This window comes from Pteronotus mesoamericanus, unplaced genomic scaffold (assembly GCF_021234165.1).
Source record: "Pteronotus mesoamericanus isolate MK-2021 breed Mesoamerican mustached bat unplaced genomic scaffold, CSHL_Meso_final contig_173, whole genome shotgun sequence".
Taxonomy (NCBI): Eukaryota; Metazoa; Chordata; class Mammalia; order Chiroptera; family Mormoopidae; genus Pteronotus; species Pteronotus mesoamericanus.
Window position 1 is genome coordinate 1,929,706 of NW_026555072.1, and position 140,914 is coordinate 2,070,619.

Genomic DNA, 140,914 nt, shown 5'->3' on the forward strand with positions numbered 1-140,914 from the left:
CCAGGCATGTGAGCAAGGCCACTGGACCTTCCAGCCCAGCTGACCCTCTAATTGACTGCAGCCACACCAGTGAGCAGAGGGAAATCCAAGAGAGGAACCACTAGCTGCTCCGAGCTCTAACTGCCTATTTATAGGACTGCAAGCAAATGGAGTTAAGTCCTCACTTAATGTCCTCAATAGGTGCTTGGAAACTGATTTCAAGAAAAACGACCTATAGGCCTGGGCGGATGGTTCAGGTGGTTGGAGCGTGTCCCCTATACCCGCGGTCTCCAACCTTTTCGGCGCCGGGGACCGGTTTTGTGGAAGACAGTGTGAGAGAGGGGTGGCTGACCTCAGGTGAGCTTTGCTCCCTCTACCGATCTGGAGGAATGGAGAAGGCGGGGCAGTCAGGAGGCGGAGTTCAGGCGAGCTTCCTCTGCTCCCCTGCCCTACACCAAAAGGTTCCGGGTTCCATCCTCGTCCTAGGTCCTCTCATACCCCCAACGCCGTCAGGGCACAGACCTAGGTTGCGGATTCCATTCACCGTGGAGGCACGTAGCAGAGGCGGCCAACCGATGTCTCCCTCTCACATACCGATGTTTCTCTTTTTCTCTCTCTCTCCCTTCCTCTCTTCTCCAGTAAGGTTTTTAAAAAAGAAAGAAAGAGAAAGAAAAATAACCCATAACTCGAAATCAATTTTACCATAGGCTAATTGCTATAAATAAGAGTTAAGTTGCGCTGTGGCTCAGTGGATTGAGCGCCAACCGGAGAACTAAAGAGTCACCCGGTGGATTCCCAGTGGGGGCACATGCCTGGGTTGTGGGCCAGGTCCCCGCTGAGGGGCATGCGAGGGGCAACTACACATTGATGTTTCTCTCCCTCTCTTTCTCCCTTCCTTCCCCTCTGTCTAAAAGTAAAATAAATAAAATTTTTTAAAAAGAGTTAAGTTCCTGCTGCATATTTCTGGTCATAAAAAGAATCACTAAACTTCTAAATAACGACCCCAAAACACTTCTAGTATTAAACATTGACATAAATGTGAGCTATATATGCATTTAAGAAATAAATAGTAAAAACAAGATCCTGGCCCAGTGGCTCAGTTGGTTGGAGTATCGTCCCATACACCAAAAGGTTGTGAGTTCTGTCCTGGTCAGGGCACATACCTAGGTTGTGTGTTCAGTCCCTGGTTGGGGCACATACTGAAGGGTGACAGATTGATGTTTTTGTCTCACATTGATGTTTCTTTCTCTCTCCCTTCCCCTTGTTCTAAAATCAATAAACATATCCTTGGGTGAGGATTTAACAAAAAAGAGAATCATAGAAGCAAGAAGACCATTCTTTTCCAACCCATTTATTTCAGTTCGGTGTCTCAAGTAGCAGGACTCTATCCTTACAGCTCAGAATGCAAGGAGGGACCCAACTGACATCCTTCCATTGCAGGACACACTGATGCACACACCCACACTCACTCAGACTGAGACGATGAGTGTAGACAGGCCAGCTCACCTCACACACACACATCTTTGGGATGCGGGAGGACACCAGAGTCCCAGGAGGAAACCCACGCAGACGTGGGGAGAGCATGCAAACTCCACACAGTGGCCCCGCTGGGAATGAATTTTTTTTCTTCATTGAGGATTATAAGGAAACAACACTGAACAAAACAACATTATTCAAGGACTCACTGTATATCATTGCAGTTAAACGCCACTAAGTTTTGCAGTCATTTGCTTTGCAACAGAAACTAAGATGGCACAACATTCTCTTTCTGGTCAGGGCTGAGTGAACCTGGCAATATTCCTATAGGGCAAATTTTATTTTGGCAGGTAAAGGACCAGTCCTTGTTGGTAAGCCAGGGAACTCCCAACTCCCACAAGTAGGTAGAGAAGACACGCCAGGCTAGGAGCCCCACTGTGACACTGGACACTTGTCCACTTTAATTCTCTTCCCCAGATTCAGAACCAATAGCCTTTGCTGTGTCGAAAATTGTGGTAATAACTACTGGAAATTTTTTAAAAAGAAGATTTTTTTTTGAGAGAGAAGGAGAGACACTGATTTGTTGTTCCACTTATTTATGCGTTCATTGTTGCTTCTTGTATATGCCCTGACCAGAGGTTGAACTCCCAGCCTTGGTGTATCCAGATGACACTCTAACCAACTGAGCTACCCAGCCAGGGCTAAAAAGAAAAGATTTTTTTAGCAGTTATGAGGCTTCACCACAGAAACATCACTGCAAGTTATACTATGGGCAAGTGATGGTATATAATTTGCATACCTAGTTATTAGTCTGAATAACCAAGCTGAAGGTGCTCTATAATTCCAAATGTAGAAACAGCTTCCTTCAAGATCTAGAAAGAAAAGACCATTAAAGTTGCCTATTTTAATATATTTGGGACTATTTAAATATATTTCGGACCCTAAACACTAAATCTGTCCTCCTATTAAAACAGGAACTGCTGCTGGTGACAAGAGGTGATAAGTAGACTGACCAGAGCACCATCACCTACCCCTTCCCTAGCCTTTAGTGGTTTTTTAAGTGCATCTCTGCATCCACGAATTGAAATTTTCAGAGTCAGTTTCCCTTTTGTTCCCTTCTGGTGGCCTGCATCTGTAGTAACCACCTACTGATTTGGTAAGCTGTCTTTGATAGCTGCACTTTTTTTAAAAAAAGATTTTATTTATTTATTTTTAGAGAGAGGGGAAGGGAGGGAGAGAGGGAGAGAAACATCAATGTGTGGTTGCCTCTTGTGTGCCCCCCACTGGGGACCTGGCCTGCAACCCAGGCGTGTGCCCTGACTGGGAATCAAACTGACACCTGCCCCCACCCCACTGCCCTGTTTCACAGGCTGGCGCTCAATCCACTGAACCACACCAGCCAGGGCTAATAACTGGACTCTTGATGCCCTCCTAGTCCATTCTTAGCCTAATCTACTCAGTTTGCAAAGCCAAAGTGATTTGGATCTAAAACTGGACATTTGCCTCCAAACAAGAGCACTATCCCTGCTTTAACACAGAGAGATTGACCCAATGAATGACTGAGCTATCTCTACTCCACCAGATGTCTTTTGAACACCTACTATACGCCAGCATTCTGCCAGATGCTTTATATACATTCTGTCCTTTAACCCTCAGAACAAATACATGAGGTAGCTACTTTTGTCCCCATTTTACTATCTGAGGAAACTGAAATTCAAAGAATTTAGGTGACTTGCTTGATCAAGGCCACCCAGCCAGCACAAATAAAGCTGAGACTGAACTGTGTCCTCTAACATCTGGCCCCACCCTGACTGATGAGGCTCAATTGGTTGGAGTGTTGTCCCCCAAGATCGTGGGTCCGATTTTGGGTCAGGTCATATACCTAGGTTTCCGGTTTGGTCCCTGGTCTGGGTGACTATGGGAGGCAACCAATCAATACTTCTCTCTTGCATCGATATTTTTCTCTCTCCCTTCCTGCCTCTGTTAAAGCAATGAAAAAAATGTCTTGGAGTGAGGATAAAGGAAAAAAAAAATCTCTGGCCTCCAGCTTCCCTATCCTGTCATCTCATTTGACCTATCAAAGCCCTATTCATGCTTTGGATCTTAGCTGAGACCTCATTTTCCCTAGGATTTGTACTCTGACACCCTGAGTTCAGTTTTTTTACCTCTCACGTATGCTCCCCCTGGCCCTTTGAACTTACCCCATCACATTTACTACGCTCATGTATCCCTCCTCTGTAATTGCTAAATTGCTGGCCTCATTTCCCAATTTCAAATATGTAGCGACCAGCCGAGAAATAGCTGTTGGGACACATGAAAAGATGTTTGACATCACTAATCATCAATGAAATGCAAATCAAACCATAATGAGATATCACTTCATACCTGTCAGAATGGCTATTATCAAAAAGACAAAAAATAAGTTTTGGAGAGGATGTGGAGAAAAAGGAACACATATACTCTTGGTAGGAATGTAAATTGGTGCAATCACTATGGAAAACAGTATGGAGATTCCTCAGAAAATTAAAAAATAGAACAACCATATGATCCAGCAATTGACTTCTGGATATTTAGCCAAGGAATATGAAGATGGCAATTTGAAAAGATATATGCACTCCTATGTTCATTGCAACATTATTTACGATAGCCAAAATATAGAAGCAACCATCCATAGATGAATGGATAAAGATGTGGTGCATATATACAATGGAATACTTGGCCTTAAAAAAAAGATGAAATACTGCCTTTGCAACAACATGGATGGACCTCGAAGGTATTATGTTAAGTGAAGTAAGTGCAACAAAAAAGGACAAAAATCTTATGATTTCACTCACATGTGGAATATAAAACAACAACAAAAAGAAACAAATGAAAAAAACAAAAACAAACTCATAGATTAAAAAAACAGATTGGTAGTTACCAGAGGGGAAGAGAGATGGGGCAGGCAAAAACGGGTTAAGGGGGTCAAATGCATGGAAAGGAATGGAAACTAGACTTCTGGTGGTGAAAACACTATAGTGTATACAGATACCGAATTACAATGTCGTACACCTAAAACTTACATAATGTTATTAACCAATGTTACCTCCATAATAAAAAAGATATTAAATAAAGAAAAAATGGCAGTTGAATGACTGAATAAATGAATGCGTGACTGATGCAGTCCAAAGGTTTCCACAACCCCCCATAGTCTGCCAGCAGACAGAATGCCTCCTTGCTTTGGGCTGACCCAGGGCTGAGCCCCCTGGGGTGAGGGACAGAAACAGAAATGAATGAGTCCCACCTGGTGGGTTAACTGCTAATTAGGGAGACAATCCAGAAAACAATTGAGGGTTATGCAGTGTGCCCTGGACTGGAGAAAACAGTGGGGTGGAGGGAAGGCTGCTGAGGGAGGGAAAATAAACCGATGTCGTGGGAGATGAAGCAAATAACATTTGGTTTGTCCAAATTAGTTTCTCAATTCAAATAGGTTTGAGGAAAATAACATGAATCTAAATGATGAAGTGGAGAATCAAACCTGACACCTTTAGAGTCAGATGCTGACGAACAGAATAAACACATTATCCCTGTGAATGAGATTATACAAGTGGATATTATTACAAGTGACTTCTTATTTGCCAATAATTCCAGTGCATTTTGCCTGTCTTTTGTCTCCTTCTCACTACTTTCATCTTCTCAAGCCCGGGTCCTCCACACAGCCTGGCCTACTCAGTCACACATTCCGTCTCCTCTAGACTCCCAGCTCCCATCCTCACTTGGCTAGCTCTCTGGATTGGACAGGGCTCAGCTCCCAAGAAGGCGGGAAGCAGTTTAAGGACAAGAATAGTTGAGTGACTCATATTTCTGTGCTCCCTCCACAGTGCTCAGTTCAGATCAGACCAAAGATGGAGAAAGGTATATATGTGTGTGTGATAGATAATATACTGCTCCCATAGAAATGTGTAGAGCAATCTGTCCCTCAGACCCAAATTCAAAATTTCCTGGTCTAATGGTTTCAGATTTCACCGTTGGAGTCATCAGCGGTTTGCCAGCATGCGGGCAAGTGGATGAACCACAGAAATGTTTACAGGGAGTAGACTCTGAACTTGGATGAGATGTTTCTGTGTCTCAGGATTTGAGAAATGTACGGAGCTTAACTCTTTAAGTTCAAGGTCTTTTTGTAATCCTGAGTGGAAATGAACTATCCTATTTTTATTTTACCTTTCCGTCTCTAACGTATTTTTTTCTTTGCTAATAAGAATAGATAATATCATGCTTCTAATTAGGGCAAATAAAAGCAATTTTGGCACATGCCTTCAACATTGCAACTCAAAACCCAAAATATAAAGGAAAAGGAGAGAATCCCCTTAGAATCACAAAATTCTTAGGATTTATAGATGTAGGTAGGGATTGATATATATTTACTGTCTGTAGTTGTTCTAAAATGCATGAAAGTCAGATAAAGTAGGGGTTGAGAGTCTGGATTTGGAATTGGTGGGCTTGTGTATAAAAGTTGGTGCTCAAGGTCAAGTTGTTTGCTATCTCTAGGAATTAGCTAGCCTTGGGAGGGGAAGTCTCTCCAGGATTAGCAAGGCTCCAAAATGTCAAACGATAAAGTACATAAACCATAAAATACCGAAAAAAATACAGAAACTTTTAAAAGGTGATTAATACATAACTTCATCATAGAAGAGTAAAGTGATTGGTGCAGAGACCTCTAGATGTCTCAACTTAGTTTATACTTCATTGTCGCATTTCCCAAAGCAAATTAGCATTCTGTGCAAAATGGATGGAAATTGCTTTGCAAAAATCTAAGTAGCTATGATGCAGCATCCAAAACCCAACTGGTGCTGCTTAGTGGAGAATGATCTCAACCGGCATGCCCTTCAACTTAGAGATTTCCACCATTGGTTTTCATTCGTGTCTCTGAAACCCTACAAACTATAGCTTTTGTTCTAATAAAATAATTTAAATATTGAAAGTATTATTAAACAATTTTATAATAAATGTTTCAAGATCTGCTCTAAATCTCTTATATTTGTCAAGTTAATTGGTTTCATCTTTCCAGCAACCTTATAAGGTAGGCACTATTATAATCCCCACTTTAAAGATGATGAAAGTGCAGTACCAAGACTTAAAGTAAATTGCATAGCCAGTAAGTGGCAAGACCGATATTCAAGCCTAAACTGACTGATTCTGCGAACCCTTCCCTTTAGCACCACACGCACTACGTATGCAGGAATTTTGTTCTGCTTGCAAAGAAAGATTTAGAAGTGGCTAATTTTCTTTAATTTCTTTCTTTTTAAAAAAAGATGATTACAAAATGAGAAGACAAACCACAAGTGGGAGAAAATAGTTGCAAGAGATATTTGATAAAAGGCTATTACCCCAAATTGCAAAGAATTCTTTAAAACTCAACAATAAGAAAACAAGTTAACTAAACTTATGGTGGTGATCATTTTGCAATGTAAACGTATATCAAATTATTATGTGGTACACCTAAAACTAATAAATATGTATCAATTACACCTCAGTTTAAAATATAATAATAAACTTTTAACAACCTCATTTAAAAATGGACCAAAGACCTGAAAAGACATTTCACCGAAGAAGATACACAGGTCGCAACTTAGGCAAATGAAAAGATGCTCCACATCATATGGCATCATGAAAACACAAATTAAAGCAGCAACTGAACACCTATTAGAATGGCCAAAGTCCAGAACAAATGCTGGCAAGGACATGGAACAACAGAATTCTCACTTATTGTGGGTGGGGATAGAATATGGTACAACCACTTTGGAAGACAGTTTGGCTGCTTCTTAGAAAACTAAACATACTCTTACCATATGATCCAGCAATCAAGCTACTTGGTGTTTATCCAAAGGAATTGAAAATTTTTGTCTTCATGCAAATGCATGTTTACAGCAGCTTTGTTCATAATTGCCAAAACTTGGAAGCAACCAAGATGTCCTTCAGTAGGTGAATGGATAAACTGTGATACATTGAGACAATGGAACATTGTTCAGCGCTAAAAGGAAATGACCAGCAAGCTATGAAAAGATAAGGAGGAAACTTAAACGCATATTCCTAAGTGAAAGAAGCCTATCTGAAAAGGCTACCTACTGTATGATTCCAACAATATGACATTATGCAAAAAGCAAAACTATGCGGACAATAAAACATCAGTGTTTGCCAGGGGTTCGAGAGGAGAGAGCAATGAATAGGCAGGGCACAGGGGGTTTTTAGGGCAGTGAAAAATACTCTGTATGATATTATAATGAATATAAATTATATATACATGCCGCAATGTATATGTCCAAATCCACAGAATGTTCACCAAGAGTGAACCTTAATGTAAAGAATGGACTTTGGGTGATAATGTTCTCTCGATGTAAATAACGAATATACCACTCTGGTGCAGGTGTTGATAGTGGCTGAGGCTGTATGTGTGTGAGTACAGAGAGTATATGGGAACCCCCTGCAATTTCTGACCAATTTTGCTGTGTACCTAAAACTGCTCTAAAAAAGGTCTATTTTAAAAAGACTCAAAACAACAATTCTATATTCATTTTAGGCATTCTGCCATCCTGAGATTACAAACAAGGTTATGATTATAAATAAGGTTACGGTTATGACCAGTCAAAACTATATGATTTGTAGGAAACTGTTCCCTCAAAAAAAAAAAATCTCTGAACTGTAAATTTGTGAGCCTTAATCAAGCCGAATGACAATGCTGTAGAAAAACGCTGTTCATCTGTTCTTTCCAAATACAGAGTAGTTAATGGTAAAAAGGAAGCCACCACTCTTGTTTTCTTCATTCACTTTGGACAGAGAAGAACAATTCTTAAATTGTCTTTGATGGTATTTGTGTGACACCATTAATTCTTGTCATTCAGCATTTTATTCTCTTTCAGTTCTCTGCATGGGAAAAGAGATGGAACAAAGAGAACCCCAGGCCCGGCCCCGTGAGTCTTCTTGGCCTTCTGTTACGTCCCTGGCTTCCTAATTGGGCCACAGGTGGGGAGGAGCCCCCCTGCTTCCCCTGCCTCCCTGCCCCCCGCTGCTCCCCCTGCCCCCCTTCCTGCTGCTTTACCTGCCCCCCTTGCTCCCCGCTGCTCCTTCTGCCCCCTTTCCTGCTGCTTCACCTGCCCCCCTTGCTCCCTGCTGCTTCACCTGCCTCCCCCTGCCCCCTTGTTTCCCTGCTCCTCCTGCCTCCCACTGTTCCCCTTGTTTTCTGCAGCTCCCTGTTGCTCCACCTGCCACCCCTGCCCCCCTGCTCCCCACTGTTCCTCTTCTCCCCTCTTGGCAACTCTGGGCTAAGAAGAGATTCTTGCTGCCCCCTTGTGGGAAAGTGAATAACCAAACTCAATGTTTGATCACAGTCAGAGGGGAAAACGTCAGATCTTGCTGAAGATTCATCCTTTTAATTAATTCCTTCACTAAGCAGCTGACATGTGTTTGAAATCTTCACATGAGAAATACCATACCTTTTAGGCTTTAATTAGCCACCAAATTCTACTGCCTTCGCTTGGCTGCAGCTCTCCAATGATTCCAAAGGGATTAGAAAATTTTTTAATTTATTAATTTATTAACTAGCTTATTGCATGAGGCAGTTTGCCAGGCAATGTGTAAGGGTAATGAAATAGGCTTGGCTTCTCCTCTCCAGAAATTTATCACTAAAGAAGGGTTCAGAGGTGCAAGAGGAAGAGCGGAATCAGGGTCAGTCAATACAAGTGTGAAAAACTATTTTCCTGAACATACTCCGACCAGAGACGTGTACACTTTGGAAAGAGAGTTAAGAAAGGGTAGAATGCATTTATATAATTTATGAAATGATTCCCCCAATAAGTCTAGTACCCACCTGGCACCATACATAGTTGTTACGATATTACTGACTAGATCCCCTATGCTGTACTTTACATCCCCGGGACTATTTTCTAAGTACCAATCTGTACTTCTCAATCCCTTCACTTTTTTCACCCAGTCCCTCAACCTGCCTCTCCGCTGGCAACCATCAGTCTGTTCTCTGTATCTATGAGTCTGTTTCTGTTTGTTCATTTATTTTGTTCTTCAGATCCCACATGTAAGTGAAATCATATGGACAACTGTAATTGAAAAAATAAAATTAAAATAAATAAAAACAAAATAAATCAAAAGAAAGGATAGAGTGCAAAGAACAAGGAATGCTGGAAAACAGAATTTTCAAAGAGGCACATGCCATTAAATTCCATGTAGTTAATTAAACAAAGCCCTTTAGCCAAGAATCCAAGTTTTCCTTCATTGTATCTTTCTGTCTTACATTACATATTGTTTACTTGTTGGCAGCTCCTATCACTGTCTCCAAAATTCTTCTTTTTCTGTTTCCATTTGTTTGCGGGGCCACAGGAGAAGGATGATAATCCTGGGTCATACTGCAGAAAATGTAACATTGAATACAGGATATTCACTCTTAGAAGTTCTCTCAGTTCCTGCCCCCCCCCCCCGATACCCTGTTGTGCTGGGTTCCCGCCTCCACTTTTCTTTTTCCCCTCATTCCTCTAAGATTGTTTCTGGCCACTTCCTTGAGGCAGTGCCTGTCACAGAACCCAATTTTTAGCTAATATTATGTTTTTTCTTCTTATTAGATTATGTTCCTTTAGAAGATCCACCCCTCTGTAAAGGTTGCCTTTTTTTGCAGACAGTATAGAGAATATTGTTGACTTTATTATAAATTATTGATTTATGATAAATATTACATACATTTTTAAAGTGTAAGAAAATTTCTTTTTAAAAATATTTAATTTATTTTTTAGAGAAGGGAGAAGGAGGAAGAGAGGGAGAAAACCATCAATGGGCGGTTGCCTGCAACCCAGGCATGTGCCCTGACCAGCAATCAAACCAGCAACTTTTTGGTCCTCAAGCCAGCACTCAATCTACTGAGTCACACCAGCCAGGGCTAAGTGTAAGGAAATGTAAATGCATAATACACACACTGGTCAAAAATTTTATGGACTAATGAATCTCTCTCTCTCTCTCTCTCTCACACACACACACACACACACACACACACACACACGCACGTATAGCCATGTATGAGTATGTGTGGGAGAGGGCAGAGTTTGGTTAACTTTCAACTTTGTCAAGTTAGGATAATAACAAACTAATAAAGTCTCAACTTCTAACTATTTTCACCACGATTTTGCAAAAGAAAATTTCTTTTCACATAAAAAAATATGAAGGACACAAAGGAGGGGGAAAATCAGGACAACCGTAATAGCATAATCAATAAAATATCATTTTTTTAAATGATGAAGGACATAATCTCAGAATATAGCCACGTTATCCTCTAGTGCTCCAGAGAAGGGAGCAAGGATGGGTGTGAAGATATTAAAGACTGAACAGGAAGGAGAGAAAAAAGGTAAGGAAACTTTTACTTTTCCAAGTCATGTAAGATGGGACACTTGCTGAAGGGATAAGGAAATAGCCTTGGGGGTATATGTAAAAAGATCTTCTTGGGAAGATCTTTTGAGGGAAGTAGCAAACAAAGGTTTTTTTCATGGTGTTAAGGCCCAGGAGCTCCTGGATCCCTTCCTGGTTTAAGAAATTGGGGTGGCTGCGCCTCACTTGTTATTGGTGATGATCTGGGGGCAAAGAGGGAACTAGACAGAAACCTTGGCCTATTTGCGAAACCCTAGAAAAATCTGATTTCAAGCCAAGAAAATGAAATACTATTTTTTTGTGGAGACTCCCAGGAAAGCTCCTTGTAACTGTAGTTAGGGGCCCTTGAGGGAGTCAGTAATAGCCTTTGGTCAGGAACATGATGGTGGCAGCATCACCTCCCTCGTTTCTCCTCGTTTCTCCTCTGTGGCAGGAGGCTGGACCCTGGGCTTAGCTTCCGGTTGCAAACTCTGGTTGGTGTTGCTATGGTTGCTGGGGCAACATAAAGCCCGTCCCTCTTTCCTGGTTCTGGGCATATTTTTATAGAGCTTGATCAAGGTATAATTTGCATACATAAAAATTCACCCATTGTAAGCATACAATTCAATATTTAGTAAATTTACAGAATTATGCAACCATCATCACAATCTAGTTTCATAGCTTTTTCATCACCTCCAACATTTCTATCAAGCCTACTCACTTGGAGTCACTTCCCACTCCCAACCCACCCCCCACCCCGTCCCAGGCAACTGCTGAGCTTTCTGTCTCTTTTCTCAACATTTCATAGAAATGGAATTATACATTGTGTGGGCCTTCGTATCTGGCTTCTTTTACTTAGTATAATGTTTCTAAGGTTCATTCATGTTGTAGAATGTGTCAGTATTTTCTTCTTTGTTATTACTGATAGTAATCCATTATATCAATATATCACATTCTGTTTATCCATTCACCAATAATGGACATTTGGATAGTTTCTAGAATTTGATTATTATGAATAATACTACTGCAAATATTTCCATAAAATTCTCTGTGTGGATATGTTTTTATTCTCTTGGGTAGATTCCTAGAAGTGAAATTGCTGGATCATGTCATATGCTCAGTTCATGTATAGTTTAAAGAAACTTGTCAAACTCCTTTCCAAATAGCTCCACCATTTTAAATTCCCATCAGCAATGTATGAGGATTCATTTCCCCACATCCTCACTAAACCTTGGTATTATCTGTCTTTTTTATCATAGCTTTTATAAATGCTGTGTAGTGGTATCTTATTGTGGTTTTAACTAGCATTTTCCTAATGATTATTGATGCTAAGTATCTTTTCTTGTACTTACTAGCCATTCCTGTGTCTTCTTTGGTGAAATGTTTAGTCAAATCTTTTGCTATTTTTAAATTAGGTTGTTGTCTTCTTATTGAGTTTTAAGAGTTCTTTGTGTTTTCTGGATACAAGACTTTTATCACATATATGGTTTGAAAATATTTTCTCCAAGTCTATTGTTTGTCTTTTTTGAGACAAAACAATTTTTATTTTATAATACTCATTGAAAAAATACTGGAAGGTTATGTATTAAGAGTTCAACAGTAGCTACCCTGAGCTGATTGAAATTTTAGGTAGTAAACGTTTTACTTTTCATGTAAAATATTTCTATAAGTTCTTTATTTTAATGGGTATTCTTAAGTGTTTTTAAAAACATCTTATTAATACCGTATTTATTTGTCCCCCTTCTGTCAAACCCTGAGCTAACCATTTCCCCAGGTTGTGTGGGGAGGTTTAGGAAAAGGAACATAAAGGCAGACAAGACATGGGAGAAAGAGCTATGGAGAGGTGGGGACGGCTCCTTCACAGAGTCTTCTTAGCAAAGATGAGAAAGGCCACCGTCAGGCAAAAGAGCCCCATGGCCTCTGAGAGGGCAGAGCCCAGAATGGCGTAGGGGAAGAGACGTTGCTTTGGAGAAGGGTTCCTGGCATCACCGATGACTGGGCTCCCCAACACAGTCCCAATTCCAGCCCCAGAGCCAGCCACCCCGACTGTGGCAGCCCCAATGAACTTGGTTGCTGTGTCGAAGTCCCTTGAAACGGTGCTGGTTTGGAAGCTGCAGGTAGAAATAAGTGAGGCCAGGCAGGGGACATGGGGGCGCCAAGCTGCAGAGGCTCTCATCTGTCAGCATCTCTGGTCGTTTCAGCGCCACTGCAGACAGCAATTGGCTCAGCAGCTACGAGACTAGGAGAAAATGTTTACAAATCACATAGACAAGTAACTTGTATCCGGAATATGTAAAGAACTCTTGAAACTCAACAGTAAGAAAAGAAGCCCGGTTTTTAAAGTGGGGAGAAGATTTGAATAGACATGTCACCAAAGAGAATGTAAGGATGACAAATAAGCACATATGAAGATAGTCAACATCATTAACCATTAGGATATGCAGATTACCACCATAATGTCATTATGTTGAGTGAAAGAAACCTGTCTGACAAGGTCACATCCTGTATGATTCCATTTATATGATATTCTGGAAAAGGTGAAAGTCCAGTGATGGGAACAGCTCAGTGGTTTATAGCAGGTAGCAGTGGGGGCAGGGTGTATATAGAAAGGGATAATATGAAGGAATTTTGTGGGGGTGATGGAACTGTTCTGTATTCCGGTTGTGGTGGTGCTCACACAAATATCTGTATGTGGTGAAAGTCAAGTAACTGTACAATAAAATTTTAAAAGTCCATTTTGTGCCCTTGCCGGGGTGGCTCAGTTGGTTGGAGCATCCTCCCATATACCAAAAAGCTGGGGGTTCGATTCCCCGTCAGGGCACATACCTACGTTGCAGGTTCAATTCCAGGTCTGAGCACGTATGGGAGGCGACCAATCCATGTTTCCCTCTCACATCAGTGTTTCTTCCTCTCTCTCCCTTCCTCTCTCTAAAAAAATTAATAAACATATCCTCCTATGAGGATTTTTAAAAATAGTACTTTGCCCACTTAAAAAATTTGTGTCTTTTGGAAGAACCAAACTCTTACAAACTTTCTGTATTAAGGACATTGATGCTTTGGCTTTTATTACCATATGTTTTCAAGTTATTTCCCTCTTATTTTTGTTTGTTGTAAATTTTGTGATAAAAGAAATTTTATTTTTGAGAAAGAAAAAGGTAGATATTTTTGCCAATTTTTAAAAAAAGTTTATTTATTTACTTATTTTTAGAGAGGGGAAGGGAGGGAGAAAGGGAGAGAATCATTAATGTGTGGTTGCATCTCGCGCGCCACCTACCAGGGACCTGGCCCTCAACCCAGGCATGTGAGCCACACCAGCCAGGGCACAAATATGAATATCAAGAAAGATAACAGTAATTACATATTTTACACTTTTGATAACAAGCTAGAAATTAAATTACTAAAAATATCAATATGAAGGATAGGAGGAAGAAGTGTCCTGTGATGCCAATAAATCTGTTCTTGTTAGTAAAGTGATACACTGAGCTTTTAAAAAGCAGACAACAGAGATACTGATAAACTAGTTATTCATAGGAAAAGTGTACGTTTCAGTTTGTTAAGAATTCTACATAGACATTAAAATAATAAGAATAGAAAATTAAACTTCCAAGCCATTGAGGGGGAAAAAAGGAATGAAAACCCTAAACCAATCCTGGAAGTGAAACAAATGTACATATTGTCAACATAAGAAACGTACAAACCTCTAAGAATTTTTATGAGTTTAATTGAGCCAAGCTGATGACAATTGCAGGAAGGAAAATTTCAACAATTTGAAAAAACGCTTCCAAAAATGGCAGTTTTACCACTAACATTATACATCAGAATCAAAGGGGAAGACATAAGGGGGTTACAGGAAATCCACCAGTGATGGATTAGGGAGGTGGAAGAAAGCAAAGCAGGAAAACCTCTGGATAAAAAGTAAAGTGAATAGACACATACTTCTTTTACATAAGTGAGCACCGGATAGTTAACAGTCAACAGTTAACACGATAACAATAACAATGAGGGGATTTGTGGTCTCCCCTCTCCTGCGGTGGTTGCGCTTTGGGGGAAGGGATAGGAAAAGAAGATTACTTTGTTATTCCAAAGGTATGTTATCCTAGATGCAAAAAGATGCCAGGCTCAGTTAATGTGAAGATTGGCCTTTGTTAGGGAAAAATACTGCCTTAGGACGTGACTACCTGCCAAGAACTGCCTTTCGTTGGGAAGTGTTAATTTCAGACCCTCCTATGTGGTTCCTTTCTGTCTCTGAGCGTGTAAGGCCCACCATGCCGGCCTCCCTGAGCTTGTCAGGTTTAGTATGTGGCCCCTTTTTTGTCCACAATATATATTAATGTTTTGCTCTAAAAAAAATTATATCTATATATAGGTGGATTACAATGAGAAGTAACACTACTGATTAAATTAAATGGTTATGCTAATTAGATTAAAAGGTCATTAGGCCTTTATTTTTTGGATAATTTTTGTAATAAAAACTTGTAATTGGTCATAACATAATCATGCAGAAACACTATATAAAACTCTATGTAGAAAATAAATTCTCTTTTATGTGAAATATAAATATTATATATGCATAAAATGAAATGCACCTAAGCTTTTAAATGTGTAGTTTTATATGAGGGATAAAGTACATGATTTTATCTGTTATTTTAAATTTTTCTGAACTTTGCAAATGAATGATATGTTGGCTTTCTAATAAAAATAAACCTTATTTTTAAAAAGTCTATTAAAAATATGAAGAAGTAAGCAGGCACTTTGAGAATAACTATAGGACATTTTTATAATATGAGGGTAAAAATTGAATTGAGGCAACGAAATATATGTGATATGATTTCAATTGTACAAATGGAAAAAATGTGATTGTGTATAAATTTGCTTACATATGTACTTATATATATCTTATAAAATGAGTGATAAATATTATATGGATTGTGCTGATGAGCACTGGGTACTCTGTATCTATGCTCATACGTATTAGATATAATTGTTTGTGTATAAATGTAGTCTGGAATTATGCAAGTCAAACCAATAATATTGGATATATTTCCAGAAAGTTCTTAAGATTTGAAATATTTATTTCGTTTCTGTAGTCCTGAATTTTTCACTATAATAAAATATTACATCTCTATTTTAAAATGGTAAAATATGCATTCGCAAGTTATTGTTCCTGGAAAAACTTCATATTATGTAATGGCATGTGCCAGAAGTGGAAAAGCATGGTCCAAAATTATACGTACAAGCGAACACAATTTTATAGAAATATATTTAAGTAAATATATACATGGAGCTCTGGCTGGTGTGGCTCTCAGTGGTTTGAGCGCCAGTCTGTAAACCCAAATATCGCTGGTTCAATTCCAGATCAGGGCATGTGGCTGGGTCGCGCCAGGTCCCCAGTTGGGGCTGTGTGAGAGGCAACCGATTTTGCAAGAGGCAACTGATCAATGTCTCTCTCGCACATGGACGTTCCTCTCCCTCTCTTTTTCCCTCCCTTCTCCTCTCTCTAAAAACAAATAGAATCTAATATATATGGTAATTTAGAAATATATAAATGTAAAGAAATGAGAAATTATTGCTAGGATGTTAGGTTTATGTTTGCCATTTATTTTTTACAACATAGTCCCTTCTTTTCTGAAAAAGTTGCAAGCAGTGTGGATGACTTTTCTAATGGTACGAGAAAACACTATTTCTGAAATGGACGTAAAAGAAATAGGAACCGTGTATGTGTCTTCCAGGTGAGCATTGTATGGGGCACAGTGATGCACTGATGATGAGGACTTGCCCAGAGTTTCTTCTCACTTAGCACAGCTGGCCCAGGGTACCAGTTCTCAGAATCCAATGGAGGGCTTGTTAAAACATAGGCTGGGGGACCCATCCCCACAGTGGGTCTGGAGTGAGGGTCTCAGCATTTGCATTTCTAAACAGTTCCCAGTGTTGTGGATGCATCCCAGGATCACACTTAACTGCCACCCTTAGCCCAGAAGGTGTGCGAGGCCCTGCCCCTCACAGCTTGGTGGCTGCGGGTGCCCTCCTCTAGGCCTTCAGCTTCCAGCATTTCCTGACAACACAGGAAAATTGCAGGATCTAGGGTGGAGATAACTAGGGTGAACTCACAAAGCCTAGGTAAAATAGAAATGGAATTCTAGAATTGATGTCTGATGAGCGTTGGCAGTTTAGACCTCTGGTTGTTTTGTGATTCAAGGAAGAAAGGCAAATACCGCAGCAGTGAGCAAATGTCTGGCAAACCCACAAGCCCTGCAGCAGGCAGCCTCCTTTCTAGAAGCTTTTGGCTCTGGGGCATTTTTTCCCCAAACTCCAAGGGCAGGAAAAGAGACCATGTAGATGGGGGTGGGGTGAGGAAATTCGGGTTTCTTGGCATTTCTGAAGCAACACTGTCACCAAGAGGAACCTCTGACAAAGCAGCAAGCCATGTGGACGAACAGGATGAGTCTGATACCAGAAAGAAAGGCGTGCTTTGTTACAGCTGAAAATGCAGAAGTCCTGAGAAAAGACTCCCGAAGGCACGTTGAAGATGATCCCACTGATTGTAGATGGGACAATGGGAGCATCAACAGGGATTATAACTGCAATGGCTTGAAACATATTAAATATAAACATGCTTACATTTCACAAGTTCAGGATGATACAAACAAAGATAGGTCATTGGTCACCTTGGGAAAGATGCTTGGGAAACAACTCTTTATAGTGAAAACTGGTAAATACAGTGAAGAATCAAACAGTTATCCTGTTTTTCTTATACAAGCCAAAGAGTTGGCCAGGGTAAGTTCTCCTTTATAAATATAATAGGGCTAAGAAATTAAAAAGGAAGGAGATCAGAACATTCCATTTTCTCACCCCCTTGTGAATAAATGGATCCAGGCACTGCTCACCAATGACTGATGGCGTCACTAAGAGGGAGACAACCAACAGTATGTGCCTAATGATATTAGAAACCAGGGACATGTGAAAGTTGAATGGATATTTGACAACGTTTAAGAATTATTATTTTTTAGTTGAAGAATGGTATTGAGGTTAGATTTCCTAATGAGTCCTTATCTTTCAGAAATACATACTCTCACACTCTAGATGAAAATAATATGATACTGGGATTTGCTTCAAAATAGCTGAGAGGTACCTAGTGGGTGGGATGTGGATGAAATAAGATTGTCCACAAGTTCATAAAGGTTGGAGCTGGATGTTAACTAAGGAATGTTGATTATTTTGCTGTTCTCTCAATTTTTGTGTATGTTTCTAATTTGCCATAATAAAAAGTGAAAAGAAAATTTGATTACTGGAATTATGCCTTTTATAAGCACAGTGTCCTTAATTCACAGCTAGCTTTGAACACACACTTAGAACATACTCCAAATCTATAATTTGTATACCTAGAGCTTTCATGAAATGTGCCTTGAAGTTTTAGATGTCCTCACTTCATACAATCCTGAATCATGTTACCACTTATGAGCCATTTCCCAAACCCATTGCACCTACCTACTGCAAAAAAATAAATAAATAAATAAAAATTAGCAGTTCAGTGCATGTTTAGCTTTTCTTTTCCTAGTAAAGACAGACTTGAATTAGTATGGTGCTGCATTTTGTATATACTTGGAATTTGGAATTAGGTTTTATTCATAGGGTTCTGGTAAACACGATCAGAGGTTTTCAACCTGCCCTGAACCATTTCACAGTTAATTGTACATGTCAGAAATTCATGTTGCCCTGCCCTGTGTGGCTCAGTTGGTTGAAGCACCATCCCATAAACCGAAAGGTTGCGGGTGTGATTCCTGGTCAGGGCACATGCCCAGGTTGCGGTTTCCGTCCCTGGTCAGGGTGCATAAGAGCGGCAACAAGGAAGGTTTCTGTCTCCCATCGATGTCTGTCCCTCTCTTCTCCTCTTTCTTAAAATCAATAAGTGTGTCCTCGGGTGAGGAAAAAAAAAAGATTCATATTTCACCAGCTGCCTGTGAGAAATGAAACTTCTGTCCTCAGTCGGCAGTGTCATTAATGTTGCTCAAAACCTTTCAATGAATTTCTGCCAGATAGAAAACACATTCCTTCTGTTAACCTGCACAGCTACTTACTTTCTCTGGCCACATCTCTCATCACTTCTCCCTTGTACTATACACTCCAACGATAACTGCAATCACGAAAGCCAGCACTTATCAAGTGCTTATTATGTGCAAGGCAGTCAACATTCTAAATACTTTCAATATATTAATTTATTAATCCTCACAACAACCCATGAGATAGGTACTATCACCGCCCTTTTATAGCTGAAGAAACTGATGCACAAAGAGGTTGAGTAACTTGCTCGGAATCACACAGGGAGTAAGTGGCAGAACTGAGATATGAACCTAGGCTTTCTGGCTCCAGGAGCTCTTTTCAGTTCTCCCAGAAATGACACAGAATTCTAAGTCGCCATGCATTTGGCCACAGTCCATCTTTGGCTCGGAATTGTAGGCAAAAAGTTACTCATTTTTAAAAAGACATTGCTTACGTGTCCCTTCTCTCGGTAGCAGTTCTGGTTCTTCCCTCTTTTTGTTTTCTAAAACAAAACAAAACAAAACAAACATGATTTAAGACATCATAATCAGCAGTGTCGGCTCAAGTGAGGCTCTCGATATAACTTTGGGTCCATAAAATTATATTTTTACTAAGAAAAATTTCAAAAATATAGAAAAGGAGAGAGAATAATACAATGAATCTCCATGTATTCATTACTCCATTGCAACAGTTATCAATTCACATCCAGTCTTGCTTCATTTATAGCCTCCACCCTTTTCTCCATCTCCACTGGGTTATTCTGAAACAAACCAGATATAAAATGTTATCCATAAATATTTCAAGATGTCCCTGTGAATAATTCTTTTAAACAAGTTAGCTATACACCATTATCATATCTCAAAAAATTCAACAATACTTCTGTAGTATCAATTATCTAGTCAGTTATTTTTTTCTCTCTCCCCCGCCGCCCAGTTTTCAGAATAATGCACTGGTTCACTAGCATCCTCCAAAAGCAACCAATGATATTTTTTAGCCTCATCATGATCTCATGGCTAGTTGGTATATTTCAGTTCACTGAAGTTATTCCTTTAAATTTTTTTTTTAATTTACTGATTTTAGAGAGAAAGAGGAAGGGGGAGAGAGACATCAATTTGCTCCCCTTATTTATGCATTCATTGGTTGATCCTTGCCCACAAATTTGGTGTACTGGGACGATGCTCTAACCAACTGAACAGCCCAGCCAGGACCTGAAGTTACTCTTTTGGATGTTCAGATTGCTCCATCTTTGGCTAGTGGAAGTCTTTTAAACTTGGTTGATGTGATCCCTGTAATATTCAGTAACTTCCTTGCTTTGGAGTATGACAAGACTTTTGAAATAGAATATAATTCTGTAATATGATTATTATATTTACATGGCTCCAAACACAATAATAGTATGTTATATTCAGAGAAATCTAGCTTCTCTCCCTGTCTCCTTCCTTTTTCCCCCTCCTTCCATAGGAAATCATTTTATCTTCCTTTTTTAATTGACTTTCTTAAAAACAGCTGTTTATACATTTTTTAGGTTATCCTTCCATTAAAAGTATGTAGTCACCTAGATACTTAAAAAATAAATTTAAAAAGTGAATTCCTTGTAATGGAATTCTTGTGTTGAAATGTATATAAATCGGATGGGCTCTCCCTGGGCATGCCCGCACCTCTCTTCCCTGTCAGACGTGCATCCTTCACTTCTCTCTCCTAAACTCTGAGGGTCCCCAGGAAAGCGATGGGCGGCTTGTCCCTGAATCTGTCTCCAAGGCCCCCTTTTCTCTGACTTTTCAGTGAGCTCACAGCAACTCTCCCATGGCTCACTCGTTTTCTGTAATGTTTCTAGAGTCAAAGCAAAGTACTTCCTAGGCTCTCTCCTGTTGCTTCTTTTACCATAAGCCCTTTCTTTGTTTCACTGTTGCTTCTTTTGTCTCTCCTGTTGCTTCTTCTACCATAAGCCCTTCCTTTATTTCACTGTTGCTTTTGTTTCTCCTATTGCTTCTTCTACCATAAGCCCTTCCTTTGTTTCACTAAGATGCTTAGGGGCAAGGTTTGGGAAAAGGGTACAGAGCTTCTGTGGTCTCTTTTAGCATGCCACTCTCCCCAAATCTCCTCATGTTCACCAACAGAAGCTCTTCAAACCCCATCCTTTTCTTTTTTTTAATGGAGGCTTCATTACAGAGGAATGGCTGATTACCATAAATCATGGCCTTTCGGTATTTGAATTCCATCTCTAGCCCCTCTTCCTTTCCCAGAGGCCAGGGGGTGGTAACTGAAAATTGTAATCCTCTAATCACTTGGTTGGTTTCCCTGGCAACCAGCCCCAATCCTTAGGTGACTTGCAAAGTAACTTCATTAACATAATAAGAGACACCTTTATCACTCCCATCACTTGGGAAATTCCAAGGGTTTTGGGAGCTGTGAGCCAGGAACTGTGGACAAAGACCAAATATAAATATAAATCACAATATCACACCCTTTGTTTTTCAAGTGTTGCAACTATTTCCCCCAGTTTATCATTTGTCTATTGAATTTGTTTTGGGTATATTTAGTTGTTTAGGGTTTTTCAACTATATCTTGCATATCTTAAACTACGTGTTTTGCTCTGAGATCAGGTTTAGCTAACTAAATCTTACACATTTTAACACGTAATGTTTTCATAGCAGAAAAATTTTTCAATATCATTCCTCTAGATATTCTTCAAATTTTGGTTTATTTCTACGTTGATGCAAGAGTTGCACAGGAAAGATATTAACATTTTTTTCAAAGCTATTAGAGTTTTGTGATTTTTGTTTTTAAAACCCAAGTTTATTACATCATAGCCAGAGAATGTAATGTGTATCTATTATTCCTTTTGGGATTTATTGAAATTTTCTTTGTGACCTAACATTAGGGTCAATGGTTATTAATGTACCATGGTTACTGACTAAAAGATGCATTCATGGTTATAAGAGAATAAGCTTGCTAGAGCTTTATTAATTATACTGTTTGCGCTCTATCTAGTAGGTCTATCCTAAGCTGACAAAGATAAGTGAGTCTGCCGCTGCTGCATTTCTATTTATGTCGTGCATTTCCTGGAGGCTATACTTTCTGCATCTTGCCATTCTATTATTTAGTACATTCAGGTTTATGACAGTTACAGAGTTATTATGAACTGTTCCCCTTTAGCACTGTAAGTGCTTGTGGAGCCATTCTGGAACTCCAGTGCTAAGTTTTGAACAATGTCATACTTTTGTGTTCTGACCATTTAACATGTTTTCAGTTAGTGTTTATTTGTGCACTCCTTTTCTTTAGGCTTCCAAGACTCCAACTACACCACCTATGAACATATTAAATGCTGGAGGTTTTTTGCAAGGATTCATGAGAATGTGTGGTAAGATCGGAAATATTGTTTCATCATCCACCCAGTTATTTAGAATTCAGTCACTTCCAAAGCTGATGGCTTAGAGCAGCATCATTGGGAAATCACCTGCATTCATATGACCCTTAGTTTATAATACTTCATTCCCTAACCGTTTATAATGCTAGTTGTCCTTTTTTCAGCACTTACTCTAAGCCAGGCATTGTAAAAAAAAGCACTTTAATTACATTACATTATTGAATCTATCAAACAATTATCATCATAATTTTTCCAGGTGATAAAACCAAGACTTAGAGAATTAATTTAACCAAGGGTAAACATTCATTTCAAGAAGTCTTCAAATATTCATTAAAGAGCAGCATGGTTTGTGCCAATAAGAGTTTCAGAGCCAGAAATCAAATCCAGCATGAACTTCACACTGCCTTACGCCAAAGCCCATGTACTGAATTGATGTCCAACATGCCTCCTTTTCATGTCACTTCCCAAAAGAGGCTTTGATCACAGCCACCAAATATGGGTGCCTCTGTTGGCGTGAATTGTTAGGTTCTTTCCATGTAGAGTTGCCTTCTGCTCACACATCAACCTCTGGTCTCATCAGCCGTGGCCAAGGTGACAGGAAGGTTCCCAACCCACAAGGAAAGAGCCATTGTGATCTGGATCATAAGCACCAAATGGAAACCCCTTCCTCCCAGGGAGCAATGTAATTGGCAGCCATTTCAAGTCTTCTAGAATCTGGTATGGAGCTTGTGCAGGAAAGAGCAGAGCAGGCCCGAGACTTGTCCTTAGGAAAGCCTGCTTGCAAAGTTGGCCCTTGATTATTGCTATGGACTGAATTGTGTTCCCTTACACTCCAAATTTATATGTTAGAGCCCTAACCCCCCAAAGCAACTATATGTGAAGATGAGTCCTTTAAGGAGGTAATTAAGGTTAAGTAAGGTCACAAGTGTGAGGCCCTAATCCAATAGGGCTGGTGCCCTTATGTGGAGAAGAACCCAGAGATCACTCTTTTCTCCCTGCACGCAGAGAGGGAAGGCCATGTGAAGACATAGTGAGAAAGCGGTCATCTACAAATCACAAAGAGTCCTCACCAGAAACCAATCCTGGTGGCACCTTGATGTTGGACTTCTAACTTCCGGGACTGTGAGAAAACCAGTGTGTGATGTTTAAGCTCCCCAGTCTGCGCTATCTTGTATGGCAGCCTGAGCACCCGGGGAACTCAGATTGTGGGAGGGATTCCCACCACTCTCCAAATAATGCGTGGCTCGCTGTGCCTAAACTGTACAAACACTGTGGTTTACACTGAACACCTGCCTTCCTTTTGTGAATCTGGGACTTTGGTACCTGCTAGCCAGAGGGAGCCTGCGGGACTGGCCTCTAAAAAAATCTTGTACTCTTTGGCTCAGGTGGTTTTTCCTTTTCTGATGTGTTACCACAGTTTGCTGCTGGAGGAATTAAGCATGTCCTGTGTGACTCCCCGGGAGAGGAGTCATAGAAGCTTGTTCCTGGTTCCCTCCATGGGCCTTTTCCCTTTGGCGATCGAGCTTTGCGTCCTTTCACTGTGATACATCGTAACTCTGAGAATGACTACATGGAGTCTGGAGTCTTCAAAGCAAGTCATCAAAACTGGGGGTGGTCTTGAGGAAGTCTGAAATCAAGGTGTTCCGTGGGCAGGGCCATGCTCCCTCTGAAGACCCTGGGGGAGGATCCTTTTTTGCCTCCTCCAGCTTTAGGTGGTTGCCAGCAATCCTTGGTGATTCATGCTTGCAAATACATCACTCTAATCTCCGTCCCCATAGTCACACGGCATTCTCCGTGTGTGTCTCTGCTTCTTATAAGGATACTAGTGAGTGGCTTCAGAGCCCACCATATCATTTTAACGTATATTTTAATTACATCCGCAAAAACCTGATTTCCAAATAAGGTCACATTCACAGGCACCAGGGCGAAGACTTGAATATATCTTTTTGAGGGAACATAATTCAACCTTCAACACCTTGTCTTAGCTGTACCAAGATGCCTCATTGTTCAATAATGATTATTGACAATAACTTCTCATTTTCACGGAGCACTGACCATGTTGCAGGTACTATGCTACGTACTTTCTCTCTCTACGCTATAGACACTATTATTTTTTTTTAGAGAGAGAGAAGGAAGCTTTGATGCCTCTTATAGTTACAGGTTGTCATGTCCCCAAATTCTGTTTGTTAGAAATGAGTCACTAAGTCTAGCCCATTCTCAAGGCGGGGAGAATTAAGCACCATCTCTTGAATGGAGGACTACCAAAGAATTTATAGATATATTTTAAACCTAGCACACTAATATATTACAAGCTAACGCTCTTCAATAACGTCTTTTTTTAAATTTACTTTTAGAGGAGGGAAGGGAGAGAGAAAAAGAGGGAGAGAAACATCAATGTGACTTGCACGCCCCCAACTGGACGCCTGGCTGGCAACACAGGCATGTACCCTGACCAGGAATCTAACTGGGCAGTTCGCAGGCCATCACTCAATCCACTGAGCCACACCAGCCAGGGCGTCAATAATTTCTTAAAGAAAGATGATATGGAACCCACTGTACCTTGTACCAAGCCATAACCAAGCAACAGGACCCCTGCTCTGGGTCCTGAACAGCCGGGGTCCCCATGCTTTGGCTTGCCTTCCTCAAAGTGGTCTAAAACCCCCTCTAGCGGCTAGGACTGGCTGGGGCCAGAAGTTCCATTTGAGTGAGGTGCCCTGCGTCTGGACCATGGGCCCTAATCACCACTTTTAAAAAAATACATATTTATTTATTTATTTTTAGAGAGGGGAAGGGAGGGAGAAAGAGAGGGAGAGAAACATCAATGTGTGTTGCCTCTCACGCACCCCCTACTGGGGTCCTGGTCTGTAACCCAGACATGTGCCCTGACTGGGAATCAAACCACCTTTTGTTTTTCAAAGGCGTTTTCTCTTACCCTTACCCTAAGTATGGGGTCAGAAAGATTTCGATGAACGCTGATACTTATTATCTCTATGAGGCTGTCCCAGGGCTCCGTGGCAGCTCCAGGGGATCTGACCTAGCAAATGGGTCACTTATGCTAGCTAGTGTGGCTTTCTTTTACAGATCTCATGAGATTGGGCCATCAGTATGGTGGTGACATGCTGATTTTGAGTGACCCTCATTCATGTTATTTACAGGCCATGTTCAAAGCCCTGGGTCTGAACAATCCACAGCCAATCCTTCGGGTTGCACTGCATGCATATGCCTATGTATCAGCTCTCGCTTGTCAGTATTTCAACTGTGAGGCCACCTCCAGTCTAGAGCACCCAACGCTGGCAGAGGTGGTGGGCAGGTGTTTTTGCGTGTCCTTTGCCACCAGCACCCAGGGCAAGTCATTCCTTCCACAGATATCAGGCAGTCTCTGGGCCATGTCTACCTCCTCTAAGGACTTTGGAGACTCTTGCTCCACAACTCCCATGGGGTCTCTTGGCTCATCAATGTGGGGGTCTCATGCACCCCTAGGTCTGTCCCAAGTTAAGCCAGACAAGGAACAGACTTTCTTTGTACACCCTCTTCTCATTCTGCCAGGAGCCCCTTGCTTTCCTCCCCACTGGTGCTGGTGTGTGGAAAGCAAGGGCACTGTCAAACTCACAGTTCAAGGGATGCACAGATGATTATTTAAATTCCAGAGAAGACACAGTTAGAAGTTATGTTTTTCTACATTTATGCTATAAAATTCCAATCAGAAGAGGGGAGGAAGGGGACAGTGGTGGTGCTTGGCAGGGAGAAGGGTTGTGGGGGGTGGGCAGGTAGTAAATGAATGTTAACACTTTAAAATTTTTTTCTAAGTACATTTGGTATACAATAGCATATTACTTTCAGGTGTACAATACAGCAATTTGACATGTACATAGCTTACAGTGTGATGACCCCACAAAGTCTGTTCAATTTTTATCACTGTGCAAAATGAGAGAGAGAGAGAGAGAGAGAGAGAGAGAGAGAGAGAGAGAGAGAGAGAGAGAGAGAGAGATCTGTTGTTCCACTTACCCATGCATTCACTGGTTGATTCTTGTGTGTGCCCTGACCAGGGATCAAACCCACAACCTTGGCATATTGAGACAGCAGTCTAACCAACTGAGCTACCCGACCAGGACCTGAACCTGGATTCTTTAAAAGTCTAAGTTAGTTTCTGAAAGAAGAATCATTTCAAGTCTAGCACACTTAAAGTATTAGAAGTTCAATTTCCTCACTTTCTTGGAATTTTAGGAATATTTGTATAAGTGCTTATTTCTCTGTATGTGCCAGCCAGAACAGCTCCTTTAACTTAAGAGACTTCACAAAATAATTTGTTTAAAGTCTTCCGGGGACAGGAAAACATTACATACTCACACATCATACTGAATGACAATCACGTAAATACAGAGAGCTTAAAGCTTCAATTCTACACTGTTAGCCCTGGGGCAAGAGCTGCAAGAGGTGCAAACTAACCAGTTGCCCTGTTGTCTCTCACCTATCCATTCATTCATTCACAGAGCTCATCAAATGGTCAGATCGTAAACCAAAACCCCAATCACTGCTGCCACTGACGGGCAATAACTTGGCTACGAACAAACCAAAAATGAACATTTAACCATTTAACACAAGCTAGACTGGCAGCGTGGCCTGGCCTTGGCTGTATATTTTCCCTTATTTGACCCACGTGAAGAGAAGGGTGATATGCAGTCAAAAGTTCTTTTTTCTGCACATTGCTTATTGACTTCTGGTGGAATAACCTTTCTAAAACTCCACACTTACCTCTTTGCGCTCCTGCTCAAGAACCCACGGTGGCTCCCTCCCTCCTGTTACCATGTAAATGATGTGAATGCAGCTGATTATTTCCTCAGCTTCCACGCCAGCCCCCCCCCCCCCCCCCGCTGTCATCTGTCTGAATATGCATTGGAAGCCATGGTGCCCACTGTGTGTCAGTCATCACAAGTGAGGCCAGGGGCGACCTCTGCTCTGAGTCTGTAACATTAGATGGACTTTAGGGATCACTGAGGTCAGTCTCCTGAGGGCAGAGGTTTTGCTGGTTTTGTTCACTATTATGTCCTGACAAAATGCCAGGCACACTGTAGAGACTCAGTCAATGTATGTCAGAAGCATAAATAAAATGACTCCCCAACCCTCAACTGAGTCTGGAGGAAACGGCCACAGAATGATGGTGAGGTGACTGACTCAGGGCCATGGGTTGAGTAATGGAGGGACCAGGATTTTACCTGGGTCCCGTTACTTACCAAGTAGTGTATCTGTTTCTTTTCGCAGCCCCTTCCTCATGCCTTTCTTGGCACTATCCATACCCCTTTCAAGGAAGTACTTGCTGGGCAACTGTCAGCTCCACAGGGTTGGGCTCAGCTTTGAAGAGCTGCCTTTCCCAAGGCTACACCCTGCCCAGGCCATCCCACGTGGTGACTGAGCTGGGCAGAGGCACAAAGCTGGGCGTTTCCTCCCAACAGGCCTGTGCTCGGACTGGCAATGCTTGCTTCAGAGCTGACTGCTAGGTCACCAAGGGTTTGTGGGGCCTGCACCACAGTTCAACTGTCCCCCACTTGGGGTACCACAGACTGGGATGTGGATCCCGATGTGGAATTGACACCATAAAGGTATTAATGGTAAAATAATTAATGGAGGCTCAGATTCAAGGTCAGGACTGAGGGTCCTCAAGGTTGCAAGGGAGCAAAAGGGCACTGATCGCAATGAACAGAATCCCAAAATTCAAGGTCAGTTTAGAGGACTATAGCTGATAGAACATCACAGAGAGGCGCTGGTGTGAGAACTGACCAGTGGTCAGTTGCACTAATAGGGTAATAGTTGACTAAGGCCCAGTTTCAAGCTCAGACCAGAAAGGCTTTTAATGAAGTAAAAACACAAGATTCCACATCAGACAAAAAACATGGAACAGTTAATGGAGGCCTGGATTTGAGGCAAGACTATAGTGGCATTGATGGCAGAATGGTTAAGAGTTCCAAATCTGATGTTTACCCAGAGGCACACTGATGACTGATAAATTCACAGAGGCCCAAATTTGACCAATAAGATTAGTTTTACTATAGGCTCATTATTTATTTCCCCTTAGGTTGTAAGTCAAGAAAAGATATCATGAAGACGACTTTAAAACAGGACGTCAGCTCTGCCACCTCAGAATTTCACAATGAGAACACCCCCAGAGTCATGTATAACGATATCCATAATCAGCCATCTTGAATCCAGACTCAGTAAAGAACATGAAGAATGTGAAGAAAAGAAAGTGTTAAGAGAAAAATTCAGTTCTCCCAAATGATCTTGCCCATACACTGACCTTCGCTGAAACCGAGCATCTTTTTGGTGTTGCGTCCTGGGCAGAACAGTTAACCGAGAGCACTGTCCTCGGAAAGGTCTGCTTCAAGGCTGGCCCTTAGCTGGCCATCTGGAAACTTAAGACTTCAGAAGGGTTCCCACCATTCTCTCACTATTCATACAAGCACTGTGGTTTATGCTGAACACTTGCTTCCCTTCTCGGAGTCTGCAAGTTGTGTTTGTGCCACGAAGGGGCTGCCTAGGTGACCAGCTGCCAATAGAAACCCTGAATGCTGAGTCTCTTAAGGAGCTTCCCTGGTTGGCAATGCTTCCCACATGTCACAACCCAGGACCGGGGAAATTAAGTATGTCCTGTTCAACTCCATTGGGAGAGGATCCCTGGAAGTTTGTGCCTGGTATCCCCTGGCCTTCACCCCATGGGCATTTTCCCTTGCTGATGGATCTCTGTATCTTTTTGCTGCAGGAAATCATTGCCCTGTATATGCTGAGACTGAGTCCTTTTAGCAAATCACTGAGTCTGGGTGGTCTTGAGGACCTTCAACACACATGCACGCATGATCTTGATCATGAACAGTCCAGACCTCTGATGTCCCCATCTCATCACCATTTACCTTAAAGTCTCTCAGATTGTCGATAGGGTCTGGACTTTAAGCGAAACGACATATCATGAAATCAAGTTTACCATAAGCTAATTGATAGAAGAGTTAAGTTGCTATGACATTTCATTGACATTACAACAAAACATTTTTCAAGGACCTGCTCTATCAGGTAGAGATGCTTCTAGATGAAGTAACTGCACAAATAACAGTGGCTTGAACAAGCAGATTATTTTCCTTCCTCAACAAGACTGCTGGTGTTACTTCAGCAGCTCAACAATGTGGGGCCAGGTGGGAGTCTCCGTGCCTCTGTGGACTGACCATGAGGTCTCAAGGTAATAGCCGCACTTCCCACTGATGCATCTGAACATGTCAACCTATGGAGGTGAAGGGAAGGGGGCAGCTGGACCAAGAGACTCAGACATTTCTGGCCACTTGGACATTTCCTGGTGACTCAGGTCATTGACAAGGGATTTTGGTTCTCTATCCCCATCTATACTCCAAGCTTTCTCTCCTCATTCAGGGCTCCCCTCAAATACTAAACATCATTCGGTAGCCTCTGAGCAGTTCCAGACCTTGACTTTGGGCCCTGAATGGGCATGATAGGCGGTATGGGCGGTTTGAGCTTCCTCTGGGGGCGGAGACAAGTCCCATTCCCCCCACTCCAAGCAGAAGCCACTCGCTCAGCCTTTGAGCCCATGGTTGGTCCCGCACCGGCATGTATTCCAAGGCCTCTGCTCCATGCCTGTCTGTGCAACAACCCGATGCACAGACAGATGTGGGGCCAGGCAGCAGCTGCCCTGGGGTGAGGGGGAGCCTGGGCCTCACTGAGGCAGCAGAGCCCTGCAAACTGATAGGATGAAAACTTGTGGTAGAAGCCAACATTCACCACCTCAGTCCCACCACTGCCCGCACCCTGGCGCTGGCCCCCGTCATGCTTGCTTCAACTACTGCAGGGTCTCCTCACTGGTCCCTCTGCTTCCACCCTCGCTCCCCAGTGTGTTCTCTTCACAGCACCCAGAGGAATCCTGTGTTCAAAACTGTCCAGGCACTCACCCCTCACTCAGACAAAAAGCCTAAGTTCTCACCGTGGTCCACAGAACCTTCCAGGATCAGGCCTAGCCAACCTCATCGCCTCTCACAACAGCCCCTATACCCACCCCTCCGGCACCCTCCAGACTCACTGCCATTGCACTGCCTTTTCTGTGTCTGGAATGTTGTTCTCCCCCACGTGCTGGAGCTCCCTTTCTTGCTGTGTTCAGGTCTGTTTGAATTTAACAGTCAGGAATGTCTTCCCTGATCACAGCCTCAAAAAGAGCCCAACCTCCCACTCCTGCAACGGTATCTCCTGTCCTCACTTTATTTTTCCTCACAACACTCATTTTTAGCTGACCTAGTAAGTATTTCTGTTACCTACCTGCTTCCATTAGAAAGTGAGCCCCAGGAGGGCAGGGATTTCTGTCAGTTTAGGTCACAGCTGTACCCCCAGAGCCTAGAACAGTTCTTGGCACACAGCAGATACTCGGTAATGTGTGTCCAATGCATGGCTGTAAAACACTTAAAGTGGTGCCTATGACATGGCAGATATTCAGTAAATGGTTGTTGAATGAAGGAATAAACCAATACATGCATGAGTGAATGAATAAGTGAAGCCCACGCCATCTTGGGTCCTAGAGCTGCCCTCTCCACTATCCTGCCCCCAGCAGCCCTGGGAGCCAGCCATCGGCAGAAGCATAGGAACTTTATTTATGAACACAAGGCTGGAGCGTGGGCCGGGTGGGAAGGTGGACGTGGCGGGGCCGGGAGGCTCCTACTTCTGCTCCCGCCTCCAGACGATGACCATGCCGCTGGCGTCACTGGAAGCCAGGAGGCTCTCATCACAGTTGAAGCTGACGTCCAGCACAGGGGCGCTGTGGCCCTGCAGCTTGTTGACTGCAGCCTTGGCTGCCCGCTCCACGTCAAAGAAGTGTACACACATATCCTCACTGCCGGTCACTGCCCAGGTGAGAAGGAGAGGCCATCAGGAGGTGTTGCAGGTGGTGGTGGGATGTCCCAGGTGTGAAGTCCCTGAAGTAACTCAGGTGTTGAGGGAGTCATGTCCAAGGTGTGGGGTCCCAGCATGCCTGGGGAGGCTGGGGGGGCCCTACCTAGATGGGAGGTTAACTAGCTGTTTAGGGTTTGTGTCTAGAAAGTGAGGTCCCTGAGATCTTTGGGAGGTCTGTTTCTCACGCTGTGAGGTTCCTAGGCTGGTTGGAGCTCTGTATTCCGAATGGAAGGCTGTTGGGGTGTGACAGGTCTCAAGGCCCAGGAAGTCAGGGCATCAAGGTGTCGTGATATATGAGCCATCTCAGCACCGGCCCCAGTGCCTGCCCCTCCCGGGTCACCCAGACACCCTAACCGTATGGCACTCACCCACACAGGCTCCCTGGCGGAAGGACATGAGGGGGCAGAAGATGCTGCGCACAGGGTGTGAGCTCTGCTCAATGGGGAAGCTTCTCTTCAGCTGCAGGGTCCCCTCATTGTCCACCACCCTGAGGGGAGAATGAGAGCAGGTCAGGGCACAGCCTCGGCCCAGAGGAGAATGTACGGTGCGCTAGCCTGTGTCCCCACCCCTGTGCCTGAGCTCTTTTCCAAGTTCATTAAATCCCATTTTGGGACAACGGCATGAACTCATAAAGCAAGGGCTGGTGCATGGTTTAGTGACAGGCTGGACACTCTTATCTGTTGATATAAATAGGAAGCCTCTGCAATGTAATTCACTAGTTTCTCTTCCTAAGGGTCTCTAAGAGCTCTGGTGTTCAGATGCGCACAAAGAAAAGAAATGACTGGTCAAATTTTGGCACCCCTCTCCTGTGGGTACCACACGGCTGTTCAAAGGAACAAACCGAAGCTACTGCAGGTCACCTGCAGCATGTCCATGGGCATCATCTGGTGAGAAAAGTGAGATGTGGAAAGGGACGTAAAAGGAACCCACTTCTGTAAAATAATGACCCTCCCCCAGAAATGTGTGGATGTGTGCATGCTGAGGACTGTGGGAAATGGAGCAAAGTATGGAACAGTACATATGAAGTTGTTACTATGCTTAACTACGGCAGGTGGCGGCCAAGGTGGCAAGAAGGAGGAAGAGAGAAGGCAGAGGATGGGGGAGAGAGGCAGAAACTTAAGAGAATACTTAAATTAAAAATTATAAATGTGTGTGTATACAATTTTTAAAAGGGGAAGAAAAATAAAATAGCAAAATGGCAAGCACCCTGTCAGGCAGTTGTTTTCAGACCTGGCTAGACAACACTTGGGGAGCTTTCTGATATACTAATGCCCAGCCTGCCCCAGAGCTTCTGAAATCCCTGACCTGGATTGGGGCCTGGTCATGACTTTTGAAGCCCTTCAGGTCATTCCAGCATGTGGCTCATGAGAACTGCATTTGGGTAACATGATACGTGTGAGTGGGGACGGTAAACTGTCTGCCTCAAACAAAAAAAAAAAAGAAAACAGGTTACTGTTCTAAGGGGTCCTAGTTCATTTTATACTTCACTTTGTTCATCTGTAAAATGGACATAACAGCACCCACCTCACAGGGTTGTTACGATTAAATGAGGTGATGAGGTGATATATCTGAGAAGCTATGATTAGGAGGTGGCACCAGCAACTGTTACCTAAGTGCTAGCTACTGCCATTTCTATTACTGCTACTATTGAGCTCATCATTATATTGTGATGAGGAGGAGGAGGAGGAAGGGGAGGAGACTGGATCTCTTTGCTTGGTGACATCAGCCTGATGAAGGAGGCAGGCCTCCCCCCCCAGTCCAATGGAGGTGGCAGGCCCTACATCTCCAGGCGGCTGGATAGGGGAGACGCACCTGTAGAGCAGCAGCTTGTTGAGGCAAGCGTTGATGAGCAGTGAGGGGTCCCGGGCCTCGCGGCTGACCCAAGAGCGGGCGGAGATACTAGTCACAGGGCTACCCTCATGCACCACCAGACGCTTGGCTTTGGTCAGCTTCCCTGCAACAATGGAGGGGAGAGGAGACCAAAGTAAGGGAGCGGGCTTACAGGAGGGCAGGACTACAAGGACTCAGATGAAGGCCTGGGGCCTGCCTACCTGTGGCCATGTCGAAGAGGAAGGAGAAAACACTGCCTCGGTCATCGCCCGCCCAGAGCAGCCGGCCAGGGGCATCGAAAGACAGAGCAAGGACGCGGCCTGTCAGCTTGCTGGAGCCACCCTTCACTTTCTTTCCCGTGGAGATGTTCATAACGTGTACGTTGTGCTTGGCATTCCCCACCTGTGGGTGAGACCTGCACACCATCATCCTGCTCCCAGCCAGTCCCTCCTTGAGTCTGACCACAGAGGGGCTGCTATTAATGGGACCTGCTTCTCCCCACTGAAATTTAATCACAGTGGAGCCATGGTGGGCAACCTAGAGGCGACCCAGGCCCAAGCCAGCCCTTCTTACAATATGACCAGAGTAGACAGCTGTAGCAGGGACTACAGGGGTCACGGGCTCAGCAAAGCACAGGGCCATTCTAGGCCCATGATAATAGCTCATCCACTCCCTGGCTGGTCCTTCCTGGAGCCTCGATTACACTGGGGCTGCTGCGGCTGCCACAACTGAGAGGACCCCCGAGCACAGGCTGGCTTGGCCAGCTCCCCTCTACTCCCTGCTCAGGGCCAGGCCAGACTTCTCATCTCCTTCCCCCACTGCCCACCCTCTGATTCTCTATCCTAGGGTCGGACCACAGTGGGCTTTCCACTGAGACAAGATGAGGTTTCCAACTAGGAACCCTGCTCCCCAACCAGCAGCCCCTGCAGTTCAAAAACAGTACGACTACTGCTGATAGGACCAAAGGAGTGGCAGACCCATGACCCCGCCCCCTGACTAGCCATCCCTGTAGTCTACCAGAGGCTATCCCAGACTAAGAACTGCATGTCCTCATTTTGACTTTTTTCCCTCTGAGTCTGAATCCCAGGGGACTGTGGCGATTGACTAGAGGTGACCCTCCCCCCAGTACTGATGCCCTAGAACAGCCCTCCTGGCTCAGCATCCCCACCCCTGGTCAGCGGGCGCCCTGGAGCCTGACCACAGTGAGGTTGTTGTTGACTGGCTGGAAGGTGCAGCAGAGCAATTCAGCGCCATCAGGGTCAGGGATCTCCCGGATGCAGCAGCCGTCCTCAGAGGCCCAGATGCGCATAGTAGCATCGAGTGAGGTGGACACGAGGATGTCATTGGAGAGGGACCAGGCGAAATCGGAGACACCGCGCGTGTGGCCCCGCAGCACATGGAGCACAGTGGGTGGAGCGGGCACCAGCTGGCACAGCGAGATGCTGCCGTCAAGTGAGCAGCAGGCCAGGCGGTGCCGGTCGTCATTGGCGAAGCGCACCCTTGGGACTGCAATGCCAAGGAGCCACTTGTGGGAGTCAGTACACTCACCAGATGATTTTTGATAATAAATGGTTCTGATGTGTGAGCTGACAGGAGGAACCCACCGCACCAGGCACAGTGGTCTCAGCAAAGGGCTTTCCTTGACTGAGAAAGGGAGTTGGAACCCCAGAAAGCCCTCTGCCAAAAGCTCCCTACATCTTAGCAGTTGCTTTATGGACTGCAAGAGTTCTGCAATGTGAAAAGGCCTCCACATGTCAGCAAGCACTTTACAATTACCTAGGTCTTAGCAGTTTGCAAGACCCACCCTGCCCTTTGCAAGAGGATTTCTCTGCAGCAAAAGCTTTGAACTTGTTCAAGTGACTCATAACCCCAGAAGCCCTCTGCAAAGGGTTTTTTTAAAGCTGCTGAGCCCCTTTATGACAGACAAAATACCTGAGATTTTGCAGACCACTTTGTATAGGACTTTTAGGTTTGTGAAAGAGTTTACGGACGACAATTCCTCCTTCAGAGTTGGGCCAGAGATTTTGTGTTCCAGAAGAGGATACACTGGGTGGTTGTCACAATTTGGGCCAATTTGTGGTGATGGGACCTGCTATCTACTGGCTCACCTGCCTCGTCCACGTGCTGGTCAAAAACATGGTACATGCCCGCAAAGGCATAGTTCTCACTCAGCGATGTGTCTCCAGCCATGGCTCGACTTGCTTCTGCTGCTGATGTGGGCACCACGCTGCCAGGGGGCCTGGGCCCCAACAGGAGTGGGAGGTGAGAGGAGGTGGCTCCTCTCCTCCTCACAAACCCCCAGCCCTGAGCTTCCCCTGGTACATACCTGTCCTCATAGACAGCACGGTTCATCTGTGCCTGCAGCTGGTAGGAGCCTCGGCTGACAGAACGGCGGTGTCCACGGGCCCCCAGGGCCCGAGGATCATCCTCAAAGTCCTGTGAACAGAGGGGGTCAGGGTGGGCGCATCTTGAAAACAGCCCTCAAGAACCTATGAGGTCTGGAGCCTTAATAATATACTCAGAACCAGATCCCTTGTCACCCCATCCAGTGCCACCACCATCTCTGGTGGCCTCTGCATTAGTTACCCTTCTCCCACCCTTGCTCCACTCAATAGATAATGTTCTCTGAACAAAGAATGAATGTCTCCCAGAAAACCACGCAGCTCAGTCTTTTGCTTCATTCAAGTCTCAGCTCAATTTTCAACTCCCCAGAGAGGATTTCCTTCTTAATACCCACCAAAAATAGCCTCCCTTTGTCCCCCACACCAATCCTGCTTTATTCCCTCAGGTCTGCTTTATTTTTGTTTCTTAGCATGCCTCACTATAAGCCATGGAAATTATTGACTTGTTTATCTGGTTGGCTATGTTTACTGACCTATTATCTTTATTTCATACTTATCAACCTGTTTATCTTGTTTATTGTCTGTTTATTGACTTAATTCATATATTATCTCTTTTTGTCCTCTGCTCAACCTAACAGCGTGGAACAATGCCCTGCACATAGCAGGTGCTTGACAAGTCTGCTGAGTGAATATACATGGAGGCAGATGGTATGCATGGCAGGCGGTGTGGAGGGAGCTCACCTCCATGCGGTCAAGGGTAGTGCGGCTGCTGCGGACGATGCTGTTGCTATAGGCACGAGCACTGCCTGGTTCGGAGAGGGGCCCGTAGCGCTGGCCCAAGAGCTGCCCACGCAGTCTCAGGTACTGCCGACGCAGTGCTGGGGGGTGCCCAGCCTTAGCATTCTCCCGCAGTAGCTGGCTGCGCCGTCGGATATATTGTGTCCGAAACTGTGGAAACGTTGGTGTGCGGTACGCGTTGTACCTGCGACGGCAGGAGGCAGGCGAGCAGCAGGCACAGGACAGAGGGAATCAATCAGCTCAGGGGATAGGGAAGGAGAATGAGGTGGGTGGCAGGTAGGGGTCAGGATGGCAAGTGATCAGCAGTGGTGATGGGGGTTCCTTTGCTAATGTGATAAGGGAGAGTCTTCGGTAACGCTGGACATGGAAATGAGGTCCGTGTAGGGACAATGGGGCAGTCTGCAGCCTTGCTTAAGTTGGTATGGGATGACTGAGTCAGTGTACACAATAGTAAGGATCAGTCTGACATGGTTATGGGGGTTAGTGTGGGGCAATGGTGGAGGTCAGTAGGGGATGGTGATGGGGTCTGACTGGGGAAATGATGGTAGTAAGATAAGTCTGGCGAGCAATGGTGGGAAATAGGATGCCACCAGCCTGAGCTCCATCACCTCCCCCTCCCCCAAAGGTTCTAAATAACACAGCTTTTTGCGCATGCCCACATATGACTGCATTTCCCCAGCATGCTCTTTAGGACCCTCTCTGGCCAGCTCATCTCACTGATACTGCGCATGCTCACCTCCAGCATGCCCACGCAGCTCATAAAGTTCCCCGCCAAGCCTCACTTATCACCATTGCGCATGCACCACAGTAACTTCCGCTCCCGTGGGATCTGACCCCACGTCTCACCTCGCGTCTACTGCTAAGACCTGCTGCCACACCGCGGCCATTACCCGGCCTCCTCTTCCGCCGTATCCGCCCGCGGGCGCCTGCAGGATAAGGGCCTGGAATGTCAGCGTCTCAACTGAAGGGGTCTAGTTCCGCCCCTTCTGCCAGGTGATCCTTTCCACAGACATTGAGTCCCTGCACGCCGTGATGTCAAATCCCACCCGGCTGTTAGCATGGTCAACACCCCAGACCTGCTCTAGCAGCTCCCGGAAGATTCACAGCAGCGATTCTGACCTGACTTTGCCACTCCCCGGTCGCCATAGCAACACTCCTCCCCCAGCCTAGCAACCCCTGTCCTTCCCCACCCATCTTGACCCCACCGCCCTCCCGCCTTCCCTTTTCGGGTCCAAGAACAGGGCCCGGGATCAGGGACCACCTCCGGGGCTGCCTCCGGCTCTTGAGGCCCCCGGGGCGGCCCTGAGACCAGTGTCGCCCTTTCCTTGTGTCTCCTTTCCCTCTCTCAGGCTCCCGGCAAGATGGCTGCCTGCTGCCAGGAAGAGCTGCCAAACGTAGAGCGAATGGATGGGAATCTTCCCCAGAGCTTGGAAGAACCACGCAGGCGCACTACGGTACAGTAGCTTCCGTCACAAGGGCGGAGGCTCCGCCCCTTAAATGCAATCCACCCGCAGTCCCTAATGGCAGTTTTTGTATACACAAGAATAATGTCCACTGGCCACAGGAACAGGGGAGAGTACGCGAATACGACTTTCAAAAAAAGAAACATGATTTTCTTTTAAAGGAGTGGTGTATAAGCAGCTTTTCAGTAGCACAATCTTGGCCAAGCAAGGTTTGAAGCATAGAATAAAACAATCTCACATGCCGAGGGCGTTACAAAGTTTACCCGTTCTTAGAGTAACTGATGGGCCTCTAGACACCCCCAGGATGAGAACAGTCCGTTCCGTGAGGGGGGAGAGAGAGAGCGCGCGCGAGCGAGAGCGCGCGCGCGGGCGCAGGGAGCGGGGGTGGCGCTGGGTTTGGCGCTCCCAGGAAACGGTATGGGCGTGAATCGCTGAACAATTAGGCGCAATTCCGGGAACCTATCTGAATCATCCTTATTTCGACTTCAACAGGAAAACGCCTCTCTATTCATCTTAACGTAGTCAGGATATACAATTTACAAAGTTGAAATAAAAGGTTTAGTAGCTTCCTATTAAATCTTAACATCAACTGATATAATTCTCAACACTTTTTTTTACACTTTTATTTTTTACACTTTTATCACAAATACTATGATCTGAAAAATGTTCTAAAGCCACCTGAAACGGGGAGACATATCCAAAGGATGTATTGCTCTTTTTTTGTGTCCTAACAAAAATAGACCACACTGTATTTTATAGATTTGGCGCCTCCCTTGCCAGGTAACTGAGCTACCGGTGTCTTTCCAGGATACTAAATACCCTTCTATTTCATGACTGCTGAAGAAGAAACTATTTCACTGCAAAAGTGTATAATCACTAATATTTATTGGACAATGTGCTGGACACTGTTCAAGGTGTTTTACATGTATTAATCTATTTAATCTTAATAACTGAATGTTTTGGGACCTATGATTATTCCCAGTTTACAGATGATGAAATCTGAAGCCCAGAGAGCTCAAGGGTGACATTTTTACTGAGCTGGTTCCCTATTGTGATCAGCACTGGGGTTTTTTCCACATTCACTTTGCCATAAAGGGTGCTGTGATCAGTACCTTTCCCATTCACCTTGACCCTCCCTGGACAAAGCCCTGCCCTTCATCCCACCACTCAGCTTCCAAAGAAACATCATGGGAAGAAGTCACAGGGAAGTCAGAGGTGCCAGAGAGAGATACTGTCTCACCACCAGAATTGGGCTTTGTTGTTGTTTTTACAATATCCATATGTTAAAATTTCAAAAGAAAATTTTTTTTGGTTCCCAAATATCCCTTTATTTCTAACAGCCATTGAGTGTTAGCAATCCATGTGGAAGAATAATAGCCCATAGTGCACATTTATTCAATAAACTATTGTAAAATTATTAACTTAAAACTTGTGAATAGCTGCATAGATCTTGTTACTCAGATCTTCTGTATGTTGGTACTTTGGGAACTTAGAAACAAATCCAAAAGTATGTAAACAAGTAAGTAGTTTTATTGATTAAAACCAAAAAAAGGATGTTTGAAAATTTCTATTTGTTTTCTATCTAATATTGTAGGTCAGGTATCTTCTCTGTACAATGCATAATTCCAGATATGAGGACAAGTGACTACACTTTTGTGACTTGGTTTTATCATCTAAAATACCTAATCACACCTAACACATACAGTTTTTGTGATGATCAAAGGAACTGATATGGAATTGATATATGGAAAGCTCTTTGAAAAAATGCCTTACACGATGAATACAAATATATATTAGATATTATTGTAATTCTGATTACTACATACACATTTTAATCCATGTTTAATCTTTAATCAGCTTTTTGGAATAACATTTATAGACTATAGATTTGCAGGATGTGATTTTCTCTAAATTATAATATATAATTTGTTTTCTTGAGTATAAAAAATATGAAGTGAGAGGAAACAAAAAAGGATTAAAGACTACTTTAAGCAGTATTCTAATTCTCAAAAATACCATTTCGAATAAAAATCTTATTTTCCACAATTATACTTAATAAGGGAAGGAAAACAAAGAATAAAAAATGTTTTGTAGCTTGAAAGGTAGAAATAACATTCCTAATATGGTTTTCCTTAGTATATTTAAAGTATGAAAAATAAGCTGTGCAATAAACCTGAGGTTAAAGAATTTTAAAATAGTTGACATATAAAGATAAATAAATAGGGACATATCAGATTCGCCTGGTAATTAAAACCAGATATTCTTATATGCTTTTGTGTTAGAGGATACTATTACTATATGTAAAATACCAAAAAAAAAATGGGTATAATTGTTGAGCTACTTTTTCTTTATCATTAATAATAAGAAACATGGAGGGTGACTGCTATTATAAGGGTTTTTATTCAACTCTATTTTTGAAGCTAAAAAAGTAATGAAGCCCAAGGGAAGTATAGACTTTTAATAAGTCATAAATTTGCTTTGCTACCGAGAACCAGCTGCATAATTGGCAGGCCCACTACAAAATAAAAATGCAATTGTGTTATTAAAAATTTATTAAGAATTTTAAGATGTCAATGGCTGAGCCATAAATCAAAGGTGCAAACCTTAGAAGTGTAGAGTGACTTTGTAGGACATATCCTTGTGAAGACTGGCATATTAGTACCATCGTGATAAGCTACCTGTAAATAAACTGGACAGAAATCCCAGCGTGAAAGACGTGACACGATGTTTGATTTTAAATTATCCTTGCATAGTAAACCACTACTATATATAAATTCATTAAATGAATCAAAACAGCCATCATACAATCATAAAGAAATGCATCTGGCCCTGACTGGGTTGCTCGGTGGTTGGAGCATCATGTTGTACACCAAAAGGTTGCGGGTTCATTTCCAGGTCAGGTCACATATGTAGGTTGTAGGTTCAGGTGAGGCCACATACTGGAGGCAACCCATTGATGTTTCTCTCTCAAATCCATGTTTCCTTCTCTCTCTCAAAACAACGAACATATTCTCAAGTGAGGATTTAAAAAAAAATGCATCTGGAATATCCTGTGCTTTTATGATTTTAAAAAGTGAGAGTATGAAGCCAACCCTATACTACTTATTCTCATACGTGTCCTCAAACTAGATGATATCTGTATACCATATTTTGCTGTGTATAATGTACACCCATGTTTTTGGCCCCAGCGTTCAGGAAAAAAATCTTTCATTTCGATCTTTAAATAAATTATTTATTTACTTATATTTTGATACTTGTTTTTTGTATAAATGAATTTTAGCATTTATTTTTTCAAAAATTATTTTTAAAACCTCATTCCTATAAGGCTATAAGATACCAGATAAAACAGCCCAATTACAGTGTTGTTATAAATATAAATTAACTAATGCATAAAAAGTGTTCATACCCTGGCTGGTGTGGCTCAGTTCGTTGGAGTGTCGTCCTGTAAACTGAAAGGTCACGGGTTTGGTTCAATTCCCGGTCAGGGCACATGCCTAGTTTGCGGGTTCAGTCCATCTCCAGTCAGGGCTCACACAGGACACAACTGATTGGTGCTCCTCTCTCACATCGATGTTTCTCTCCCTCTCTTTCTCCCTCCCTTCCCCTCTAAAATCAATAAGCATGTCCTCAGGTGAGGATTACAAAAATGTTCATAAGACTTGTTTCGTGAACTGTTTGCTATTATTCTGAGAAGTGGTACAGTAATTTGCACAAGGCAGTATAACCGTTGCTGCCACAGGCTCTGCCACAGGCTCTGCCATCCTGGAGCTGTGTGTATCTGGGCAAGTCACTTAACCCTTTTGTGACTCAGTCTCCTCTGAAAACACTGCCTCATAGGGTTATTGGGAGGACTAAATGAGTTAATATTTGTAAAGTTTACACTAGCATCTGGAACAGAGAAAATACCCACTAAGTGTTGACTACTGTTAGTTGTTTTAAAAACTTTTCCCATCAGCCAGAAGTAGTTATGGTGCAGAACTAATGTGAGTAAGAATGACCACAGCTGCTTCTTGTGTCTGTTATGTGCTCTGCATTTCTTCAGTTTTTCTTCTTAAGCTTTTACACGCTCCCCTTGGATTAAAAATAGGATTTACCTTGGCTGCGTGGCTCAGCTGGTTGGAACACAGTCCCATACACCAAAAAAGTTTGCAGGTTTGATCCCCAGTCAGGGCACATACCTAGGTTTCAGTTTCGATCCCTAGTCGGGGTGCATACGGGAGCAACCAATCAATGTTTCTTTCTCTTTCTCTCTCCCTTCCTCTCTCTCTCAAATAAACTTATCCTTGGGTAAGGGTTAAAAAAATAGGTTTTGAATAACAAGCTGATGATAGAAGGCACTTTCAGTGTGTTGGGAGCTTGGGGAGAGAGGGGCACAGTTTATCAGCATGAATGGCAGGTCAGTGAGTGGGGAAAGGAGGCTCTCAGGCCTGGGGGTATCGAGTCATGAAAATCAGTTCCTGGAGATTGTGAGTGACCTTGGTTACCATCTCATGACCTCTAGAAAAGAAGCTCAAGCCCATAGGGGACCACAAGTCCTATTTATTCTTAACAGGATCAGGGCTATTTCACTGTCAGAATGACAGTTGAGGGTCCCAGCCAAATGAACAAACTAAAACTGATTTGGACAGAAAAGAAAGGTAAGCCAGAGCTGTTTGAAGATAACACATCACAATAGTGACTCAAATAGTGGCAGAAACAGGCAGGGGCCATGTCTGTTCTGGACACTTCCTTCCTTCATACACCTCCTGCCTATTTGGCCCCCCGAATTTAGAAATGCAAAGGCGAGCACGAGACCACATGGGCTATGTTCACTTTTCATTGCTAACGCAGGCTAAAATGAAACATGACTGTGGGCCCCATCCTAGGAACAACAGGAGCATGATTTGAGGGAAAGCCTGGGTAGCTTGGCGGGGGGCAAGAATCAAGGCCAGAGAGTGAATTTGGGGGAGACCTGGAACTGAGGTATAATTGGGGTACCGATGCTAAATCCTCATTCACTTATCTCATCCCTGAAGTTTCTTCCTATATCAGACAGGTGGGAATTGGACATAAGGTCATAGCTGAAAATTTTACCATTTGCTGATAGGAAAACATTTGCCTCTGAAGCCAAAGTTCTCACAATCCCCAAAATCTGAGTGGCAATAACTCTCCATGGCCTGAGTCATAAATTAGATTCTTGCAGTTGGGAAAGGCTTCACTTGAACACCCTCAGCAAGCTGAAACAGGGAGCTCAGCCTTCCAACACAAATCGATCAAGCCCCTACTGGGTGCCCAGCACTGGGGCAACAGGAGTAACTCAGACAAATGGTCCCCACTCTCAGGGAGCTGCCATTCTAACTGAAAAGATAAATAACAAAGATGATTTAGAAGTTGGTACTATTATTAAAATAGTTCCCTTGGTGTTGCTGAGCTGTGGGATGGGGGGAGGGATGAGAAGTAAGTTTAAGCTGGAACCTGAATAAAAAAGAGCCAGAGACACATAGCTCTGGATACTGAATGCATAGATAAGGCCAGTGAGGCCAGTCAGCGACCAGTTCTCAGAGGGGGAGAAATCACTTTGCAGGGGTAGAACTGGGGCTGCTCTGCTCTTAAGTTTGCAATTCCTTTGACTCAGTGAGGGCTTTAGGGCCAGTCTGTGGGCCTGAGAAAGACTGGACTGTGGGCTTGGTACGTCAGTCCCAGGCAATATAGCTAAATGGGTACAGCCCCTGGTTCCTCCCTTTTTTTTTTTTCCTGCTAATACACTGAATTACATCTCATTGCTTTTCAAATGTTAAGCCACCCTTGCTTTCCTGGGATAAGCCCCACATGCTTTTAGTAACAGCCTGCAATTACTGAGCTCTTAAAACATCCATCTAGGTAATTATCACAGCCACCCTAATGAGGTAGGTGCAACACAGCCCCGCTTTGAAAGTTAGGAAAATGACCCCAAAAGGGGTTTACTTCTCATGGTCACAGAAGTAGAAAGTTTTACAACTAGCAGTTGGACCCAGGCAGGAAGTAGAACTGGACTAGGTTTCTTATCCTGGACACCAGACACCACTTGGTAACCAGCCAGCAGTGTTGACAATAGTGCCCCATTCCTTTCTCCCCTCTCTCTCTACACCCCCCTGCATCAAGTCCTAAGTCAATTTTCTCTCCTGTCTCTCTTCCAACCTCCTGCATTGGTAGATCCACACTGGAATTCACAATGGCCCCCAGCTGCTCTGAGGAGAAGCTGATCTCATAGGACTCCTTTCCAACTTCAGCCCTTGTGGCTCTTCCTCAATCAGGGTATGTTCCAGCCACACTGACTTAATTGCACATCCTTTGAAAACTGCACAAACTATTCTTGGGATCTGGAACACTCTCTTCTGTGTACTCACGCAGTGAACATGTTAACTCATCTCATAATACTAATTCCAAGCACTCTGTGCTAGGTACTGTTTTAAGCACTTTACAAACATATAAAACCTTATTTAATCCTCACAACAGCCCTATGAAGTTGGTACAATTATCATCCTGTCACAGATGAGGAAATGGAAGCAAAGAGTTATCTGCCCGAGATCACAAAGTAAGCAATGGAGTTAGACTTGCATCTAGGTCACCTGGTTCCAGAATACTTGTTCTTAATCCCTACACTATCTATTTTTTAACCCTCACCTGAGGATATGTTTTTATTGATTGGAGAAAGGGAGAGAGAAACATCATTTGCCTCCTGTATGTGCCCTGACCGGGGATCAAACCCGCAATAGGTATGTGCCCTGGCAAGGAATCGAACCCACAACCTTTTTGGTGTAAGGGACAATGCTCTGACCGAGCCACCTGGCCAGGGCATCAATACACTATTTAACACCAACTGCCAAATTGCTCCGTGTGAGCTCCTCTAGTGTACCTTCTTCCCCCCATTCTTGCTTGATTTGTCAGCAGATACTTTCAGTTCCACCTTCAGAATTTATTAAGAATCTGCCCTGGCTGGTGCAGCTCAGTGGATTGAGTGACGGCCTGCGAACCACAGGGTTGCTGGTTCAATTTCCAGTATAGGGCACGTGCCTGGGCTGCAGGCCAGGTCCCCAGTGAGGGGCACACGAAATGCAACGACACATTGATGTTTCTCTTCCTCTCTCCCTGCCTCCCCCTCTCTAAAAAAATAAAATAAAATAAAATCTTTAAAAAAAAAGGAAAATATTCTTAAAAAAAGAATTTATCAAGAATCCGACCTCTCCTCTCCATGTCCACTGCCTCCACCACCTGGACTACTACAGTGGCCTCCTCACTGCTTCTGTGCTTATCCCCTCATGTGTCCTCGCAGCAGCCAGTGGGTCCAGTGGGTCCTGTTACAATCCAAGTGAGCCCAAGGCCCTCCTCTGCTCAGACCTCTGCTGTGGCTCCAGCTCTCTCAGGAAAAAAGCCAAAGTCCTCCCCATGGCCAGTGAGGCCCCACAGGACCAGGCCCCTGTCACCTCTCCGATCTCCTGTCCTGCCCCCTGGCTCTCTGCTCCTGCTGCACTGTCCTTGTTCCTTCACACACGCCAACCAGGCTCCCACCTTAGGGCCTTTGTACGTGCTTCCTTCTCCTTCTGCCTGTAATTCTCCGTTCCCACATTTGGGAAAGGCTGACAGATTTGGCCAGTAAAGAAACAAGCCCTTGTTCAATTCAGGTGTTTGCTACTTACATAGACAGCAAAAGCAAGAACAGTCACAGATGCCAGCTCATGTTCCTCGTGTGGGTAACACTGAAACACAAGGGGCCAGTTGACTACAGCATGAGTGGTATGACACCCTGCTGCAGAGAACTAATTCCACACTAAGCAGTTCTATAGCCTGAAGTTGGGGGTGGGCGGAGGAGAGGGACAGAACACCTCTGACCTCACCAGAACCTTAGGCGGTGAGAAACTGTCTCATGACAGCTTCTTTGGTAGATAGGGAGGTTAACGAGAGCTGGCCTGGAAGCTTTTCCTCACAAGCCTCCAGTGCTCTGTGTTCCAAAGATCACGGAGTGTTCTGCCAACACTTAGATCGGCTTGCCTACCTGGCTTATGTGGAGATGTGCAAGGCAGCCAGAGCGCTGTGGTGGAACCATTGTCCTAAACCAGATATCCTCCTTGTTTGCTCTCCCTCTATCTGCAGGTCTCAAGTGTAAAGTCCCCTCCTCTGAGTTGCCTTCCATGACCACCCTGTGTAAAATATATTACATCACTCCCCATCGCCCACTTTATTTTCCTTAATGCTTGAGTTACTAATGTTACATTATGCACCAATTTACTATTTTATGGTCTCTGGACCCCTCTGATACATGTGTGATTCCTGAAGGAAAGAAATTTGTTGTATTCTTTGCTGTGTCCCTTCTATTATCTGGCACATATAACATTTACTGACTACATCTAACTACCGGACACTGTTCTAGATGTCCCCCATATCTTGACTCATTTAATGGGTATTATCCCTCACATTACAGGCGAAGACACAGGTGTTTAGATGCCCTGGGTTTTGGAGGAGGGAAGGCAGGACCTCTGGTGCTGGGCAAACAGACGACCCTTCTGTTTGGAGAAGCCATAAGAGTCATGACGGGTGGGGAAGAAGGAAGGAGTTCTAGGGTCATTGTCTGGAAAATATTAACTTAAGGAATACCAGATGTCAAGAAATAAAAGCTAGCATTTATAGACCAGGGTGTCTTGAGGCCCTTGGAATAGAAATGCCTACAACTACGGAGAGGGCTTCGGGAGACAGGGTAGGCATTCAGAAAACAGATGACAGCTACCTACCTCCCATGCCAATGTGGAGGTCCAACAAATCACACCTCTAACAGTTTTCTTTTTAACCTTTTATTATGGAAAATCTCAAACTTAAACTAGTATTGACAGAATGAACTTTCATGTAACAATCACCCAGGTTGAACAATTATAAACAGAGCATTTTTCAAACTGCAGCCTCCATAAGCATCTGAATGGTTTCAGTCCAGCTGACTTTGTTAAAATACAATAAACTGAGAAACATTAAGGAACTTTGCACATTTCATTCATTAAAGCTTTCACTTATACAAATGGGTGGACTGGACCCCAATGAAGAAAAATGTATTTATTACCATGGACTGCAGTCATAAAGTTAAAAATAGACCAAATTCTGTGCTTGGAAAACTATTAAGAACTAGACAGAGTAAAGGAAACGTTCAGAGATGAGTTTTACTTAAAGTTTAAAATTCAATTTAAACATCTGACTTGATGGTATATTGGAAATGTCTATGCAAAACAATGCCATGGGTTTTTACAAGTGTCTTAAGACCTTTTCACTTTTAAAAAAGATTGTACTTATTTTAGAGAGGGACAAGAGGAGGAAAACATCAGTTGCTTGCCTCTCATACATGCCCCACTGAACCCACAATCCAGGCATGTGACCTGACCAGGAATCAACCCAGTGACATTTCACTTTGCAGAACCACACTCAACTGAGCCACACCAGTCAGGGCTCCATGGATTCTTTATCTATTTATAACAATTGAGAAGCCTTAATTTCCATTGTGCATTCATTGTATGTTGAAAATCCCCTCCTCCGCTTCGATCTAGAGAGACACTTCATAACCACTAACATTTTCCCAGTATATTGTATGTATATTCAACACTGAGTGGGAAAAATAAAGATTATGAAAAGCTTCAAGTGAGGCCTGTCACCATATTTGAAAATAATCTCTTTTGGTTTTCCAGATCTTGGGGCACAATGAATTACATGAGATCATGGTCCTTATGTTAGGCTGGGGAAAGGAAGGAGACACAAGAGATATGCAGCTGGCTAGGGACCTGGCATCATTTTTTTAAAAAAGATTTTATTTACTTATAGACGGGAAGGGAGGGAGAAACAGCAATGTGCCTCACATGCCCCCAACCTGCAACCCAGGCATGTACCCGGACCTGGAATCAAACCGGCAATCCTGAGCTGGCACTCAATCCACTGAGCCACACCAGCCAGGGCAGGACCTGGCATGGTTTGTCTTGATAAGCATGAGTGGTACGAATACTGGCTACTGACCTTTAAAAAATTCTACATACCCCTAGTATTCACAGCATCTTAGTTTAAAAGGTTATTTGAAAGTTTTCCACACCCCTACACCTACAATGGAAGAAAGGGTATGGGGGTATCAGAGACCTCCCCTGTTCTATATATGTTGCATTTAACACCCTTAACCCCACCACCAGCTGGGCACTATTCCTTTTACACACGCTGAACCTGAGACAAAAAAAAAAAGTTAGGAAGCAGGATCTGAAAAGTGATTCAGCTTGCATGGGGTGGGAGGAGCAGGGCTTGGGATTTACTCTGGACCTTGAAGTGTGTGTGTGTGGGGGGGTGTCTATGGGATGTTTGTAGATAGCTTTTGGTAAAAGCACCATCCAGAGCTTGAAAAATATTTGCTGCCCTCCCCAGTATGGCCCAGTTGATTGGAGCATTGTCCTGTACACCAAAAGGTTGGAGGTTCACTTTCTACTCAAAGCAGGTATGGGAGGCAACCAATTGATGTTTCCCTCTCTAAAACCAATAAATATATTTAGCCCTGGCTGGTGTGTCTTAGTGGATTGTGTGCCAGCCTGTGAACCAAAGGGTCACCAGTTTGATTCCCAGTCAGGGCACACGCCTGGGTTGCAGGCCAGGTCCCCAGTAGGGGGCAAGCGAGAGGCAACCACACATTGATGTTTTTCTCCCTCTCTCTCCCCCATCCCCTTTCTAAACATAAAATCTTATAAAAAAAAACCTAAAATCAATAAACACTTAAAAAAATGTACCTGTAGGCCAGGGATCTGGTCTTCACAGGCCTTGGGACACAGGTTCTCAAGGCGAGTGTTTGGGAGTTTCTGGTTTTGGTGGGTTCTTGGGGAATACACATATTAGTGAGATCCTAGTTAAACTGAAGCAGAGGACTAATAGGCATTTTTGTCAGAAAATTTTATTGATCAGCAATTTTAGTGCCAAAGAAAACCAACTGTTCTATATGCCTTTCCTTAAAGGAGAGATTGGGCCTCCCTGGGATGGACTACAAAGCACCTTAAACCAGGAGAAAAGAACGAGCTGATCAGTGTCATCCAAATATAAGAGGCTACTTATGGTCTTTATTGATGTCACTTAGGTATCATTTTGTTGCAGAACTTTATAGTTGATTACAGGATTCTATCTCAGGCCACACTGGCAGTGAGAACATTTTACTTCCTTAGGTGCAGGGGGCAGAGGAGCCCTTCCTCACCCCCTTATGAAGCAGTAATAGTGGTTGATTGCCTTGGCTTCCTGAAGGTCCAGCACAGAATGCCTTTACCTGGGCCTTGTTCAGTGAACTAGGCAGGACCACCTGGATGGAAGGGTCCTTGGGACCTGTCCCAACTAACTGGTAGACTGGGAAGCAGGCTGCCAACACAGGCACTCACAATACATGGACCGATGCTGTCAGTCTGGGTTCCTTTAACAGTACCAGGCTGGGTGGCTTATGCACAGAAATTTCAGTTCTGAAGGCTGGAAAGTTAAAGATGACACAAGCATGGTTTGTTCAGCTCTGGTGAGGGCCCTCTTCCAGAATCCCTCGTGTCCTCACATGGTGGAACAAAGCAGGGAAGCTGTCTCTAACATCATGATTAGAGTCCCACTCCCATAACCTCATTTAATCCAAGTTATCCCCCACAAGGCTTTTCTTCCTAATACCATCGTATCAGGGAGGGTTCCAACAAATTTTGAGAGGACACAATCAGTCCATTAATGTTAAGTCCCAGTAACGAGGAAATAAGGCAGTTTAGGTTGTCCCAGAACTTGCAATTTGTTGGTACTTAGTTCAACATCGGCCAGGTGGAAGCCATGGACACAACTGACTAGAAATTCTGGATGAAAGGCTAAAGCCTGCGGGACTCCAATGCGGCCACCAGAATCCTAAAAGGAGTAGAATTGAACTCATACTAGCTAGAGGCACAAAACCAGACCAGGCCACTGCCACCACCCGACTACTGAATCCCTGTGATGGAGGGTTTGGCCAACTAAGCAGTAATAGTGGCCCGTTGCCTGGGCTTCCTGAAGGTCCAGCACAGAATGCCTTTACCTGGGCCTTGCTCAGTGAACTGGGCAGGACCACCTGGATGGGGGGAAAGGTCCTTGGCAATGGGACCAAGCCAAGGCAAGGGACCGCTATTAATGGCTGTATATGCCTCTTAAACATGCTTTACCCTCAACAAGAAATGCTGATACATTCAAGACAATGAGACCATAAAGAAACCCAATTCCAGTTATTAGGGGACTTCACCTCATGCATACCCCGTTTTACTGCACTTCACAGACGTTGTGCTTTATCAACTGAAGGCAAAGCCCTCCACCAGCAAAAAGGTTATGACTCACTTTATAGTGAGACTCCACTACTGCTGTGGTGTAGAAATGAACAGAGTATGTCTAAGGTGCACTTGCATATACCTGAATCAGTCCCAAACTTTAAACTTTTGAGTCTCTGCCCACCCCACCTCCCAAGTAAATCCTTTGCTCAAAGCTTCCCTTCCTGTTGATCTTCTATTTTCAAATTACAAACTGGGTTGAATAAGGAAAAAGCACTATCAATATCAATGTTTTTCAGGTTTCATCTTTTTAATCAGCTCCATGAAGGACATCCTAAATGCTACACGAAACACAACAGGGTATTTTTTTCTTCCGGTATTAAAAAAATATGACATTCACAAGTATTGTAAGAAACATCTATATAGCAGGGCAGTGATCTTCAATTAAAAAAACACCACCTCTATGTAATCACGTTTTAATGTCTTGTAGTTACATTTGGAAATTGCTTCCTAACCATGGTAAACACTATGTATGTATTTAAAATGTCCCTAGATACACATTATTTCTGGTTGGGGGGGGGGATAAAGTCTGGTCACACTTTTTAAAAAATTTTTTTCCAGAACCAATCCTGAGAGCCCAAACTAAATGCCCCAGAATTTGTCTTTAAATGGGAGAAAAAACTAAAAATAAAAACACAAAACTTTCTAAAAGGTCTTTGACAAGCTACCTTGGGAGCTCAATTTAAAAATATGTTTATATACTAAAACAGATGTTTCAGTGCAGCTCCAAAACTCTTTATAAATACAGCCATTTGGAAGGATGATCCTGGATCAGAAGTTTTATTCCTTGTGTATCTGAGAACAGTAAAAAGGGGAAGAATTGTGATGCCAGGAAGGAACAAGCTGACATGCTGACCTCCTGGGGTTGATAAGGACACCAAGGACTTCTCAACAAGTACATACTCTCATCTCCATGCCCAGCAGGTTATAGGGAAGACAGGTTTTCAGATACCCCTCCCCTATACCCTGGCAGGCAGACCAGCCCTGACAGGCACTTGAGGTCAAGGGAGACCTATGGGCCAGGTGAGGTACATGCAGGCAGGGTAAAGGTAACAGAAACACAACAGGGTCTGTTCAGTGGCAATCTACAAGTCTCACCTACATTAGGTGTGCATGCCTCATCTCAGTTGTCATAATTGTCTCTGTAATTTCCTCCTGAGTAGCGGTCATAACCACCCTGGCTTCTGGGGGAAAAACACAGTGTTACAGCAATGTATCAAACACCCCCAGATAATAGTAAAAACCATACTTACATATTTCATCACATTATTATAAACTTCAATACTTGCAAATATTAAGTATTATTTAATATTTAATTAATATTAAAAAGGCTATATTAAGCACATGAACATTATGTAGAAATCACATAATTATATGGCATATGGTTTACACTGCACATTAAATCATACTAAATGTTACTGCAATAGACAATTAACGAGCACAGTAAAACAAACGTCCATATTATCACATACTGCAATTATAGTATCTTAAAATTTGTTAATGCATTATACATAACTCAAAATATACTTCAAACTTGTTTCATAATTTTCATTACAACTTGTAAAACAAGCATTAATAACACTGCAGTGAAATATATATATGAACACCCAAGCAGCCCAGTTCTTAAAGAGAAAGGCAGTACCACCAAGAGTGCCCCAAACCCTTGGTTACCCACCTGCCGCCATAGTCTCTGGACCTTCCATATCCGTATCCATATCCATATCCTCCAGGTCGACTGTCATACCTGCCACTCCCATAGCTCTGGTCCCCGCCACCTACAACAAATATTGAAAATTGCAACTGTCCAACACACACCATTAACAATTGGTTCTCCCTCACACCCTGTGATCAAACTTACCATTGTACTTACCTCTAGAGTAACTGCGACCACGCCCACGGGCCCCAAAGGCACCTCCTCTGGTTCCACGGGCTGACTTGCCCGCGTGGTCCACACGGATCTGGCGACCATCCAGAGACTAGGTGTGAGAAGACACAAAGAGGATGGCTTGGTGGTCACCCAGGGAAGTGGTAAGGAAAGAGTGGGCAGGGCAGGTGGGCAAAAGAGCCCAGAAACTCCTGCTGGGCACCAAGTTCTGGGTGCCATGTTCCACAACAAGCTCCTTTGACCAGAATGGCCTTATCAGGAGCTACAGAATCCCACAAAATGACCTGAATCCACCGTGTTCCCCTGCTACTACTTACATCTTGACTGATCTCAGGTGAGTTCTCCTCCCCACTCCTCTAAGCTGCCCAACTATTAGGGCTAGACAGACACCTCTCTTGGTTTGAGGCTTCAGAGTCCATGCCAGAAGACTCACGAGGTCCTCTCCGGGCCAGGCCCACAGGTCTGCAGACTCTACTACCTAAGCCCAGGGCAGGTCAAGGTCAACCATCCACGGGTGGCTTCTCGGCCTCATGCAGGACCCGTCGTCGCCTCCCAGGCAGCCCGGCTCTGTCTGCCGCTGCCCTCCACCCCCTAGAACAGAAGGCAGTCACGCTCCTGTGAGTGGGCACCGTGGGGTTTGGTGGCCGCGCTGCCCCTAGCAGACACAGAGGGAAAAACAGAAAGAATGGTGGAAGTGGCAGAGATGGGGGCAGGGCCCTAATGCAGGTAGAAGGCCTCACCTCTCCATTCATGGCTCTCATGGCATCTGAGGCATGCTCTGGATTGGTGAAGGTAATGAAGCCAAAACCCCGGGATCGCTGAGTCTCCCGGTCCTTGACGACGACCACTGGGGACGAGAAAGAGAAAATGGGTAAGAGGAAAAGTGACAAGTATCAAGTAGAGAATGGAACCCTCCCACTAACCTTCAATTAAAAGTTATCAGATTCTCCAAAGCCTAACCTACACACCTTAGACCAAGGAACAAAGCAAGGAAAGGAGTACATGAAAGCCTGGGGGCCCCAGACTTCCTCTAACCGTACCCACCCATTATGGGTCTGGCCCACGTCTCACCCTCAGAAATTGGACCGAAGCTGCTGAAGTGATCTTCCAGAGCTTGCTCATCGGTGTTGAAGTTGAGCCCTCCAACAAAGAGCTTCCCTTCTTCAGAGGACATGGCAGTGAATTTGAGTCCTGAGAGAATATAGAAAAGGGCGGGAGAACAGTGGGAGGGTGAAAGAGGTTGGAGGAGAAAGGATAAATAGGAAAGGGGGAGACAACAGAAAACAAACACGTAATTAAGGGGAAACCGAGAAGGCAGGCCCCAAAAGTCGGAAATCTACGGGGCTGGCTCAGAGAGGTAGCCATTTGGGAGCCTCCTTCGCGCATGCCCACAACCCCTGCCAACACGCCCGTCATTTTGTGACGCCGCGCAGGCCCAGAACATCCATGCGTTCACTCTGCTCCTGCAGAACAAGATGGCGGTAGTCACATGGGAAGAGCACCCCCCCTCCCCCGACCCCGCAGGTCTCGGCCACCGCATGGTCAATCCCGCAACCAATGCCACCAGCCCCTCCTCGCACTCCTGGTGCCTGGATACAGCGCGCCAGCTTCCCACCAAACCTAAAGTTTAACCTCGGAGCACGGGGCCCGCCCGTCCCAGAGAGGCCCAACCCTATGTATCCGAAGCCGCTACTCTTCCCACTTGCGCGCCTCGCTCTAGGACAGCGCGGCGCACACCACTGAAGCGAGGAAAGCCTCTTAAGTCGACAGCGCTTACCCAGAAGTTCAGTAAAAGGGCCAGATGGACAGCTACCGCCGAAGAGCAGAGGGACTGAGAAGGATGGGGCGCGGGAAGACGCTTAATAAAGTGTACGTGCCATACACGTCACTGAACAACCTCACGCGTGCTGATTGGCTGAGGCCAGCGAGGCGGGGGTGGGAGGAATGGACGGCAGAGCAAAGGAAGCGAAGTGCTCGTTAGCTTCCGGAACGGAGGCGAGCTTTGTGTGGTCTATGCATAGTGACGTAAGCATCTCTCCGGCCCTAGCCATCTTCATCCCTTATAACTATGAACCTTTTCTCACATCCCTTTCTATCCCTGTCCTCACTCCCTTGACGTCATTTTCCCATTGGTTCCGACGACTTTCTCATGACCTCAGTTGTCTTTTTCTAGGTCCCTGATGACATTATTACCATCCTCTGAAAACCTCTTTCACCTTCTAGCCCTCATATCCTTCAAGGGCCCTATGTTTTATACCCCAAGGGCCAGATATTTAATCCCCCACTTTCCATGACCCTTCACAGTTCTTAACATCAGACTCTACATTTTCTCAGTGTCTGATCCAGACTTCTACGTTTTCTCCTGTGTGCTTAACATCTAGCAGCCTGTCATGGTACCATTTTCCTTGGAATCATTCCTTCCCATTTCTGACTTCAGCCCTCATATTTACCTGACAGTCTCCTGAAGACAGTCTTTTGATTTCTCTGCCAGTAGACTGCCTGAGGTGCCTTCCACAAAACTGGATGTTCCAATCATCAGGGGAAGTAAACCCCAGTCCACATAACAATTTTTGCTGTCACTCAGGGTTAATGAGCTCTTGATCCACAGAAAGAACTTTGACAGTACGCAGTGGACTTATCCAAAGCAAGGTGTGTCTGAGCCTACTAACCACAATTTGGTCTTGTGCAGTCTTCAGACTATCTTAGCTACCTTTGCAGTGAATGGATTTGACAGACTTCATTTCTGAGCTCTCCATCCAGGAGGAATGGGTCAGTTTGCCCTCAAAGACTAAATTTCTCATCCGTAGAATGGATTTGCCTAGCTATCTAAGAATCAGCTAGCTCCCCACCAAAATACAGACTAAATTTGTCAACTTTCGGAGTACAGTATCATATGCATCCACAAAATGAACTTGTCTGGTTTTTGCCATATTCAGACCTTCTATGCCCAGGATGGATGTAAACAGATTTCATACTGTCCTCATACATACTGGTCTTGGATAGCCCTCAGCAGAAAAAAGAAAAAAGAAAAAAAGGTACTTGTTTGCCCTTCAGAGTGTCTGCCCTCTGATCATATTCCACAGTTCATGACACATTGTCATTTTTGTTCCATGCAAATCTCATTTTATTTATTCTTTTATTCCTGCACCCAAATATCATTTTCTTCCTCCCACAGTTCACCACTTTATTGGGTTTAATGTTATCTTTTTGTGTGACTTCATATAAAATCTACATTTTGTCTGATTTTAATTAAAGTAAATGGTAGTTACATTTTTTTCCCCCAACCAGCATTATGTTAAGATTTAGCCCTGGCTGGTGTGGCTCAGTGGATTGAGTGCCAGCCTGCAAACCAGAAGTTTGCTGGTTCGATTCCCCGTCAGGGCACATGCCTGGGTTGTGGGCCAGATCCCCAGTTGGGGGTGTGTGGGAGGCAACTGGTCAATGTTTTTCTACTTCTCTTTCTTCCTCCCTGCCCCTCTCTCTAAAAATAAATAAATAAAATCTTTAAAAAAAGATTTATCTGTGTTGTTATGGGTGCATCTAATCATCTGTTGCTTCTAATAGTTGCAGTAAATTCCAATGTGTACATCCACTGCATCATTGTATCCCTAGGTGCTTCCAACAAGAGACATTGGGTTGCCTCCAACATCTCCATTTCAATAAATAAGGCCTTGTAAATGCTCCCTTATGGGCCAGTGTGAAAATTTCTTTTGGATGTGTACTCAGAGAAGAATAAGGTGGGACATAGGGGATGTACATATTTAATTTTTGTAAGCAGTGCCAGATTGTTATCTGGAATGGATGGAACAATGTAAGCACATTCCCCTGCCTCCGTCAACACTTAGCATTGTCCAGCATTCTAAAATTTTTCAGTCTATTTGGTGCAAATTTCATTATTTTTTTAACTTGTACTTCAAAATGATTGATAATGATTTTGAGTACTTTTCACATGCTTGTCTGATTTTGTGTTTCCTCATGTAAATTGCTTGTTCATATCTATATTCCTGTTAGGCCAGTTCCCATATTTCTCTTGTTGATTTTCAGGGGCCCCTCAGTCCAATTACAAGTCCCTAGCTATACCCTTTCTTCATCCTTTCATTTTCAACATTTCTAAACCTTTGTATGTGTGTGTATACTGCTGGACCTTTTAAAATATCCAGTGAGGGATCTCTGTGTTCTATTTTTGTAATTACTATTAAAACTCCTGACATCTCATTTCATATTCTCCATTTACAGTGTTTTTCTGTCCCTTTTTTTCTACCATCATACTCATACCTAGTATTTTCTTTGGGCCTTTTTTTATATCTCGTTTCTGTTTTATCTTTCTTACATTATCTATTATACTTATTTAAAATCACTCACCTGTCCCAATACTTCTGCTTTATTATATGTCACCCAGTGTGGTAGCCAGCCTCCAATATAGCCCCCAATGATCCATGCCTCCTGGTATTCACATCCTGTGGAGTTCTCTCCCATGTTGCACTAGGGTTTGTCTATGTGACCCAGGAAATACAGCAGAAGTGATGGAGTGTCACTTCTGAGGTTAGGTTATACACTGTGGTTCTGTCTTGGTTACAGTCTCTCACCTATTTGCTGGGACCACATGTTGTGAGGAGGCCCGTGGAGGAGCTCAGGTCTCCTGCCAACAGCCCCATGTGTGTGCCATGTTTAAAGTGGGTCCTTTGGTCAAGTAATGCCTTCAGCTGACTGCAGTCCTGGCCGACAGCTTGACTGAAACCTCAAAAGAAACCCTGAACCACTCAGTTAAACTGCCCTCAAATTCCTGACCGTCAGAAACTGAGAAAATTGATTCATTGTTTTAAGCTACTAAATTTGGGGAGTAATTTGTTCTGTAGTAGTACATAATACATCCAATTAATTTTTCTCTGGAGGTAGTTATACTATCCCAGTATCTATTTATTTTGGTGCTGAGCTCACATTCCCCCTGATGTGAGCAGCTGTTTTGGTTAATAAAACATTAAGGGAAGGCCGAAGGCTAGACTCAACTCTGCTCAGTTACCTGGACTTCAAGGGAGAAGGGGATGTGTGGGGAGATAAGCCAGAGGGTGGACAGTCCCAGGCACCACAGAAACAGAGCTCTCGGTCCCATCTGCTGTCATACCGCCTGACCATTCCTATAGCAGGGCTTCCATCTTTAAACCCTCAGACGAGGCTATCTCCCTAGCTGTCACCACCAGCAGGGGGTTTGGTGCCGACACTAGCCCCCAAGACACCTGTACTGGTGGTAGGGATGATCTCTGCAGTGATGGGGCAGACAAGTGACTTCTCAGGGCAACATGGGGGAGAGGTAAGAGCCAGAACTTAAATCTCTAACCTATCCTGTATTGGCTACCTCCAGCCATCTGCCACTCAAAATACTGGCCAGTGAGAGACGGCCTTCCATTTCCCCATAGGTCCTCCTCATAGCTGTGCTAGTTTCTGGAACTTATGTTTCCCTCTGTGGTTTCTCTAGGATTCCTTTTGAGCAAGGGAATTGGTGATTTGTGCTGTTTGCCATCTTGGTAGGAACCAGATGCCCCAGTCAGTATCCTCGGAAACAAACAGAGTTTTCTGCCCTTCAGGGTTATCCCAGCCTCCTATTCACAGAAAGGACTCTTCTGGCTCTCAGAGATCCCAAGTTGCTATACACATAATTGACTTGTATTGCCTCTCAAATATATGAGGTCATTAATCATAGAATGCACCCAGGAGGATGTCAGCTGGTTACTGACAAGGGAGGGGGACATTTCAGGTCCTCAGAGGGCCAGATACCCCAATATCTTGGATGCTCTGTGGTGTACGTGTGTGGGGGTGCCTGAGCCTCTTGGATGTATTTGTTAGACCCACAGTCTTGGAACATCCCAGACACAGAATGGTCTTGTCCTGCTCTTCCAGTGACTGAGCCCTTACCTGAGAAATGGTCAGCTCCCCCTCCAATACTGGGATGTAGTGGGAGCCTTTTAAGGGTTTTCTCTACCTTTCCATGGCATTCTTAGGGACACAGATGAGATGACGACTACCCTAATGCCCCTCATCTCCGTCAGCATTGCCTTGTGCAGCAATTTCTGGCTAGAAACTGGCACATCAAGGTCACCGCATGTAGGGCTTCAGTTACCCTATCTATTGTCTGCCACATTCTTGTGGAGGACAGTACCTGACCTATGACACAATCTACCTTCAGAGAATGTAGTGGGAAAGAGGACTTTCTTTAAGTGATTAACTTCTAAATATGTAGGTGACTTCCTTTAGGGCCTGAGCTTTATCAGTGCCTGATTTGTTTGTCCACAGTCATGGGATGGAGAAGGCAAATGAAAGGTATCTGTTGGTGAAACAGTTAAGACAGGTACCCATGAGCTGGGAACCCAGTTTACGGCTTGGAGCCCTAGGCATGGCAAGGCTACAGTCCCTCGAGCTAGCCCTAAAGCAAGTGACAAGGACAGGAGCCCTAGAACCCTGCCTAGGACCGCCAGCATTACTGCAGAAGACTCACAGGGAAGGGTCTGGATCCTAGAACTGGTGACGTGTGGAAAGCTAGAGGTGGTTGACCCAATGTTTCTCTCTAAGTAGCCCATACTTCCAGGCTTTGTGATGAATCTTGCCCTTTTTGAGCCAGAATCTCTCTCGTTCCTCATTCAGGGGCTTGTCCCGAAAACATACACTCACAGCCATTATCCAGACCCTAATAGGCAGACAGATGTACCACACAACAGCCTCAAAAAGGCTTCCTTAAGCAGTTCTTGACCCGGGCTCACCTTTTAGAACCAATTCTCGGCACCCACTGTCCCACCACTGGGGAAGAAGGCACTGCATGACCTACCCTCCACGAAGTGAACTATTTCAGCTCCATTGGGTAAACAGCCCCTGCGGATTCCACTTACAACAAAAACCAGGAAAAGGGCAGAGAAATAACAGACCACAGTGACCTTCATGTGTGCAAATTACAATTGTTAAAAACAAAGCAACAAAAACAGAAAAGAGGCTGTAGTCTCAATAGGACAATGCCAAAGTAGAGCCCCATACTCTCAGACCTGCAGAGAGAGGGTCCTACACTCCAACAGGTCTAGGGCTGGCAGGCAGGGAGGTAGGGTCTCATGTGGAGGCCCCCATGGCAAAGAATGAAGATGTGGTGGGGCTGATGGTGGGCCAGAGGGAGCCTAATCAAGATGAGGCTGTGGCCTCAGCTCCTTCCTCTGAATCCCACACCTCAGACTGCAGGTAATCAGCGAAGAGAGCCTTGGCCCTGCGTAGGACGCGCCCCAGGTGGTGTTTTCGCACAAGGCGGTCAAAGTGCATGGCCAGCTCGTTGTAATCCAGCCCATTGCGCATGATGTGGTCACGATGCTCCAGCAAGATGGCGAGGCAGAGAAACAGCATGAATGGGTTCCCCCGGCCAAACTCTTGGGGTGGGGGCAAGCCCAGTGGGTGTTGGGGTGGTAGGGACCTCCCAGGGTCTTGCGGGGAGCCCACCTCTGGCATCAAGGGGGATCCTGTAGCTGCATCACCAGCAGGAGAGGTCTCCTGGGAGGATGGTGGAGATGAGGAGGATGGGGAATCAGGGCGGGAAGAGGAGGAGAGCAGTGGGTCTGAAGAGTTCAGCAGGGGCTCGGAAAGGGACTTAGAGCTGATGAGGGAAGCTGGATGGGGCATGTGGACCAGAGGGTCCCTCCTGGGTCTGGTGTTATCCCTGAGTTGCTGGAGGTCATCCAGACTGGCCTGTCTCAGAAGACGCCCCCCGCCACCAGGCCCCTGGCTGGCCACAGCCAAGTGGTCGACTGCATCTTCAAAAGCACTGCCTCCCCCACCGGCAGGCCTTAACATGTGCCTTTGTCGCACAGGTCTCCCCCTGTGGCCACCAAAGCCAGTGTCTGCCCCTTGGCTGGGGGGTCCAACGAGCTCTACCTCATGCTCAGGAGGATCTGGGGGCAGTGAACTCCAGGTGACCTCAAGCATGCGGAGGGCATCATCAAAGGCAAACTCGCGCTTGAGCTCGAGCAGCAGCCAGCGGTAACAGAAGAAGAGATCATCAGCACCAGCTTCTTGTAGATACTGGTAGAAGTCAGGGTCAGCGTGTCGCAGCAGCAGCTTGAGGTGGGCGAACTTGGTGGCCATGGCACGGCCATCGGGATGGAAGTTTGCGGCTAGGCGCTTCATGATGCCACAAAAGCAGACAAAGGCATGGCCTTCGTGGTCCATGACAGCAAGGATGGGTGAGGCAAGGTCACTCATGCCCTGGCAGTAGGACACCTGTGGGTGGGTAACAGCATAGGTGGTGAGCAGGTCATGCAGTGCCCGCAGGTGTGGGCCATCCTCAGGCCCCGCATAGTAGGGGTGGGCCCGGTCAGTACGCAGCACATCCTTGAGGACAGTGCTGCGGATGAATTCCAGGTCCTCGGGACTTGCTCGCTGAGCCCACTCACTCTTAAGCTGCTCATACTCCCGACTCTTGCGTTTCATGTAGTCCATCCGTTCACGGCCTGTCAGCCCATCTGGGTACACGTTCAGCAGGTAGCGCCATACCACCTGGCCAGGGACAAAAAGGATGAAGCTGAGGTTGTACAGATGAGCCACCACGTCCCAGAGTACATCTGTCACCACCTACCCACCTGCCCTGGACCTCTGTCCTCCTTCAGAAAGTCTGCCTTCCACGTCTGTCTCCTAGCCCCTCCTGAAGACAGCTTGTTGCCCTGGAACATCACCACACCATCCCATGACAGTGTGGTCCGCCGCACGTGTCTCATGAGTTACTCATGACTGTGGGAGTGATGGGTCCAATGAGTGGCCAAGGAGGCTCACCTTTCGCAGGGAGGGTTCAACACCTCCATGATAGATCCGCAGACGCAATTCCTCAGGGCGGGAGAGCTGGCCCTCGTGGTTCAGGTATGTGTGGAACTCAGCGTCACTCAGGGGTGGCTTGAAGGGCTTGACATCCTCCCCATATGACCAGCTCAGCACCTGCTGGACCTTAGACAAGGTGCGGCCCACCTGTGAAGGAGGGAGGGAGGCCACCTGTCAGCTGGGCGGGCTAGGGGCAGGTGCCAACCAGCATGGTCAGAATCAGGGGAGCCGGGTAGGCCCTGCCCGACAACCACAGCAGGGCCCGGGGGTCCCTGAAACCACCTGAGAGAGGATGGACTGTGTGAAGGGCAGGGCAGCCGTTGTCAGTGAGGACCGTTTCTCGGCCAGCAGCACATCGGAGCCAATGACATCTTTGGGGCTGATTATGTCCCAGTCTTCCAGCAGTGGGCCTGGGCGCACAGAATGAAACAGCGTGAGAATGGGGATGGAAACACCAGGCCTCCGGGCTGGGCTCTTCTCCCACCAAAGGCAGGCAACCGCAAGACAACGAGCGACTCCCACTCTTTCTTTCCATGTCATCTAAATCATGAAAAAAAAAATAGAGCCATATATAATGCTTTTTCTACTAGACTAACTGTCTTTTATATTAGGTAACTGTCTCACAAAATTGCTGGGCAGACTCTAAAAGTAATATTTACTGTGTGCCAGGTACTGTGACAAGGTTTTAGCTTTTAATATAAATAAGAACAGGTGACAATATTTCCATAGTGCTAAGTGCCAGGAGGTGTTCTGAGCCCTTTGCAAATATTAGCTTGTTATATACTCACAACCAACCTATAATTTTGGCATTGTTACTACTGCCACTCTTTCTATGAGGAAACAGGCACGGTCAGGATCAGATAGTTGCCCAAGGCCCCACACCTAGTGAGTGAACGAACCAAAATTTGAAGGCCAGGCTGGAGTGCCTAAACTCTTAATCTATATTCATGCTAGTTTTCCTCTTACAATCAGTATGGATTGCCATGATCATTCTCATTTTTACAGACAATGACAAAAGGGTTAGCATAAGTAGCAAATGGCCACGATTCTACAGCTAAGCAATGGTAGGGCTGGGATCTGAACCTCATTTGCCTTACTCCAGAGCCCAGACAGATATTAGAAAAAATATTTTCGGAATAGGTATGTTGTGTGTGTTAGACAGAGGAAACAATGCTATGCCTGACTTTCTCCATTTCTGGCCCTGTCCCTTCTCTCTCTTCTTTAAACCCATTCACATCCTTTCTTCCCACCTCAAATTTGGTGGACAAAGCAGCAGCAAGATCTAGTGGCTTTCAAACTCTGTTATGTGAAACAAATCAACCTGGATTCATATAATGTATTGTCATTGGCAGGCAAGTGCCATCTCCAAGCAGCATTTCCATGGAGTTCGCTGTACTTTCTCCCTCGGAGCTGAAGGGGAAGCAAGCCCTAGGCCGCATTTGGATGTCGATGCCCCTCCTTGTTTACAGTGCACTGTAAACTTAAGGGGTCCAAAAGGGGAGCCTGAGAGCTACTCTAGACATGATCTCCTCCTCTGTCCCTATGTGAGTTAAGAGTGTCTCTATCTGTTCAGTTGTTTAAGCCAGAAACTTGAGAGATGTCCTTGCCGTCTCCCACATTCTCAACTCCCAAGGCCAAACTGTTGCTAAGCCCTGTGGCTTCTGCGTGCATAACGTACTTTAACTCCACCTCTTTTCTCCTTTGCACCTTATCACCCTGTCTGAGCCACCATATCTCTCACTTGAAACTGCTGCCTAACCAGTCTCTGCTTCCTCTTTGCCCCCCTCCACTCTCTCCCAACAGCTGCCAGAGTGGTCTTCCTAAAACATTAATCAGAGCATTAAAACACAACAGATAAAATGGAAGTCATACCACTGAACAGGTAAGATGAAGAAGGTCAAAATAATGGTTTGAAAGACCTAGAAGAACCCTTTCAAAGCACAGAGCTAAAGCGTCAGGGTTTGAGGGAAAAAGTAGAGAGGCCTGGAGACCTAATACACAAATATTAGGAAATGCAGTGGGGAAAGGGGATCAGGTGGAGACAGTATAATCATACAGGCATGAAGGAGAATGTCCATGAGATGAAGAAATGGTTCACCAAGTCTTAGATGGGATTACTTAACATATAACACATACAAAGGCCTCCTCTGACTCTATCCAGATGCTGATGAAATGCCCAAATTCCCAGAAGGAAGAAAAGCTCTTGCCAGCTTCCAAAGACAAGGTTCAGGCTGCGTACAACAGAAATAAGATCAGAATGGTGATGGACTTCTGTTCCACAATTCTGGAAGCAAGAAGACAGTAGCTCGCAGTACTTATGGAGCACTGAGAAGAAAGACCTAAGATCCAAGGGCTCCATGCCCAGACCAAACAGTACATATCTGTGGTGGCCAAAGGCCCTTTTCATTAAAAAAAAATATACATGTGTTTTTAAATTATTTATTTATTTATTTTTAGAGAGGAGAAGAGAGGGATAAAGAAAGAGAGAGAAACAGCAATGTGTGATTGTTTCTTGCATGCCCCCTACTGGGGACCTGGCCCGCAACCCAGGCATGTACCCTGACTGGGAATTGAACCAGCAACATTTTGGTTCCCAGGCTGGCACTCAACCACTGAGCCACACCTGCCATGGCCAAAGGAAGACATTTTTGATCACTAGAGTACATCTAACCCATGTACCTTAGTGGAAGAGAACAAAGAAGTTCTTGAAGGAAACGATTACTGAATGACTACAAGGGCTCAAGGTCGGGAAGGCAAAGGAAGGGTAAATGATGTCGGGCCACAAGTTTGTAACATATATAGTTAAACATGAAATGACAGAGACACTGTGATTGGGAGTTTGTAGATCTCAAGTGTTACTTTAGCATTCTTGAAAAATAAGCAACCTACTATAAAGAAAAGATAGTGATAGCCTGGAATTTAAAAAGAAACAAAATTTACCATCTCAGCAAAACCCAGAAGTTAAGGGTTAGGGATCAGAGGTAGAATTAGAAATAGAAGTATTGCAAAGCCAAAGCTTCTATTTCAAGGGCTAGGGAGGGTGAGAAATACTGGAGGGAAAAGTGGTCTAAAGATTTCACTGCCAATTGTGTAAAAAAGCATTAAGTCCAGCTATGGGATTTTTATGAGAGATACAGCTAAAACTAGGTGACAAAGAAAGGATGAAAACTGAAGAAAGCTGAAGGTATACTGTACCTGGCAAACACAAACAAAAATCAAGAGCAGCAATACGAATGTCAAGAAGAGGACCACTCAAGGCCAAAAATGTTACAGAAAAAGCTATATTGATTTTAAAAAGAAAGAACCCTTTAATAAAATGGGTAAAGGATTTCTACAAGCAGAAACTCCTCTAGTGGCAAAACCTGATCTGAACTGACACGAGGCTATACATAGTCTTTATGTAACCCACTAAGTGTGAATATGCATACATTTTCCTGAAGAAACACCCAGGTGTTTCATTATGGCATGTGACCTCAGGTTCTATTTGCAGTATTATATAATATATGCTATATTAAATACTCTTTTCCTCATCATAAAATTGTCAAGCCTCCCAAACCCTAAATTAATATATAAATGCTGTGCAATGCTAACCAGAAATCTTGAGTTTTCCCTATGCATGGATAAAATTACTTTAAGGTTCATATGAAAGAATTCACATTTAAGAATAGTTAAGAAAAAGGAGAGTCAAGAAAAAGAATAGTGGGAGGATGGCAATGCTTGCTTATTAAAATTCACCACAAAAGTACTGTGATAAAAATATGATGTTAGCATAGCAACAGACAAAGAGAGCCAATTGGAGGAATGCAATAGAAAGCCCAGAAATACACATAATTCCAAGTACACATGGAAACTTAACATTGACAAAAGTAGCATTTTCACATCAGTGTATAAAAGGTGGTTATTTAAAAAAGATGCTTGCACCCTGGTTGGTGTGCCTCAGTTGGTTGGAGCATCCACCAAAAGGTTGGGGGTTCTTTTCCTGGTCAGGTCTCATACCTAGGTTGTGGGTTTGAGCACCAGCTGGGGCATGTATGGGAGGCAACCAATCGATGTTTCTCTCTCTCTCTCCCCCCTTCCCTCTCTTTCTAAAATCAATAAATATATATTTTTAAAAAGAAGCTGCCATGCCTTGGCCAGGTAGCTCAGTTGGTTAGAGCATCATCCAGATATGCCAAGGTTGCAGCTTTGATCTCTGTTCAGAGCATATACGAGAAGCAACCCATGAATGAATAAATAACCAGAACAACAAATTGATGTTTCTCTTTCTTTCTCTCAAATCAATTTAAAAAACAATGCTGGTGACAGTGAATAAATACCTATCAATAATAACCTTAAATGTATATGGATTAAATGCTCCAATCAAAAGACATAGGATAGCTGAATGGATAAGAAAACATTACCCGCATATATGATGTCTATAAGAGACCCACCTCAGAACAAAAGACCCACACAGACTGAAAGTGAAGGGATGGAAGAAAATATTCCAAGAAAATGGACAGGAAAAAAAAGCTGGGGTAGCAATACTTACATCAGACAAAACAGACTTTAAAACAAAGGCCATAACAAGAGACAAAGGAGGTCACTACATAATACTTAAGGGAGTTATCCAACAAGAGGATATAACCCTTGTAAACATATATGCACCCAACATAGGAGCACCTAAATATATAAGGAAAATCTTGGAGGACTTCGAGAAAGAGATCGACAGCAATACAGTCACCATAGGGTATTTTAACACCCCACTGTCAACAATGGATAGATCTTCCAAGCAGAATATCAACAAGGGCACTGTGGCACTGAATGACACCCCAGATCAAATGGACTTAATTGATATTTACAGGACATTTCACCACAAAGAAGCAAAATACACACTCATTTCAAATGCATATGGATCATTTTCAAAGACAGACTACATATTAGGACAGAAAATAAACCTTAACAAATTCAAGAAAATTGAAATCATATCAAGCATTTTTTCAGATCACAATGGCTTGAAACTAGTAACCAACCTCAAGGAAAAAAACTCAAAAATATTCAAAATACATGGAGACTGAATAACATGTTATTAAATAATGAATGGGTTAACAGTGAGATCAAGAAAGAAATCAAAAAGTACCTGGAAACAAATGAAAATGAACACACAACAACCCAAAACCTATGGGACACAGTGAAGGCATTCCTGAGAGGGAAATTCATAGCAGTACAGGCCTATCTAAAGAAGATAGAAAATTCTCAAATAAATCTACCCTACCTTTATAAGAACTGGAGGAACAACAACAAAGCCTAGAGTGAGTAGAAGGAAGTAAATAATCAAGATCACAGCAGAATTAAATGACATAGAGACTGAAAAAAAAAAAAACCATCTCAAAATACTTCCAAGGATCAATGATTCCAGGAGCTGCTTCTTTGAAAAGTTAAAGAAAACTGACAAGCTTCTAACCAGACTCATCAAGAAAAAAAGAGAGAGGACTCATAAATAAACCCAGAAACGAAAGAGAAGTAACAACTGATACCACAGAAATACAAAGGATTATAAAAAATTACTACAAACAATTTATATGCCAAGAAATTCAACAACCTGGGTAAAGGGGGTAAATTTCTAGAAACATTCAATCTCCCAAAACTGAATCAAGGAGAGGCAGAAAGCCAGAACAGACCAATAACAACTAGAGAAATAGAAGTAGTAATAAAAAAAAAAAACTGGCACACAAAAGCCCTGGATGGCTTCATAGGTGAATTTTATGAAACATTCAAAGAAGAACTAACTCCTATTCCTATCAACTACTCCAAAAAATTCAAGAAGAGGGGAGAATCCCAAACTCTTTTTACAAGGTCAACATTATCCTAATTCCAAAAGCAGGTAAAGACAAAACAAAGAAAGAAAATTATAGGCTAGTATCTCTGATGAACATTGATGCTAAAATCCTCAACAGAATAGTGGTGATCCAGATTCAGTAATACATTAAAAAGATCATACACCATGATCAAGTGGAATTGATTCCAGGGATGGAAGGATGGTACAATATTCACAAATCAATACACGTAATACATCACATAAACAAAAGGAAAAACCAAAATCACATGATCATATCAGTAGATGCTGAAAAAACATTTGATAAAATCTAGTACCCATTGATGATAAAAAACATTCAGGAAAGTGGGAACAGAGGGAGCGTACCTTAACATAATAAAGGCCATATCATACTTACAGCCAACATCATACTTAATGGGCAAAAACCAAAAGCTTTTCCTTTAAGATCAAGAACAAGACAAGGGTGTCTGCTTTCCCCACTTTTATTCCCCATAGCACTGGAAGTCCTAGATACAGTGATCAGACAAGAAAAAGAAAAAAGACATCCAAATTGGGAAGGAGGAAATAAAACTGTCATTATTTGCAGGTGACATGATAATGTACATAGAAAACCCTACAGTCTCCATCAAAAAACTACTCAACCTAATAGGTAGATTTGGCAAAGTAGTGGGATACAAAGTCAATATTCAGAAATTAATGGCATTTTTGTGTAGCAACAATGAAGAATCATAAAGAGAAATTAGGAAAAAAAACCCCATTTAGTATAGCAACAATCAAACTAAAGTACCTAGGAATAAATTTAACCAAGGAGGTAAAAGACCTACACTCAGAAAACTATAGAACACTGAAGAAAGAAAATAAAGAAGATTCAAATAAATGGAAGCATATATCGTGTTCATGGATTGGAAGAATTAACATCTATAAATTGTCCATGCTACGCAAAGCAATCTATAGATTCAATGCAATTCTTATTAAAATACCAATGACATGTTTCACTGATCTAGAACAAATACTCTAAAAATTTATATGGCCCTGGCTGGTGTGGTTCAGTGGATTAAGTACCAGCCTGTGAATGAAATGGTTCCTTGTTCAATTCCCAATCATGGTACATGCCTGGGTTGCAGGCCAGGTCCCAAGTAGGGGCTTCATGAGAGGCAACCACACATTGATGTTTCTCTCCTTCTCTTTCTCCCTCCCTTCTCCTCTGTCTAAAAATAATAAAGTAAAATATTTTTAAAAAATTTATATGGAAACAAAACAGACTCCAAATAGCCTCAGCAATCTTGAGAAGAACAAAGTTGGAGGGATCACAATACCTGATATAAAACTATATGACAAGGCCACGGTAATCAAAACAGCCTGGTACTGGCATTAGAATAGACACATAGATCAATGGAACAGAATAGAGAGCCCAGAAATAAACCCATGTCTCTATGGTCAATTAATATTTTACAAAGGGGGCCCTGGCTGGTGTGGCTTAGTGGATTGAATCCCAGTTTGTGAACCAAAAGGTCACTGTTTCAAATCCCAGTCAATGCACATGCCTGGGTTGTAGGCCAGGTCCCTAGTTGGGGGCATGTGAGAGGCAATCAACCGATGTATATCTCGCACATCGATGTCTCTCTCCCTCTCTTTCTCCTTCCCTTCCTCTCTCTCTAAAAGTAAATAAATAGGATCCTAAAAAAAATATTTGACAATGGGGATACCAGCATACAATGGAGTAAAAACAGCCTCTTCACTAAATGATGTTGGGAGAACTATACTGGAAATGAAAAAAAGAAAAGAAAAAGAAACTAGACCTCCAAATTACACCATACACTGGAATAAACTCTAAATGGATAAAAGACTTAAATATAAGTCATGATACCATAAAAGCCCTAGTGGAAATCATAGGCAGTAAAATTTCAGATATCCCACAAAGCAATATTTTTGGTGATAGATCTCCTAGGGCAAAGGAAATAAAGGAAAAAAAATAAACAAATGGAACTACATCAAATTAAAAAGCTTCTGCATGGCTAAAGAAACCATCATCAAAATAAAAAGGGAATTGACCATATGGGAGAGCTTATTTGCCAATGATACATCAGACAAGGGTTTAATCTCCAAAATATATAGAACTCATATGACTCAACACCAGGAAGACAAACAATCCAATTAAAAAATGGGTGAAGGGACCTGAATAGACACTTCTCTAAGGAGGACATACAGATGGCCCATAGACATATGAAAAGCTGCTCGGTATCACCAGCTATCAGAGAGATGCAAATTAAAAGCACAATGAGTTGTCACCTTACTCCTGTCAGAATGGCCGTCATTAATAAGTCAACAAACAAGTGCTGGTGAGGATGTGGAGAAAAAGGCACCCTAGTGCACTGCCGTTAGGAATGCAGACTGGTATAGCCGCTGTGGAAAACAGTATGGAATTTCCTCAAAAAACTAAAAATTGAACTGCCTTTGATCCAGTGATTCCACTGCTGGGACTATAGCCTAAGAATCCCAAAACGCCAATTCAAGAAAACTTACACGCCCCTATGTTCAGAGCAGCATTATTTACAATAGCCAAGTGTTGGAAACAACTTAAGTGCCCATCAGTAGAAGAGTAGATAAAAACAAAAACAAAAACAAAAAAAAACCTGGTACATTTACACAGTGGAATACTATGCAGGAGAAAGAAAGAACTCCTACCTTTTGTGACAGAATGGAAGGGACAGAAAATATTATGCTAAGTGAAAGAAGCCAGTCAGTGAAAGACAAATACCATATGATCTCACTTATAAGAGGAATCTAATGAACAAAATAAGCTAACAAGCAAAATAGAACCTGAGGCATGGAAAAATGGAACAGACTGACAGTAGCCAGAGGGGAGTTGGGAGAGGGATAATGGTGGACAGAAGGGGAAGGGACTAGACAAAGAACATGTATGAATGACCCTTGGACATGGACAACAGTGTGGGGATTGACTGTGGGAGCGGGGGGTGGGCTGGACAGCAGAGGGCAAGGGGGGAAAAATTGGGACAACTGCAATAGAACAACAATAAAAATGATGCTGACATAATTGACTTTCTGGAATTTTTTAGAAAAGCTACATCTACTTATTACAATGTTGACAAAGTAGAGATTTATATGTAAATAAGAAAGTAATTAGCATATTAGCAGATGTAGGAGAATACTTTTATAAGCTTGTGGATGGGAGGATGTTCCAAAGTTACAGGTGAAACTCAGAAATCATAAAGAAAAAGACAGATATATGTATAAGACTGCATAGAAATTTTAATTCTTGATTAGACAAAAAAGACACCATAAACAAAGCCATAAAACAGAAGGTAAGCTGGGGAAAAAAACATTTGCAATATATCTAATAGAAAGAGGATTCATATCACAAATGCACAAATTGGCTGAAGGTCTAGGCTGGGTAATCTCCCAATTGTAGACATGACAGAAACTATTTCCCAGAAAGAGGGACTGGGCCATCCAAATGGTCACAACATGCCTGTTGCTTTCACCATCATAAACACAATCACAAGAATGCCATTAATAATATCTATAATGTCCCTGGTTGGTGTGGCTCAGTGGATAGAGCGCTTGCCTGTGAACTAAAGGGTTGCTGGTTCAATTCCTGGTCAGGGCACATGCCTGGGTTGTAGGCCAAGTGGGACCGTGCGAGAGAAAACCAACTGATGTATCTCTTGCATATCAGTGTTTCTCCCCCTCTTTCTCCCTCCCTTCCCCTCTCTCTAAAAAATAAATAAAAAAAATCTTTTAAAAAAATAATATTTATAATGAAAGCTCCATCTAATGGATACTTAATAATGTATAGTATGTTACTATTTATTTTGCATACATGCCATTTGTACATATACAAATATGAATATATTTAAGTATCTCTATATGTGGATAAATTTCTGTTTGTGTGTATGTGCAAGCATGAATAAATAAAGGACATACAAGGTTACATTCAAATCAATCAAAGTGGTTCCTGCCGGGCAAAGGGGTAGAGGATTGAGATTAGACATAGTGGTTCCAGGAGACTTCAGCATTGTTTGAAATGCCTTAATTTTTAATAAGGAGATATTTACTGGGTAATTAAAATTTAGTTTCTTTTAAAAATGCAACTCCAATCAAATTCCCATCAGGATTTTCATGGAATGATAAAATAATTCTATTTTTTTAAATATTTTATTTATTTAATTTTAGAGAGAGGGGAAGGGTGGGAAAAAGAGAGGGAAACATCAATGTGTGGTTGCCTCTCGCGCGCCCCCTGCTGGGGACCTGGCCTGCAACCCAGGCATGTGCCCTGACTGGGAATTGAACGATGTACCCTTTCGTTTGCAGGCTGGTGCTCAATTCACTGAGCTACACTAGCCAGGGCTAATTCTATGAAATGAAAAGGATAGCAGGTACACAGAATTCTAAAGAAAAAAATTTTAGAAGGAAATCATTAAATATATCATATCATAAAGTTCTGAGATTAAAATAACATGGAGCTGGTTTAGGATTTCACAGAGATTATGGTTGAAGAATCAGGAATTTAGAAATAAACCTGTGTAGATGAAGTAATTTGGTAAATAAGACAAAAGGAGGAAAAAACGGACTCCTCAGTAACTGGAAAGTTGATTCTCTTTAAAAAAATAACTTTGAAATGTCTGTCCCCCTGCTTTATCTGCATTCCTCTCAGTTCTTACGCAGTTGGGGTTTTCTTCGTGTATTTATTAGCCGAGCAGATTTGAATTCTTTACTGAAGTAGTACTACTGTGTCTATTTTACAGGTGAGGAAAATGAGGCTTGGAGAATGAGTTAAGTGACTGAGCTAAGCACATACGGCTGCTCAGGGGCAGAGGTTCCTGTAACTCTGGCTACCTGTCTTTTTCCATTTGTTTCTCTGCCCGTCTCTGTCACCATCTTTCTCTGACTCTCGTTTCACTCTGTGTCTCTCTCTTTCTCTTGTCTCTTTTTCTCAAGGCTGCCAGTCTTAACAAGGTCAAAATTTTGTAGTCAAATGCTTAAGAGCAAAGACTGGGGAGTCATTTCAACCACCACCTGGGTTCAAATCCTGCTCTCCCACTTACTGTCTGACATGGACGAGTTCTGTCCTCTTTCTGAGCCTCAGTTTCCGCATCTATAATATGCAGATAACAGTTAGCCATACCCTATCGGACTGTTTTGACAATCCAATGACTACATATTGTGTGTAAAATGGCCCCAAGCATTCAACACATTACCTATTTATATGTTATTAGGATGCTGATAAAATGCTTCAGTCACCCCAGATGGCCACAGGAGTGCCTTAAGGCTGGGAATCATGTCTTTCACTCCACAATTTTTTATTTTAAGAAATTTCAAATTTACAATACAGTTAAAAAATGAATACATTGAACATCCATACATCCTTCACCTAGCTCCTCTAACTAGTCACCATTTTGCCACATTTGCTTCATTTTGCTCTCTCTGTGTGTATACATGTTATTTTGGAGTGAATCTGTGTGTTCTGAGGGACCAGCATAGGCAAGAGCTGGGGAATAAATATGAGAAAAGAAGTAGCTCAGAGATCAAGGGAACAAATGAATGAGTGAGCAAGAATGCAAACAAATTGTAAAAAAATACAATAAAAAATTTTTAAAAATTAAAGAAATTATAATGTACTAATATACAGAAAAAGAACACAAACAAATGGATGAGTGCAAGATAAGTGAATGAATAAATACAACTACCATTACGATAATCAGCATTGTTATATTTACATATTATTTAATTGAAACACAGAATCTATAGCTCTATTGTTATATTATTAAACTGATAAGAGTAAATACTACACTTTATCTTAGCCAAAAGGCCAAGAAGCAATTATATTGCGTTATATAATTATATTTTACTAGATTATATGCTACAATAGTAAATATAAAATGATTATTGTTATTAGAGCTAATACTTTTTGAGCATTCACTATGCAGCCATGCACCATTATAGGTATTTTACAAAAATTTCCCTATAATTTTTGTAAATGTTTCATCCTCTCAATAGCCCTAAGATACCATTATCTCTACAGGTAAAGAAATTGAGGCCCAGTGACCAAGCCAGGACTTGGAACTAGGCTACCTTGCTCCTTTGCCCATTTTGAGGGGTGTATTGCAAGGGGTAGAGTCATTCTATGGGAACATGTAGGTCCCAGAGCAATTCCGCAAAGGACACTGGGTACTCACTGTCCTCAGTGGGTCGAATGTCTACACGCAGCTGCAGGTAAGGTTTGGAGGCAGTGGCGAAAGCCGTGCTGAGATCCCAGTCAGACAGGAGTGAGAGGTAAGCTTCCTGCCCCAGCCGATCCCGGCCCAGGTAGCTGATGCCAAAGTTCTTCTTCCTGGTCGTGAGAGGTGTGGTGGCTCTCAGTGCCCCAGTTGCCCCAGTACCCTGGAGGCCTCGGGGAGAGTTTCCAAAAGAATCAAGGGATGGTAGATGGTGTTGACAACTTTCTATGATGTGCAAGGTATTATGCTAAGGATTGCAGATAGATTGTTCATCTTTACTTTGTTACACAAACACAGAAACAGACACACGCCTGCTTATATCTGGAGGACACAATGGAAACTGGTAAAATATTGGTACCTTCTAGAGAGGGTAACAGGGTAGTTGAAGGACAGAAGTGGAAAGAAAGCAGTTTTGTTTCTGCGTAAAAAAACAGTCTGTATGACTGTCATTTCTCACAACAAAAGATGTCTAAGCAAAAAAGGTCAAATAACAACTAGAAATTTGTTCTTCAGATATACTTGTGTAACTATGCAAAGAAGTATGTCATGTGATGACTACTGTAACCATGGAAACATCCAATGCCCATCACTTTTGTACTCTTCTGAGTTTTGTTACCATGTGTACGTATTCCTCCAAAGTAACCACCACAGCAAAATAACCATCACACCTGCTCCCAAGAGACACACCACTTTTCATCTATCAGGTTGGCAACATTGCCAGTGTTTTCTATTAATCAGTGTTTGTGAGGGTGTGAGGGAAACATATTTTATATGCTGCTAGTGAGATTGTAAATTGGTAAAACCTGTCTGGAGAGCATTTTGGAAACATACGTTGAAATTTTTAAAAGCATAGACCCACGCTAGCTGGTGTGGTTCAGTGGACTGAATGCCAGCCTGCCAACTGGGTCGGGGGGAGGGAATCACTGGTCAGGGCACTTGCCTGGGTTGCAGGCCAAGTTCCCAGTTTGGGGCATGTAAGAGGCAACCAACTGATGTTTCCCTTACACATTGATGTTTCTCTCCCTCTCTTTCTCTGTCCCTTCCCATCTCTCTAAAAATAAATAAATAAGATCTTTGAAAAAAGTAAGAAAAAAATAAAAAGCATACACCCTTTAATCCATGACCTGATTTCCTCAAATGCTCCAACATATGCATATATGGCCGTTCACCATGGGTTTCTTTACAGTAATAAAACAAACAAATAACCTACCAAACAACAATCACGAAAAAAGCCAAACAACTGCTGTTGAGATGGGTAGTCCACTGGTCGGTCACCAGCATCCTATTACTCACCCATTCAAGTCAAACGCTCGGATGAGGATATGTTGTAACACATCTAGTGAGGTGATCTGGGGGTCAACGGCAAAAGAGCGGAACTCAGGTGGCAAGAAGCTCTCACATTTCTGGAGAGAGAAGACACGGGGTAGGCCATCAGGAGCCATATCATCATGCTGAAGCGTAGTGAGCAGTAGCAGGCAAGGTAAGAGAAGTGGCAGGGGCCATATCAAGGCGGGCATTCTAGATGATGGTGACTCTAGTTTTTGCTCTGAGCAAGGTGGGAGCATTGGGAGGATTCTGAGCAAGGAAGGATGTGCTCTGACTTAAGATTTACAGGGTCCTTCTGGCTGCTCTGCCTAGAACAGAGTAGAAGGCAAGGGAGAAAGCAGCGGTCTAGTGAGGAGGGGGCTCCTGCAGTATTCCAGGCACTCAGTCCTTTTTCTATATTCCTTCAACGATGGTTGCCAGGATCATGATGTTCAGTCTGACCTTTATTAAATCAGTTCCCCATGCTGCAACCAATCTAACACATCAAGCTACAGCAGCACTCTCCTGCTTAAATATCTTGAAAGGGTCCCCAACAGGTGGGCCTATAGGACCGCGGCCAGCCTGTCTCCTGTCAGGTTTTTTAAACTTTACACGCTGGTACTACCAAACTGCTGTAAGTTACTCTGAACACACCTTGGCTTCAGGCCTTTACTTGTGCTGATTCTGCTGTCTGGAAGGTCCTTCCCATTTTCTTCAAGTGGTCCACTCACAGCTCAGGTATCATCTCTTTTCTGAACACGCAAACCTCTACCTTAGAGCTTCCTCTAGTCCACTGAAGTGATCCGCTTACTTCTCTCCAGAATCTATGCTTTTCTTAGCACCACCAGTGCCACTACCCTACTCCGACTCACCATCACTGCTTGTTGGAACTAGGGCAACAGCTTTCTTACTCAGAGTACACACCAAAGGCCCTTCACAATCTGCCCCTCTCTCACCTCTGTGATTCACCTTCATCCACTCTTTCCCTCACTCTCTTGGCTCCAGCAATAAGGGAACCTAAGAGCACATGCCAAGCTCATCCACACCTCCCAGCCTTTGCCCTTGCTATTCCCTCTACCTAGAACACTCCCCCCAATAGGCACACACTGATTCCTTTTAATTCCGGTCTCTGCTCCTTAAATACCTCTCTGGGAATTTCCCTATACAACCTTGGCTAAAGTAACACCCTTGTTCAGGACCTTTTTTTATTATTTTCTCATGACATTCACCAGTGTCTGAAGCATCTCATTTATTTAGCTGTTCATCTCCTCCACGAACTGTCAGCTCATCCAGGTAGGGACTTGAAGAAAAGTGCACTCTCAACACATGTTAACTGACTTTGGTGCCTCCTTTTCAGACAGCACCCCCACCCCCACCCATTGCTCAGGGCCTCACTCCTCAACTATTAAGGGCCCTCCTCCATCCCTATAGCCTCTCTTCTCTACCCACGATCTCCACTCATCCGCTCCATAGGCCCTTACGTCTCCACACCTTCCAGCCCTGCCCTGTATTCCCAGGTCCAGCCTAATCCAACCCCTGCCACCATCACTAGGCCCTCAAGCCTCGCCCCTCAGGTAACACCCCAAATCTCAGGTCCCGCCCTCCATCCTGGTACAGCCATCACCTTCTCCTCCCCTGGGAACCCTGGGCAGTCTGGTTGAGCGTCAGCCAACCTCACCTTGACTCGGACCCGTACCACCTCTCGCTCCTCCTCCTCAGCCACTGCCGCTTGGACTCCCCCGCCAGGTGAGGGCGCTCCAGAGCCGGCCAAGTCCGAGGACGCAGAGGCCGTCGCCATCCCGCCGCCACCCCCTTTAGGGTGACAGGTGACAGTTGCCTCCCCACTCCTGCGTGCACTCCAGAGTGCGGCTCCCGCAGCCCCACCTTGCGCCCGGGCGCAGGCGCAAAGGGCGCTCCGCGACCCTAGCAACCCCTACCACCGCCCCTCCCACCTGGCAGAGTGGAGGTCGCCTCTGCGCGTGCGTATAGAGTACAGTAGCCAGAAACCCCGCCCCCCAAAGTGGGGCAGGTGCCTCACTTCAGCCAGTGCGCAGGCGCACAATGAGACCCCGCCTTCCCGTGTCGCGATTTATTTGTTTGGGCAGTTTATTTCCGCATTCTCCTAGTTAGTATTAAAGTGATGACCTATTGGAGTGAGAGAAGTGAGGGGTAGGGTGGGGAAGGAAGCCGCTGCGCGATGACGTCAAATCCTAGCACAGCCTGCACCAACTTGCCTCGTGCCTCAGTTACAAATGATGTCATCTATTTCAAATGCTGTGGCCCTCTCTTGAAATGAATCAGTTGAACGGAAAAATAATCCCTTTTCCAGAATCTTTTTTTTTTCAATTTTTAGAAGATCTTATTTACTTTTAGAAAGAGGGGAAGGGAGGGAGAAAGAGGAGAGAAACAGCAATGCACAAGAAATATATAGGATTGGTTGCCCATCTCGCACACCTCCAGCGGAGGATCTGGATGGCAGCCCAGGCATGTCCCTGGACCTGGAATTGAACAGGTGATCTTTTGGTCCACATGCCAGTGCTCAATCTGTTGAACCACAACAGCCAGAGCAAAGTTGGCCTTCGTTTTATTTAATCCTCAAGGAGAGTATGTCGAGGTTGGTCCTGTTAGTAAATGGTGTGTGTCCACTAAATGTAGTCTGAACGACTGAACATATTTGAGACTCCTTCGAGAAACTTTATGGAAAAATGCAAAAAGGCATTCTCCTTACTTCAGTGCGCATCTATATGGTTTGGGAAAATACCCTTGCAAATGTAATCTCTTTTTGTTGTTGTTTTCTCTTTTTTTTTTCACTTTTCCCTTTTTCTTAAAATGTAATTTCTAACAAGTTCCCTAGTTGGTGTGGCTCAGTGGATTGAGCGGCGGCCTGCGAAGCGAAAGGTCGCCGGTTCCATTCCCAGTCAGGGCACATGCCTGGATTGCTGGCCAGGTCCCCATTTGGGGATATGGGAGAGGCAACCAATCAATATATCTCTCACACACTGATATTTCTCTCCTCTTTCTCCTTCCCTTCCCCTCCCTCTAAAAATGAATAAATTAAAAAAGGTGTCCTGTATGATGCCTGCACTTCAGTTATTGCTGCAGTGTTGTATGCACGACACCTTTAACGTTAACTTTTCATTTTTTTAATTTTAAAAAGATTTTATTTATTTTTAGAGAGGGAAGGAGAAAAAGGGAGAGAAGCATCAATGTGTGGTTGCCCCTTGTGTGCCCCCTACTGGGGACCTGGCCCACAACCCAGGCATGTGCTGTGATTGGGAATCGAACTGGTGACTCTTTGATTTTGCAGGCCTGCACTCAATCCACTGAGCCACACCAGCCAGAGCAACATTAACTTTTTAAAGAACATTGCAATTCTATTTTGGTATCTTTTAAAATACATTGTTGCCTTAATATTCATAGTAAATTGATATCTATTTTCTGGAACATGTAAATAATGGGGAACTTCTTCTAAAACTGGAAGCGGGTTATTGGCACAATTCTCTTGCCTCATGTGCTGTAGTCAAAAAATACTTTTGGATTTTTTTTTAATGGAAACAAGGAGTTTGAGAGCCTGCTTTTTATTAAAATTATCATAGGGTGGGATGAGCAAAACATTAGCCTGGAGCTTGGAGTTTATCCTGAGGGCACCAGAGCACAGGTTTTAGATGTGGGTATGATGTGGTCAGAAGCCTCCGTCTTGGTTGTGGAGAGAGCCTTGGATGGAAAGATAATGGAAACAAGGAGACCAAAAATTACCATGTCCTGGGGAGAACTTTTTCTTTCATTGATTTATTCTTCCATTCAACAAACGCATATTGTACGTCAGTTAGTCTACATATATTAATTCATTTAATCTGCATAAAAACCCTATGAGGTAGCATCGTACAGATGAAAGCAGTGAAGCAGGAAGAAATATGCTCAAGGTCAAAGGGGTAGTCAGTGGCACAGAGAGTAGACAGTATAATGAATGGAAGGTGGGGCTATGCCTGGCATGTTTGAGGAAGAGCAAGAAGGCAAGCATACCTTAATTAAGTGATGGATACTAGGTGAGGTAATAACTCATGGCTTTGGCCTTAATAATGAGGCATTTCTCAAAAGTTACGTTGTAGGTTTAAGCACAACCAAGACTGGCCTGCTCTGCACAGGTCACCTAGAGCCAGCATACAGATATCTGTAGTTTTATTACTTATTCTTTGTGACCTCCTCGAAATTCCTCAAGTACCCATTTGTTTCATGACTGAAGGTCTATGAGGTTAATGACAGAGACTGTGAGATGAATGATGAGGGTTATCTGTGGGGTGAATGATGGGAATTTGTGGAATAAGTGATAGGATGTGGGGTAAATGATGGAAAATGTACAAGGTAACTGGGGTCTGTGGTGTGAGTGATAGAGGTTTGTGAGGTGAATGATGGGTGCTCTGTGGAGCAAATGAAAGGCTGGTGTGGGAGAGTAATAGGTGTTTTAAGACATAATGATGGGGTATATGAGGTGAGTAATGGGAGGGCCTCTGGGGTCTCTTGGTTAAATGATAGGGTCTTTAAGGTGAGTGATGGGTGAGTCTGTGGGGTCAGTGATGAGGGTCTTTGGAGTTAACAGGGTGGCTGTGAGATGAAAGATAGGGTGTCTGCGGGGTACCTAATCAGGAGACAAGAGGCACAGTAAATTCAAGAACTTGAAGATTTGGAAAATTCTCAGCCTGCCCCTATTGCAAAGAATGAGAAAGTGTGTTCTGGAGAGAACACCAAGGGTGTGGGTAGATCACGCCTTAAAAGAGATTGCAGGTGTGTGACTCATGAATATAATCAGCCATCATGGGAAACTCTGGGGTTAGTGATGGAGATTTGTGAGGTCTATGTGACTGAAGATCTGTGTGGTTAGGATGGGGATCTATGGCTGAGAGAATGGTGGTCTGTGGAAAGAGTGAGTGATGGAGGGATCTGTGGGGTCAGTTATGGGCCATCTTTGGCGTCAGTAATTAAAGATCTCTCAGTGTTAGGGTCAAGGCCTTTTATTACTTGGTTTTAAAAGTTGCCACCACTGCAAACCTCTTAGGTTCTCTTGGACTTTTGTCCCAACAGCTCCTCGCAGTAGCTCCATACAGCTCCTTTCTTCCCCATTTCTGGCCCTTTTGGTGCCTGACCATCAGCCTGAGTTTGAGAGATCGATTCACTTTGTCCTTTCCACCAGTGGGAGCAAGGATTGGACTCTTTTGGCAGGTGGAGGGTTTGTGATCAGCCAGTGTTCAAGCCTAAGCCATCCCTCATTAGTTCTACTTGCTCTTGGCTTTTGTGGCTTTGGCATCCAGCAGGCTCTGGGCACGGGTGAGCTGCTTCACAGAATCGAACACGAGGATTCCGGGCACCACCAGCCACAGGGTATTCATGAAAACAAAGTAGAACCAGAAGTGAAGCGGGTGGCCCAGCTCCCCATGCTGGAATCCATCGCGGTGCTCCGTCAGGAAGTAGAGCACATCCCCGTAGATCTGACCTGTGGGAGGTGGAAGGGAAAGGGGTAAACCCTGTGAGGAGGAGGAGCTATTCCAAAGCATTTTCCAAGTCACCATTCGCGGTCTCAGAGCTTAGGATCCCCATATTCAGAAAGCTAAGAATTCTGAAATCATATAGCTGCAAAATTGAAAAATCAGAAAAGTGAGAATTCCAGAAATCGGAAGCCGAGAATTTCAGAAACCACAGAGTTCATATTTCCAGAATTTAAGGAAGCTCAAAATCCTTTAATTCAAGACAGCTCAGGATTCCAGGACTAAAGAGAACTCACATTTTTTAGAACTAAAGAAAGTTAACAATTTAAGAACACAAGAGGACTGGATCTCAGATGAAAGAGGCTCAAAATCCTAAGTCCAGGGGACCAAAGGGCTCCCTGCCAGCATGGGCCACCTCATGTAACCTTCACAGGAGACTTTGTGATAGAGGAGGAGGAGAAATGAACACTTCCTGCTTGAGAAGACAGGCTGAGAGCGGCACGGGTGTTCTGAACTTCAAGGAATGTGTCATGCAGGTGGACTCAGCCTTGGATGGGCACAACTGAGAGATCCCACTAACATGGACGCCACCTGTGTCTGTGTATCCCCAATAATCCATCTAGCACCAGGTGTAGGCCGCCTCCTTACCCACAGAGACCACGAGCTGTAGGACAAAGCGGAGAGGCTGCTGGCGGAGAAAGGCGACCACCACCCAAATGCTGAGCGGTCCCCACAGCCAAGCTGTGATAGTCTCCATGCATATCGTGAAGTTGTCATTCCTGTGGGAGAGAGGATGGGGCAACATTGGCATCGCTGTGCTCTAACCACAGGGCACCCCGTTAGTGCTCCCTGACTCACCGCCACGCCAAACCAATTCAGGTCTCCCCTGATAGAGGCAAATACTTACAGAATGTATCGGCTGTCTCCCTTAGCATACTCTTTCCCTGAAAAAGACAAGAGACTTACATGAAGAATAAAGGCAGGAAAAGGAACTGAGGGCCCATGTAATAAGGCAGGCTTTACAACCTCTCCATGTCTCTATTTCCTCATCTGAAAATGGGGTAGCTGTTTGGATTTTAGAGTTAATATATATGTACAAGATAATGTGTGCAAACCTAACACAGAATGGTAAGTGTTTCTGTGATTGGTATTCGATAAATACCTGTAGAATAAAAGGAAGCAGGTATAGATGATGGAGTGAATGAAGCAGCCAATGAGAAAGGGGAGGCGGGAGGAAAAGAGGGAGGGAGGGAGAGAGAGAGAAAATGAAGGTAACAGATGAACGAATGAAAGAGTGAACAGAAAATCAGCGAGAAAAAGGCAGATCACACAATATAAAAACAGGCAGGAGACTGGAGTATGTTCTTCACTAAAGAGGATATCTAAATGGTCATTAAGTAAAAGCAAATTAAAACCACATAATGAGCTATCACTCATATCTACTAGAAGGACTACAATTTAAGAAACACCTGATCATACCAAGTGTCAGTGACAGTGTAGAACTCTCTTATGCTGCTGGTGAGAATATAAAATGATACAGCCATTTTTGAAAACAGTTTGGCAGTTTTTCATAAAGTTAAACATACATCTACCATACAATCCAGCCCCTTCTCCATATTTACACAAGAGAAATGAAAGCAGATCTCCACACAAAGACTTGTATAACAATGTTCATAGCACTTTTCTTCATGAGGCCAAAAAGGAGTATTGCTTATAATAGTAAAAGACTGGGGGAAATGCCCACCAATACTAGACAAGTCAAATAATTTTGTAACAGCTATACTTTGAAAGCTCTTTATGAACTAATGAGGAGTGACCTGGTTTAAAAAAGCCAAGTTCTGAAGTGTATATAGCATGTTATCATTTGTTTACACAAAAGGGAAAAATAAAAACAATGATAATAATAATAAACAGTTATATGGCATCTACTGTTTGCCAAACACTGTTCTAAGTGCCTTACATATATTTGGGTATTATTATTATCCCCCTTTTACAATTGAGCAAACTGAGGCTTCTCTGTGTAACTTATGTGTAAATAAACCTTGGAAGAAAACAAACAATTCTTAATAGTGGTTAATAATTAGCAAAACCCGGTGGACAGAAGGTAGATTTTCACTACATACCTCTTAAAGTGGTTTGTTTTTTGACCCATGTGAATGTATATGCGACAACAAAGTTAAATTTTTAAACAAATTAATAAAAGGATTGGTAGTAAACATTTAAGCCAATCCCTGCTCGGAAAATTTCCTCCCATAGTACATGAAAGAACTCAGGACTCACAGAGTTGGGACAAGAAGGCTTGGTCTCCAAGAAGGTCCTCGTGGTAGAGACTGAACCAGCCCTCAATCACCATGTGAATGAACCCACACACTGCAAACCAGCAAAGGGACAGTCTCCTCCAGGTCCCCAGTGGGATGACGGCAGCACGTCCTGACAACAGCCATGTGGTCACAACTAAGACCCCAGAGGCGGAGAAGAGGCCAGCCAGTATATGCCAGGTAGGGCAGTCATTAGGCACAAAGTTGTCCAGTCTCAGGTGCCGAGGCCAGTATGGGTGCAAGGGGCTAGCATTGGTGGCCATTTCTTTGTTGGCTGAAGGCTTTGTGTGGATAAGTAGAAAGAAGAAAAACGGAAGAGAAAAACCTTAAATAGAAAGCACAGAATGAGATCATAAAATCAAATCCAAATGGTTTATTCTCACAAGAAATACAAATGGATTAAATTTATCAGTTAATAACTTGTAAAACTGGACTAAAAACAAAATATAATTATATGCTGTTTTAAAAGCATGACTATAAGGCCACAGGAAGACTGAAATCTTGTTCCTGTCCTCTGGGAGCCGTATGTGATAGACACAGTAATCAGACCAGTTCTCTGCCATCAGGGGTCAGTGTCAGCTAGAAAGACACAGGAACTTGGCCGGGTCCTTGCCCTCAGGGGGTTACAGTGCTCGCGGAGACACAGACACCAGGTTCGGTCCCATTGGAGTGGGTCCGTGTCTTGCCTCGTTCAGCGGATAGCTATTCCCTTTCTGCGGCAGGACAGAAGAGAGAAGACTAACGAGAAGAACAACCCTCATAAAATGTGTGGAAAGCCAGATGCTTCCCGCAATAGCTTACACCACCTTTAACCTGCAAGAAAAGGGAAAGTGGGAGGCACAGGTCTAGCGCGCGCGGCGCTTATAGGGGAAAAAGGAGAGTTAAATACAGAGACCACCAATTAAAACTAGAACCCTCTAGTCCCGCTGCCCAATGAGAAGGAGGACCTTCTGTAGTTCGGACAACCACGCTGTAGCGGAGGTGGGGCGGTATCGCGCAGGCGCCTGGGGGTGGTTGGTAGGGTGGCGGTGTGGGAGGGAAGGGTCTCGCACCGACGCGCCTAGGGGCTGGCCATTTAGCACCGGAGAGCTAGGGGATGGAGTGGCAGCCCAGGCGCGGGGGCACTCACCCTGTGGCGCGGTGGCAGCGGTCTCTCCTACAGGTTCCTGCCTTTTTTGAGGCTGTCTTGTGGGCTCTGTTACAGATCTAGTTCAAACCTATTTCTTTAGTTTTCTTGTCTTACGGAGTTGGCCAATGGAGGGGTTGGGAAGGCGGCCCGTGTCGCCCCCAACCAATAGGAGCTCTCCGTGTGCCGCCGGATCCGCCCTCAAGCATGGTGCCATTTTCGCTGTTGGCTGAGCCGGAGTCAGGAGGTGGTTGAAGTCAGGAACTGCCGAGGTTCGTAGGCGTTTCCTGTCTGCAGCTAGTCTTGGCTTCAATTTTCCTATCCCTTTATCAGTCAGTCATCTGGGAAAGTGGGTAGTCATCCTCATCGTCTGCTGTTGAATCAGCATTGCGTTGCGTCCTCTCAACTTTGCCCTCATTTTCTAAACAGACCAATTAATTTCCAGACAAACCTTCAGTCTTAACGCGCGAATGCGCAATAAAACAATACGAAGATCACATCCTGTACAGTACGCCTCCATCCTCTACCTTAGCGTTCAGGACCCCTTAACAGCCATCTTCACCTCTTTCGACTTAAAGTGAGAAAAAGCTCCTTGAGGGCCAGTTGACATGGAGACCCTCAGTCTCCCTATGCCAGCTCTCAAGAACAAATCGGAACTCCACAACTCTAAGCCAGTGGGTACCCAGATCGCATAATCAGTCAGAATTCAGACTCATCCCAGACCTCCTAGCCAATTACAACTCACAACCCTCAGTCCTAAGGATCAGTAAACATCAACTCTGTCTTGCTTTCCATTCTTTCTATCTCAGTCAGAGAAACCAATCAGAATGGGGATCCTTCAGTTTTCCAGCCAATTGGTATCAGGCCTACCCCATATGCAACTATCTAATTTGTCCAGGCCCCACTCAAATCAAGCGGTGCCATCCTCAGGTTCATCATCCAATCATGAACAATAGTAAATTAGCCATGAACTAATCTAATCACAACCTGCTCCCTCTTCATGATGTCCAGCTTCCAAACCTTTATCCATGCTGTGCCCCTTTCCTCACTCACTTCTATTCCCCACTGAGCAGTGAAGAAAGAGTCTTTTGTATATTTCCTACTTTTATTTGACAATAACAAACTGTATATAAAAAGGGAGTACGAAGGTGGGGAGGCCGTGTATCTTTTCCATTCTGCTTCTCCAAGCATCCCCCACCCCTAGGCCCCAGCAGGGCCTACCCCCCTTCCACCTTGTGACGGGGTGGGGATCAGCAGGCATGGAAATCCGGTGTGTGTGTGTGTGTGTGTGTGTGTGTGCGCGCGCGCGCGCGTGTGCGCGCGTAGAGGTGTTGAGGGGGGTCTATGAATGAGAGGGGTCAAGAACTAGAGAGAGAGTTTTCCCTCATCCTCCATCAGAGCTGGCACCCTGAAGAGGGGTCTTGAGGGAGCTGGAAGTGTCCACAGATGTGCCTCAGGCTATGAGACGGTAGAATATCCAGCATCCAAAAGTGACCCAGTGACTGGCCCAGCTGAGCTCTGACCACTTGTGGACAGTATATGCCATGCCATAGCCCTGTGGGAGAGAAAGAGGTGATGGTCCCATTCAACAAGAACAAAGAAGGCCTCAGGAAAACCCATCCTTTGCTGAAGGCCATTTCTGTGACTCCATGGTAACCATAGGTGAGGCCCCAGAGAAGAGACTGGGTACATATAAAAGGTAAGCAGATTTAGTTTTTTTCTTTTGTTTTCTTTAAAAACCATTTAAAAAACTAGGCAAGACAGCCTCACTCTCTGACTTGTAGTCTCCCTTATAGGTAAAGAACCCATTAAGCCCTAGCTGGTGTGGCTCAGTGGATTGAGCGCTGGCCTGCAAAGCAAAGGGTCGCCAGTTCGACTCCCAGTGTAGGGCATATGCCTGGGTTGTGGGCCAGGTCCCCAGAAAGGGGTGAACGAGATGCAACCACACATTGATGTTTCTCTCCCTCTTTCTCCTCTAAGAAAAAAAAAGAAAAGGAACCCGTAGAAATTAATTTTTTAAAAAGGACAAAAATAGGCCCTGGCTGGTGTGGGTCAGTGGATTGAGTGCCGACCTGTGAACCAAAGGGTTGTTGGTTCGATTTCCAGTCAGGGCACATGCCTGGGTAGCGGGCCAGGTTCCCAGTAGGGGGTGCACGAGATGGCAACCACACATTGATATTTTCCTCTCTTTCTCCCTCCCGTCCCCTCTAAAAATAAATAAAAACCTTTTTAAAAACTAAAAATAAATAAAATCTTTTAAAAAAGGACAAAAATTGGCAAAGGAGGTAAGTAGGCCATTCTCAGTATAAGAAAAAAAAAAACCCCAAATGGCTCTTAAACATATGGCTTCACTCATAATCTTCCTCCTGTCAAACTGGCAAACACATCCAGGTAGTCTGAGATACACTCTGTTGGTGAGGTGACAGACACGTTCACATACTGCTGGTGGGAGGTAACTTCTCCATTTTGATTACCAAGAACAGATCCTACCGTTCTGTCTTCACCTGTGTGAATGTGAATCCACATGACTATGGCTACAAGGATATTAGTTGCTGCACTGTCATTTGCAGTAGGAAGGGACTGGAAATCACCTGGATGTGCACTGGTAAGGGACAAACTACACTTTGTCATATCCTTACAATGGAAATAATGAGTGAGGACACTTTATGTTCTAATGTGGAAGGGTTTTCAAGGATTTATATACTAAAAAGACAGGTAGCACAGTAGCATTCATGAGATACCTCTAGGGTAAAAACCGGGGGGAGGGAATGAAAATATATTTTTATATTTGCTTATTATGCTTAAATTTAAGGATATTTTAATAAATGAATGAAAGTGGTTACCTGTAAGAGGGCAGTGAGTAGATGGTAGGAGCAAGACTTTCCCTTGACTACCCTGAATACTGTTTTGTTTTTTGAACCTTGTGATATACATTAACTATTTTTAAATGTTTTAATTAAAATAAGATAAAAATTTTATTTAAAAGGAAGCAAAACCCAGATTTTGCACAGTCAACCTGAATAAAAGTGAAAAATTATTTTTAATAATCCCTGGCTGGTGTGGCTCAGTGCGCTGGGCACCAGCCTGTGAACCGAGGGGTCACTGGTTCAGTTCCCAGTTGGGGCACATGCCTGGGGTGTAAGCAGGGTCCCCAGTACTGGGCATGTGAGAGGCAACCTATTGATGTTTCTTACATATCAGTGTTTCTCTCCCTCCTTTTCTCCTTCCTTTCTCCTCTCTCTAAGAAATAAATAAAATCTTTTAAAAATTGTTTTTAATGATAAAAATGATATAAAATAAGTTTTATTTTTAATTAAAAGTTTAAAAGAGAAACAACAAGAACAAAAAAGAGAAACAGAACCTGGATCCTGCAAGAGCCATATGAATAAACATTATTTTTAAAATAGTTTTTCATTTAAAAAGGAGTAAAATCTGGAATGTGCATACTCCACATGAATAAAAATAAAAATAGTATATATATTTTAAAGATTTTATTTACTTATTTTTAGAGAGAGGGGAAGGGAGGGAGCAGGAGATGGGAGAGAAACATTAATGTGCAAGAGTTACATCCATTGGTTGCCTCTTGCACGCCCCGAACTGGGGACCCGGCCCTCAGCTCAGGCATGTGCCCTGACTGAGAATCAAACCAGTGACCCTCTTTGGTTCACAGACCAGCACTCAATCCACTGAGCCACACCAGCCAGGCCACAAAATAGTATATACATGTTAATATACATTTTTAAAGTAAAATCCAGAGTTTGTAAACTCAACCTGAGTAAAGATATCTAAAAAACTAAATAAGAAAGAAATCTTGCAAATTCTATCTAAACAAAAATATGATAAAATGACTAATTGAGAAAAAGTAAAAGCTGGATTTTACACTTCATCTCTATAAAATAAATCTTACAAGTAAAATAAACATATTTTGCACACTTCACTCAAATAAAAGACCCAGCAATGTGAATCAACCAGAGGGACAATGGGAAAGAAGAAAGACCAAGGAGCACTGGCTACACAAGGTAGAGACACCGCCCAAAGTCCTCATGCCTCACCCTCCCCGCCCCACTTTGTCCTCATGGTTCCCATGAGCAGGTAGCACATCCCTGGGTACCCCCAACCCAGGGTCCCATCTCACCTGCTCCTCTGTGGTATCATCCACATCGACATCGAACAGGGAGCCCAGGTAGGCCAGGTGGAAGATGGCCAGGGCCCCAAAGAGCAGGTTTAAGGCTCGTACCCCTAGGCCCTGTTGGGGGACAGATGGATTTGCTTGGCAGCTGGACCAACTCAATGTCTCTCAGTACCACCTGGACAGGGGAGCCCAGGGAGATGCACAAAGTGCAGTGGATTCCAGGAATGAGAATATCCACAGCACCCCAGGGGTAGGAAAGAGATGGCTCGGTTCCTCCTGTGGGAGCTCAAGAGGTATCCAGGGATGAGGGTATTGTTAGCATTGAGGGCATCCAGGTTGAGGGAGATGTGAGTATTCAGGGAAAGGAGGCAGAATGGTGGAGCTCTGAGTTGGTGGCTTATGGTAATAAACATCAGTTGTCAGATGGGAGGCAAATCTGAGGTTGTCTGTACGTCTTATTGCAAACAGAATAAAACATACAAACAAACAAGCAAACGAAAGCAAATCCCCACCACATCCTAAGGGCGTACCATTCTCCTCCCTGCTCACTTTGCTCAGGCCACACTGGCCTCCTTGCTGTTCCTCAGATATTCCAGGCCCACCCCCATCTCAGGGCCCTTACGCTGGTTCTTCCCTTTGCCTGGAATGCTTCTGTCCCTCACCTCCTTCAGCTAAAGTACTCAAAGGCACCTCCCTGTTTAAAATTGAATCCACTTACCTCTGATACTTCCCTTCTCCTTTCCCTTACGTATTTCCTCCTTGACACTAATTGCAGCCTAACAAACTATTATGCTTTACTGACTTATTTTTTATTTACTGTCTCTCCTGTTAAACTGTTTGTCCCAGAGGACTGGAATTTTATAGTCTGTTTTGTTCGCCATTGTATCTCCAGCATCTAAAACAGTCCTGGTACCAGAGGGTGATCAATAAATGTTCACTGGGGACATGAATGCCTGGTGTGTATACAGCAGGTGCTTGATAAACATCTGTTAGAGAGACAGGTGGCAGTGAAGAGAGATGACGTTCTGGGGATGGCTCAGGCACCAGAGGAAGCTGGGCACCCTGAGGCAGATATAAGATGGAGGCAGAAGTGACATTTTTGATGGGGAGTGTTGGGCTTGAGGTTGCCCAGGCTGAACTCTCACCAAGCGATGCTGGTGTGAACAGTCTGGTGGGCACCGTTTCGACAAGACGCAGGCACTGAGGATCCGAGCCAGGCGCTTCCGGAGGACTGGGATTGATGGGAGGGGGGAGGTTAGGGGGTCACGTTAGCCTCAGGGGACAGTGGTTCCAGCCCCCAACCAATCTTCCCTCCTGTCTGCTAGGCTGGGTTCTGTACTCACCATGCTCCACATAAGTGATAAATGCCAGGGACAGTAGCACCGCAGCCAGGTGGAAGCTGAAGCCCTGGTGGGGCCCCAGGGGGCAATGAGGTGAGTGAAGAGGAGGCCCTGCTACCCCCCACCCATCTTCCACCCTAATCCTACTTCACCCTGCTCACGTGCAGGAGGGCGCTGGCTGCATAGGTGACCAGCACAGCTGAGAAGGTCCCCAGGCGAAGAGCATTCTTGAAAACATCTGGAAGAGGGTGATGCGGGTCAGGAGTCTCCCAAGATTCCCTCCTGCCCTTCCTGGGGGGGGGGGCCGTAAGGCAGGGTGAGGATACACACAACATGTTGGAAGCCCCAGGATAAAGTCTTCATAATGGTCTCATACTTCATATGTCCAAAACTTAGCTCCTGGACTTTCCTCCCAACCTGATCCCCCCACAGTGTTCCCAAGTTTAGCCAGAGTCAACTCCACCCTTCGCGTTCCTCAGGACAAAAACTTGAGAATCACCCTTGATCTGTCCTCCCCACTCTCACAACCAAACTCAGCCAATCCTGTCAGCGTCATGATCAGAATTTATTCAGAATCCAACCTCTTCTTTCCCCGTCCACTGCTGCTCACCACCACCCCAGGCCTAGACTGCTGCAGTGGCCTCACTGCTTTTGTCTTCATCTCCTCCCCATCTGTCCTCACGACAGCCAGTGGGTCTTATTACAACTCAAATGAGCCCAAGGCCCTCCTCTGCTCAGACCCATGCTGTGGCTCCCGCTCTCACAGAAAAAGCCAAAGTCTGCCCCATGGCCAGTGAGGCCCCACAGACCAGGCCTCTGTCACCAACCTCTCTGACCTCACCTCCTACCACTGGCCTCCTTGGCTCTCTCTCAGGGTTTTTGCATTGGATGTCCCTTCCATCTGTTACACTCCTCTCCCACATATTCAAATTGCTTGCTCTCTCACCTTCTTCAAGTCTTAAATGCCACCTCCTCCCTGGGACTGGCTCTGGCTAATTTTATGTTAAATGGCAACCTCCTACCCCCAACTGGCAATACTCCCAAATCATTCTTTCCTGCTTTGTTATTTTTTTTTTTACCACAGCACTTGTCACCATCTGAACTACTGTGTATATTTTCTCTTATTACCTGCTCCCCCTACAAAAATGCCAATTCCACAAGGGCAGGGATTTGGGGTGTTGTTTGTTTTTGTTTGTTTTTGTTTTTTGTTTTTTGTTTGTTTGTTCTTTGGTCCCTGCAGTACCTTCAGTGCTTAACACACAATAGGTTCTCAGTAAATGTTTGTTGTATGGATATGTGAAAGGGCCTGAGGTAAGGACTTCCCATTCTTGGTGTGGTGACTTGGTGACTCACAGTTATTTAGCCAATAAGACATGGGCAGGTTCCAGCTTGTGACAACTTCCACCATGGACCGAGGCAGCTCCACATTCAGTGGCTTGGACACCGTCAGGTCCCTGAGAGCAAAAGAAATACAAATATATCTGGTATCTCAGCCTAGCTGACTGCCACACTTGTCTTGGCTATTTCCTCCCATGGGAGCACCCCCTCCCTGCAAGCTCCTCTAGGCGGCACCCTGTGGGAGAGGCTGGCCCCCAGCCCTCCCCACCATTCCAGGTGATCCTTCTCCTCGGTGAAGCCAGCTCCCGCCAATGTGGTCGTGGCCTCGGACAAGAAGCCCACAAAATAGTTGCTGAAGTGGAAGGAGACAGCACTCTCGTAGGCTCGCAGCCACCTGGGGAGAAAGGAATAGGGGGAAGAGGCATCATGCCCAGGGCCTAGCATGACACCACCACGTATCATCATCCCCGGCCCCACTCTGCAGACTCACCTTACCATGGTGCCCCTAAGGCCCGCGGGGGTCAGCAAGGCAGCAGAGAAGAAAGGAAAGAGAGTCAGAGGCCCAGGAGGCTGGCCTGAATTGTTTGTAGACAAGACAGAAACACAGTGGCAAAAAGAGGTGCAGTGTGATAGTTACACACATACATACATTGTCAGTTTCATGGGACTCAAAAGGATGTGTGAGCTGCCCTATAATATGACAGTCTTGCAGTCCTACATGGTCACACATCCAGACCCAGCCACTGTCAGAGGGCTGACCTAACAGCTCCACACTGTGACACAGCTACTTGGCCAGACAGAAATACTATCAGACTCCCAGCCTCGTGGCTCTCCAACCTGATTCGCTGACCATAAGACACACAAAAGTCCTATAGTTAGGCACAGAGATTATCAAGCACCCTGCTATGGCCACATACACAAGTCTACATCAAGACAGTCATCCTGTCAGTCATACAACAGACACAGTAAAAAACAGGCAGAGTCCCAAATTGGAAAAAAGGTCGGTTCTGGAATCAGACCTGGGATTAATGCCTGGCAGCTTAACTGGGTGACACTGGGCAAGTCACTCCACCTTCCAGAGCCCCATTCGGCATCAGACACAATCAATGGCCAGTGAGTGCGGGAGGAAGGGGGGGTCATACAGTCAAACAGCCGGATGAAACCCTAGAGTCATATCAGAAGCCAATGGTCAGTGCTGCACACAGGCACAGGCACGCAGTGGGTCACAACTCCTCAGCTACACAATACCATGCAGCCAGCAAAGGCAGACCTGCAGGCAGAATCCATCACAGACAGGCACATACCACGCTACGGTCAGACCCATTCCCAGCCAGAGTTACAGACCAGCCAGACTTACCCGGTGACAGCCACACACTCCGTCATGGACAATGGCACAGCCAGACAGCCAGAACTCCAGTCCCGCATAGGGAGCCAGTGGCTAAGGGACAAACAATCCATACACACACCTAGCCAGGGTCACAGACAGGTCAGTCAGCATCGCCAACCAACACATACTTGTCACTCTCCGTTACAGTCATGTAACTTGCTTCCAATGGTGAAACAGCAGAAGAGATGGATATTCATACACAGTATGTGTCAGTGTCAGTCATACACAGAGTCACAGAGCCAATCTTGGCCAGACGACAGCCACAGAGGGACACTCAGTCTCTGTCCAGTCATGGGGAAGGATGGTCAGATGGTCTCAGACTTAACAGAACCCAGAGGTCAGAGAGTGCCCCAACCCCCCAGCGAGCCCACTCGCCCTCGGCACCTGCCCTCATTTACCTGGCTTTGCGTTTCTTGCTGTAGTAACAGAAGATAGACAGAAGCATTAAGAGACAGGCTCAGAGCTGGGGAGACCCCAGGTCCCTACCCAACCCCCTCTCTGCAGGGCAGAGGCCTCAAAGGCCGTGCTCACTTTCGAAGGAGGCGGTCACCATCAAGAGGGATGAAGTACGGGAAGAGGTAAGGGCCCACACAGGTGGACAGCACAAGGCATAGCAGGGCCAGTGCCAGGCTCCGGGCCACCTTCTGTAGCCATCGGCGACTCTGTGGGGATCAAGGCTCCATGAAGACTGCCCCGTGGGGGCTCCCATAGTCCCTGCCCACCTGTCCACCCGGAACCTCACCAGCGGGCGACCTTGGACAGCCTGTAGGTAGCTGTGGAAGGATATCCAGGGCCCAAAGACGATGGTGCCCACGAAGTAGAGGTAGCCCATGAACTCCACAGGTGAGGGCACCGCACCCACCTCGCCCCGGTCCAGGTCGAAGCCCAGAGACACCGCCTTCATGGCCACGATCATCTGGGCCCCTATGTGTGGTGCCCATGGTCAAGTGAATGGGCAGAGAGCAGGTCAGCATGGGGGGATGGCAAGCACCAGGTGAGGGGTGGTAGGAAAAGAGCAGTTCAAGGGTGGAAAGGTAGACATGGAGTCAGATGGGCAGATGAGCAGGTGGGCCCAGGACTGGCAGATGCCCTTTTTCAACAGTCAGGCACATACATGGGATGGGAAAGACAGAGGAGGGAAAAGGCGTGGCAGAGAGAGACACAGATGTAAAGGGAATCTGAGGCCTGCATGTCCAGTGGGGTGGGCAGATGAGGGACAAAAGTGGGGAAGGAAAGACAGGGTTGGGGGAATTAGGAGTTGTAGAATGGGGCAGGGGGCTGGGGCAGGTGAGAGGACCAGGGCTTCCTACCTCGCATCTTGTGCCATGTCACGGTGTCCACCATGTGCATCTCACTGAGGAGAAAAGGTGGCACTCTTGGGCCCCTGACTCCCACGGCCTCAGAGACCACAAAGGGTGGACCAAGGTTCACAGAGGGTTATGCCTTCCCCCGTCCTGCACAACCTCATGGAAGAATAATTCTCCAGGACTCCCTCCTCCAGAGGGAGCTCAAAGCCCAGCCTGTTCTGTGCAGCCTTTAGAAAGAACCAGTCTCCCACATTCCCTCCTCCAGGAACACCTCACCCTCTTCCTGTCCTGAACAACCTCACAAGGAGCAGCCAGGGGCCCCGCCCCACCCTTCTGCCAACAGTGTGGGAATGAGGGCTCACATCCATACCCCATGAGCAGGTAGATGAGAATGGTGACGGAGAGGAAGACGCCGCGATGGGAGGAATGTCGGCAGAGGAACAGCACGAGGTAGCACAGGAGGCTGAGCAGCACAACCCAAACCATGTGTAGCTGGAAGAAGTGGTAGAGGCTGAAGAATCCGCCTGCCACGGTGCTTGCATGCTTCAGGTAGGATGGTAACCCTTCAGGTAAGAGAAGGAGAGAAAACAAGAAAGGGAAGTTGGGAGGGCTGACAGGAAAGGAGGGCAACCTGAGCAAAGAGCCCAGCCTGGGCACAGGTCTAGAGGTTATAATGTGGTGGGATTGCAGGGGGCCCAAAGCAGGTGTTGGGGAGCTGGAGAGGTGGCAAGACCGGGGTTTAAAGAAAAGAAATATCTATAAAGGATTTATTTGGAAACCCTGGGAGAAATGTGAGGATCAACTTATATTGGGTAATATTATTGCATCCAGATTAAATTTCTTTTTTTAAAACACTGGTTTTTTTTTAAAAAAAGATTTTATTTATTTTATTTTTAGAGAGGGGAAGAGAGGGAGAAAGAAAGGGAGAGAAACATCAATGTGTGGTTGCATTTTGTGCGCCCCCTGCTGGGGACCTGGCCTGCAACCCAGGCGTGTGCCTTACATTGGGAATTGAACCGGTGACCAATTGGTTCGCAGGTCGGCACTCAGTCCACTGAGCCACACCACCTAGGGCTAGATTAAATTTCTTGAGGTGATGGTTGAGGCTGTGGTTGTTGGTGGAAGATGTCCTTACTCTTTGGGGACACACACTGATGGATTTGGGGTAAAGTGTCAGCAGGTTATTCAAGTAATTTAGGAAGATGATAGATAGGGAGAGAGAGAGAGAGAGAGAAAGAGAGAGAGAGAGAGTGGGCATTAGTGGGAAGATATTGACAGTTGGAGAATCTGGTAGTGCATATATGGGTGTTCACTGTACTATTCTTTCAACTTCAGTAACTGAAATATTTCAAAATGATAAACCTAAGAAAAACAAAACATCCATTTAAAATAAAAGAAAGTGTAAAACCTTTGAATTTCAGATTTCTAAAATTCTCAGCATCCTATAGGGACCTTGGGAACTTGGAATCTTATCATTTGGATATAGGCATGCTGTGATTGTGGAAACATTCCAGAATCCCAGAATCCAGAAATCTCATCCTGCCCGGATTCTAGAAATCCAGAATGCCAGCATTTTGGAAGCCTAGAATGTGAGAATTTCAAGTTGTCAGATCCCCAGATCCTGTAATGTGGTACTTTGGGATTCCATAACCCTTTGACACCAGCATTCCAGAATCTTATAACCTTGGGATGTAGACACTTCGGGATCCCCAAATCCAAGAACCTCAACTCTCCAGAATCCTAGAACGCAGGAATTCTGAAAGGCATGGCTTGGCATGGCTGGACATGGCTTGGTGTGGTGTGGCATCGGGTGGCTGGGTGTAGCAGGATGTGGTGTGGTAGAATGGTGCCTAGCCTGGTGGGATGTGGTGGACTGGACATGTTGGCATCTCGCTTGGCATGGCAAGATGTGGCAGAATAAGGTGTGGCTTGGTATGGATGAATGTGGCAGATGTGATATGGACTGGCATGGTGGTACATAGTGTGGCAGGCACTTACCAAGCCTCCAGAAGAGGCGGCAGGCGAGGCAGATGGCAAGGAGCAGCCAGATCTGGTCAAGGCCCTGCTGGGCAGTAGGCAGGAGACAGCCCTGCAGCAGCTGCTGGAAAAATTCCTGGCGGCTGAAGGTGGCCATTGCAGCCCCCCACGGATGGATGGACAGATGGATGGACCTGTGAAAGTGGGGACACAGAACTGGGATGTCCATGGGGCAGACCATGCTCAAGGGATAGACTTCAGTTTGGGGCTGTCCAACCCATGTAGACACAAGATACTGAGGTATTGGGGGAGGGTATGAGTGTCAGGTACATCAGACTGAGCCGCCAACTGTGTGTGTGGGTGTCCTGAGTGCACACACACAGCCCATGACCTGTGGTGAATGAAGGACTCGAATCTCTCCTATGTTATGAGGAATCGTGGTCCAATGGGGGAATGAATGGTGTACATTCCAGGCCGGTATAGCAAATGGGGGGGCCTCTGGTTTCCAAGGTAGAGTCACTCTGTGTGGAGGGCAGATAGGGAGATCCTATGACATTTGGGGGCCATGTGCATCTCTCCTTGTACAGACGTGACGGGTGTCCTGTATCCCCAGCGTGCCCCATCTCACCCCCACTCGGCCACTCCTGGCCAGCAACAAAGCCCTGCCCAGACCCAGGGGCTTCAGAAAGGTGGTGGTGGTGGTTGGGGGTAAAGGAGGAGGGGGAGTTTGAAAGGTGATGGAGAGGGGACCCCGGAACACGCGCTGCAGACCAGTGCGGGGAGGCCGGCTCAGGATGGGAGCGGAGGAGCCGCGCGTGCATTCCTGTGACCTACCTGGCAGGAAGGAAGCTGCGGTCCCAGGGGCCGGGGACTCACCGCCGCCGCCGCCACCGTCGCCGCCTCCTCCCGGCAGCCTCCCCAGCAGGCCGCAAGGCCGGGACCAGTTGCGGCTCCCTGGGCAGCGCGGCGAGCGGGCCCTTTAAATCCCGGGAAGGCCCGGCTTGCCAGCTCGGCCAATGAGAGGGCAGGAGCGGGGCGGGACTGGCGGAGGAGGAGGGAAGCTGGAGGGTCGAAGGAAGGAGGAGCGGGAGGTTGAGAGGAGCCGGGCACTGGGGGATGTTTGCGCCTACCACGTTCGCGCCTGCACCGTTCCGGCCCTGAGTAGTGCAGCCCATGAACGTTAGCGGCCGGAGGTCTTCTGGCCGTCCAAGAACAAACTTTCTAATCGTCAGATTCCTAATCCTTGGAAGCTGACATGGAAAAGATGGGGTAGGGAGGAGGGAAAGCCGCTCACCTTGACTGCTCACCCGCGCACGTCCTTTCGACATTGTTGCGCCCCCGATTCACAGATGGGAAAATAAACCGAGGCCTCGCCTTCCCCTTCCTTTGAGGGAACTAAAGGAATTTCCAGTTCTCCCCACCTCCAGGGGCAGGCTAGAAACATTTGTAGGTATTGACGGTGTAACCGAGGACGACCAATTAGGCGCCTGTGCTTCCCCTAGGGACTCCTGGTGAGCACTTTGCTGGTCGTTGAGAACTGATTTGCTTGCTTAATTTCCCATCCTTTAATTATTCACCCTGCATTGAGGGTGAACTCAGCGACTAGCGAATATTCCCTGTGAACCAGGAGGCTAGTATGGACCACCAACCGTTCTGGAGCATTTATGAAACTTACAGCGTCCCCAACAATGGTTTGTATCGGGCTCTACATGAACCAACACAGGATTTCTGCTACATCTGCTGTCTGCCTCCCCTACCGTGTAGTGCCTGGCCACTCCACTCTGTCCTTAGGCTGATGAAGGGCCTATTTTGCCAAAGGAGCATCTGTTGCACACGTATTGCATGGTTAGCTATGGTGTGGAAGGGAGAAGGAAGCCCAGGCAAAGCTGAGACCCCACGGTGACCTGAGAAAGTAAGGAAAACAGGTTCTAATTAGATTAGTACCTGCTAATATGGAGCTGGGCAAGTCCTGCCCACTCACCGGGCTTTAGTGTCCCTTTCTGTTAAGAGAATGGGATTAGCAGTTCTTTACTTGGAAATAACTGTGGCAATTGAATAGCAATGTGTAAGGCCTCCTCTGAAAAAATGTTAACATGAAGTTAAATGGAGTTTTAACTCATAAATTAATATTCATGTATTATAAATGAAAAGCATTCCCTGGCTCAGTTGGTTAGAGCATCGTCCAGATGCCCCAATGTTGAAGGTTTGATCACTGGTTAGGGCACATATAAGAGGCAGACAATAAATGCATAAATCAATTATTTCTCTCTCTCACTCTAAAAATCAAAAAAGAAAAATACCGAACCCAGTAAGAATATATGCAATGAATAAATTACGTAGACCAGATACATGAATGCTAATTCCTTTTCTTCTTTTTATTTATTTTTTGTTATTTTTGATAATTCTTTTTCTTAACAGCATAATACAGGCCATAAATTTTATGAATTAGACCTCATTCTCATTTTTTTTCTGTTTTCAAAGATACTTGAGTCAACAAAGACCCACAGCCCATGTCAGAAAAATTTCCCCAAACTGCAAGGCTTGGCATTTAAAACTGAAAGCTCCTCACTATGCACCACACTGAGCTTCACAGACTTAATCGTTTCCATTTAGTCTTTTGATTTATGTGATAAAGAACTAGTATCTAGATTCTAGGATGTAAAAAGGACATCTGCAAATCAATAAGAAAAGGATAAATAATACACTAGAAAATTGACATTGGACATGAATAGGTAATTCACAGCAGAAGTCCCCTGAAGTGGCCAATATGTATAACTTATGAAAAGATAAACCAATCTCTTTCATTATCAGGAAAATGCAGAATTGAAATAACAGATACATTTCACATCTTCAAGGTGTGGTGTTTCATATTTTTATCACTGGTGCTTAGGAGAGAGTGGGCACTAAGTAAATACCTCAAATTTTATAGACTTTGTGGTCATTTTGCAGTATGGTTTCTGGGGCATTTTAAATGGTCTCCCCATAATTAAAAAGATGCAAATTAGCCCTGGCTGAGTGTTGGCTTGCAAACCAAAGGGTCACAGGTTCGATTCCCAGTCAGGGCACATGCCTGGGTTGCAGGCCAGGCCCCCAAATGGGGGCGCACAAGAGACAGCCACACATTGATGTTTCTCTCCCTCTCTTTCTCCCTGCCTTCCCCTCTCTCTAAAAATAAATAAATAAAATCTTTTAAAAAAGAGATGCAAATTAATACAGTAAGATCAACTTTTCACTTATTAGATTGGCAAAAATTGTCAGGCCTCATATTTTATCTATATTTCTGTTTATATATTTTTCTAAACTATTTGATAGTAGTTGCAAACATGATGCCCTTTCAACAAAATAGTTAAGTATGAATTTCCTAAGAACAAGAACATTTTCTTAGATTCCTACAAGCAGTGTATGTGGGTTCCAATATCTCCACATTCTCATCTCCACGTGTTATCTGACTTGATTCTAGACATCCTAGTGGATGTGCCAATAATGTCCTTCTGTAGGAAAAGGAAATCCTTGGTCACGATCTGCATTCTGTTATCAGGTCTTTTTAATACTGCAGTCCTCCCTTAACTATCCTGATCTTGATGTATGTTTTCTTTTTATTTTAAGATTTTATTTCTTTTTAGAGAGGGGGAAGAGAGGGAGAGAGAGAGAAATATCGATGTGCAAGGCAAGCATCAATCCATTGCCTCTCGCATGCCCCCATCAGGGGACCTGGCCCGCAACCCGGCCACGTGCCTGGGAATCAAACCAGCAAACCTTAGGTTTGCAAGACAGCACCCAACCCACTGAACCACACCAGTCAGGGCTGATCTTGATGTTTTCAAAAGACCACAGGCCAATTATTTGGAGGGATGTGTTTTGATTTGGGGTTATCTGATATTTCCCCTTACACTTAGATTTGGATTCTGCATTTTTGGCAGGAATTCCACAGAAGTGACCTGTGTTTTTCTTACTGTAACTAGAGGCACAAAGTATTGGTAAATTCTCAAATTGTTATTACCTTTGATCATTTGATTAAGGTGGCATCTTCCAGGTTTGTGCACTGTAAATTTACTATTTTCCTTTCTAATTAATAAATACCCTGTAGGGACATAATTTGAGACTGTGTAACTCTCCCATTTTTCTTCAGACTTCCATTCACTAGTCTAGCATCCGTTGGTGATTCTTGCCTGAAGCAATTACTACTGTTATGGTGGCCAACTGATGATTTTCTTTTACATGTACAGCTGGGATTTTACTGTAAGGAAGAGCTTTCCCTTCTTCCCCACATATTTATTTACACATCTGTTTATTTGTATTAGGATGAGACTCATAGATTCCTCTTTTAATTTACAGGCTAAAGTCAGTTTCTATATTTATTTATAAAAGCTTATTTGAAGTATAATTTACATACCATAAAATTCACCTCTATTAGTTGTACAATGCAATGGTGGTATATTTTATAGATTTGTGTAAAAATCACCACAGTTTAATTTTAGGACATTTCAGTCATTCCAAAAAGAAACCTTGTGCCCATTAGCAGTTACTCCCCATCTACCCGTCACAGCCCTAGGCAGTCACTCACCTCTTTCTGACTCTATAGATTGATTTGCTTATTCTGGGCATTTCATATAAATGAAATCGTACAATATGTCATGTTTTGTGTTGAGTTTTGTTTCTTTCACTGAGTACCACCAAACTAGTATTATATGAAATGTTAAAGGGTCTTCTTGAAGAAGAAGAAGATGAAGGAGAAAAAGAAGAAGAACAACAACAACAACAACAATATAAACAATAAAATGGCAATAAATACATATCTATCAACAATTGATCCTAAAAAAATTCTAAAAAACAAAATAAACAAACAAGGAGAACAAAAACAGAATCATAGATACAGAGAACATCTTGATGGTTGCCATATGGGAGGGGGATTGGGCAGATGGGCGAAAGAGGTGAAGGGATTAAGAAGTACAAATTGGTAGTTACAGAATAGTCTTGGGGATGTCAAGTACAGCATAGGGAAGATAGTAGCCAAAGAACATATATGCACGTCCCATGGACATGGACAACGGTGTGGGGATTGCCTGAGGGAGTGGAGGAGCTGGGTTGAAGGGGGCAAAGAGGGAAAAACTGGGACAACTGTAATAGCATAAACAATAAAAAAAAAATGAGATTCAAAAAAATAAAAAAGCACAAAGAAGAAAAGCTGCTATTCACAAGAGAAACCAAACAGTCTTTCTTTCTTGCTGCCATTTAATAGTCCATGTTGGTTTTAAGATTGAGGGATTTAACTTCACAGACTGGCTTTTACAGAGTGATTAAATGTCACCAACATTGTTGGAGCCTCCGTCAGTGGTTACACCCTGCCTCCCAATCTGATGCTGACCTCAGAGCCGCCCATTTCAGAGAGGCAGCAACTGAGGTCACATGTCATAATCCACATGAAGGGCTACCTATGAAGAGGTATCTGTGATTCAATCCCTGTCTGTTTGGGCTACAGGAGATTTTAGAGAGTTAGCATTTGTTTCTTTTTTTTTAAATCCTTACCTGAGGATATGGCTTTTTATTTGTTTGTTTAGGTTATTTATTTAATATTTATTTATTTTTAGAGCAAGAAGAAGGGAGGGAGAAAGAGGGAGAAAAGCATCAATGTATGAGAGAAACACCAATTGGCTACCCCTTGCACACACCCAACTGGGAACCTGGTCCACAGCCCAGGCATGCACTCTGACCAGGAATCCAACAAGGGACCTCTCAGTTTGCAGGACAACACTCAATCCATTGAACCACAACAGTCAGAGCCTGAGGATATGTTTTTACTGATTTTAGAGAGAGGGGAAGGGAGAGAGAAAGAGAGAGAGAGAGAGAGAAAGAGAGAAACATACGCGGGCTGATTGGGGATTGAACCCACAACTTAGGTATGTACCTTGGCCAGGGATCAAACGTGCAAACTTTTGATGTGCAAGACAATGCTCCAATTAACTCAGCCACCCGGCCAGGGCAGTATTTGTTTCTTTGTGGGATCCCAGGCTTCCCAGAAAATCTAATCAAAGCCTTCTCCTTAGGAAAACACTGGGAAGGAGAAAAGCAGCCTCTATAGCCAGGAGCTGGCTTTGCACTCATAGCCAGACCTTGGTGTCCTCCTGTTCAACGTGAACAATTTCAGAGACCATCAGCTTTAGACAAGGCCACTCTGTGACTGGCATATATTGAGATAAAAACAAGACCACTCCATAATCACATCTGAATACAGACAGGACATGAACAGTGCCCAAGCCATATGAATGACCCCCTGACTCTCCTACATAGAATTATCTGTAATATGCCCTGGCTGGTATGGCTCAGTGGATTGAGTGCCGGCCTGCGAATCAAAGCGTTGCTGGATTGATTCCCAGTCAGGGCACATGCCTGGGTTGCAGGCCAGCTCCTCAACAGGGGGCATGTCAGATGCAATTACACATTGATGTTTCTTTCCCTTCCTCCCTTCCCCTCTGTCTAAAAATAAAGAAATAAAATCTTTAAAAAAAAAGAATTATCTGTAATAGTCCAGAATAGACTTTCCTCTTTAGAAAGATCCTTCCTCAGTGTTGCAAATTAATGCTTGATGAATACACAACTACACAACAACTTTGGAGCAGAGTTTCAGTGAGAGGCTGACAGCTGGACAGATACATCCCTCAGAGGAACGGAGCAGAAGAGCCTAGAGCTCTGACATGCCTGTGAGGGCCATCTGCCTTGAATGGAGATCTAAGATGAGAAAGAGCTTTTTCTTTCCTTCTGGGCAGGCTTCGTGCCTGTAGGTGCACTGCATACTTGAAGTCTCCCCAGAGACCTCCTGGGGCCTTTTGTTACACTGCCCTAAATTCCACCATTAGATTAATTCCACCATTTCCAGTGAGGTGTTGCCTTCTTTCACAGACATGTTTAACCACTCCTGGGAGACAATGACTATACTACCTTTTAATCTGTCAGAGGAGACAGAATTTCTGATGGCTGAGAGAGATGAGGTAACTTCACTGCATAAATCTGGGGAACTCCAAATGGTGGGCAGAAAGGGCTGCCAGTGATTTCATTTAAGGATACAGTGGTGGCCTACTGTAGAAGGCAGACATTCTTTTTGTCAATTAAGTACCCCTTCCCTCTTCTATTAAACACCACCTTCCATTTTCTTTTGGTGATACACCCCACCCCACCCCAGTGCATGTAGTTCTTACGGGGCTAAGTCCTCCTGGACCTTCCAAAAGCTCTAGGAGTGGACCTGTGACTAACACAGTCCATCAGTGCAATCTGTCATCCTGAGCACAGAGTCAAGAGCGGGTATGTGACCCAAGCCTGACCACATGACCTAAAGCTGGGACTACAGGAAAAGAGCTGTTTGTATACCTTGGGGCTCCTAGCTGTTCAGGTAGAGGTAAGGTGGCCCCACATGAGGAGCAGCCATTACATGAGGAGAGCCCGCTGAGGGTGAAGCTGCCGCAGAAAAAGTAGAGCCCACTTCCAGTGAGAAGTGGGGTCCTTAGATGTGGGGTGCATGCCCCATGCTCATTCTCCCTTGGTCTCTTCAGTTACCTACATCTCTTTTCCTTCAGCCGGCTTGACTTGTACTTCTGTCACTTATAACCCGCCGAGCCCTGAAGAATACATCTACTTTCCCAACTTTTCATTCCCTGGTGGGGTTATTTGCTCATTTTTAAGGTTGGTCCTCTGAGGTCAGAACAATGCCACAGCCAGGAGTCAGGGACGCCTCAGGCCTCAGGCCTTGAGTCATCCATCCCTCTGGTCCCTACAGGTCCCTTAGGCATGCCTGGACCAAAATGTCTTCCTCACTAGCCAAGAAACTTGGGCACCTGGGCTCCTGGCCAACTCTGCCTTTCAATTGGCTAGGTGACTTCTTGCGTTATAGAGGGAAGCGCCTTTCCCCTTTTTGTCTGCTGTGCTTTGTCTCCAGAAGCAGAGCCTGGCCTGGGAGAGCTTCGGCTTCCAGCTACCATGCTCTTGGAGATCATCTGTTCTTCCATCAAAGGCGGCTGCGACGTCCTCAGCAATTCCCAGCTCCAAAGTGCCTATTGTGCAGATGGAGAAACCAAGGCTCTTAGAAATGACTTCCTCCAGGGCACCACACAGTTACCTGTAAGAATTCACCTTTCCTTATGCTCCTCCTCCTCTGTCCTCCAGGTCCCAGGATCCCATGGATGGGAACATGGGGGTGCCAAAGACGGCAGGCCAGGCATATCCTCACTGCTCAGAGATCTGATTCACTGATTCATCATCCAGGAAGCACTTGCTGAATGTCTTAGCCAAGAATGGAGCAGCTGGGTCCTGCTAGGCCAGCATCCAGGAGTCCCAGACATCCTTTCCCAAATGTCTGCCGCTGAAGTTCTACAGAGCAAACACACCTAATGCATGACAGCTGTATTTATTGAGCGCTTACTCTACACCAAGCTATTTAAAGAGTTTCATGTCCGCTATCTCATTTACTCTTCTCCATACTACTGTAAGGCAGGAACCATAACTATCTGCATATTATTGATAAGGAAACTGAGGAGGCCCAGCAGTTGAAACAACCCACCCAAGAATAAAGCCCTTCCCATAGGTGTCACCAGCATAGTGTCCAGGATGGTAATGGGGGCATTTCAGCAGCTGCTTATCTTGAATAAACCCACCCAAACTACCACTGGGGATGGGGAGCTGACTGCATCTTAGATCTAAATTAAGATAGAGAACAAAGGCTGGGAACCAACAGGGGGCCCCTCATCCCAAAGGGGTCATTCCACATCCTCAGAATGGGGGTGTGTCACAGCCCCCCATTCCACATCCTCTGCAAAGCACAGCCCCCTGCCTCCAGGAGCAGGGCAGAGTCCAGAATGGCATGGCCTCAGCTCTGTCTCCCAGTCCCAGCCCCTGAGAGTCACTGGAAGTAAGTCTCCCTCCCCGCTTGGTGACCTCAGCTGTACTATGAGCCGGTGGATTCAGTTAAAGGATAATTTCCAAAATGGTAATATCACTACATACAAATATAAAATGAATATGCATCAAAGATCTTACTTAGGTCTTTTATTAATGAAAGAACTGGCAAGATGTTACTAATTCTCAAAGGAGAATCTGCAGAACAGACACATATATAAGCTACCATGATACTGAATGAATTTGCCAATAGATGACTAGAATATTTGTAATCATCTTTCCACGGGGCAGAAATCAGTTATACCTCAAAATGACCAAATGTATTTGCATGTTTATGAATGGGAATTGTCAGCCATGCACAAGTTAACTTTTGTGTTGTACAGGCCCAGAGACAAAGATGTGGTCTGCTATAGAATCAGATAAGCTGGAAAGACACCAGCATTCCATTGAAAGGACACCTGGGGCTAGTTCTGCCCATTAAAAAGCCTTTCAGAGTCTTTCCTGACAATGCCTAGGGCTAGACTACACAATGGCTGAGACTTTTCCGGCTCAGAGGCACCCTGGGCAAAGGCATGCTTAGCCCTTGGGCTATGTCCGCTTTCAGACTCACCTCCTGGCTTCTTTGCCTTTGAAGTGCTGGATGCTAAGTGGTGCCACTAGATTGCTCACATAATGCCTTTGTGAACTTCAGAAAAAGAGGCCCCTTCCTCCTAATGGATGCAGCCCTAAATGGGGACCCAGGATGCAAGAGAAGCCCAGGCTCCATTTCTGTCCCCACTCCTCTCCTTGGCCAGGCATCCTATGCCAGGGCACAGTCTGTGCAATTGTGCACAGCGGCCTGGTGCTGCCTGACATTCACAGTCAGTAGTGGTGGTCCTTGGGAGCATCTAAAAGAAAGTCCTCGGCTTGGGGTTGAGGTGGGAGCACATAAAGGTCCTGATACTGCACCTGAGGGGCTTTTGGGGGGTGAAGCTGGGGAGCGCTGGGGTGCTGAGATGGGAAAGGGAAACGCCTCTGCCTTCCCCAAGCCTGCTTTATACTTGGCCAGACTTGGAATTCAGGAGCAGCAGTCATCCATTTTTTCAACAGGAGCCAGGAGGAGAGTGGGCTCCCTGTGCCTCCCCTGTCATGCCTGAGTGCGTTGGTGGGGGCCTGCGACTAGTGGAGGTGCACCCTCCTAGCCCAGGGTTGTGTCTCCACCAGGTCTGGCCTACTTGCTGCTGATGGGCCCGTGGGCATGGCTTCCCCAGCCCATTTCTAAGCCTCGCCCCTGGGGGCAGGGTGTGAGGACTCAGAGGTGGCAGAGGAGCAGGAGGGAGGCCCGGTCTTGTGGAGAAGCCACCTGCTTGCTCACTACCTGTGAGCTACTCTTTTAAGATAAATGCTCCCCTGGGCCTGGGCTACAGATGAGCAAGCTATTTGGCAGCAAGGAATACTGAGGCCTAGAAAGGGCAGGTGGCTTACTCTGGGGCCCTGTGGTTCATGGAACCTTAAACATCTTCTTAAGGGTAGGCTGCCTGCTCCAGGGACAGAGAGATGACTCCTCTGCCACCAATCCTCCTTCATTACTGGGCCCCTCCCCTCCATCACTCATAGGTACTCAGTCTCCTACAAGTGATGAGAGAGCCACAAGCAGCTTCCTGACTGAACGAGCTGTTGTCCCACTTCCAGGCCTTTGCCTTCTGAGTTTTCTTTGCCTTGACTTCCATCTCCCTACTCGCATCCCTGCATGTCCAGGCTCCCTAGCTCGTTGCTCTGGGCTCCTTTTCCTGCCCCTTCCTACCTCTCCCCCCCACCCTCAAAGCCTTACCTGAGGCTCTTCTCCCTGCTCTGAGTGGTTTCATGGCACTTCTCCTTCATATCATGGTGTCTTATAAGCATTGCTCATCTTTTCTGGAGTCTGGAGTCTGGCCACATTTTCTTTGGGTTCCCACAGAGTCCAGCACAGTGCTCAAGCTGGGAGCATGGGGCTGAATGAAGGAAGGGAGTTTTCTAACTCCAAGTAACAGCTTTATCCCAAGTAACAAAGATTTAGAAAATCAAAGTGGTCCTGACTTCTACTCCCCTGGTCCTGACTTCTTCTCTCCAGGCTCTGTTGAAACCTGGATTCCTAGAGGAGGTACATTCCTTGCATTTCCTTACAGTCCCAGCGGGGGTAGGTGGAACTGAAGCTGCACATCCATCCCCTCACACTGCCACACATGCATGCGTAGATACCAGATATGGACCCCCAGGGAGACATGTACACAAACGCCAAGATCCAAGCCCACAGATAGGCATATCTGAACACACAAACACACTCATGCATGGGCCCCGGGGGATATGCCCTGACCCAGGACCACGGCCATACCTGAAACCATACACGCACATACATACATGAGCACCCAGAGCTATACATGCATAGATATTGAGGTCCAGGCCCATGTGCACAGCTGCACTTGCCCACACATACATGTACATTCATACAGGGTCCATGTGCACAATCACCCAGACCCAGGCCCCAGGCCCATGGACAAATTTTCACTTGTGCATACACATACAGGTTTATGACCATCTAGGAGTACATGTACACAGATGCCCAGGCCTGAGGCCATGGACACACCTGCATTCATGCACATATACATTCATGGCTGCCCAGAGGTCCCTGTACACAGACACCATGGTCCAGGGTACTGGGTGCTTGTGCATTCATGCATACACAAGTATGAATTCATGAGCCACCCTGGGGGACGTTAGCACAGATATCCAAGTCTGGGCTCCTGGAAATACCTGGGCCCATGCCACACACATGCTTAGGGACAGGCTCTCAGAAGTACATGTGTACTGATACCCATCCCATGCCCAGCCCCATGTGTGCACCTGTACACTCACACTTGTACATGCACGGGCACCCAGGATATATGTGCACAGACACTAGACACACAAGCTTGGGCCAATGGGCTCTCCCTGCACTTGTACACTAACACATAGCATACATGTGCACCTTGGGGTACACACATACACACGCAGACACAAACACTCAAGCTTGCACCCCTGGCCATAAGGGTTTGAACACAGAATCTCATTCATAAGCATATTCTCATGCATATGCACAATTGCTTTTCATAAACACTCTTGTCAGAGTACAGGGCCCTATGTAACTGCTGCATTCATCTCCACAAGAATGACACTGCATCAGACCAGTAAAGCCTGAATGCGCACACACATACCACATGTGCACACATGTACAAATGCATCATAAATGTGCACACACAGGCATAAGGACATCATGCACATAATTTCACACATGCTGGGGTGAACACGTATGCACCCCCCCCCCATGCAGACATGCACACCCAATTACCTTTTGAGGCTCTCATTCACCAACCCTGCCTGACTAGTAATTGCTCCCAGGTTCTGCATCTGGCAGAACTTTCCTGTGTGGTGTGGGCTGTGGCCCATGATTCACCCTAGCTTTCCCCAATACCTGTCATCTAGAGAGACTCAGACATTTGTTCCTTCTTTTGGGCTACCACCAGGCCTGAGATGACACCATTACAGCTTCTCTCCTGAACTGAGGCATTGCTGGCTCTAAAGTTACAAACGCGTTCCATGGGAGAATGACCTGGCATGAATCAGGTTTGGGTGGGTCTTTCAAGGCAGACCCATTCTGAAAGCTCCCCAAACAATTCGTACTCGCCTTGCTGTGTGGTCTGTGGTCCAAGATGTTCTGCGGACAAAGTCCCAGAATCCTATCCCTGGAAGTGCTGTGGATTTCATCCCTGGGTTTCCCCAGGGCTGCACATCCCCTCTCTGGGCTCCAGAGCCCCCTTCAACTAGACAGGGAAGATGTCCCAGATTTTCATTTCTTTCACTTGTATACCTGCTGCCTTCACACATGGTCAAGACGAGTCTTCTGAATTCAGATCTGAAGCTGAGAGGCAATGTGTTAGTCTGCTCAGGCTGCCATGATAAAACACCACAGAATGAGTGGCTTAAACAGCAGACATTCATTTCTTTGTAGTTATGGAGCCTGGAAGTCCAAGATCAAGGTGACAAGAGGGTTGGTTTCTGGTGAGAACTCTCTTCCTGGCTTGTAGAAAGCTACTTTCTCACTGTGTCCTCACATGGCCTTTCCTCTGTCCATGTGCCGGAAGAAAAAACACATCGGTGTCTCTTCCTTTTCTTATGATGCCACCAGTCCTATGGGATTAGGGTATGCCCGTATGACTTCATTTAACCTTTATTACCTCCTTAAAGGCCTATCTACAAATGCAGTGACATTGGAGGTTAAGGGTCTAACATAGGAGTTTTGAGAGGACACAGTTCAAGTCCCAACAGTCAACAAACAAAGCAGTACCTTGAACGGCTTCAGGACGTTCATGGCACCTCCTTTTCCTGGGGTGCTTTCCCAAGACATGTCTGTGCAGATACCACACAGAGAGGAGCAGTCACAAAAGGCATGATCACGACCCTCTCATGGACAGAAAACTCCATATTGCTTGCAAAGTATTACACTTAAAAAGGTCATCTTTATTGAGGTATATTTTACAGAGAGTAAAATTTCCCCTTTGTAGTGTGCAGTTCTCTGAGGCTTGACAAATAAAAGTAGTTGGTTAATTGCCACTACGAGTAGGACACAAAGCAGTTCTCTCACTTCAAAATAGTCTCTGTATGGCCACTTTTCAAAAAATATTTTATTTATTTATTAGAGAGAGGGGAAGGGAGGGAGAAAGACAGGGAGAGAAACATTGACGTGCGAGAGAAACACTCATTAGTTGCCTCTCGCTTGTCCCCAGCTAGGGACCAGAGACCTGGCCTGCATCCCCAGCATGTGCCCTCACTGGGAATTTGAACTGGTGACTTTCGGTTTGCAGGCAGGCACTCAGTTCACTGAGCCACCGCAGCCAGGGCTGTGTGGCCACTTTTGAAGTCACCCCTAACCCCTGAGAACCACTGATCTATGTGTTATTCCTATAGTTTGACCTTTTCCAGAAGGCCATATAATGGAATCATACAGTATGTAGCCTTGTTATTTGGGATCCTTTCACTTAGCATTGAGAATTTGAGAGTCATCTATATTGTATACATCTGTAGTTTGTTTTTCATTGCTGGGTAGTAAGTAAGGATGTATCAGTTTATTTATTTGCCAGTGGAGGACATTTGAGTTGTTTCCAGTTTGGGGCAATTACGAATAAAGCTGCTAGGAATATTTGTGTACAGGATTTTATGTAAACATGAGTTTTCAGTTCTCTAGGATAAATACCTAGAATTCCTGGCTTATGTGGTAAGTCTATGTTTCACTTCATGAGAAGCTGCCAAACTTTTTTTCAAAGTCTCTGTACCATTTAACATTCCCACCAGCACCACAGGAAAATTTCATCTTTGCCAGCACTTAACATGGTCAGTCTTTTTAAGTTTTGCCATTCGGGAATGTGATGCAGAGTGAGGGTCTCCAAAAATAGCAGAGCATATTCCCCACAAACCTTAATTGCGGGAAAGGGAGAAGTGGATGATACCGTGTTTAAGATACTTTCCATAACAATAGCAAGTTAATAGCTATACTGCTGCCTAGGGCGAAAGGTATACTTGGCTTATAGTTAGTGACTTGTGACATAGCCAGGGGAGATGGATGCCCTTGTGTCATGGGGAACTCGTGCCTTGACTAAAGATAGCAGCCAAAAGAAGGTAAAAGATACGGGGGAACTGGCAAAAGTAGCACATCATAGGAGGGGCCGGATATGAAGTCACATAGGATGTTCTGGGCTGAGCATTTAAAATAAGGGCGGGCTGAGAGAGGTAGGAGCAGCCATGTGGTCTGTAGTGAAGTAGTAGAAGCTATACAGGCTGAGAGAGAGGAAAAAGAAGCCATGTGGGAGAAAAGGGTGTAAGGAGAGAGCTGATGGAGCTGTGCAGGAACCTGCCTAACCAAGCACGGACTGAACTGTGACCGGGAATGCAGACTCCTGCTTCTCTGAAGGACATACAGAGAAGCAACTCTCTTGGGACGTGTGCCTCCCTGGACTCCGCCATGATCCAGTGTAACACGACACATGTTTCCCTGAACCACTACATAGAGGCTGAGAACGATGTACCCCAGATCCTGAAGGAGAGAGCTGCTGCAAGAGGATAGCGACTATGAAACCCATGAGAGCACCTTCCAGAAGGGATGGAGACCTGGTTGCACAGCCGGCTTAAGAACAGATAAAGATATGGGGAACTTCTGGGCATGGTTTTGGCTTATAGCCTTTTGGGGAGCAAGGGAAATGCTGGGTTTTGTGGGAGAACAGGATTCTAAGCAGGAGTGCTCTTGGACCTTCACCCCGAGTTTGGAATCTGGTAAATAAAAACCTGTTTCCTTCAACACTAATTGTTGGGTCAAGTATCAGGGTGCCAAGTGGCTGAGCCCTGATTTGCTTGGTTACAGTTTTAATAAGCATATAATGATAATGTGGTTTTAATTTGCATTTTCCTAATGTCTAAGGATGTTGGGCATCTTTTCACATTTTTATTTGCCATCTGCATTTCCTCTTTGATGCAGTGTCTGTTCAAATCTTTTTTTTAAATTGGGTTGTTAGTTTTATTACTAAATTATGGGAATTCTCTATATATTCTGGATACAGGTTCTTTGCCACATAATGCATCATGAAAATATTTTCTCCTAGTCTGTGGCTTATCCTTTAACATTTATATTATACTTTTATATCTATTATTTTGCTTCATTTATTCTTTCAACAAATATATATAAAGAGCATGCTGTGTTCCAGACGCTGCTCTAGGTACTAAAAACACAGAAAGGAACACAACAAAGAGGTCCCCCTGTCTTTTGGGACCTACCATACTTGATATTATTCAATAGACACTGGAAAACACTAAGTCGACCTGTTGGATATTCTATTTGTCCCCCTGATCCATTCTCCTTCCTTCCCTGTCCTGCTCTGTGTCCCTGAAGATTGACTGTGTGGACTTCATCAGCCAGGTTCTATCCCAAGTGGGTTCCAGCTAGGTTGGTCAGTGATCAGCCCTGGCAGGTGACTGGACAATGATGGGCAGAGAGAGCTTGTGTTCACTGCTCACATCCTTGCTGCTTCAGCACCAGGTTTCTGGGTGGGGTTGGCTCCAGCTTCCCCCGGGTTTCTGTCTCAACTTTGGACACCCTCAGAGTCACAAACTTTGGGGTCTGCACACTCCTGTGGTAACACAGACTGGGATGAGGATATGACTGAGGACATGTAAAATGGGGACTAGACACTACTACAGTTAAATGACGGTGGTGTGGATGCTTTTGGATTATCATAGGCTCTACTACGGACAACATTATAGTCACACTGCTTGTGGTGTGGGCTCTTTTGGGGTCACACCAACTGGAGCAGAGACACCTCTCAAGATACACAAGCGGGGGTGGTTACTCCTGTGGTCATGCGGAATTTGGTGTGGGGACCCGTCCAGTCACACTGAATGGGAGATTAACACTCCTGTGATCACAGACACTGGGGCATGAACATTTCTTTGATCACAGGGATGGGGGTTGGTATACTCCCCTAGGCCACCTGGACTGAAGTGTGAACTTGCCAATAGTCACAGGCATGGGAGTTTCATACTGCTGTAGTCACACTGACAGGGTATGACTCTCCTGGAGCCACAGAGACTGGGATGTAGACACACTGTGCCAGAGACGCTGGGATTGGACACCACTGGGGTCACACATGTTCGGGATTGGACATTGCTTCTGTCACAAAAAGTTAGGTTTGGACACTCCTGGGGCCACAGAGACTGGGGAGTGGAAACTCATTTTTTAATGTATTTTATTTTATTTTTAGAGAAAAAGAGGAAGGGACAGAGGGAGCGAGAGCGATATCGATTTGTTGTTCCACTCATTTATGCATCCATTGGTTTGATTCTTGTATGTGCCCTGAATGGAGATTGAACCTGCAACCTTGGCATATCAGGACAATGCTCTAACCAATTTAGCTAACTGGCCAGGGCCAACAAATGGGGTCTCAGGTACTCCTGCCTAACATTTTTTAAAAATTTCTTTTTAGAGAGAGGGGAAGGGAGGGAGAAGAGAAAGAGAGGGAAAGAAACATCAATGTGAGAGACAAACATTGATCAGTTGCCTATCATATGCGCACCAACTGTGGACCAGACCGCAACCCAGGCATGTCCTCCAACCAGGAATCAAACTAGCGATCTTTCACTTTGTGAGATGACGCAAACCAACTGAGTCACACTGATCACGGCTAACATTTTTTAAAAAAATATATAATCTTTATATTTTCCCCACTTAGTTCCCTTTTACCCCCTTCCCCCAGCCATCAACACCCTGTTGTCCATGTCCATGAGTCCTTTTTCTTTTTTCCTTAATCCATCCACCCCCAAAACTCCCCCACAACTAGCTGTCATCTCTTCTCCATCTATGAGTCTGTCTCTGTTTTGCTTGTTAGTTCAGTTTGTTCATTATATTCCACATATGAGTGAAATAAAATATACTATTTGTCTTTCTCTGACTGGCTTATATCACTTAGCATAATGTTGTCCAGGTCCATCCATACGTTGGCAAAGGATAAAATTTTCTTCTTTTTTATAGCTGAGTAAAATTTCTTTGTGTAAATGTCCCATAGTTTTTTTTAATCAACTCATCTATTGATGGACACTTGGGCTGCTTCCATATCTTGGGGATTGTAAATAACATTGCAATGAACATAGGGGTGCTTACTTTCTTTCAAATTAGTGTTTTGGGTTCCTTTGGACATATTCCCAGAAGTGGGATTGCTGGGTCAAAAGGCAGATCCATTTTTAATTTTTTGTGGTATCTCCGTACTGCTTTCCACAAGTGGCCGCACCAATCTGCATTCCCACCAACAGTGCAAAAGGGTTCCTTTTCTTCACATCCTTGCCAGCACTTGTTTTTTGCTTTACTGATGACAGCCATTCCGACAGGTGTGAGATGTTATCTCACTGTGGCTTTAGTTTGCATTTCTCTGATGGTTAGTGACATTGAGCATCTTTTCATATGGCTATTGGCCATCTGTGTGTCCTCTTTGGAGAATTGTCTATTCAGGTCCTTTGCCCATTTTTTAATTGGGTTGTTTGTTTGTTTTTTTGGTGTTGAGTTTTGTAATACTTTATAAATTTTGGGTATTAACCCTTTATCAGAAATATTGGTGGATATGTTCTCCCATTCTGTGGGTTGTCTTTTTATTTTGTTGATAATTTCTTTTTTGTGCAAAAACTTTCTAGTTTCATAAAGTCCCATTTGTTTATTTTTTTCTTTTGTTTCCCTTGCCTGGGGAGATATACCTGATAAAAACCTTCTATGAGCAATGTCCGAGATTTTGCTGCCTATGTTTTCTTCTAGGATTCTTATGGTTTCGGGTCTAACATTTAAGTCTTTCATCCATTTTTGAATTTATTCTTGTGTGTGGTGTAAGAAGGTGGTCTAGTTTCATCTTTCTGCATTTATCTATCCAATTTTCCCATCAGCATTTATTAAATAAACTCTCTTTACCCCATTGTATGTGCTTGCTTCTTCTGTCAAATATTTACTACAAAAGTGTGGATTTAATTTTTAAAGATTTTATTTATTTATGTTTAGAGAGAGGGAAAGGGAAGGAGAAAGAGGGAGAGAAATATCAATGTGTGGTTGCCGCTCACATGCCCCCCACGGGGGAGCTGGCCTGCAACCCAAGCATGTGCCCTGACTGGGAATCAAACCGGTGATCCTTTGGTTCGCAGGCCAGCACTCAGTCCACTGAGCCACACCAGCCAGGAAGATGTGGGTTTATTTCTGCACTCTCTATTCTATTGCATTTATCTGTGTGTTGGTTTTTATGCCAGTACCAGGCTGTTTTGATTATTATGGCCTTGTAGTATAGTTTGATATTAGGTAGCATGATTCCTCCAACTTTGTTCTTCTTTTTCAGGATCAATGTTGCTATGTGGGACCTTTTGTGGTTTCATACATTTTTGAAATATTTGTTCTAGTTCTGTGAAATACATCATTAGAATCTTGATAGGAATTTTGTTGAATCTACAGGTTGCTTTGGGTAGTATGGACATTTTAATGATGTTAATTCATCCTATCCATGAACATGATATGTGCTTCCATTTACTTGTATCCTCTTCAATTTCTTTCCTTAGTGTCTTATAATTTTCCGATTACCGGTCTTTTACATCCTTGGTTAGGTTTATTCCTAGGTATTTTATTCTTTTTGAAGCAATTATGAATGGGATTATTTTCTTAATTTCCTTTTCTGTTAGTTTGTTATTGGCATATAAGAATGCAACTGATTTCTCAATATTAATTTTGTATCCTGCTACTTTGCTGAATTCATTGATCGGTTCTAGTAGTTTCTTGGTGGAATCTTTGGGGGTTCTCTATGTACAGTATCATGTCATCTGCAAATAAAAATAGTTTTCTTCTTCCTTCTCAATTTGGATGTCTTTTATTTCATATTCTTGTCTGATTGCTATGGGTAAGACTTCCAATACTGTGTTGAATAAGAGAAGTGAAAGTGGACATCTCTATCTTGTTCCCATTCTTAAAGGGAGCTCTTGTAATTTTTGCCCATTGAGTATGATACTGGTAGTGGGTTTGTCATATATGGCCTTTATTATATTTAGGTATGTTCCCTCTATTCCTAGATTTTATCAAAAGCTTTTTCTGCATTTACCAATATGATCATGTGGTTTTTATCCTGCACTTGGTTTATGTGGTGAATCACATTTATTGATTTGTAAATATTGTACTATCCTTGCATTCCTGGAACAAATCCCACTTGATCATGGTATATGAACTTGTTGATGTATTGCTGTATTCGGTTTGCTAATATTTTGTTGAGGATTTTAGCATCTGTGTTCATCAGTGATATCAACCTATAATTTTCTTTCTTTGTTGTTTTAAATGTATTTTTTATTTATTGATTTTAGAGAGAGGAAGAGAGAGAAAGAGACAGACAGACAGACAGACAGACAGACCTGGATTTCACTTATGTATGCTTTCATTTGGTTGATTCTTATATGTGCCCTGACTGGGGATCAAACCCTCAACCTTGGCATATCAGGATGATGCTCTAACCAACTGAGCTCATGGAGTGGACACTCTTGAGGTGGCTGGGCTGGGGTAAAACCACTCTTGGAACATCACAGGCTGAGCAGTGGACACCTGCAGGGTCACCCAGACTGAAGTGTGGACACCTCTGTGATCACACAGTTGGAGATGCACATACTCGTGGTGCCACTGAGACTATGGTGGGGAAACTCCTGCAATCACACACACCAAGTTGTTGCCACTTCTGAACTCTCACCAAACATGGGGCAGACACTCCTGGGGTCTCATGGGCTGGGCTGTGGATGTTTCTGTGGCCAAACTTTGGGATGTGGACACAGCCAGGGTAAAACTTGCTGGGCCAATCTGGGACCATAGGGATATGTGGAAGGACACATTTTTGGTCCCATGTACTTCAGTGTAGACACATTGTTTGGGATGTGGACACTACTGGCATCATACAGAATGGAGTTTGGCTACTTTCCTGTGGCCACACAGATGATGTAGTGAATGAGTGTGGGGCCTCTGAGACTCGTGTGGCCACTCCTTGGTTCCACACCAGGTAGACAATTCTGGAATTATGGACTGGAGAGTGACACACTGGTTGTCACAGAGCTTGGGCCCGGAGACTTCTTTGATCACACAGCCTGTGGTGTAAAAACCCCGGAAGTTACACAGCCAAGCTGTACTGCTCAGAGGACACGCAGACTGAGTGGTGGCCCCTCTTGTGATCACACAGAAAGTTGATTATCCTGGAGTTATGCAGACACACTATTGTGTGGACACTTCTGGAAACAAAAGTTAGCCGTGGGCCCTCCTGGGGTTACATAGACTGGGGTGTGGTCACACCTGGCATGGTCTGAGGAATGCCCACTCTTAGGGGACACTGACCGGGAGGTGGAAAGCCCACAGTGACACACTGGGGTGTGAACAATTCTGCAATAACACAGAAAGTGGATGTGCTCCCCTGAGGACATGCATTGGGGTCTGAGACTCTTGGGGTCACACAGAGGGGTTGGGCACTCCTGTGGGGACAAAGGTTGACATATGGCCATTGGTGAGGTCACCCAGACTGGGATGTGGATACCAAGACACACTGACATATTTGGCAGTAGGAATCCCTGGGGTCAAATAGACCAGAGTTTTCACAACTGTATGATCAACAAACTTTGGGATATGGATACTTATGGGGTCACCAGACTGTATTTTGAATACTTCAGGTGTCACACAGACATCACAGCTCCTGTGGTGACACAGACGATGTTGTAGACACCCCTGAGGTGATAATGACTGGGGTGTGGTAACCCCTTGGGTCACAAAGACTGGGGGATGGACACCCATTGTTGTTATATAAAGAATTGACAAACCTGTGGTCAAATTGACTGAGGCATGGACACTTTTGGGGTGACACAGACTGGGTTATGGAAAGCCTGGATGAACATTTCTGTCGTCACAGTCTGGGGTAGAAACACTCCAGGAGTCACTCAGACTAAAAAGTAAGTATTTCACTGAGGATTCTTGGTCTGAGGTATATGCATCTTTTGGACAAACTGACTTTGGTGTGGAAAGTTCTGGAGTCATGCAGAGAGGTGTGGACACTCCTGGAGTCACAAGACTAGGGCATCTACCATAAGAGCCAGACGGACAGGGGCACTCCTGAGGCCAGAGATGGCCTGGGCCAGGTGGTCCCTCCTGGGCCACACACTCAGGGGTGTAGACACCACTGGGTCCAACAGACTGGGGATTAGATGTTGCTCGTGGCAGTGACTTGTATGTGTATAGATGTGAGACGTGTATAGATGGGGACGGAACAACTAGAGACACACAGCCTAAGGTGAGTACACTGGAAATGTAGATGAGAACACGCCTGTGGTGACAGAGACTGGAGTGTACACACTACTGGGGCCTCACAGACTGTAGTGCTGACTGCCGAATTTGCATGGTATTAGGTGTGGATACTCCCCCCATGGTCACAGAGCCTTTTGTGTGAACACTTTCGTCTTACATTCCTGTAGTCACAATGACTTGGGTGGGAAGAATACTGGGTTAATATGCTTGCTGTGCCCCTCCAAACCCCAGGGTTACAGAGACTCGGTATGGACACTCCCAGGGTCACACACTCAGATGCAGAAACACCTAGGGACACAGACTAGGGTGGAGGGAGTCCTGAGGACACTGCGCTGGGATGTGGACAAAGAATGTTGAGTTTCTAAAGATATGGGAGTGAGCTGCAGAAACCAGTTCTGCCAGGGCAGTTGCTGAGTTTATCAGCTCCCGTTTGCTGAACTGTAGAAATTCAGGACTGCAGTCAAGACAGATTTCCTGACATTTCTTTAAGAGCTTTTAACATAAAAAATTGTTCTGTGGAACCCTTTGGCATTTGGTTAAACCTGTGGACCTCTTAACAGAATATTTAAAAAAACACGCACACGCAAAAGCACAAATTCACAGGATTACTACAAAATCAATTATACAGTACAGAGGTTCCTCAAAGAGTTATATAGAACTACCACATGATCCAGCGGTTCCACTTCTGGGTATTTATCCAAAGGAGGTGAAATCGCTATCTCAAAGAGAAATCTGCACCCCTATGTTCACTGCAACATCACTCAAAGCAGACAAGACATGGAAACAACCTAAGTGTCTGTCAACGGATAGATACAGAAGATGTGGCATACAGTGAAATGTTAAAGCTGCATGTGTGCCAATTCTACTCCTAAGAATAGATTGCTAGAATGTAGAGCCATAAAAAATGAAATCCTGCCACTTTTGACAATATGGATGGACCATGAGGGTTAGGGTTAGGGAGATAAGTCAGACAGAGAAAGATAAATACCTATGTTTTCACTTATATGTGGAATCTGAAGAAAATGAACTCAGAGAAACAGACACCAGATTGGTGGCTGCCACAGGTCGGGGGTGGGATGGGGGAAATGGGTGAATAGTTAAAAGGGACAAACTTCCAGTTATAAGTCATGGGGATGTAATATATAGCATGGTGACTACAGTTAATACTACTGTATTATGTATTTGAAAGTTGCCAAGAGAGTAGATTGTAAAAATTCCCATCAGAGGAAAAAATTTGTAACTGTGTGAGCTGATGGATGTTAACTAAACTTACTGTGGTGATCATTTCACAATATACACACATATCAAATCAATATGTTGTGTACTTTAAACTCATATATTATATAAATTATATCTCAATGAAACTGGAAAAACATGACCATCTATAGTAAAATGAAACATTGGGATGCAGTAATATAGGAATTTTTTTATTAATAGATCAAATTATAAGATCTTCCATGATTTCAAGTATTGACAAATGTGAACAATATTTCAAGGTGCCTGCAACAACCATACCATAAAAATGAATGGATTTGTACTGGCAGAAAAGTCACAGGCACTGGTTTTACCATCACAATTTACTGCTAAAATTTGTATTTGGGAATAAAGCTAAATTTCAGTTACATTAGTGAAAATAAAGATATAATCTTTTCTTCCATTGAGTTCATGGATACCCCTGACTTCTGTCCAGGTTAAGAACCCCAGATTTTGGGGTCAATTCTGCACATAGGACAGCACTTGAAAGATTTAGAGAAGAGGCAAGATCTCACTCAAGAACCCCTCCTTCAGTGGAAATGAACATTCTTCAATGTTTCTTTCGTGGTTTTATTCATGGTGATCGTTGCAGGTTCCTTCTTGGAGCTTGTGTGCAGGACCCATCAATGAGATCACATTTGAAAAACAGGTTCATCAATCCAAGTTCCAGCTCTCCTGACAGCAAACAGCTTCCGAGTTGTCCTAAACTGCCACCTATGAAAAGGTCAAAGAAAAAGTTTTAAACAAAAATGTATTTTCCCACTTTTTTCTCCTTAATCACTGTTCACTTGGCTACTAATATTTTTGTGAAATTTTTTCCCTACTTTTTTTGTAAAGTGACATACAGAAAAAAATGCATAAAACATATACATGTGTTCCATTTAATAAGTAAAATAGGGTATTATTTCATATAATTGTAGGATGTTCATTCTCATCGCTGATAATTCCCCACCATGAATATATCACAATTTAATGATCCATTCTACAGTTGACAGATCTTTGGGCTGCTTCTTGTTGGGGGGGGGTACTATAAATAGTGCCAGCTAGGAACATTCTAGTACTCATTTATAAGCCTTGTCAGAAAGGGATATCCTCTAACATGTGGTCCTGAGGATGAGAAGCCCTCCAGCACTGCCAGACAGCCCACTCTGCTACAGGTAACCTGGCCCCGCCTCTGCTCCCTCAGACACCAGGCACAGTTCCACCTCAGGGCCTTTGCATCTGCTATTTCTTGTCCTTAGAATGCCCTCCTCTAGGTAAATACATGGATTCTCTCCCTCATCTCCTTCCAGTGTCTGCTCAAACATTACCTCAGTGAGGCCTTCTAGGGCCACCCTTTTAAAATGTGAACACTGCCACCCCCAGAATTTCTGATTCTCTTTACCCTGCTTTATTTAAATTTTTTCATGTCCAATATTACTTTACATATTATATATAATATAGAAAAACACATAAGGAAGTGCAAGGTATAAATGTGAGTATATACATGTGTGTGTTGGCGGGGAACTCCTGCATTCAGACTGTGTTATTGTTTATTAACCTCTTCCCCAATCTAGAAGCTCTACAAAGGCCGTGATAATTGTGTTCCCCCCCCTGCCCTGCACCTCTAAACCTAGAACAATGCCCAGCACACAGTATGGATCTAATAAATGCTTATCAAATGCCTCAAAATGTAATACGTAAAATGCTTAAAGTAGTTCCTGATACACAATGTCACGTGCTTAGTAAAGGTTTGCTGACTGAAATTTTACCAGTTGATGTAAAAATGTCAAAGGTGAAATTTTACTGATCTTTTTCTTAAAGGTGTCCCTTACTCAAACTTTTTGATAAAAAAAGGCAGATTTACCTTAATGTGTTAAGGTGAACAATTCATTTCACTGTCTTCTACCTACTCAAGAAAAAGAAAAGGGACTCAGATACTTGGCTAAGCTTTTCCATTCATTATACTTGGTTTTACCCATTGATTTTTATAGCTATTGGGAGGCAGGGGAGAGAATTTTGACCCCAGAAACCATGTGATTTGGGGGCAGAAAGAGGAGTACTGGGAGGGGTCAGTGTGGGCATGCAGGAAGGGCACTGCAGGCCCTGGGCTGCATGTTTCCAGACCTCAGAGGCCAGCAGCGTGTGGCACTGTGAAGCAGCCAGGGGCGGGGGCAATGTGTCCATTGTGCTGATGGGGCACTCCTGGGGGCGGATCTCCTTGGCCAGCCGCCCCTTCTTCTTCAATGTGCAGGCCTCCTGGTATGGTGGTGAGATGGGGGGCTGCGTGGGCGGGGTGTATTTGTACTCTGAGCCGTCCTCCAGCTGCAGGGACACATGGTAGGAAGGTGGTGAGGACCTGAACCCAGGGTAGCCCTCCCAATCTGCCTACTGTCAGCTGGGCACTCACGTCCAGTGGGTAACTGCGGTCTGAATCATAGGAGCTCAGGTCCCCACAGGTCACAAATGGCACAATGATGCGGGTTGGACCATCTAATTGGTTGAAATCTGGATCTGACAAGCAGGGAGAAATAAGACAGGACAGGGCTGGGATGCCTGGGACCAGGCATAACTCAGGCTGAAGCTTGGATACCAAGGTCTCCCCACATATTCACCAGCTGCTCTCACACTCCTGCACTGGAAATTCTTCATTTGGTTCAAATTACCTTCTTCTAAAACATTGCCCATCCCCACTTTTTTCGCACTACACTTTAAAAAAATTATTTAAAAAAATCCTCACCTGAGGATATGTTTATTAATTTTAGAGAAAGAGAAAGAGAGAGAGATGTTGATGAGTTGCCTTCTGTATACGACCAGACCAGGGATTGAACCCACAACCTAGGTATGTGCCCTGACCGGGGGTTGAACCCACAACCTTTTGGTGTACGGGATGACACTCCAACTGACTGAGCCACCTGGCCAGGGCATCACACAGCGCTTTTACGTCTACCTGCCTTTCTATCTTGTCTCACTCCATCATGCTTGCTACATGAGCAGGCACTGTACCTTTTCCCACTAAGAGCCGGGTGAAAGAATCTCATGGGGCAAAATTCCCACATAATAAGGTTTTCACCTGGGGGTGGGACTGAATCTTCCCAGGTTATAATCTCCTTAGGCGGGTGTCTCTGCTGGGACAGAATTTCACCAGGTCCAAGTGTAGTTACCACTAGGGGACTGGGCTGAAGATCCTCCTGGGATACAATATTCATATGGGGCAGGGCAGGGTGAATTTCCACTGGAGGGTGGGGCCAAGGAACCTTTAGGGGCAGAATTCCCATAAGGAAGAGTCTCTACCAGGGGGTGGGGTTGAGAGCCCTCCTGAGACATAAATCCCACAAAGGGGCAGAGTCTCCCCAGGGACAGGGTCCAGGGCTCTGGCTCTCACCGTATGAATGGTCCAGTAGGGGTTTGGTCAGGTCCGGAAGGAAGCCCTCAGGGGGGTCATAACCCTGACAGACAGCAAAGGCCTCTGCGGGTGAAAGGTGGAGTGAGCGCAGACTGTCACCTCTGCACAGGGTCCAGACAGGTCCCTGAGATTCGCACTGCCTGCCTGACCTCTACTCCCCACTGACCGATGCTGGAGTTCCGGCTGCTCCTAGGCTTGGCACAGAGCACACTGGAGAAGAAGACACGCAGCTGGCTGTAGATCAGCGTCACATCCCGACCTCGGAAGATCTGCAGGGTGGGGAGGCACAGATAGAGATATGAGTGTGACCCTCAGGGACCCGTCTCTGTCCCCCACCAGGTTTCCCAAGGCTTACCTTGGCTACAAAGCAGCCCCCTGGCTTCAAGACATGTGTAGCAATGTTCAAAGCCTGCGGGCAGGACAGATAACTAAGGCTGAGGTGGAGATAGCCAGGAGGGCAATATATTGAGGCAGGGGCAGCCAGGGTTACTCACGGCTAGAAGGAGCTGGGCCTGCATATACTCATCAACATCATGGAGGCCAGTTACTGCAGCAAGAGGAACGGCATTAGGGGAGTCATCCAGTTCTAGCTATCTTCTTGTCCCAGAGAGGTTAGAACGCTAAAACCATTTCCCAGCCTCTTATTGCTAAGGTTCTGCATGCAATTTAATATCTGTCAACTAGACGCATATTCTGAATGCCTAACTCCTAGGAGCTTATTTTAATGCTCAAAACAACCTTATCTGCAAGTCTCTTTATCATCATTTCCACCTCCAGTCCAGATTCTTAACTCCACACTCAGATCCAACTTGACATCTCAGACTTGACCTGTCCAACACCAGACTCCTGACCTTCCTGCGCAAACGTGCTCTTCCTACCACCTTCCCCATCGCGTCTGATTCTTCTAGTTGTTCAGGCCCTAAACCTTCATTACTTTTGACAAGCTCCATTCTCTCCTCACACCCACATTCAATCCATTAGCAAGTCCTCACGGCTCTACTTTCAAAAGATCTTGTGAATCGAGCCTCTACTCATCACTACTGTCATCACTCACCCGGACTACTGCAATGGCTTCCTCTTCCCCAGGCCCCTGGCTTCCACCCTTGCCTCTCACTCTGCTCACAGCAGCCAGAGGGGTCCTGTCACAACCCAGAGTCAGGGATGGCCCTCTGCTGTCCATAACTCTGTCATGGTTTTCTCCGAGTTCTCACTTCAGTGAAAAAACCAAAGTGCTCGCTGCGGTCTGTAAGGATCCACACGAGGATCTGTCCCCTGTGACCTCCCTGACCTTGCCTCCTGTCACTCTCCCCCTCATTCTGATCTTACAACAATGATCTCCACACTTGTTTCCGCACATGCCAAGCACCCTCCTACCTCGGGGCCTTTGCACAAGCTTGTCCCTTTGCCGGGGTTCTTCCTCCAGGCATTCCTCTGGCTCACTGTCCCACTTTGGGTCTTTGCACTAACATCCATGAGGTCTTCCCCGTCCACTTTATTTAACATTCCAACAGGTACTCCCCACCTCCCTCCCCTTTTTATTGATTTCCTCATGGTACCTATCATCTTTTGATATGCTACAGAGTTCAATCATGCTTCTTTTCCATCTGCTCCCACTAGAACACCAGCTCTATGAGGTCAGAGATTAGTGGAATTTTCACAAATGTTTTCCCAACGTGTAGAACAGTGCCTGACACATGATAGCTGCTCAGTAAACATGTATTGAATGGATGGATGATAGGTGCTCAATAAACATGTGTTGAATGGATAGATGATTGACTGACTGACTGACTGACAAAAATGAATGGGCAGTAAGAGGGCCTGCAGAGCTGCAGAAACAATACAGATGAGATATGAGAAGAGGGAACGTGGACAACAGACAAAACCAAAGTGGTAGAGAGTGAGGAGGGAGAAGACAGGCAGAGAGCAGGCAGCATGGTGGGGAGAAGTTGTCAGATGTGGGAAACAGCTGACAGAGGAGGAGAGGTAGGTAGCTGAAGTGGTGACAGATGCTGCCAACAAAGCGGGAGATACAGAAAAGTCCCCCACCTGGCCTCCCAACCCGTGTTTACCATCGGGAGCCCCGTCGCACACCACTAGATCCGCGGGGCAGCCCTCAAAGTGCCGGATGATCTCCTTGGCAGTGGACAGCTACGGAAGAGAGGATGGATGAGTGGCCCCAAGATTCTCCCATGCTGTGGCCTTCTAACCCCACCTGCCCATGGCCCTGCTGCAGGCCCTGGGTCACTCAAATGCTCAGGATTTGCCTAAGCCACACTCCATCTCTGGGGACCCAGTCCCATAATTTATTGCCGTCTCTCTGGGATGACAACCTGCTGGCTCTGTTTCTCTGTTATACTCTTGGGTTCTCTCAGTTACTCTATTTCTGTCTTTCTCAGTCTGTTTCTCTGTCTTTTACACTTTCTGTAGCCCCCGGGTTGGGGGATCTTTGCCCGGGAAACACCTCAACATCCCCAACCATGCTCTTACCTGGGTGATGTCCCCCTGGATCTGTAACACACCTGGTAGTGGAGCCATAGCCTGAAGGTCCACAGCCACCACATGGCCAGACCCCTGGCTCCTGTGGACAACACGGCCCATGTCAGCCCAGTTTTCCCTCCTGGCCTACCCTCCACCTAGTCTGCCCTCCCGGGCGCCCCCATCTGGGACTCCATACTCACCCAATCTTCTGGCTCAGCACTTGGCTCCAACTGCCCGGGGCTGCACACAGGTCGACTGCCCGTGTCACGCCTGAGCACACACAGGAAGGTGTAGTGTCAGTTGCACTCACCTCTCCGACCTGGGAACCCTGCAAAATTCATCCCTCTCCCCATGGGGAACACCCACATCTATCTGCTGCCCAGGGGTCCAACTCTTCTTGAGTATCTGCACACCTGGCCTGGCCCCTGCCCCACAGACCACCCAAGTCAGCCCACCCACTACAGGCTGCTTTGCAGACCTAGCTCACTTGTCTATTCCCGGTGTCTGCCCCATCCCCCAGTGACTCGCCAGCCAGGTAGGGACCTTGGAAGAGTTGGAATTCCTCATTGAGTTGTAGCAGCTTGAAGGCACTGCGGGCACGCCAGCCATTCTCCTTGGCCAGGCGGTAGTAGACGTCCCGCTTGTCCTTCGACGTCCGTCCCATCTCACACACTGTTTGCCCAGGGACCTGCCAACAGTAAGCTGATGCCACCCTGTATCAGTAACTGGGTGAGTGGGCTACCACCTACCTCTGCAGGGCAGCCAAAAACACATAAACCAAGCTGGGCTCACCTGACCCACATGGCAGCTCACTCAGCAGATGGGAAGACTGGAGCCCAGTCACTGACCCCACTCACACAGCCTGAAGAATCCCAGCACTGAACTCTCAGGATCCACCACTCACCTCACCAGAACCCCCACAGAACCTATCACTCACCCCAGAGATCCCCAAAACCCAACACTTATCTCACAGATGAAATATTACTGACCCTGTCAAACTCCACTGCTCTCACCCACACTCCGCATATTAAACCCTGTGACTCTATCGACCCTTCTCTTCACATCTTATTCCCATTAACATCTCAGTTTCCCCAGCTGTCCTCGTTGCCCCTAGATTCATATATCCCTCTTAGCTCCCCAGTAATCCCTTGCTTTCATCCTCATTATCCTAATAGTACCTCATGGTACTCCCCACTCCCTTAATCTCTCTTTCTCTACCCTGTTCCCCATTAATCCCTGCAATGATTAGGCCCCCAGTAATTCCTTTATTACTATGTCGTTATCAACCCCCATTAATGCCTGGAGGATCATGGCCTACTAGCTTCCCATTAAGCTCTCAATTACAATGACTTATCAGCCCCCATTAACTCAGCCCCCCAATTAATCCTTCATAGATCACACATTAATGCCCTGAAATTCCTTCATTACCACACTCATGTTAATCCTGAGTGATGTTTCCCATTCTCCCCTTTCTGACTCCCAATAATCACTTGATGATCGCACCCCAACACCTTACTATTACCCTTCCTTTACTCAGTTAGCATTAATTCTTCGATGATCATGCCATTATCGTCCATTCAAAAAGCCTTTGACTACATGTCTTCCACCCCTCGTTCTCACTTCTTTAATCACTGTTTCCATTAGTTCCTTGATCATGACCCCCACTGGCCTCTATTATTCCCTCCATAACCTCACCATTATCCTTTCAATTACTATGCCCACCACTCTTCATTAGCCTGTTGACATCACACCTCCACCAATCCTCAGGGATCACACCCCCATCTACCTCCCATTACCTTTTAGTTGCCCACTCTACCACTCCCACATTAATCAATGAACACACCCCCACAAGCCTCCATGATCATGTCGACCATTAGCCCCTATTGATTCCTCTATAAAGCCCTAACAGACCTCCGTACACTCGTGCGGCCCCCCCTCCATTAACAGCCCTCTGGCCATACCCTCGCTCCCTCCTTGACATTAACTCAAGGACCATGTCTCTCCTGGGGCCTTCAGAGCCCCCTCAAGGCGGCTCCGCTGATATCTGGACCCCCCGTCACCACCAACCCCACCTCCAGCCCACCCAGCAAGAGTGGTCCCGTCCTACACACAAACCTTGGGTCTGCAGCCTCCCCGGTGTCAGCCGCCCAGACTACGTAGCTCTTTCCTCCTTCCCTCGCCGGCGGGACAGTGCAGTCGTGCCTCAACTGTCTCGGCCTGGACCCACGTCCTCCGAACCCCAGGGCCTACCTTAGTTTTCAGAGTGGGGAGAAGAGGGACGCAAGAGGCCCATCCGCCAGCTGCCCGAGCCTTGGGAAGAGCGTAAACCGGTGAGAAATTTTAGGGCTTCCGTTTCTGTTCTTAGTTGATCCGAATGCCTGTCGCGCACGCCTAAGCGCTACTGCAGCGCGGCAAGCCTGTCATCGTTGAATGCGGAGGCTGGCGCGAGGTCTGGAACCGACCCGAACTTACAGCGTGAGTTCAGTCACCTGGTGTGGCCGTAGAACTGCGCTTCCCATCATGCAAGGGGAACGACCAAAGCTGCTAAACTCGCGCATGCGTAGTTGAAACGTGGCCAGGCGCAAAAACAGGCTCTTTTGTTTCAAGGCTAAGGTCGTTTACCGGTACTTCCCCGCTCCTCCCTTCTTGGACGTTGGGGGTTCGTTGAGCTTCTGGACTACATTTCCCAAAATGCAACGACAACGACAGCACCCATTTATTTTAGGCGTGCAGCAAAGTGAATTATGACTGGAATCTTGAACGTGAGAGGTAGCACGCCAGGCTGCAATTTTTGAATTTCACTTCCTCAAAGACCGCCTGAACTGTACCATTTTAGAACTTAAGTTTTTCCATCTGTGAAATGGGGATAGTAAGTACTACAGATTTCAGTTATTGGGAGGAATATATATATATATATATATATATATATATATATATATATATATTACGTGAATATATATATATATATTCACGTAAGAAACATCCATCCAGACCGGTAGAGGATTTTATGAGTTTGAGTTAAACTGACAACATGCTGGGGAGCAGGATTTCAAATGCTCCTGAAGATAAAGATTTTGCAGCTTCTTTTATGCATTTGATATTAAGGAGAAAACCTGCATGGAAGATTGGAGTAAGCAAGGCAGGGATTGGTACAGCATAGTTGAGATTACGTGCTCTCTTGAGGGTTAATGCCACTTTTCAAGGGTATTACTTCTGATATTTCAAAGGTGTGTTAAATTAGATGCACAAGAACAATGGGTGGGCCTGGCTTAAACCCTTTCACTAAAAAAAGTTAAAGGTCTGGTCCTGGTGGAACTGAAAGATTGCTGGTTCGATTCCCAGTTGGGGCACATGCCTGGGTTGTGGGCCAGGTCCCTGGTTGGAGGCTGTGAGAGGCGATGGATCAATATATCTCTCACACATTGATGCTTCTCTCCTTCTCTTTCTCCCTTCCCCTCTCTCTAAAAGTAAATAAATGAAATCTTAAAAAAAAGTTAAAGGTCCAGGGCGTGACTGCAAACTGGCCTTGTGTAGTTCCATGTTCTTCAAACATTTTTAACTCCAACCCACAAAAAAACCTCTACATGCCCACCCAGTGAAAAAGCAAATATAATAATGGAAACATTTATCACAGAGTTTACCATGTGCAGGTCACTATTCTAAGTGCTCTCAAAGGTGTGCTGGTAAATGGTTAACAACCAGCTCTTAGAGGGGAATGGGGGACGAAGCTCTGATTCAAACATTTGCTAATGCCCATGGTTTACACACTATCATCTTGTTAGATTTCAAATTACCAATATGTAGCCATGGAACACAGAATTCAGAACAGACGCAGTACTGCACCATTATGTCTTATTTCTACCGTACAGTTAAAATACGGGTAAATGACCAAGATCATAGAAATAGTGAAATGTAATAAAATAAGGAAGTGATGAGTTTTGAGTATTTATCATCTTTTAAAAATCTAATGTATTTAATTGTAAGTTTATATCATTTTATTTTTAATAATAGCTGTGTTTAACAACCAGTTCACAAAATTCCTAATAATTGAACAAGCAGTCTGTACGCCTGTACAAGTAGGCTCCAGCGCACTGCTGAATCCTTTCCTTGAACTCTTTTAATCCTTACAACAACCATATGAGGTAGTTACTGTGATTAAGCCCCAGTTTACAGATGAGGAAACAAACAAGGGAGGATATGCACTAAGTTCTCACTTAACATCACAGATATGTTTTTGGAAACTGGAGCTTTAAGTGAAATGACATATAATGAAGGAAATAAGTTTTTACCATAGGCTAACTGATATAAACAAGAATTAAGTTCCTAGAGCATATTTCTGGTCACAAAAACATTAGTAAATTTCTAAGTGAAGACCCAAAACACTTCTAATATTAAACATTGAAATAAGTGTGAGCTACGCATACATTTAAGTAAGATTAATATACCTGGCTTGTATGGCCCAGTGGATTGAGCACCGGCCTGCGATTCAAAGGGTCACTGATTCGATTCCCAGTGTAGGGCACATGCCTGGGTTGCAGGCCAGGTCCAAAACTTTGATTGGTTGCCTCTCGTACACACCCCAGCTGGGGAACAAACCCACAACCCAGGCATGTGTCCTGATGGGGAATCAAACCCACGACCTTTTGGTTTGCACGACGATGCCCAATCTACTGAGCTACACCGGCCAGGGTAATATAATATTGGCTCCTGGCCACACAGCTAGAAAGGGGCAGAACTGGGAGAGGCCTCAATTGTATTTCAGCCCCAGGCCCAGAAAAGCGGCAAAACCAGGTGGGTACTGCCAGGACCAGCTGCAATCACTAACTGCCCTGGCACTGACCAATCAGTAGAGACCACAACAAAGATCACACCTGGAAAACTGATGAATATTCTGCCGAGACCCTACCCTGAGACCTCACCCCGCAAGATTCCCACCTGCAAGAGAGAGATTAAAGTTTCAGGACAAGGATCCAGCCCTCTCCCCAGCAGCCTGTGCCATTCCCTCCCCGCTCTCCTTCCCCCACTTCTTCCCCCACAGGGACGCATCTACTAAACTCTAAGGAACCCCACAAGACTTGCAACCAGGGGAGCCATGAGCAGCAACAGCTATTCTCAGGCTAACCCCTTGAACCTGTCCCCAATGCCCGCTTTTCTCTGGCTTCCCAGTGAGCTAAGGCAGCCCAGTGTAGCCACTCTTGTTTGCTTCTTCTACGCTAAGCCCTTGTTTTACTGTCCCCCAGCTTTAATAAACATACCCTCATAGTCACCTGGACTCATGCTGTGAAATCTTTCCTATACAAAGTCAAGAACCCACACGCTATCTACCACACGCTGGCGCTAGGCAGACCTGCTCAGGGCCAGGCCCCCTGCCCATTAACAAATCCACCCTTTTGTTGCCCCTTTCTTTCATTCTTTTTTTCAGTGGTGTGTTCTGCTTTTATGTGGGGCCCTGGGAGGTGTAGACAGATGACAGGAAGACACAGACATAGAGAGATACCTCCTGGTCTTCCTGAGAGCCAGGGAGGAGGAAGTAAGAGTTGTCAGGGGAGCTGAGCTCAAGGGCCTTATGGGGGTGGTGGGAACATGACTGCCTGCAAAGTGAGCAAGTGTGAGGAAGCAAGGGTTCCAGCCACCAGCCACTGCTCCTCTGAGAAGAGGGGGTGCCGGGCATGGGGGACCCATGTTCGCCCTGTGGGATGCTTCCTATGTCCTGTTTTCTTGCCTCTCACAAAAAGGAAATTTAATTTTTTGCAAAGAAATTTCCAGCAGGGCCAGGGGGTTATAAGACAGGAACCAGACTCTGAACTCCCCATGCTCTTCCTGAAGTAGGGTGTCAGCCTGCAGCTCCCACCCGACACCCCACTAAGTGTAAAAGTGTCCTCTCCTTGGCCTCCTGAAGATGTCAAGGAGAGGGAAGCTGTCAGGCCAGCTCTGTACCAGAGAGCATCTTACCTCTTGAGGGAAAGACATGGGTGGTCCAGGCGCAGGGGATTAGCCTTGCTTTGAGTCAGGTCCTGCTTTGAGGGACTGAAGTTACTCACTGGGGGCACTGCATGAAAGGGGAGGTTAGAATCCTCAATGTAGCCAGTGAGGGGTTGCTTTCACAGCAGAGGAGAATTCATTAATGTCTTTCACAAATACTGGGTTGGCCAAAAAGTTCATTTGCTTTTTTCTGTAAGATGGCTCTAGTAGCACTTAGTTGTCATTAACTTCATTTGAAACGATTTTGCTAAATTGTATTGTGACAGCTGTCATATCAGCATGCATTTAAAAAAAACTTATCACAATTGTTGAATTTTTGTGTAGCAATTTTAATGTTGGAGATGGAAGAAAATATGCAACATTTTTGGCATATTATGTTTTATTATTTCAAGAAAGGTAAAAACGCATCTGAAATGCAAGAAAATATTTCTGCAGAGTATGGAGAAGGTGCTGTGACTGACTGAAATGTGTCAAAAATGGCTTGTAAAGTTTTGTGCTGGAGATTTCTCACTTGATGATGCTCCAGATTCCAAATATCCAAATCAATAAAGTTATTGGTAAAAATGAAAAACACGTCTTTTATTTTACAGAAAAAACCAAACGGACTTTTTGGCCAACCCAATATGTTATTGAGCAATTACTGTGTGTCAGGAATTGTTCTAAGTGATTTACCTCTCTTCATTCAATCTTACCAATGGCCCTAGGCGTTGTCATGCCCTAGGGGAAGCTGAAACTTCAGGTTTCAGAACTTGCTCCGGGCCACGCAGCTAGAAAGGGGCAGAACTGGGAAAGCTCTCGCTGTTAACTGCTTTGCTCTGTGGCTCCTTCCCCTGAAGGCTGCTGAGGTTTTTTTGTTTTGTTTTGTTTTGTTTTGTTTTGTTTTTAAGATTTTATTTATTTATTTTTAGAGAGAGGGGAAGGGAGGGAGAGAAACATCAAAGTGTGGTTGCCTCTCACGTGCCCACTGCTGGGGACCTGGCCCACAACCAGGCATGCGCCCTGAATGGGAAAACAACTGGCGACCCTTTGGTTCAAAGGCCGGCACTCAGTCCACTGAGGCACACCAGCCAGGGCTGCTGAGTTTTAATGAAAAGCAGGGGTCTGCTTGGAAGAACTGACAAGAACCCAAACTGACTTTTAAGAGACTCAATAGGAATTCCAAATGTCACCCAAGGGTCTGCTTTCTTGAACCATCAAAAGCCTTAAATGACTCTGAGAAAGGACCCTACTGGGATGAATAAAGTATTATTATCCCTGACAGCCTCAGTATCTAGGTTAAGCTTAAAGATATCTGTTACTTCCAAAGCACGTTTCCATCCACAGCCAGATTTGATTTTCCTTTTGTTTTTCCTCCTACCAGCATATGTTGAGCACCTGCTATTTTCAGTGCCTTGCACTTTAGCTGAGCTATGGGGTGCAGAGCTGGATGAAGGTTAGTGCCTTCCCTAGACGAGTTCACTTAGCAGAAATAAACAAAATAATGATAACAATATGACACTCGATACGTGGCATTTATGGAGCACATGCTGTGTGCCTGGCGGCCCTGTGCTGGGCAATGTTGGAGGGCAGAGAGGGCCCTGGGAGAGGAGGGGAGGGGAAGAGAGGGGAGTAATCAAAGCAGAAAGCCGCTACCTGGAGGTGGTTGATGGGGTTATGTGTTTCTTTGTCCAAGTACACTAGTTCTTTGGACAGGACGCTTCAGACTTTTCTTGAAATCTAGATAGCTGCCTAGCTCCCCGCCCCCTTAGCCATCTGGGCCAAGGCCTCTGCTGACAGGTGTCTCTTTCCCTGGCCTGTCTGTGGCACAGATGTAAAATGGCTCGGGGGGAGGAGGAGTGTCAGAGGAGAGAGATATCAGAGTAGGCGGCATAAACAGGGGTGTGTGTGTGTGTGTGTGTGTGTGTGTGTGTGTGTGTGTATAACCCAAATGCATCTCATCTGCCTGTACATGTTCTTGGTCACAAACAAACATATGTGAGCTCCACATGTATCTTCCTATGTAACTTACCCAGTTGTATCTTGTGTCTATGGCTGCCTGTCCAATTCGTGTTTCCTTTTTTGGTATCTGTGTGTGTTGGTACTGTCTGCTTGGCAATTCTTCTCCATGGGGCTCTGTGTGTGTGTGTTCCTTGAATGTTTATGTGTCTGCTTTGTAATGCTTGTGGGTGATTAGTGTGTTTATTTGTATCTTCTGAGTGTGTCTTCTATGCATGTGTCTTTCTTTGTCACTGTGCTTCTGTCCTAGGTGAGTGACTATAGGTATGCGTGCCCTCTGCGTGTTTCTTTAGGTCTCGTTGTATGTATATTATCTATTTCCCTTGTTTCTTCTTCATGCAGCTTTAGGTGTGTTTTCTGGATTTCCTCTCTGTAACAACAGGAAGAGTACTTTCTGTATTCTGGTTTTCCTGGTTGTGCACCTGTTTATGCGTTCCCAACATGTTTCTTCTCTGACTTGATTTGTGAATAGTTGTGTATGCATGGCTATGTGCAGACATCTGCTTGAAAGCAGTTGTGTGCCTGTCTGTGGCTGCAGCTTCTCTGTCTTTACAATCGTGTCTGCTGTGAGTACTTCTCTCTTGTGGACGTGGTCACAAGTTCACACATGAGTTCATATCCACAGAGATCATTATCGAGCCTGAATCTGGACTGGGGTCTCCAGGTCCCTCTGAACCCTGAAGTTTGTGTGGCAGACACTGAACCTGTGCATGGTGTTGTTGGCTGTGTGAAGTCAGATTTGTTTGTGCACTTTGTGTGAGTCTGTGAGTCTGTGTGTGATTTGCCTTTTGGCTCTCCTGAGTGTCGCAGTGAGCCTGTGGGTGATGATGTCCATGAATCTAAAGTGGCTCCATGTGAGTCTATCCTTGTGCCACTCTGTGCTCTCTGAGTGTGGTCTAAGGCTGTGGGTGATGATATCTGTAAGACTAAGTCACTCTGTGTGGCCGTATGTGACTACCGTGGGCCTGGGCTCTCCGTGTGCAGTCTGTGTGTATTTATATTTGTCAGCATGTATTCTGCGTATGTGGCTGTGAGTGTGCATGGAATTTTGTGTCTCTGGCCCTGGCAGCGTAGCTCAGTTGGTTGGAGTGTTGTCTCGATACTCCAGGGTTGTGGGTTCAATCCCAGGTTAGGGCACACACAAGAAGCAACCATGAACGCATTGATGGGTGTAACAAAAAACCCCCCGATATTTCTCTCTCTCAAATGAATTTTTAAAATTTCAAAAAAGTCTGTATCTCTGGGTCATGGGGACTCTGCCTCCACCTCTGAGACCCTGGATGGAGCTGTCATCCCTGAGTGTGGGGAAGTCTCTCTCCTGCTGTGTTGAAGTAAACTGCCCTGTCCCCTGCCCTCCTCCAACTGCAGGTGGGGTGGGCGCATCTAAGTTAACTTTGAATCCTAGCCAGCCCTTGGCCTTTTCAGGAATTCTGTGCTCCTTGTCAGGTGCGGGTGGAGGGGCTCAGACAGAGGCCTCTTGTCCACTTGGGCCTCAAGCAGCCCAGTAGATTTGGGCCAGGACCCCAAGTCCATCTCACCTGATTCCCTGCAGGAGACACATACCTTGCCTCGAAAAGACAGGCTTGTCACACACCTGGATGGAAGTGGACAACCCCCCCCGCCCCCCCCGCCCCCCCCCCCCCCCGCCTCCAATACTAGACAGCTAGACCGACGAACAGCGGAGCTCCTCGGTTAGGGCGTGAACAGGCCCCACCCAACACCAGAAGCAGAAAGAGGGAAACTGAAGAAAAAAAAAAAAACCCCGGGGCAGATGGGGCCCATGCTGTGGTGATTAGCTCGGAAGCAAGTCAGCAAGCGCCTCAGTCGCTAATTGGCCGCTGGGCGGGGCGGGGCCAGGGTTCAGTGAGCGGGAGCTGTTCGGCTCTGGGGTCCCCTAGCCTTAGTCTGAGTCCTGCCGCTTCCGGAGCTAAGGGGAGCACGCAGGTGAGGAGGGGGTGCTAGCCGTGGTGGTGGAGGGTTCTAGAGACCCCAAGGCACGAGTGGGGGTCCCTCAGGGGTTTCTGGAGACCTTTTTAGCACTGGTGGAGAATTGAATGGGAGGGAGAGTCCTTTAGTACCTTGCACCCAGGAGGCGAATTTAGGAGTGGGTAGGAGTCCCCAGAGGGTACTCACGGCTGAGGATGGGGCTCCATGAGAGTCCTCCCCGTCCCAGGAAGGGAATTCAGGGCTTGGGTCGGGGATTTCCTAGAGAAAGTTTTAGCAATGATGGGGGTATCTGGGCTACCATATTTGCAGGAAGTGAGTTCAGGGAAGGGGGTTTCTTCAGAGACATTTCACCCAGAAGACAGAGACTGTAGGCTGGCCTGGGGATCAGACACCCCCCACCCCCACCCCGGAAACGCATCAGGTCCGGGAGGGGGCTTCTGATGAAGGGTCTCAGAGACAGCTTATCCTCAGCAGGGGAAATTAGGGCTCAGGCCAGATTCCTGAGACACCCCAAGGAAGGATCTCAAGTCTGGGAGTATCTCCGCAGTTACTTCTGCCAGAAGGAGTTTAAGACTTGACAGGGGACCTAGAAAATACCCTTAGTCCCTAAAAGGAGGATTAAGGGGTCCTGGGTCACTTCTGTCTCTGGAAGGTGTCTCAGTTAGGATATCATATTTGGTCTCTAGCGATGATATTCAGGGCTATGGCAGATAGAGTTTGCAGCGTCGGGGCTGGGGTCTCCAAGCGCGTCCCCACCCCCAGCCCAGTTGATTGGTGGACAGGTTGCATCAGCTCTGGGCTTGGCTTGGGGCCCAGGAGGGAAGGAGGGGGGGTAGGGGGCATTATGAGAGGTGGGGCAGTCTGCCAACACGACACGTGTCCCTGCAAGGAGCGAGGCCTGGCCACGGGGTGAGGGTGGAGGGAATGGTTGGGGGGGTGTGTGGGCAGGGCAGTGCGCTGACCTGGGAGACCTGGGAGACCTGGGAAGGAAAGAGACAGAGCAAAAAGACAGAATGAGTCTGGGGTCTGGGAGGAGAGGCTATCGCAGCTCTAAATGGCCATCTTGTCTGCTGTGAGGTTGGTCTCTCTATTTCTGTCTCTCCCCCTTTATCTCTCCATGTCTCTCTGAGTAATTGTTGGCGTCTTTCCCCCTCTGATGGCCTTTTCTCTCTTCCTGTCTCAGCCTCTCACCTTCGATATATACGCTCCTCTCTCTTTATCTCTTTGTCCTCCCTCTGTTCCTGTTCCCCTCACCTCATCTGTTGTATTTCTCTACCTGTCTATCTGAACCCCTACCCCTTCATCCAGCTCTTCCACTTTGTAGGCCCCCTGCTCCATCTTTGACCCTTGCCCCATTTCTCTGTCCACAGAATGGAACTGCAAGATCCAAAGATGAATGGAGCCCTACCTATGGGTGCTGTGGGGTGAGTCAGGGTCCAAGGGGTTGAGGTAAGGGGGTCAGGATTACCCTCTCATAAGCCGCAATTTCTCTGCCTTCTCCAGCTACAGGCAGGAACGCCAGGGCTTTTTGCCCAGCCATAATCCTGCTCCTGGGAGGAAGCCAGCCCAGTTCATGGATGTGAGTGAGCCCACAGGATCTGTCCCAACTATACCTTGTCTAGCTCATCTCCTCCCCTCCCCTTCCCTCTTCCTGGCTACTCCTCCTCCCCAGCTGTTACTTCCCCCCTGCCCTGCTCCTCACCTCCAGCTATTCCCCTCCCCAGTTTTTTTTCTTTTTGCTCTACCCTCTCCTGTTCCTCTCCTGTTCCTCCCCATTTACAGATGCTCCCCTCCAAAATTTCTCCTAGTTTTTTTCTTCCTGGCTCTCCCTTTCCCAGCTTCTCCTGTCTTCAACTCCTTTTCTTTCCTAACTTCTTGGTTTCTCCTCTGGCCCTTCCTAGGCTTCTTTCTGCCCCAGTCATTTCTTCCTTAGTCTTTCCCAGGCCCCAGCATTGGTCTCCTTACCTGGCTCCTCACCCCATGAGTGCCTGGGCCTTGTTCTTACCCACAGTACCAGGGGAAGACATCGTTTGGAATGTCAGTGTTCAACCTCAGCAACGCCATCATGGGCAGTGGCATCCTGGGGCTGGCATATGCCATGGCCCACACAGGGGTCCTCTTCTTCTTGTGAGTCTGAGGTGGCCTGGGAGGGGGGGTGTTTTGGGGCAGGTGGGAGGCCTGGGGAGCCAAGTTCGAGTTGTGCCATCTGCCTCAGGGCCCTGCTGCTGTGCATTGCTCTTCTGTCTTCATATTCCATCCATCTCCTGCTGACCTGTGCTGGTGTTGTAGGTGAGCCCCAGAGCTCAACCCAGACCCCTGACCTACTCCCCTGATCTATGACCCCAGATTTCAACCTAAACCCGAGACTCTGGACATACCACCCAGATATGGAACCCAGGCTCCCAGGCCCCACATTTAACTCCCTGGGCTCTAAACTGTAGACTGCGACTTGGCCCTCAGACCTCGTCTGGGCTCCCAGATCCCCAGTTCCCAACCCCCAACCCTCACCCATTGGTCTGGCCATAAACCCTGTTGTTCAGACCCTCCCGACCTCCAGACCGCTACATTCCACCTCTAACCCCCACCACTCAGTTTTTAGCCACCCCCCAACCATGGAAGCCAGCTGTACAACCCCAAGACCTCCAGTCCTCAGAGCCTAGCTTCCAAGTTCTCAATCTCAGACTTCACTCCCACCATAGTGTCAGACTATGTCTGTGTGATTTGCTCCCAAGACCCCCACTACCCACCTCCAGCCTTCTCCCTGGCCACAGTTCCTGGCCATAGATCCCAACTCCCAGATTCTATCCCCAAACATGATCCTAACTGCTTAACCCTCGCCCCCAGCCCCCATCAATCAGACCTAATTGCTTCAAGTCCCGATTCCCCAGCCCCCAGACCCTCTGACTTCAATTTTGGTCTAGCTTCCTGGACCCACAACCTGTTCCTTCCTGTCCTCTGCCTCCCTACAGGTATCCGATCCTATGAGCAGCTGGGACAGAAGGCTCTGGGGCCTGTGGGGAAGGTAGTGGTGGCCACAGTCATCTGTCTGCACAATGTTGGGGGTGAGGATTCTGGGAGGTGGGGGTCACCTTGGGGGAAGGGGTGGGGTGAGGTGGGCTTCCCCTGGTTGGGCTGGGGAAAACGGGGCAGGGGGACAAGGGGAATCCTTCTGCTTACACCTCCCTCCACCCGCACCAGCCATGTCCAGTTACCTGTTCATCATCAAATCTGAACTCCCCCTGGTTATTGGCACATTACTGTCCATGGACCCTGAGGGGTGAGTGAGCAACACCCCTTGGCTCTGGTTCACAGGCCATTGACTCTGCCTGTCAGGTCTGGCTGCTCTCTTCAACTCTGTGTCCCAAATATTCTATTCTGAGACTGCTGGGCAGGCCCCTTTGGTCAGACTGTGATTCCTGTGTGACTGCTGCTCTGACTATAGGAGTCCAATAGACCATGTATGTTGATTTCTGTGACTGTTATTCTGGCTGATTCTATCTGGTGGCTGATATGTCTAGTGTACGCTAATGCTCAGCATGCAACTATTCTCCAGTAGCTCAACTCTGTCTCTGGGTTTGCCTTTGTGAATGTTGCACTGGCAGGTTCTCTGTCCAGCTGTATAAGAGCCAACTACAGTTGTGCCTCTACACTGTGGTTTGAACCATGTGTGTTTGACATTTGTTTACTTTTCCTGTTCGGCAGATTCGGTTTGATCCTGGATCCATCAGGCTGGCTGAATCTGTCTCACTATAAGTGTGCGGTCATTGACTCCAATGGTGTGTGTGTGCTATGTGCTGTGTACTGTGGTGCCAACTATGCATATGTGATATGTTCCAACTGTATGTGCCAGTAGACTCCATCTTTGTTTAATGTAGTGAACATTGTTCTGGCAAATTCTATCTGGCTATGTGTGTGGTCTTCAGCTATGACTATACATGTCCTCTGTACATGTCCTGTGATCCTACCATGTATGTTTGATTGTTCTGAGTATGCATCCAGATGACTGATTTTTGATTCTGGATCCATGTGCTGAATTTGTTTAGTCGTTTGTATATGATGGTTGGCTCCATGTGTCTTGTTAGATTTGTGGTTTGATTCTGAAACCATTTAGGTAGCTGGCAGTCTATGTGCCTAGGAGTGTCTAATTATTATAATTAGCTCCCACTGTATGTATGGCTAATGATGCTTTGTTGATTTATTCCTGTGTAACTGTGTGTATGAGACAAAGAGAGTGTGCGAATGCCTGGAACATAGTAGGCACTGAATAAAATTCTTCTGAACAAACAAGCAGTCTGTCATTAAGCTGATTCTATATTAACTCTCTTATCTGGGCTCCTCCCTTCAATATCTGTACAGATCCCACTCTTTCTTTGAGCTTGGTTTCAATATTGTGGCCAGCTGGCTGATTCATACGGTCTCTATTTCTGTCTTTGGCCATGTGGCCAAATTGGCCCAGCTCCTTTCAGGTGTTCAACAAACCTTGAGCTGTTCAAACAACCACACATGTGCGTTTCTGCCTTTTTGTCTGACTCTGCATCATTGCCTGCCTGCCAGATCATCAGGCTGTTGTTCTACCTGTCAGACACCAGGGTCATGGCTCACTCTGTGTCTGGCACCTTGTCTTGGATTGTTTGAGTCCGACTGACTTGGGGTGTTGTTTTCCCATCAGGTTGTATATCCATTTGTGAGTTTGACAGCACAGTTTTGTCTAGCTGTGCATGTGTTCTCAACTGTGTCTGACAGTTGAGAACTATCAGACGGTGTCTGACTGATAGTCTGATGATCAGTCTGGCTACTTCTGTAACTCTTGTTGTGCCATCACTGTAACCACCTGAATGACTTCTCACAGCTGAGGTGTTGGCTCATCTCTCCTGATATTGGGCAGAAATCTGTTTGTCTTCTGTGAGTGTCTGCCTGACAGTTTTCTTCAGCAGGCAGTTAGTCACTATGTTTGCCTATCTCCCCAGATACTGGTACTTGACGGGGAACTTCCTGGTCATCATTGTCAGTGTGTTAATCATCCTGCCACTGGCCCTCATGAGACACTTGGGTAAGAAGCTTCCTGCATTGGTCATTGGATAGTGGGGTTAGAGAAGGGGAACCAAATTGAGAGAATACCCATTTTCAAGGGCTGTGGAACAGCAGGGGAGAGCTTGTTTGACGTGGGTTTTAACAGATGAATAGGAGTTTGCTCTGGAGGGGAAGCTGGTCCAGGTAGAAATAAAAACTTATGCAAAGGTGTGGCATAACTGGTGTGAGGGAACCTTGAAGGCCAGACTGGGGATTTAATATTTGCTGTAGGGAGGTCCCCTGGATTTCTGAATCTCTGTGTTCTTGCCCCTTGCAGGCTACCTAGGGTATACCAGTGGTCTTTCCCTGACCTGTATGCTGTTTTTCCTCATTTCGGTGAGTCTGAGAGAAAAGAACTTGAAAAAGTGGAGAGTGAGTTTGGGATGTTGGGACACAGTCTTCCCTGTAACCTCACTTTCCCACCCTTTCTCCCTCAGGTCATCTATAAGAAGTTCCAGCTTGGCTGCGTTGTGGGTCGCAATGAGACAGCTGTGGGGAGTAACAGCACCCTGGGCCCTCCCATCCAGGGGCTTAATGGAAGCTGTGAGGCCCAGTGGTTCACAGTGGACTCACAGGTGGGTGTACAGGCCAATAGGGCTTGTACCACACTCAGACCCTCTGGTCCTGTCACACAGTGTGCTCTTCTCTGAGTTGGAGACATGTATTGGACATTGGGGGCTTCCAAGTTTCTGATACGGAGAGCAGAGGTGGGGCCAAGGGGAGTAGAGAGGAGGGGATAGAACCCTATAGACTTTAATCTCATGTACTTGGACCATTCCCCCAGATGTTCTACACAGTGCCCATTATGGCTTTTGCGTTTGTCTGTCATCCTGAGGTGCTACCGATCTATACAGAGCTCTGCCGGTGAGTGTGCAGACAAGTGGGCATGCGTGATGAGCCAAAGGGCGGAGTGATACTCATAATGTCTGACAATCCCTACAGCAGTCCTGGGACTATGACTTGATTATTGATTATAGATTGTACCAAGGGAGGGGTTTGAGCTGGCTGGGAGGCCTTGGGAGACACAGGGAAGTGACTGATTACTGATTGGAGCTTAGATATCTACTCTTTTAACATCTAGTACAAATGTGAATGGACAGAGTAGGATAGCAGAGATGATCAGATGGAGGGGGTGGCACGCATGCATGGGAATGGGGAGATGAGGATGGGCAAATGGAGGTTGTATGACTGGACAGATGGGAGTCAGGGATGATAGGGTGGGGGGATGTATGGATAGTTAGGTGTAGATGGTCAGATGGAAAGGAGGAGCTGTGACAGTCAAATGGAAAGGAGAGGCAGAGGTGGTCATGTGGGGTGGGATAGGGATGGACAGAGAGGGGAGGCTTGGGTATTAACAGAGGAGAGGCAGAGATGGGAATCCCATTGTGTAGCAGTTGAATATCAGCTCAGGAAGAAGGGGACTCTGGAGGGTGGAGGCTAGTTTTGAGGGGTGTGGACCAAGCCCATGGGTATGGGCATTACAATTCCATGACCTCTGTACCTTAGGCCCTCCAAGCGCAGAATGCAGGCTGTGGCCAACGTGTCCATCGGTGCCATGTTCTGCATGTATGCGCTTACGGCCACCTTTGGATACCTCACCTTTTACAGTGAGTGGGGCTGGAGTCAGGGTTGGGTGGGAACTGGGGTGGGGACTGGGCAGACTGCTTGGGCAGGAGCCTGAGCCCTTTCCCTTCCATGTCTTCAGACCCATCACTTTCCAAAGGGACAGTATGCATCACACATATAGATTAAAAATTGTTTTACTTTATTGATTTTTAGAGAGAGGGAGGAACAGAGAGGGAGATATTGATTTGTTTGTTGTTCCACTTATTTAGGCATTCATTTGTTCATTCTTGCACGTGCCTTGAGCGGGGATTGAACCCACAGCCTTCGCATATTGGGACAATGCTCTGACCAACTGATCTACTTGGCCAGGGCATGCATGTAGATTTTGTTATTGTGTGTGTGTGTGTGTGTCTGGGACACTGGTCCTGGTTCTCCTGCCTCATTCAGCATCCTGTGTCCCATGTCCCAGGTAGCGTGGAGGCAGAGATGCTGCACATGTACAGCCAGAAGGACCCGCTCATCCTCTGTGTACGCCTGGCAGTGCTGCTCGCGGTGACTCTCACTGTACCAGTTGTGCTATTCCCTGTGCGTGGGGACAAGGCGGGCCATGGAGCAGAGGGGCATTGGATGGATGGGTGAAGGGCAGAGGCATAGATGTTTGAATGGATGTTGGAAATAGGAGTGGATGAATGGATGGATGGGGGAGGCAGGGATGGACAAACAGGGAATGCAGCATTTTCAGATGGATAGAGAAGGCAAAAAAAGATGGTCAGACAGATGGAAGGACAGAGAGAGTCAGGACAGGAGTAGTAGTAGGAGGAAGGAGGCACAGATGTCTGGCTAGACAGAAGAGGGAGGCAGGAATGGTCAAATGGTCAGACAGAGGGTAGAGGCGTAGGTAGATGGACAGTCAGAATGAAGAAACGGGGATGGACCAAAAAAGGGCGAAGGCAGAAGTAGTGAGGTATAGGAGAGACAAGGCCTTCAGATGGGGAGATGGGATGACTAGAGAGAGGAGGGAGATAGAGTTAGTCAGATGGAAAGAAGCAGTGATCACAGATGGAAGAAGTGG

At 45.3% G+C, this 140,914-nt stretch overlaps 7 protein-coding genes and 2 pseudogenes across 17 annotated transcripts in view; 1 reads left to right on the forward strand and 8 right to left on the reverse strand.

The window, feature by feature from the left end:
* Window positions 1-12,691: 12,691 nt before the first annotated feature.
* On the reverse strand, window positions 12,692-27,529 carry LOC129065031 (ATP synthase F(0) complex subunit C2, mitochondrial-like; annotated as a pseudogene).
* Window positions 27,530-27,889: 360 nt separating this feature from the next.
* On the reverse strand, window positions 27,890-37,533 carry WDR13 (WD repeat domain 13). Of its 3 annotated transcripts, none has more exons than XM_054566466.1 (10): window positions 37,400-37,533; window positions 36,985-37,064; window positions 36,082-36,288; window positions 35,325-35,434; window positions 35,107-35,237; window positions 34,197-34,504; window positions 33,220-33,400; window positions 32,981-33,122; window positions 31,537-31,655; window positions 27,890-31,119 (listed from the first exon to the last, which is right to left on the reverse strand). In XM_054566466.1, the coding sequence occupies exons 3-10, from the start codon at window positions 36,085-36,087 to the stop codon at window positions 30,935-30,937; spliced, it is 1,182 nt and encodes a 393-aa protein (XP_054422441.1). In that variant the 5' UTR covers window positions 36,088-36,288; window positions 36,985-37,064; window positions 37,400-37,533; the 3' UTR covers window positions 27,890-30,934. The 3 variants fall into 3 exon arrangements, 2 of the variants coding, with proteins under 2 accessions (XP_054422441.1, XP_054422440.1); XM_054566465.1 differs by having other exon boundaries at window positions 36,082-36,322; window positions 37,400-37,472; XR_008528556.1 differs by lacking the exon at window positions 37,400-37,533 and having other exon boundaries at window positions 27,933-29,501; window positions 30,542-31,119; window positions 36,082-36,322; window positions 36,985-37,293.
* Window positions 37,534-50,158: 12,625 nt separating this feature from the next.
* On the reverse strand, window positions 50,159-53,695 carry RBM3 (RNA binding motif protein 3). 4 transcript variants are annotated; one of them, XM_054566470.1, is made up of 7 exons: window positions 53,590-53,695; window positions 52,884-53,003; window positions 52,553-52,659; window positions 51,798-51,903; window positions 51,603-51,702; window positions 51,030-51,108; window positions 50,159-50,722 (listed from the first exon to the last, which is right to left on the reverse strand). In XM_054566470.1, the coding sequence occupies exons 2-6, from the start codon at window positions 52,984-52,986 to the stop codon at window positions 51,051-51,053; spliced, it is 474 nt and encodes a 157-aa protein (XP_054422445.1). In that variant the 5' UTR covers window positions 52,987-53,003; window positions 53,590-53,695; the 3' UTR covers window positions 50,159-50,722; window positions 51,030-51,050. The 4 variants fall into 4 exon arrangements, with proteins under 4 accessions (XP_054422445.1, XP_054422444.1, XP_054422443.1 ...); XM_054566469.1 differs by having other exon boundaries at window positions 51,026-51,108; XM_054566468.1 differs by having other exon boundaries at window positions 51,030-51,111.
* A 5,055-nt stretch (window positions 53,696-58,750) lies between these two features.
* On the reverse strand, window positions 58,751-75,837 carry TBC1D25 (TBC1 domain family member 25). Its single transcript, XM_054566376.1, has 6 exons — window positions 75,682-75,837; window positions 73,992-74,101; window positions 72,657-72,811; window positions 60,930-61,057; window positions 60,606-60,794; window positions 58,751-60,332 (listed from the first exon to the last, which is right to left on the reverse strand). The coding sequence occupies exons 1-6, from the start codon at window positions 75,799-75,801 to the stop codon at window positions 58,971-58,973; spliced, it is 2,064 nt and encodes a 687-aa protein (XP_054422351.1). The 5' UTR covers window positions 75,802-75,837; the 3' UTR covers window positions 58,751-58,970.
* LOC129065297 (uncharacterized) lies at window positions 72,204-72,301 on the reverse strand (annotated as a pseudogene).
* A 1,992-nt stretch (window positions 75,838-77,829) lies between the features above and the next one.
* On the reverse strand, window positions 77,830-83,031 carry EBP (EBP cholestenol delta-isomerase). 2 transcript variants are annotated; one of them, XM_054566378.1, is made up of 5 exons: window positions 82,931-83,031; window positions 81,764-82,082; window positions 80,391-80,427; window positions 80,132-80,262; window positions 77,830-79,491 (listed from the first exon to the last, which is right to left on the reverse strand). In XM_054566378.1, exons 2-5 carry the CDS (start codon window positions 82,062-82,064, stop codon window positions 79,274-79,276), a joined length of 687 nt encoding a protein of 228 aa, XP_054422353.1. In that variant the 5' UTR covers window positions 82,065-82,082; window positions 82,931-83,031; the 3' UTR covers window positions 77,830-79,273. The 2 variants fall into 2 exon arrangements, with proteins under 2 accessions (XP_054422353.1, XP_054422352.1); XM_054566377.1 differs by having other exon boundaries at window positions 81,764-82,126.
* Window positions 83,032-84,283: 1,252 nt separating this feature from the next.
* On the reverse strand, window positions 84,284-95,379 carry PORCN (porcupine O-acyltransferase). 3 transcript variants are annotated; one of them, XM_054566379.1, is made up of 15 exons: window positions 95,243-95,379; window positions 94,430-94,602; window positions 92,802-92,994; window positions 92,435-92,478; window positions 91,867-92,048; window positions 91,656-91,786; window positions 91,523-91,540; window positions 90,228-90,242; window positions 90,006-90,131; window positions 89,753-89,853; window positions 88,561-88,637; window positions 88,403-88,466; window positions 88,205-88,290; window positions 87,063-87,173; window positions 84,284-84,482 (listed from the first exon to the last, which is right to left on the reverse strand). In XM_054566379.1, the coding sequence occupies exons 2-15, from the start codon at window positions 94,563-94,565 to the stop codon at window positions 84,381-84,383; spliced, it is 1,386 nt and encodes a 461-aa protein (XP_054422354.1). In that variant the 5' UTR covers window positions 94,566-94,602; window positions 95,243-95,379; the 3' UTR covers window positions 84,284-84,380. The 3 variants fall into 3 exon arrangements, with proteins under 3 accessions (XP_054422354.1, XP_054422355.1, XP_054422357.1); XM_054566380.1 differs by lacking the exon at window positions 91,523-91,540; XM_054566382.1 differs by lacking the exons at window positions 90,228-90,242; window positions 91,523-91,540.
* A 22,232-nt stretch (window positions 95,380-117,611) lies between these two features.
* On the reverse strand, window positions 117,612-125,807 carry FTSJ1 (FtsJ RNA 2'-O-methyltransferase 1). Of its 3 annotated transcripts, none has more exons than XM_054566473.1 (13): window positions 125,533-125,807; window positions 123,826-123,984; window positions 123,483-123,552; window positions 123,292-123,382; window positions 122,874-122,952; window positions 121,299-121,351; window positions 121,160-121,213; window positions 120,971-121,073; window positions 120,784-120,867; window positions 119,809-119,906; window positions 119,526-119,723; window positions 119,266-119,307; window positions 117,612-118,133 (listed from the first exon to the last, which is right to left on the reverse strand). In XM_054566473.1, exons 2-12 carry the CDS (start codon window positions 123,944-123,946, stop codon window positions 119,275-119,277), a joined length of 984 nt encoding a protein of 327 aa, XP_054422448.1. In that variant the 5' UTR covers window positions 123,947-123,984; window positions 125,533-125,807; the 3' UTR covers window positions 117,612-118,133; window positions 119,266-119,274. The 3 variants fall into 3 exon arrangements, with proteins under 3 accessions (XP_054422448.1, XP_054422446.1, XP_054422449.1); XM_054566471.1 differs by having other exon boundaries at window positions 119,809-119,912; XM_054566474.1 differs by lacking the exons at window positions 123,292-123,382; window positions 123,483-123,552; window positions 123,826-123,984; window positions 125,533-125,807 and having other exon boundaries at window positions 119,809-119,912; window positions 122,851-122,925.
* Window positions 125,808-133,124: 7,317 nt separating this feature from the next.
* SLC38A5 (solute carrier family 38 member 5) overlaps window positions 133,125-140,914 on the forward strand; it is a 9,322-nt gene continuing 1,532 nt past the window's right edge. The window contains exons 1-13 of the mRNA XM_054566383.1: window positions 133,125-133,203; window positions 134,577-134,630; window positions 134,710-134,785; window positions 135,218-135,333; window positions 135,422-135,495; window positions 136,176-136,268; window positions 136,405-136,483; window positions 138,174-138,256; window positions 138,554-138,612; window positions 138,714-138,851; window positions 139,061-139,140; window positions 139,783-139,883; window positions 140,312-140,427. Coding sequence (XP_054422358.1) covers window positions 134,578-134,630; window positions 134,710-134,785; window positions 135,218-135,333; window positions 135,422-135,495; window positions 136,176-136,268; window positions 136,405-136,483; window positions 138,174-138,256; window positions 138,554-138,612; window positions 138,714-138,851; window positions 139,061-139,140; window positions 139,783-139,883; window positions 140,312-140,427 — 1,068 coding nt within the window. The 5' untranslated portion in view covers window positions 133,125-133,203; window position 134,577. The remainder of the gene's footprint in view (window positions 133,204-134,576; window positions 134,631-134,709; window positions 134,786-135,217; window positions 135,334-135,421; window positions 135,496-136,175; window positions 136,269-136,404; window positions 136,484-138,173; window positions 138,257-138,553; window positions 138,613-138,713; window positions 138,852-139,060; window positions 139,141-139,782; window positions 139,884-140,311; window positions 140,428-140,914) is intronic.

Bases quoted from the DNA above. Each gene is read 5' to 3' on its own strand.
- WDR13 (XM_054566465.1), bottom strand. From the start codon at position 37,025: ATGGCCGCGGTGTGGCAGCAGGTCTTAGCAGTAGACGCGAG. The intron at 34,505-35,106 runs GTGAGCCAGTAG...TTGGCATTGCAG, and splicing joins CCAGCACGTGGACGAGGCAG to TCCCAAGGGTGCGCTTCGCC. The intron at 33,123-33,219 runs GTAGGCAGGCCC...CCATTGTTGCAG, and splicing joins CCTCTTCGACATGGCCACAG to GGAAGCTGACCAAAGCCAAG.
- RBM3 (XM_054566468.1), bottom strand. From the start codon at position 52,986: ATGTCCTCTGAAGAAGGGAAGCTCTTTGTTGGAGGGCTCAACTTCAAC. The intron at 51,703-51,797 runs GTAAGTACAATG...TATTTGTTGTAG, and splicing joins TGGTCGCAGTTACTCTAGAG to GTGGCGGGGACCAGAGCTAT. The intron at 51,112-51,602 runs GTGGGTAACCAA...TTTTTCCCCCAG, and splicing joins TCCAGAGACTATGGCGGCAG to AAGCCAGGGTGGTTATGACC.
- TBC1D25 (XM_054566376.1), bottom strand. From the start codon at position 75,801: ATGGCGACGGCCTCTGCGTCCTCGGACTTGGCCGGCTCTGGAGCGCCC. The intron at 72,812-73,991 runs GTGAGTAATAGG...TCTCACGACCAG, and splicing joins CGAGCGTTTGACTTGAATGG to GAAGAAGAACTTTGGCATCA. The intron at 60,795-60,929 runs GTGGTTTCAGGG...CCTCCTTCACAG, and splicing joins CACAGTCCATCCTCTCTCAG to GTGGGCCGCACCTTGTCTAA.
- EBP (XM_054566378.1), bottom strand. From the start codon at position 82,064: ATGGCCACCAATGCTAGCCCCTTGCACCCATACTGGCCTCGGCACCTG. The intron at 80,428-81,763 runs GTGAGTCCTGAG...TGTCTTTTTCAG, and splicing joins AGCCTTCTTGTCCCAACTCT to GGAAAGAGTATGCTAAGGGA. The intron at 79,492-80,131 runs GTAAGGAGGCGG...CACCTCCCACAG, and splicing joins ACAGCTCGTGGTCTCTGTGG to GTCAGATCTACGGGGATGTG.
- PORCN (XM_054566379.1), bottom strand. From the start codon at position 94,565: ATGGCCACCTTCAGCCGCCAGGAATTTTTCCAGCAGCTGCTGCAGGGC. The intron at 92,995-94,429 runs GTAAGTGCCTGC...TCTTACCTGAAG, and splicing joins CCGCCTCTTCTGGAGGCTTG to GGTTACCATCCTACCTGAAG. The intron at 84,483-87,062 runs GTGAGATGGGAC...TCTCTCCCACAG, and splicing joins ATGATACCACAGAGGAGCAG to GGCTATGGCATGGCATATAC.
- FTSJ1 (XM_054566471.1), bottom strand. From the start codon at position 123,946: ATGGGACGGACGTCGAAGGACAAGCGGGACGTCTACTACCGCCTGGCC. The intron at 123,553-123,825 runs GTCCCTACCTGG...GTGTGTGCTCAG, and splicing joins GGAATTCCAACTCTTCCAAG to GCGTGACACGGGCAGTCGAC. The intron at 121,074-121,159 runs GTAAGCCTTGGG...CCCACCCTGCAG, and splicing joins GGGGCTGCTTTGTAGCCAAG to ATCTTCCGAGGTCGGGATGT.